Source organism: Cryptomeria japonica, chromosome 9, assembly GCF_030272615.1.
Source record: "Cryptomeria japonica chromosome 9, Sugi_1.0, whole genome shotgun sequence".
In the NCBI taxonomy this organism is placed as follows: Eukaryota; Viridiplantae; Streptophyta; class Pinopsida; order Cupressales; family Cupressaceae; genus Cryptomeria; species Cryptomeria japonica.
The window spans coordinates 696,496,757-696,640,935 of record NC_081413.1 but is presented as its reverse complement, the minus strand read 5'-3'; positions in this window follow the sequence as shown (position 1 = coordinate 696,640,935).

The following is a 144,179-nucleotide window of genomic DNA, read 5'->3' as shown; positions in this document are numbered from 1 at the left end:
ATCTTTCTTTTCTACCTTGAGAACTAATTGAAATATGGGCCTAGGTATTTTTATAACTTCGACAATAGTAGGGTTTTCTATATATTCAATTGCAGAGGTGGATGCCATGATAAAATACCTTTTACTGCCTTTAGGATGGATGATTGCTTGAAGTGTTCTTGCCTCTTGCTCAAAATGCCTTAGCTTAGAATCTTCATGCTCTTCGTAGGTTTCAAATCTCGGTGAAATGAAATGGAGCCAAAACCTCAAATTTATAGTGTCTTTTTGCAATCTACCACATTAAATGCATGTCGGTTAAGTATTCACTTAACATTGTTTGCCGGTAATAAGTAATTTCCAACTTCTTATCTCTAACCGAGGGAATAATAGCACATGTGTCATTAGATTGCCAAACCCTCAAGGAAAATTTCTTCAATTAGATTAAGAACTTCCTACCAGTGGAGCACTGCTCTATCCTGCCAGTGGAGCATCACTCTATCCTATCGGTGAAGCACTGACTGGTTCTACTGGTGGAGGAGTATTCCCAATATTTAGATCATCTTTTCTAATCCATTGTTTTGAGAATTCTTGCTTAACCTCTTCAACTTTTTCTTTACCTTTCAAGCTAGAGCTTTTGTTGTCTACTGGTGATCCTTTACTTCTACAGAATTTTGCAATATGCCCAATCTTGTTACATGCATAACAAGTTACATAATTCTTCTGAATGGCTATCCCATAACCTATGCCGGTTTGTGTTCTGCATTGATTAGATAAATGTCCAAATCTTCCACAAACATAACATCTCACATTCATTCTACAATTTTTAGAGTTGTGACCAACTTTGTTGCATTTTGAACATTGACTGGTGGGTGTGTTGATATTCTGATAATTTCTAGATCTACATTCATTTGCTTTATGACCATATTTATTATAGTTAAAGCATTTTCCATTGAATTTATAAGCATTAGGTTGTCTTACCGGTTTGCTATGATCCTGAGTATTTGCAGTACCAGAGCTTTCACCAACTTCAAAGCCAATTCCAGAAGTGTCACCTTTAGGTTTCTGATTCTTTAGCAAGGTGCCAAGTTCCTCTGAGCTTTTCTTGAATATTTCTTTATGTTGATTTGTAGTTTCTAGTTCTCTTTCTAAGACCTCTTTCTATCTTATTAGTTCATTGGAGTCATTCTGAGTGTGCATCAGATCTGTCTTCAACATGTCATTTTCATAGCTAAGTCTTGTGTTTTCATTTGCTACATCACTTAGTCTTCTGGTCAACTCTTCTTCATTCTTCTTCATATCCTCAATTTCTTTACAAAATCTCATAGTCATATCCTGCATCTCATTCTTTGTTGTCATGTTCTCTTGTTTCATCTTGCTTATCATATCATTAAGTGATTCCTTTTCATCATTCTCATTTTGAAATTTTTCACAAAGTTCTCTTTGCTTATTTCTTGCAACAGTAAGATTCTCTTGAAGTGCCTGAATGATATCCTGAGCTGCCCTTAAATCATCTTCTAGTTTGATATTTTTCAATTTCTCTGCATCATAGTTTGAGAGAGCTCCTTCAAGTTGCTTCATCAGATTTTCCATCTTGACCAGTGTCAAGATCTTCCTCAAGTTGTTAGGCTTCTGAAAATAGAGGACCAAGCTCTGATACTAATTGTTAGGAATCCCACAGATACTGAGAGAGGGGGTGAATCAGTATCTAACTAGTAACAAGTATTTCTTAACTTAAAACATGCAGAACATATTATAACAGTGTACCGGTATGCAAGAAATAATGTAAAAAATAGAATTAAGAACATCCACATGAAAAGTACACCATAACACAAGGGTTTAATGAGGAAACCCAGTGTGGGAAAAACCTCGGTGGGATTTGTAACCCACAATATTCACTTACTGGCCAATAAGAGAATATTAATTACAATAGGGGCCTGCATATGCAGGAAGGCCAACTGCCTAGAGCTCACTGCTCAATGGGAAGTCACACTGACTTACAATGTGGATTATACAAATCCAATATCTTGTACTGCTTTACAATAGCATCTATAATGTCTGATCTAGTACCGGTTGTTGCTCTGCTTCTTACATAAACCCTTCAACCTATATTTCGCATAATAGGTTTGCCTGAATATTTTACATACATCACTTACTTTTCTTACTTCCTTGCTTACAAAATGTCTACAATTATCTCTTTTATATATGAGTCATTTTACAACATGCCAAGTCGGCTTATAAAGTTTTTACAATAATAAACAAAATATAATATGACAAAATCCTATAGGCCTCTGTGCCGGTATACTTCCTTTCTTTGTGCCAGTGTTGGTGTCGGTGTCCTGAGTGCCAGTGTAGAGTGTGATCTGTTGATGCTGATGCACTAACTTGTTGGTGTAATGCCTTGCTAGTGCCATAGGATTGCAAGGTTGCCATCAATGACAAAACCTTCAATCACCTACAATGTCTCATTGGAGTGTGCATATGCCAACAAAATAAGGGACAACATGTGTTAGTAAATGAGCAAGCCTGGGTAGATTTCCACATAGGTGGATATGTAGATAGGATCCTATGTGACATCCTTCCTATGGATGCTTGCCACCTGGTGTTCGGTAGACCATGGTAGTTTGATCGAAAAGCATAGCATGATGGGGAAAGAAACTGCTACTCATTTCAGAAAAATGGAGTAACCTATCAGATTCAATCCCTCGTTGAAGAAGGAGAGAACAACAACAAAGTACCTAACATCTTGTTAGTGAATGAAAAAGAGTTCATAAAAACACTAGAAGAAGGTGAAGGAGTGGGATTTGCACTCATAGTGAAACCCATGGAAGCAAAGGTAGAAAAGAAAGTTGAGATACCATATGAAGTGCAGAAAATCCTTGATAACTTCAAACAAATAATCCATGATGGTACACCCGCAGCCTTACCACCTTCTAGAGCCATTAGCCATCAAATTGACTTCATACTTGGAGCCTCTTTGCCAAATAAGGCAGCCTACAAGATGACCCCTGAACAAAACAAAGAGGTAGCTAGACAAATACAAGAACTCTTAGACCAAGGGCTGATTAGGAAAAGCATTAGTCCTTGTGCAGTACCTACAATGTTGGCACCTAAGAAGGGTGGTACATGGAGACTTTGTATAGATTCCAGAGCCATAAACAAGATCACCATCAGATATAGATTTTCCATACCCAGGATAGATGACTTGATGGATTGTTTGGGGTGTGCACAGTATTTCAGCAAGATTGATTTCAAGAGTGGTTACCATCAGATAAGAATCAAAGAGGGGGATGAATGGAAGACAACTTTCAAAACAAATGAGGGTCTCTATGAGTGGCTTGTCATGCCATTTGGACTCTCAAATGCCCCCATCACATTCATGAGACTCATGAATGAAGTTTTACATGATTTCATATGCAAATTTGTTGTTGTGTATTTAGATGATATACTCATTTTCAGTAAGACCAAAGAAGAGCATCTAAAACATTTAGCTATTGTTTTGAGAAAGTTATCTGATGAATAGCTAACCATTAATCTTGAAAAATGTGATTTTATGAAACAAGAATTGGTCTATCTTGGTTTTGTTGTATCAGGAGGCAATCTGAAAATGGATCAATCAAAAGTGGCAGCAATAACCAGTTGGCCAACTCCTAGGACAACCAGTGATGTCAGAAGCTTCCATGGTTTGGTACAGTTTTATAGAAAGTTCATCAGGGGATTCAGTGAGATTTGTGCTCCAATGTTAGACACCATCAAAGGGGGTGTAAAGGTAAAATTTTAGTGGACAAGTGCAGCCAATAAGGGGTTTGAATTATTGAAAACTAAAGTAGCTACTCAACCAATTCTCATTTTACCTAATGTATACACCTAAAAATGGCTATGAGCAATTAAATAAATATTTATCTAATATTTATTCTTCTATTAAATAGTTAATTCGAAAAGATTAATTTATTTAATTCATTTCATGTCTTTCTATTAATTAATATTTTATTAATTAATTCATCTATCTTATTCCTCTAATTAATTAAATATCTAATATTTAATTATTCCTCTAACCAAGTTAATTAAATATCTAATATTTAATAGTTATTCTCCTATCCTATAGTCTCAAATATTAAATAATTCTTAAATTATTTAATCCCTTTATCCAACTCACCCTCCATCTCCACTTCATCTTCCCTTTGCCAACTCATCAAACATGTGGCTAAGGAAATTAATATTTCTTAAATATTAGTTCATGATTTATCTTCAACCTCCAAAATTAATGAAATTGTGTACGTACACATATTTCATAATCATTTCCTATATTCTCTCCAACACCCCTACATCTTGGGAAGGACTTGAGTCCACTTGTCCTATCATACCTAAATTTCCTCCAACCATCCCTAGATTCCCTCAGTTAGCAACCTAGTCAAGGTGAGATGAATGACACTTGTCTTCTCCTTCCCCCTTTCTCTCAACCTTCACCTTTGCTCACATCCATCCAAATCTATAGATCTGATCATGACCATTGATCCAGGCCACATCATCTTATCCTCTCAAAGTCTATAAAATCAAGAGCTTCAGTTGAGCAAAAAATCTTCAAATTAGTCTTCAAAAATAGTTTTCAATCAATCATATGCATCCGTGAGTTTTTGAAGCAAATAGCAAATATCATTTTAGCAATATTATCATATAGTATCATTTAGCATAATCATGTAGCTTTGCATATCATACTATTAGTTAACTACAAGTTATCAGTCCATTCTTCATATGCCATCTTGGAAGCCAATAGTGCATTGTTTGAGAGCACACCATCTGCAACCAGGAACAATGAAGTTAGGACACAATGAGACATAAGCCATGAAGGTAAAATAGTGTTTTATTTTAATATTTATTTCATGTAGTTTCATTGGTGGATTTTGGATTTCCTGTATGCATTTCCATTGTATTTTGTGAAACTAACTTATTACAGGTAATATTCTAAGGATGAAATTCAAGCTCACACACCTAGTTTTGACAAACTTTTTACTATTGAATGTGATGCTAGTAATATTGTTGTAGGAGTTTCTTTAAGTCAAGAAAATAGACCAGTTGCATTTTTTAGTGAGAAGTTGAATGATTCAAAGAAAAATTACTTTTCCTATAATTTAGAACTTTATGGATTAGTACAAGCACTTAAGAAATGGAGACACTATCTTCTTCCTAAGGAGTTTGTTGTATACATAGATAATCAAGCACTCAATTTCATGAACTCACAGGATAAACTAAATCATAGGCATGTTAAATGGGTAGAATATTTGCAAGCTTACACTTTTACTCTTAAGCATAAGAAGGGTCAGTTGAATAAAGTAGCAGATGCTTTGAGTAGAAGGTTGTTAACTATTAATGAGATTCAAGCTCAGAGTATTGGTATTGATAGTTTCAAAGACTTGTATCCTACTGATGATGATTTTGCTAAAGCTTATAAGGTTTGTCAAGATTTTGAGAATAGTTTCCATGGTGCATATGTTGATTTCACTTTGCAAGATGGTTTGCTATTCAGGGGTGGACAGTTGTGTGTTCCAAAGGGTTCTATGAGAGAGAACCTCATTCAAGAGAAGCACAATGGGTGCTTAAGTGGACATTTTGGTCTCAATAAGACCTTAGAGCTAGTTCAAAGGTTCTATTATTGACCTAAGATGTAGAGAGACATCAGGAGGTATGTTGAGCAATGCTTGGTATGTCAGAAAGACAAAGGTAATTCTTCTAATGCTGGTTTGTATCAGCCTCTTCCTATCCCACATAGACCTTGGGATTGCATTAGTATGGATTTTGTGGTAGGATTACCTAGAACTCAAGCAGGATTTGATAGCATCTTTGTAGTAGTTGACAGATTTAGCAAAATGGCTCACTTTATTCCTTGTAAGACAACACATGATGGAAGTCATATTGCTTATTTGTTTTTCAAAGAAGTTGTTAGAATTCATGGTTTGCCTACTAGCATTGTTTCAGATAGGGATGTTAAGTTTCTTGGTCATTTCTAGAAGACATTGTGGAAGAGATTGGGTACTAATCTCTCTTTTGGTTCAGCTTATCATCCACAAACTAATGGCCAAAATGAAGTTGTGAATAGGTCTCTTGGAAACATGCTTAGGTGCTTGACAAAGGAATATGGGCAGAGTTAGGATTAGCTCATTCATCAAGCAGAATATGCCTACAGTGACAGTGTAAACCGGTCTACAGGTAAAAGTCCATTTGAAGTTGTTTATGGTATGCATCCAAGGGGTATAATGGAGTTGAGGGATATCACTAACTTGCAGCATAAGAGTGGAACAATGGATGACATGGCTCAGTCCATGAAGGAGGTTCATGAGCAAGTGAGACAAGCTCTCCAAGATACCTCTCAAAAAGTCAAGGCAAGAGTGGATGCTACAAAGAGAGATGTTCAGTTTTCCATAGGTGATTATGTGATGGTTCATTTGAATAAGAAAAGACTGCAAAAGGGAGTTCCAAGCAAACTTCAGATGAGGAGGATAGGCCCTTGCAATATCTTGGCTAAGCATAGATCTAATGCTTACAAAGTTGATTTGCCTACTAATGTTTCTTTGTCCCCCATTTTTAATGTTGCAGATCTGATTGCTTTCAAAGGGCAGCCACCTGAGGAGATTCAAAGAGTTTCAAATGTTTCCAAATCCCTTTCTGATCTATCTCTCCCTTCTCTTTCTTTTCCCCAAGTAGAACAGGTTCTAGATTCCAGAATTCTCAAAAAGTCAAGGAATCACACCTACATGGAGCATCTCATCAAATGGAAGGATCAGCCTATCTCAGAGGCCACATGGATACCTGAAGCTGACTTTCAAAAAGTTGGCATACCTTCCTCTTTTCTTCCTCAAGGAGTCACATGACTTCTTTGTTTTTGGAGGAGTATGGTGCAGAAGCACCTAGTTGGGTAAAACTCCCATTTTTGAGTTTTTAATGCTTTAATGTTTGTAATGTCTTGTGTTAGGTTGATAATGTTTTTTTAGGTTTTTATTAGTTTATGTGTAGTGGTTTTGATCTCGTTTTGGGCTCAAGAGATCAAATTTTACATTTCAGGCTTTGAGTTGACAATTTTTGGCAAAAAAGTGCAAAATTGCTAAAAAAGTCTTCTAATGCTTTCAAAAGAATTGAAACATGTTTTATGTGTTTTTAGGCATGTCTAAGTTGATTAGACAAGTTGATAAGGCTAGATTGTCAAAAATGCCTTTTTGAGCAAGAAATATTGTCATTTGGCTCAAAAAGTTGTCAAAGTTGTCATTTTTGTGTTTTTCTTGGAAAACGTGGTTGTGGAAGCCTCCAATCCATACTAAGATTGATAACCAACTTGTTGGATTATAAAAACACCTCTCTTTTCTTTGAAGAAGGTTGGTGATTGTTTAAACAAGAGTTTCTTCAATAAAATAATGAGATAATGGCTTTATGACTGGTTTTTGTATCTTTTAGTGCAATGGTCCATACTGTAGCTTCTTAATCAGTACTATAACTTTGGGAAATTGTGCATAGTACTTGTATAATGTTCTCTAGTTGATTGTTTCATTTGGTTTCTTCTGGAAGTTTGATTGTACAAAATTATTTCCAAACTATGTGCTCCTTGCCCTGTCAAGGGTTTGAAGTTCCAAAATGACTCCACTTGACCAATCCATGCTTAGGATCCCACAATATGGATTCAGTCAAGTTGGCACTCATGTATATATTGTAAATATGCTTTTTTTTAAGCCAAAATGGTGGTTGGAAGAAGGATTTGAGTGAATACTAGGCAAGTATTGATTACTCGACTAGTAGTGTGTTTAAAACTCAAGATTTGCACCCACAGTCTAATTTGGAGTCAACAAATACATGAGATAGAGGTCTGAACATATGGCCAATGGTGTGTAAGATCACATTTTCTCATTGGTTGAGCTTGATCCAATCAAACTTTGTCATTTTTGTAAGCAAATAGTGAGTTCACTATTTTTATGATTTGTATTTTGACAAAATGCTCATGGAATGCTTTAAGAGCATAATCCAAGCCTTGAATCATGAAGGAATTGTAATAGGAGGTTTTTTAAATGTTTGAAGACCTCATTGAGGCTCTGTGCAAGTTAATACTTCTTGACAGGTCCAAAAAGTGCAGCAGCAACAGTATGATTGGTAAAGGGCAGCAAATTGACAGTCTCAATGACATTTCTCTCCACTTTCAGTTGCTTGCCAAGTGTTTGGCATTATGCTTGAGTGAAAGTGATATGGAAAACTTGTGGAAGACTTTTTAAAGGGCATAAGAAGGTTTAGGCACTCACATTGGTGGTCAACAAAGAAAACTAAGTTGAAAAGCTTCAAAATCCTCCAAAACCCTACAATTAGGCCACAAATGGTGGACAGTCCTCATATTGCCCTAGCAGCAGCCCAAACCATGAAAATTAGTTAGCATATACCTCTAAACCATCATCCAAACTAAGCTTGTTGGAGGAGAAGCCCATCATTGAGCAGGGTGAGCAAATTTAGGCCAATTAGGCCTCCACGGGCTAGTAGCTCTTTTGACAATTTTTGACTAAAATTCAAAATCCGAACAAAAGGAGGAGTTTGGGGAACATAAAACCTTGTGAGGACATTTGAAAACATTGAAAAAAATGATAAATAGGACCTTGGACAGAGCATGGCCTCAGTTGATGGTTTTGACCTTTGGTTGGAGTATTGAGTAGCTAAGGGCCATGAGCCTAAAACCAAATTGTGAGCATCAAACCTTGAAGAAAACTTTTCTGCCCCTACATGTCCATGTAGAAGACTCCTAATGCATTCTAAAATAGTGTGTTGAAAGCCAAAAGAGTAGGGGTTGAGAATGAGTAATTGGGTGGATTGAGTAATTTGAGTAGATTGAGCATGGGTATGAGCCAACTCCTAAAGGGGAAGTTTGTTAGGCAAGTGAACCACAAAGTACTTGGCACTATAACCACAAGAGTGATTGTGTAAACACATACAGAAGAGTAAACATGTGTTTGGGTAAGAAATTGAACTACTTGAGCAAATTGGCTTTTTGAGCACTTTCCTAGCAATCTCCCTATCACTTCTCTCCTACTGTACCAAAATGTTTTGTCTTATCATCTAATGGGGCATCTAACAACATATTTTCATAGAGTTCAAAAATGCTATCATCCACCTAATATCCAAGCTCAGTAATCCAGATTTTTGTAGGTTCAACTGCTTCCATAAGTGTTTCATTAGTTTTTACCATGAAACAAATATTAGTGGAATACTTCTCCATAATGTTCTTTGAAATTCTCTCCCTTTGCCTCATGTTTTCTTGAAAAGTTTTAAAATACCCACAAAGTTTCTCATCTCTGCTGGTACCAAGACTGATGATTGGTTCCTTGATCTGCATACCTACTGGTATGTCATGAGCCCAATGCTTCTTCCCTAGACCGGGTAGCTCATTTAAGAAGTAAATCATTAAAAAAACAATCAAGTTTCCATATCTAAAGGTGACTTTATTGATTCCTTTGGTCTTTCCAACGTTTAACATCAACTCACTCCTCATCCACTAACATAAATCATACTTCACATTATTCCTCAACATCTGATATGCAGCATGAATGCGTGAACTAGAAACATAATTCAATCAATTGGATTGAGTTACCTTGTAACCTATGATCATGCTTACAAACTTTATATCCATGTTGGTGATTGTACTTATCCTCATTGATCTGCTATTAGGTGTAGCACCAGTGAGTTTTTTGACCTTTGTATTGAAAATTTTCTTGCCAGGTTCTTGTCCAACCCTGGATAAGCTAGTGACAACTTGAATTGCCTCCTTCATGATCATGTAAGGCATATCTAGCCAAATAAATTCATTGTGAACCCTGCTCAGAATGTATCTCATCACTTCATCTTTGAATTCCAGTATGTACGGAATACCGGTTAACCCTAGATCCTCAATTGCTTTGAATTCTGGTTTGATGGTTCCGGAGTCTCCCAGTATCACGGATTGATACATGCTTTTGATGTCTTTAGTGCCCAAATCCTCAACAGTGTAGTGAATGTATGCCCTCACATCTTCGACATACATTACGCCATTAGGAACCCTAGAAAATTCTCCCTCAGAGTCTTCCTTTTTAGCAATTTCAGGAACCTCCTTAAATACTGACCTTAACCTATCCTTGATTCTGACAATGGCAGGATTTGCAATAAAAGAAGGAGCTGAAGATCCATATGCCATGTCAAAAAATACCTGAAAGTGAATGTCGATGGAAGATTGATAACTGCTTGAAATATTTTCGCAATGCTTCTACTCGCTATTGACTCACCTTTACTTCGCTCTGAATGCTTGAATGCTCAGTGAGTGAAAATGAATTCACTTACCCTCTTTTATCAATGAATAAAACCCTAATTTTTTGTAATAAATGTTTCACCAACAACCCTACGAATGTTGGTTTCATAGTTATCTGTCGGGTGAACCTTCATTGATGATGAACACAATTCTCCATATCTCTTTCCAACTCTCCTTAGATCTCTTCCGAGGTAATATGAAAAATTTAGCAATGACTTTTCCAACCCCTAAGGTTTATGCCTCAGTTACTGGTGGAATTTCCTTTCAGTGGAGGAATAATCTATTCTACCAGTGGAGTTACCGGTATAGATCCATCTCCACTTGGTTCTTTAGATTTTGTAACCCATTTCTTGGTGTGATCTTGTTGCATTTCATCTACCTTCTTCTTTCCTTTCTCATTATCTTTATCATTATTAACCGGTTGAGTCTTGCTTCTACAATACTTAGCAATATGACCTATTTTGTTGCATGCATAACATGTAACATTGTTCTTCTGAATTGATTTGACATATCTAGTATCATTTCTTGACCTACAATGATTAGGAAAATATCCAAACTTTCCACATGCATGACATTTAACATTCATTCTGCAATCTTCTGATCTATGACCATATTTCTTGTTGTTTGTGCATTGTTCAGGAACAAAATTGTAGTTTTGATTGCCTTATTTCTACATTGTTTAGCCATATGCCCAAATTTAATGCAAACAAAACATCTACCATTGAATTTATAAGCATTAGATTGCCTTATTGGTTTCCTTTGTTCTGATGAGTTATGCATGTCGATTATATGATCTTCATTTACAGTACCAGAGCTTTAACCTTGTATAAATCCAAGTCCTCTATAATCATCAATCCGTTTTTGTCTTTTCAATATGTCATCCAACTATGCAACACTGATCCTAAAATTTTCTTTATACTCACTTGCAATAGTTAGATAATCTCTCAGAGTGGTTACTTGTCTTTCAATTTCTTGTTCATTATTCCAGGAGTGTGACAAATCAGTTCTCAACAAATTATTCTCATGAGTCAATCTGTCACATTCATCAAATTTGTTCTTCAGAGATATAAAAATATTATCTTTCTTCTTCTTTCTATCCTCAATACCTTTTGATAACCTCATAGTCAGATCTTGCATTTCATTCTTCATGAGCATGTTTGCTTGACTTAGTTTCTGACATTGTTCCTTAAAAGCATTCTTCTCGTCATCATCCAGTTTTTGCAAAAGTTCTTTTCTCTTGGCTTGAGTAGATGATAACCTTTCTTCTAGGATGAGAATGAATTCATTTGCAAAATTCGATTCTTCTTGCAATTTCAATTTCTTCATTCTTTCAACATCATAATCCTCAAGAGCCATCTCAAGTTGCTTCTCCATAGCCATGTTCAAAGATTCTGGTTTCAAGATCTTCCTCAAGTTGTTAAAATTCTTCTGAGGTACCAAGCTTTGATACCAATTGTTGGGATCCAAGAACACTGAGAGAGGGGGGGGGTGAATCAGTGTTCTGCCAGAATGAACAGTTTTTAACTTTCTAGACCATGCATATATATATCGGTAAACAAATAAACAAATAAACATATAACAAGAAGCAAATAAACCATCCACATAAATGAACACCATAACACACTGTTTTTATATGTGGAAAACCTCAATGAGGAAAAACCATAGTGGGATTTGTGACCCACAATATTAGTTCACTGACCAAATGAAAAGATATTACATATAATAGGGGCCTGCACTTGCAGGAAGGCACACTGCCTAGAGCATACTGCTCATCACTAAAGAACCTCACTGACTACAAGATTTCTACCAAAGTAAATTACTGAAAATGAACTCAAGAATGCATCTGCTATGCCAAATAGAGTTTTGGTTCTAGTTCTACTATGTATCGGTTCATAAACTCTGAACTGCTACAGGTATCTCTTTTCCTCCAAGAATGATTTCCAAGATATCTATAGATCATTGCATGATATACTACTCGCATACAAAATGATCTTCATACAGTTCTTCTATATTCTCCTATATGCACACATTTCATCTATCTTGCTTCCTTAAAAAAATATCCTAGCAGACTGACCTATATACCTATTACAAATGATATGCCTTATGTTGGCTTATAGTACATTTACAAAAATATCGGCCTTGACAATAATAATTACAAAATGATTTAATTAAATCCTCCTTGATGTCGGCTTCCAAAGAAGTATTGATGCGAGTGCTGGTGTAGCCCTGAATGCTCCAAAGCCGGTATCTACCAGTATATGCCTCCTAGTGCTGGTTTATGACTTCCATCATATCTTGTTGCCATCAATGACAACAAAATGAATCCAATGAGTGTCAATTGGCAACATACATGTCTTATGAAAAAATAATTTATATGATGCTTATGATGATGCAATTTAGTAATTGATTTCATATGGATTTCCTAGGAAAAATGTTAATTGGATACTATCTCTATTGCTTTTTGATTTGGATCAATTGATGAGAGGTTGTGAAATTGATGTGATGTGACTGATGTACATTTCCTTTCATATACTTACATATGCATATGGTTTTGGATTACTAATGTGTGAAATGAGATTGCAGGAAATTAATCCATGTGACCATGGAAATACACAGAGAACTAAGACCAAACCTATGTGAAATAGTAAAGCTAAGGTTTGTCTATTTGGAGAGACAATACCTCATATGTGATGCATTTAATTTTGTAATAGTGATGCTTGAGTGTAAGTTCATATTTGTAATTGTTAATGTTATTATTCCCAAAAAGGATATGCCAAGTGTATTTTAGTGATGTGTATTCTATGGTGTCACTTGACACTTGTGATGTGTGTGAGTTGGCAAATGACATATCCTTAGAAGGGAAAGTGTGTAACCCAATGCATTTTCAAATATCTTGTTTGGTCCCAAAAGATAACTTGGTTGGAGAGTCATTAGTTTGGTCAAATCAAGTTTGACCCGTAGACAAACTTTAGGTGGGTTTTTTGGGGGTCAAACTAACTCCTAGGGTTGAGTTTAGGTCACTTTTGAAGGCCCATATAATATACCTATGGGTAAGGGTCATTTTAAGCCATGTGACCACTCACATGTGACTATCAAGTCACCTCAAAAGTGGGGTTTTCAAGATGGACGAAAATTGAACTTCTAGAAAATTGACTCTTGGGTAGACAACTTTCCCTTTTGGTGTTTAGGTGCATTTCCCCAACTTGCAACCACCTTTTTCAGTTTCCATTTGTAGAATCATGTAAGAGGTTAGGAAGACCAACCTATGGGAACTCACATCCTTTCCAAGGAAGTTGGAAAGTGTGAGGAGAGCCTACATAGGAGAGATTTTCAAACTTGGGAGTTTGATCACTCACTCTCCAATCTTGGAGACAAGTTTTTGATATCGGATTTGAAATTTTAGAATAGAATTTTGGCTAAGTAAGAGGATTGTAAGGGAATTTGGTAGATCTTCTACAAAATACATTCCATAGTAGGAGTAAAGGTTGGTTTCAATCCTTCCAAGTAGTTATTTGCATACATGTTGAGAAATGGTAAAATATGAGATTGTTATGAAATGAATATGTTTCTATGTTCTTGAAATTATGTTTTTTTGGAATTGTTTTTAGTTGTTTTTCCTTTGTATTTTTCTTGTTGTTTGTACATGGGAGTCAAGACTAAACTCACCCTTGGGAGGGAAGAGTAGTCTTGGGGTGAAGATTTTTAGGATAGTCTAAGGGTTTAGAGTCTCTCTTCTTGGAAAAGAGGGATAAACAAGGTTTAAGAGTCTTGCTGCTGTTTGTTTTTACATATAACATATGAGGGTCATAAGGGGAGTTTGGCTTGGAGCCTTGGGGGTCATAAGGATTGTTTTGGTCATGTGAGAGACCAAGTAGATGGATCTTTGTATCCTTGTAGAGGCATTTGGTTATCAATGGTTTTATTTCAGTTTCTCCCTTTAGATACTTGGTCCACCTTCACCCCATTGTTTTTAGTCACTTGGTGACTATGTGCAAGCCTTGGGTTGGGAGTTCATTGTTGAAATAATTTCTTAATTAAATCTGGTTAACTTTGTATTTGTGTTTACGTGTGTGTGTTACCCATTTGGTTCTTGGTTCTCCTAGCTCAGGGGTGGCCTCTAGTAGGCCTAGGTTGGGAGGTGAGCCTCCATGATCGCATCCAAAGTTTTATTTGTAGGTCTTCAATTTATTTAAAGGATGGAGAAAACCTACCTTCCTAAAGTGGCTGCTAAAGTGATTTCAAGAGTACCCAAATGTTCATCTTCAGATTTAAGTTCCTCCTACTAAATTTATTTGAATTTTTGGAAATGTTGTAAAAAGATAGAACAATGCATTTTTACTTGCATTCAATGTATTCCAAAGAAGAAGAATGTAATACTTTCATTGGTTGTTTTATTCATTAACATAAAAAAAAAAAAATGTATTTTGTTTCTATTGTAACTCCCTCATAAAAGAAATGAAATAAAGGTTTCAAGTTTTCTAGTCACCATAGGAAAGACTCTTTCATTGAGTTATTTCTTACTACTTGAAAAGTGAATCAGATTTCATTTAAAGTTGTATTAAGAAATAATCTGCAAGTTAGATGCATAGTTTATATTTGCTAGTTAAGAAAAGAGTTTGAAATAACTTATGTTGTAACCTTAAATCAAGTTAGTGCAACTAAAAGCATTTGTAAAACTCTATTATTTATTTTGAAAACTTAAAGTATATTTCTGTTCTATAAATAGTTATTAGCTCATTACATAATTAGATTGTTAAACAAAGCTAATCTCCACATTTAAAGCTATATGAGTTAGAAAATAAATTAGGGGTAAATGTATAAAATATATATAAATACACATATATGAGTATATGTATATACATTTGAACACATTTAAAAGTATTATGCTATTAAACCTACAACTTGAATGCTAAAATGCGATTTAATAGGAAAACTAATTGTGCATTTAAATCATGTGTAAAGACTATATGATATTATTTGAAAAACAAAAGTAAAGGAAACTATCTAGCATTGTAGTTTAAGGAGTAAGAGAAATCTATCTAATATATAAATACATATATTTACACCATTATGTAAATAATTATAATACTCTTGTAACATACAATTCTAGAAATATACTGTGTTTACACAGTAGATGTATAATGTTACAAATATATATATATATATATATATAAAGAAATGCTAATGTTGTTGTTTTAAATTAAATAAACTTGTTCTAACAGAGAATTTCACCTATGTGTATATTTACACACACACACACACACACATACCTTATATAATCCTTTTATAATGTTATTGTTTTATTTTATAAATTAAAAAAAGAGAAATGCACATTACACAGAAAGTATATATATAAATACACACACACACACATTAAATCGTATTCCTTGCAACTGTTTTAAAAAAATTTATTTTAAAATAAATATAAAACAAAAATTATAATGGTTTAGAGATGGAGGAGTCGAAGGCTCCACCCCACCCCCATGGGGAGCGGCACACATAGTGTGTCGCGACCCACACAATGGGCCACGACCCACCAGTGGTCACGTATCACCTCCCCTGCATAACACCTCCGTTGTCGCCATTTTCAATCTCTATGTCGTCCCTTCTAAACCATGCACCATTGTCCGTCGTGGAAATGTCGATACCTGCACATGCAAAAAGTCCGCCATGGGACATTTTCAGAGAAGAATACCCAAATTTGATTTAGGGTTTGGGTAGTAAAGAGTTTTAAAAAAAAAAATAGAGATAGAAACCTAGTTCGAAACTAGAGATAGAAACCTAGTTCGAAACTAGGGTTTAGAGGAAGGGAAATAAAGAAAATAAAAGAGATGGTGATGAGATATCACATCTCATAAAATATTTTAGATAGAAACCCTAAAAGGGTTAGGTAAAATATAATTTAAAAATTAGGTTTAACTCAAAAAGGTTTTTAAAATTTAAAATAAAGTTATTGGGGAAAACCCATTTTAAATAAAGTAATTTAATAATGCTTTAAATGTGTCCATTTTTATTTAAGAAGGTATTTTAAAGTGGGAAATTTTAATGGTAAATATTTAGATGGATATTTTATTTCGTGAGGGGGCTAAATTTATTAATTAAGGATTTAATTATTGTAATATTCTAAGAGAGTTTTAACTTTAAGGGGGATTAGTTTTCAAATATGAAAGATATATCTAGTAGGAAACATTATTAATGATTTAGTTATTTTAATGACATTTTGGGTCTTTTCTTTTATTTGCTCATTTAATTAATATTAGTACAATGAATTTGTATTAATATTAATTTTATAGATTTTGGAATTATTTAAATATTATAAGGAAATACTATTAACTCTAAATATAATCAAAATTGGAGATTTCTATTGGGCAAATTAATTAATTACTAAAGTTGTGTTGACTTTATAGAATATTTTATTCAACTTTAATTAATGGGAATTTTAGTAAGTGTTGAGTAATTGAAATATAATTTATTAAGAATTATATTCAAGATTAATAGGATGGCTTTCAACACTTAGATAAAATTTAATTAATTTTATTATTAAATCACTTAGGCACTTGGGAAAAGTTATAAACCTCCTAGTTTAATTAAATAATTTATCGCTCGCTTTAGAGACCCATTTAAGTTGGCCTTTAGGATACCTTTTTAGTGAAACTAATTGAGTTATCACATCTAACTGAATGTAGATCACAAGTATTTTAGCATTGTTTAAAAAAAATTGTTGTGTTTTTGCCCAAAAGTTTGGGCATCACAACATCCTCCCCCTCTTGGACTCGACTTACTCCAAGAAATCACAAAAGCGAAGATGGAAAAATAACACACATAAGGCCTGATACTTCTTTAACCAATATCAAATTTGTATCCTTTTCTTGGATATATGAAACAACATAACTAAATTTCTCATAAAAAGGGTTAGCCAACCAATGGAAACATCCAAATCCATTCATTTTCTATCATTTCCTAGACTTCCAACTTCAAAATGGTAATAAGACAAGACTTTTTTTACATTATTTAATCATTCAAATCCATACATTACTCATAACAAGATGCATCATTCTTCACCAATTCAATTATAGCATGCACACCAATTCACTCAAATTTATTCAATATACAATCACCTACAATAGACACTCTTGCATGATATAATTTCATATTTTAGAATTTTCATAACATTGGTAGCCATAAGACACAATAAACACAATTAAATTTACACTTTTCCAACATGATAATACATTTATAACATCTATATACTACAATAACATGAATAGGTAAGCATTTTACACAAATATTTAACACATACATACTCATCCACATCACTGAAGAGTACACATCACAAGGCTACATGAGTGAGCATGTCTCTCTTAATGAGTCTCCATGCTCAGTCATAGAGTACACCCAATATCCAAATTCCATAGTCCATAATCCATAATCCATACCTCTCACTTAGTGGCTTGATGGTGTTAGGCCACACACACATATGGTGAGACCCTCCATAAAAGGCCACTGTGCCTATCCCTTGCTTGTGTAAGGTGGTTGGCCTCCAAGAGATAGTCACCACACATAGGTGGGTAGTGGATCCTAACTGCATAATAGCCTCACATACCCCCATCCTCAAGGTTTCCTATGTCTACTTCCTCGTATACACTCAACCAAGTCCACCTCATATGTCCTTAGAGAGGAATCACATTACAACACCAGACTGGTATTTGAAAACAATAAAGATGGACTAGTTTAGCCACCAAAGTTCATAAATGGGAGAGAATTAAAAAAATAAAATTCAACAATAACGTAAAGAAAATCCATGGAATTGACAACACTAAATTAAATGTAAGCACACAAGCTATGGGAAAAAGATTCACAAATAGTGGCTAAACCATTGCAGACAAGGATAAATAAATTTGTCGGTCCACACAAGCAAGATAAACTAAATCTTCATAAATTGCACATTGCATCACTATGTGACTAAAATTAGTCAGCAAATGAGGAAGGAGGGAGCAATCATCTAGCTACCACTATTGCTCTACATCAAGTAGGATTACACAATATATGTGTAGACACCCAAATCTATCCACTTAATTAATTGAAAACTTAGTATTTATTTGATTATTTAACCATTGATCAACAATTAATTAAATTAATATTTAATTAAATCACCCTAACCCTCTTCTCCTATTAATTAAATAAATTATTCAATTTATTTGATTTAATTAACTTAACCAAATTCAGACAATTAATTAAATAAATAAATCATATCTATTTAATTAAATCCATCTCTCACATTTAAATAAATTAATGTTTATTTAAATCCCCAAATCCCATTTCTCAAATTTAAATAAATTAATTTTTATTTAAATCCCTAAAATCCCCTTTCTCACATTTAAATAAATTAATATTTATTTAAATTCCTAAAATCCCTCCCCTACTTGCACTTTGTAGAAAATGCAAGTTGCAAGTTAACCTTCCTCCTAATAATGTTTAAACCCCTATTATTATCCTAATCACCCTTTAATGGTTTGCACATTCCTAAACAAAAGGTTAAACCCCAAATCCATCAACTCAAACCTTTAATGGCTTATTTAAATTCTTCAAGCCTCTAATGATTTTCTTCTCGAGTCTTCAAGCCTTTAATAACTTCCTTCTAGAGTCCTCTTAACATTTTAATGACTTCCTTCAAGTCCTCAAGCATTTAATACTTTATCCCCCTTCTTCTCATTTAAATAAATTAAGATTTATTAAAATAAAATCTAAAATTCACATGTAAATTTAAATAAATAAACATTTATTTAAATCCTATTTATCCCCACCCACTTGCATTCTCCTACAAAACCCACTTGCTCACTAATTCTCATCTAAACCCTTCTATTTTAGCCTAATCCCCTTCTAGGCATTTGCACATTCCTAAACTAAGGATTAGGAAGGAGTCACTTCTCAAAAACATTTAAGTCTTTTACATAGCATTAAAAGCCTTTTTCTCTTCAACAAGTTAACCCTCAAAGTCTTCGTAAGTCTTAAAGGGTTTAATCTAACTAACCCACCTTTGACCCTTGGTTAGAGACTTTTACTCTAACTCAACCATCCATCTAACCCTCAAATTTTTTCAAGCATTCAATTCTTTGACCATGGTTACCCTTTAAGCCTTGCACATTCATTTATCCCTTGGACAAAATCTTTATGCAATAACTCAACCACATGAGGTTGCCCTCATGTCCTCTCAAGCATTTAATGCTTCTTCCCTCTCCTCTCAAGCCATCTCATGATGCCACTATTGGGATCCAATAACACTGAGAGGGGGGGGGGGGAGGGGTGAATCAGTGTTTCTTGCTGGTAAGATATGATTTTACCCTTTTATAACATACACCTATAAACCGGTAAATGAAGAAACATATAACTTGAAGCAAATAAACCATCCACATAAATGAACACCATAACACAAAAAATTTATACCTGGAAAACCTCAAAGAGGAAAAACCACGATGGGATTTGTGACCCACAATATCAGTTCACTAGCCATATGAAAGGATATTACATAAAATGGGGGCCTGCACATGCAGGAAGGCACAGTGTCTAGAGCACACTGCTCATCACAAAAAGAGTCTCACTGACTACAAGCTTCTGCTGGAACAAAATAGTAATAATGAACTCACAAAATGCATCTTCTATGCTAAAAAGAGTTTTGGTTATAGTTCTTCTCTGTACCGGTTCATAAACCCCGAACACTTCTACCGGTATCTCTTCTCCTCCAAGAATGCTTTCCAAACTATCTACAGATCATTGCATGATATAACATTCGCATACAAATGATCTACATACATATACTTCACATCATACAGTTCTACTATTATTCTCTTATGTCACTCTTTACAAAATGACCTAGCAGGCTGACCTATATACCCTTACAAACAATAAGCCTTATGTTTGCTTACAATGTATTACAAAAGATATACAATGTCAGCTTTTTACAAATAAAACTTCCTACAAGTCCAAGGCTGATGTCGGCTTCACTGTAGTGCGGGATGCCAATGTCGGTGCCAATGTAACCCTGGATTCTCCAATGCTGGTGTCTACTAGTGAATGCCTCCTAGTGCCGGTGTAATATTTCTTATGAATCTTGTTACCAAGTAACCATGTTGCCATCAATGACAACATATGAATCCAATGAGTGTCAATTGCCAACAACCACTTGTCACCATTGCATTGGTAGAAGTTGCAAACATGGATTGAGGATCAAGCCCTCCTCATGCAATTCTAGCCCTTGCTAAGACAAATCAATCTTGACCCTTCAATTAAAAAAATTTCTTATAAAAGGAACCCTCATCCTCAAGCAAAAGAAAGAATTTTTAAGCATTGTTATTATGTTGGCATAGATACTCACATTTATCTTTCTCATAATAATTCCATTTGTCCATTTTGATAGCAATAGGAGTTCATTTTCAACCATTCAATCCTCCATTTGGCATCCATGGATACATGCTAAAACTAAGAGCTACACTCAAGGAAGCATTTAGATCTTGGAGAGGAGAAGAAAAAGGGAGAGCCATCAAGAGTACAATGGAAGAATCTTAGGGAGTCTCCTATTTCTTCTTTTCATTTGTTGTGCTTCCACATAAAAGTCATAAGTCAAGTAATCCACATTTATTCAAGGATCAACATGTCCTATCTAATCGACATGTCAAAACAAAGAAAAATATGATCCAAAAAGAAAAAGAAAGATACAAAATGCCATAAAGGCCCACAAAGAAACAAGAAAAGTCAAAATTTATATGGGTTCCTAAGGAAATTGTACAAGCAATGCGCTCCAAGGAACTATAAAAGCATGAAAAATCAAAACCCATGTGGATCCCTCAGTGGCTACTTGAAGCACAAAAGTCTAAAGAAAAATCAAAATTGGCATCCAAAATTGTTGTTCCTCCATCCAAACCTTCCGAGTCTATTCCTCCATCACCTCCTTCATCCATTTTGGGTTCTTATGCCCCAAAATCTATAACCTTTCCTCCATCCAAATCTCAAAATCTAAGATTCACTTCTCTTCCACATGTCCACCATCCATCAAGATGTGTGCCAATGTTGATCTTTCCAGCATTTCCATCTATCCATACACAATTCTTCCAACATCCCATCCATTATCCAACACCTCTTTTTCACCCTCCCATCCCTCTTATCAAATCCTTTGCATAAATCCTTGCCCTAGTTTCAATTCATTATCCTTCCAACATCTTTGGGCATACCTTCATAGCCATGGTCTATTCCAACTCATATTCCAAGGGTACCATCCAAAGAAGTGAGACGATGGGGTCCTTCTTCTATCTCCTATCATGCCTCCATTATCTTCCAAAAAAAATAATAAAAAATAAAAAAAAGTAAAGAGAAATAATTTCGTCCACGAGTGAAAACCACTTCTTGTGGAACCTTGGGAAAGTACCATGATGAAAACCTGGGAAACAGGCATTATGCGTAATCCATTATCCTTTTGCACTTTACACTGGGGGAAAGTTCCATCCATGTACATCCATCTATTATCCTTCATCCTCCATTATCCCTCATTCGCTCTATCTACACTCATATCCCTTTTCCACCTTTTACCTTGACAAGGTTAAAGATCCTTGCAGGCTTCATGTGTCCTATCTATTACACTTGATCCAAACCCTTTAGCTCCTATCCATTACTTTCTTATATCCTTCATTACCACCTTTGATCTTGATTATCCTATTCATCCCCTATCCAGATCTATTCCTTGATCTTGATCAACACTATGGACAAAATGCAAAAATATGCTTTCCACAAACCTCTTGACATGGCCACTTCTTTGGAGCATATGGCTTCGTTACGCTAAAATCCTTGCTTTACATTGCTAAAATCCTTGCTTTACATTGCTAAAACCCTTTATGTACATTGCTATATCTAGTCCCTATGCTGGATTAATGTTGTGAGATAGTCCTTGAAAGCGTCCACCATCATTTGCTTATCCATTCATATACTCAAAATCCCTTTTTCCTTGCTAGACACTAGGAGCAAACATCAAAATCCTAAAAAATCATAAAATGTTTTGAACAAACTCCTAAAAATCATAAAATGTCCTGAACAAACTCCTAAAAATCATAAAATGTCCTGAACAAAATCCTAAAAATCATAAACTTGCAAAATCAATAAATTGAAAAATCAAAGCAAGAAAGCATAGACTATCCATCAAACTAAATCAGCATCAGACAAACTCTTAAGGTCTACAACCAAACTTATCGTATGTCTTGTTAATCAATCTATCAAACTCTATCAAACATCAACATGTCTTATACAAGGAAGGGTACACTCGACACCAAATAGATCGGTCTTATATGGGGTACTTACTCTTTGAAACTAGACATTCCTATCAAAGATCACACAAATCAAAACAATGACATAGATCAGTATGGCTGCTAGATTTTGTCCAAGGTAGTCTTATCTCTTGTACTGAAATCCTACATCTTTGCTTTATCTTTTAGTTGCTTTTGTGACATCCTGGTTCTTTTGGGACCCTTGTGGCTTGAAACAAATCAATGTCTTAGTCTTAGGGTAATCGACTGAGAAATTTACATATCCTAAGCTATATCAATTAAGTCATCTTTCAGTCAGTGGTACCTAGTCACCTATCTCCCAACTACTGAAGAGTTTTATCACTGAATACACAAGCAAAACAAGACTTTTGAAAACAATCACTAAACTGTTTGAGATATGCATGAAATTTTCTTTGTGTGTTGTCTTTTACATTGGCTTTTGCTTATTATTCCCTTTGAGTAACTCGAGGAAGTTTGTCTTGACTAAGAGGAGCAAGCATTGGGGCCATAATACTTTTCTTTGTTTTTTGCTTGTAGGAATGAATCTGATGATCTAGAAACACCTAATCAACTGGGTGTTTGTGATAAGAGCCTTCAAATTAAGGTGAAATTGCCACACATACCTCAACTCCGCTTATTTGAATGTTACAGGGAGGTTCCCATCATTTCTTTGTCTATTTTCAGGGAATTTTTTTATCATGCAATCCAGGTTCCTATGAAATCTATCCAAGGATATGAATGAAAAAGGATCATTACGGACAAGATAATTAATATTGCACATGCAAAGAAAGGAACTCTAATCTGCCTGTTATGTTTGTTAATGCTCAATGATGAAACTTAAGCATTTCAAAACCAGTGACTAGGTTTAGGTTGCATCTCATTTTGCATTTCATGTTGTATTTTGTAAATTTAGAGTGATTTCAGTATGGTAACAATGATCTCTTTATCTTTTGAATGAAATCTGGAAGCATCATCATTTCTTAGCTAAGTAGTCTCTTCTTCTTCATTTCTCTAATCGAGTACTTGTGTATTGAGATGTTTAGCTGCATACATAAGCATTTTATATAGATTCATACATTCATTATCACTCATTTACATTTATCTTATTGCATTGAAAAAGATTTTTTTTTTGCACTACTCGTTGCTTATCCTCATCATTCATTTGCATCATCATTTATTTGCATGAAAAAAGAAACATCCATATTCATTTGCATTACATCCATACTAAAAAGATATGCATACATATAGAACAAAGAATATAGAAAATCATCTCATAAATCGATTGACACAAGTACAATGAAGTCAAATCAAGATCTCGTACATATAATGATCAAATCTCAGGGTACAAAATAATGTCAACTGACATATACAAACTCCCATCAGAGAAAGAATCATAAGGGCTACAAAAAAATGGGTGTCTACAAAAAAAAATTTAAGAGATACACAAAAAGCTCTAGCTCTCTGCCTCTCCCTCATTGCTAGGTGGTGGAGGAGGTGGAGCTTGCTGACCTAGATCCTGCCTAGGTGCCTGAGCTCCCTCCGATTGATCCATATACTAAGAGTACGATACAACTTGTTGCGCTACTGGAATTGCTATGCTATAAGCCACAACATAATAAGATGCTTGACTCATCTGATGGAGAACCTCCTGCTAAAGAGTGTCTTGCTCTACCCTCATCACTACAACCTGACGATCGTGCTCTGCTCTAAGCTCAACTAACTGATGATCTCTCTCTACTCTAATGTCTACCAGCTGTTAGTCTTGCTCTGCCAATTGTGTCTGTGCCACTATCAACTTGTTAGGATTAATGGGTAGTCCCAAAGATACTAAGAGGGGGGGTGAATCAGTATCTAACTGGTTGACATAATATTTGACCTTATTAAGTATTTTGCATTCCAAAATAGTGTACCAGTAAATAAGAATTAATGTAGTAAATAGGAACAATACAGACAACATAGGAAACACACCATAACACAAGATATTTAACGAGGAAACCCAGTGTGGGAAAAACCTCGGTGGGATTTGTGACCCGCAATATTCACTCACTGGCCAATGAATGGATATTACTTACAATGTGGTGCTTGCACATGCAGGAAGGCCAACTGCCTAGAGCTCACTGCTCAATTTACAAAATGGAAGTCTCACTGACTTACAAAATGGATTATGAGAATCCAATATAATGTACTCCTACAATTTAGCATTATTTATGCCAGGTTTAGTACCAGTTTAAGCTCATACTATAACCATAACCTTATACAAAATTTGCCTTAATATTCACTCATCACTTCTACCATATCCATCATCTATGTCTATATGTATCAAAATGATTTACAAGATCTCATACATATATGAGTCTTATTACAATATGCCATGTCGGCTTTACAAAAGATATTTACAATTAAATATAATAATAAAAAGTTGTTTTTGTCGGCTAGAGTACCGGTATACATTGTTGTCGCTGCCAATTCTCATTAGAGTGTGCAATGCCAACAATCTCCCCCTTTGGCATTGATGGCAACACTCATGAGAAAAAATCCAAAATTTGTCCCAAAAATGAAGTCCAAAAGTTTTACCAAAAATGTGTGCTCCCCCTAAGCAAATGATCTCCTCTGGTAGCTATTTTCTCTGTCTACTACTCCCCCTTTGACATCAATGACAAAGGTTGTCAAAAATTTGTCAAATGAGTGCAAAATTTTGCCTTGAACTTTGTAACCAATTGGTTACAATCTGGAATATGTCTGCTAAAACCAAGTTTAAGCTATGTATGAATTCATTTCTGTCCTTCATGGTTGCCTCAGTTCTCTGGATTGTACCAGTGAAATGATGCATATGCTCCTTCGGTGACCTTTGACCTTGAATCAATGCCTCAGAGATCTCTTTCCTTAGAGAGATAAGGTTGTCTAATTTAGGACTAAGTTTATGCTTAAGCTCTCTGGCTTTTACCTTGATCCTTGCTTTCTCTTTCTCTAGCTTTTCCAATTTTTCTTCAAATCCTTCTATCTCTTGTTCAATGACTACTATAGGTTCAGATGAACCAATGATATTATCAGCTATATCATTTATCTCCTTTCGAACTTTGCTTATTTCCTTATCAATGTCCACTGTCAATAGGATTTGTCTTGCAAGTATCCCTGTACAGTTCCTTATACTCCAAAATTGTATTCAGTGCCGGTAAAAGTGTATTAATGTGTTCCATGCACTTCTTTATTGATTCCTCAAAGAATTTACCTTTTTCCTTTTCCATTTTCTCTTTGAATGTTTCCTCATTTATTTGCTCAACTATTAGTATATTTCCAGTAATATATTTAGACAATGTGTCTAACTGACTTAAATAATCCTTTACATTATCTACATTGCATTTTGGTGCAATCATCTTAAGAATAGGAATAGTGTCATCAATTGCCTTATAGGCCAATGCATTACAATCAGTTATTTTCTTTATTGAGTCCAAAAGTACTTCAGTCATATTAGTAGGTCTGAATTCACTCAATGAAGTACCGGATGTCTGACCAACTACCTTTACAATCCCAATGATTCTAGTGGGAGTAACCAATTTTCTTGTATTGACCTCTAATGGATCAATTTGATTTTGCATTTCAACTAGCAATGGTTTAGGCTTCCTAGTGATTATTGTTTGTACTATCTCAATGTGTACCTGTGAATCTATCAGTTTGTCTGTTGGTTTCTCTGTATTATCTACTGTCGTTATCTATGTGTTATCCACTGCCGGTATCTTTGTGTTATCCACTACCCTAATTGCTTCTTTCTAGTTTTCTTGGGTGAAGGAGAGGGTACCAGTGAGGGTTTTCTCTTCCTATCAACTCTCTTGAATTCTACAGGAATTTCACTCTTTGATGATGTGCCAACCAGTGAGATATGTGCCTCTGATTGTAGTCCATCTAGGTCACTTTCCTTTATTTCGATTATGTTCATTATGTTTTCTTTTATTTCCTTAACTTGCTTTGATGCACTCCTTATGCATTTTTCTCTTTTCTTTCTCTGTTTCATTGTCTGTACATCACTTTTTATTGTTTTTTCATTTCAAAAACCTTTTCTTTCGATTCTCTAGGTGCCTCTAACAAGGCTTTAGCATAAGTTTCAATGATATTTACATCTACCTCATACCCCATTTCTGTTACCCATATAGTTCTAGGAAGAGTTGCCTCCATCCAGATTTCATCCTTTTTTTATTACAAAACATATTTCCTTGTTGTACTTATCCACTACACTCTTTTGTAGTCCCTCCCTTGTTTTCATTTTTGCTTGGAAGGTTTTGAAGTACTTTGTTATATTGTTTTGCTTATCAGTGCCCATACCGGTGAAGATTTCTAGCAATTGTTTGCCTACTGGTATATCATATCCAAAATCTTTCTTTCCAATACCGGGAACTTCTTTTGCAAAATATAACATAAGACATACCAGAAGATTGCCAAAATGAAAAGTCCCTTTCTTATCACCTTTTATCTTTTTTAGATTATCTATCAGTTCATCTTTTAGCCACTCACATACATCTATTTTTGCATCGTTATTGACCATATCGTAAGCATTTTTAATACAAATACTAGAAACTAAGTTAAGTCAGTTTGTATGTGTGGTCTTATAACCTAGGATCATGCTTATGAATCTGACATTTTCATCTTTGACATCATTTACTCTCAAGGATCTGCTATCATACGTTTCTCCTATTAATGTCATGAAAGTGTTATTAGGAACCTTCTTAGTCTTATCTGGCCTGCTACCGGTGGAGGGTAAACCTGTCACTGCCCTAATTGCTTCCTTGGTGATTTTCCAAACTCAATCTAGCCAATGAAATTTTCCATGAACCCTGCTAAGGACAATTGTTACTACCTCCTTAGAAAATTTAGGGATGTCCAAGATTTCCACAAAACCTAAAGTTTCAATAACCTTGTGCTCGGGTTTTACATTTCCATTTTCATCACAAATAACAGTTTTAAACATCTTCAATATTTCCCCAGAACCTAATTCCTCAATATTGCAATGAATATTGATTCTAGGGTCTTCAGCATAAGCAACACCTTTTGGAATTTTAGAAAAATCACCTAAGGAATCATCTTGTTTCGCTATCTCGGGAATGATCTTACAAATGGGCCTAGGGAATTTCACTACTTCCACAACAATAGGGTTTGCAATAAATTCCAGAGTAGAGGAGGAAGCCATTTGAAAAATACCTTAAGCTTCCTGATAATGGTTTGAGTGCTTGACAGGAATCACTTCACTTCTTCACCTTGGATTCCTTCGCTTGGATTTTGCACTCTTTGAAAGTTTGAATGCTTGGTGAATTGAAAAAGAGGGAAAATCAATGATTTATAATGTCTTTTCTTGCAACAACCACATTAAATGCTCACCGGTTAAGTGAAACTTAACACATCTGTAGGTAGAGAAGAAGTCCATCTTCTCACCATCAATCGAGGGTAAAATTGCATGATATTCAACTTGTTGCAATACCCCCAAAAGATTACTTTTTAGTTGGATGAAGAATCTCCTGCCGATGGAGTAATACTATGTTCTATCGGTGAAGGAATAGTCTCATCAACATTATGATCTCTCTTTCTAATCCATTGTTATGAAAATTATTTCTTTACCTTATCTACCTTCTCTTTGCCTTTCAAACTAAGTCCTTAATTATTTGTCGGTGAATTCTTGCTTCTACAAAATTTTGCAATATGCCCAATCTTGTTACAAGCATAACAAGTCACATTGTTCTTATGAATAGCCTTTCCATATCCTATGCCAGTTTGTGTTATGTATTGATTAGATAAGTGCCCAAATCTTCCACAAACATAACATCTCACATTCATTCTGCAGTTTTCTGAATTATGACCAATTTTGTTGCATTTGGAACATTGACCAGTGGGTGCATTAATTTTCTGATTGTTTCTAGATCTACATTGATTTTCTCTATGACCATACTTGTTACAGTTAAAGCATTTCCCATTAAATTTGTAAGCATTAGGTTGTCTTACCGGTTTATCATGATCATGATTGTTTGCAGTACCGGAACTTTCACCAACTTCAAATCCAAGTCCATTAGTGTCTCCATTAGGTTTCTGACTTTTCAACATATCATCAAGTTCTTCTGAACTTTTCTTGAATTTTTCTTTATGTTGATTTGCAGTAGCCAACTCATTTTCCAGAATTCCCTTTTGTCTCATAAGTTTAGTTTTATCATGTTGCATGTGAATCAAATCTATCTTCAACATGTCATTTTCATGACCGAGTCTTAGATTTTTATTTCCAGCATCATTGAGTCTCCTAGTCAGGTCATCTTCATTCTTTTTCCTATCTTCAATGGCTTTGCCAAATCTCATAGTCATGTTTTGCATTTCATTTCTCATAGTACTATTTTCTTGCCTCAATTTGTTCACAAGATCATCATCATAATCACTTTGCATCATCTCATGAAGTTCTTTTCTTTTATTTATAGCAATAGTAAGATTCTCCTGAAGTCCTTGAATGAATTTCTATGCAGTCCTCAGATCATCTTCAAGTTTTATATTCTTCAACTTTTCTACATCATAGTCCACAAGAGCTCCTTCTAATTGCTTTCTCAAGTTCTCCATCTTAATCGGTGTCAAAATCTTCCTTAAGTGATTAGGCTTTTGAAAATAGAGGACTAGGCTCTGATACCAATTGTTAGGATTAATGACAGTCCCAAAGATACTGAGAGGGGGGATGAATTAGTATCTAACCGGTTGATAGAATATTTGACCTTATTAAGTATTTTGCATTCCAAAATAGTGTACCGGTAAATAAGAATTAATGTAGTAAATAGGAACAATAAAGACAACATAGAAAACACCCCATAACACAAGATATTTAATGAGGAAACCCGGTGTGGGAAAAACCTCAGTGGGATTGTGACCCACAATATTCACTCACTAGCCAATAAATGGATATTACTTACAATATGGTTCCTACACATGTAGGAAGGCCAACTGCCTAGAACTCATTACCCAATTTACAAAATGGAAGTCTCATTGACTTACAAAATGGATTATGAGAATCCAATATAATGTATTGCTACAATTTAGCATCTGCTATGCCAGGTTTAGTACTGGTTTAAGCTCATACTATAACCATAACCTTATATAAAATCTGCCTTAATATTCGCTCATCACTTCTACCATATCCATAATCTATGTCTATTTGTATCAAAATGATTTACAAGATCTCATCCATATATGAGTCTTATTACAATATGCCATGTCGGCTTTACAAAAGATATTTACAATTAAATATAATAAACAAAATTTGTTTCTGTCGGCTGGAGTGTCGGTATACATTGTTGTCACTGCCGGTGAAGTGTCTGTCGATGCTGGTGCCTGCTAGTTCCTATGCCTGCTGGTGGTTGTGGCTACTGGTGGTTTACCAGATGAATGACACAAGATTGCCTAAAGGTATCCACAAGGTTGCAAGGTTTCCATCAATGACAACACCTTTAATTACCTACAATTCTCATTAGAGTGTGCAATGCAAACATAACTGTGACTGCAAACCCGCTAGACGTGCTCTCATCAACCGCGTTGTGTAAGCCCCTTGATCCCTCATAGGCTCTCTACCTCCATCGCCTCCTCCATCTCCACCTCTGGCTCCCCCTGCCCCTCTCTCCTCTGTCAAACATGTCTTAGAGCTGCTCCCTCCTCCTCTCCTCCACCCTCTACTTCCCTTGCTTTGCTAAGTCTCACCCCAACAGCCCCTAGGGATCCACCCTCTCCTCTCTGCTGCTGCCTACCACCAACTAGTACCCTCCTACTGTTGCCTACCACCAACTGGTACCCTCCTGCTACTAGCACCAGGATCACCATATGCCTACCTCGGAAACTCGGCCCTTGGTCCCTACCTCTATCCCTGTCCCTGTGTCTACACAGGAGCATCATCCTCTAGCTCCTCTATGCAAGGTTCCTACTCAGCTGGATCTATAAATATTAGGAATGGATGCTATTGGAACCAATCCCTATACTGGGGAAATACCCCTGCATCTACAATATCATCTAAATAATCCCATCTGAGCCACTATAATGTAGTCAGCTCCTATATTCCCAAGGCATATGATAGCCTCGGTCCCCATCCCTACCTCTCCTCATCTGCATAACATGCATATGCAGTGAAATCCTGTTAGATCCCCTGAGGTCTACCATACTGCCTCATCACTCGACTAACAACAAACTTCTCTACCATTGTCCGTGATCTTCCTATGAGAGGTCGTGTCATGAATAAGTCCCTACGCACAATTCTCCAATCATCCCAAGGCTCTAGACCCCTGTACGGTCTCCATATCACAACTATCAAGTCGTCTAGCTATCGTCTCCAATAATTTGTCTTGCCCAGATGGTGCTAAGTCACATATCCTAAATATCTGTATATGATGGGCTGACCAGGATCCCTGTCATCATTCACAATCGATCTGCATACTGGTAGATGCTCCCAGGCCCATACCTATAAAATCAAAACTCCTGCAACCATGCTCTTCTCCTCCCTATATACAATCTCATGCATCTCGTGATACATGTGTGCCAATATACAAGAACCCCATCCTAACCTCTAGGGGTACTCAACAAGCCTGTGAAACATCCTACCCCATCCACACAAAAATCCATGTTGTCCCCTATCTGGCATAAGAAAACAACTGATGAAACCTGCCAAGATGCAAGAAAGTGGAAAGTCACACTGTACCTGGTCATCATCATGTCCCAACTGATAGAATGTGTAAGAATATCAGGATCCCTGAAAACCTGTCTAACAACTAGTAACCCAAGAAGTTGCGCTACATCATAATCAACCTTATCCCCAACAAAAGGGATATAGAGAATCTTGTAAATGTCCTTGGGAGTGATCTTCATCTCCCCAACTAGCAAATGAAACATATTATGCTCTGAATGAAACCTCTCAACTAATGCAGTGAGCATACTGTGATTCACATGGATATCGGGAAACCTAAGAAGATGAGTCAATCTGCACACATCAATATGTGCCCAGTCTATATCTGATAACTGAAGAACTAATGTCATCGTAGGTGGATATACACATCTGAATAATACATGGGGTAATCGAACCTACAAAAATCAAACAACAGCGCATCAGGAAACATTCCAAATTAGCCTATAAGAGAAGAAAAACATCATGCAAATCCAACTACATCAATTGCAAAATCAAAATTTCAAGTTTGCACCTTCAAAAATGCTTACTGTTTTTCAAATGACAAAACATCACAGAGGCAACAACTCGTACAAGTCAGGAATTGGTCTAGTACGACAAAACAGTTTGATACGACACAAGACTAGTCGCAGGATGAAAAAATGGGCTCTTTTGAAGATTCTCGTACGATAGAAGTGTGTATGTAGAATGACAAAAATAATGAACTTAAATGATAAAACAAACTAAATCAGTTTGTCGTACGAGACAGGATCCTATCTCGCATGACAAAATGATAATGCCCGACTTCAACATGCCAAAAAAATGAAAAATTCAACAAAAAAATTCAATTTTGAAATGATTAAAAGGCATAAGATCAATCACTTACCACTGGCTCATAGTTCCACGGTCGAATATATCATCTTTGGCACTCGAATCAATGCTCATGTGTGGGAATCACCATTTTTCTTCACAGAAGGCTTTTTTGAATTTTCAAACTTGGAGGGTTAAAATGAATTGAAAATGACACTTTTACCCCTTATATAGCCCAAAACCCTAATTTTTCAACTTGCTTTGATGGACATGAAACTTGTACCCTTAGCTAATTTTCTCGTCCTGATTCCATTTTCGAGATCGAAATCAAAATCCGAGATCATTTTTGCTATTCAATTTCCAAAATTTGGACCACTTAGCGCTTTTCATTAAAAGCTCATTCTTTCTTCAATTTGTTATCAATCTCTCATGAATCAACACTAAATCTCAATTTATTCTACAAATATACTTTCACGCTCAATCTATCGTTAATCAACACCAAACCTTCGAATATTCCTCTGAATCGCTTTCGTGCTCAAATAACTCATTGCTAAAAAAAAAATTGCTTAAAATCATTGCACAACCCTTGCTATCTTTCGATTTCTCTCCCGACGGGGCATACTCATGACCTCAAAGTCAATAATTTCTTTCAAAAATCTTCATTACAAGTTGAGTAGCTAAGCTTCATCAAATCAATCACTAGGGGCATATCAGTTTTATCGCTTCATATCAAGCTGACATTGTCTTTGTCTGAATCAGTGTGTAAGGCCTTCCCCAAACCAAGCTTTGATTAACTTAGTTGACAATGTTTGACCCTATTAATAAATGATTTATAATTCAATAGAATGGACTGTGTTAGACAGATAGATTGGTGAGAAAAGTGATTGAACCAAGTTATAGAGTTATTGCACCTTGTGGTGTACATTTTTATGTGTTATGAATTTGAAATCCTAAAAGATCCATTGATTGGATAATCTTGATTTAACGTATGTCAGCTATGTCTGGATTTAGAACTTATATGATTCCATGATTTGGATAACATTGATGAATGTTGATGCTTCATTTATATGCTTTATGATATAGAACTCTATATGATTTTAGAATCGGACAAATTGGAAATGATGTATGTCATTATTGGATTTGCAAGACTTTACGATGATGATAGAATTAGGATGTATGTTTTATGTGTGGATCAAAATTATGAGAATTATGATAATTGCTTATGTGGATTTATTTGGATATGAGATATATTGAATTGTTCAAATGTAAATTATAAGCGAAGTGTTTGATGTGTATTCTAATTCATGTGTTTAATATTATATGAGGTTATTGGAAATTACTAATGTGCATTTGAGTGGTGCAGGAAAAGATATCCATGTGACCATGGAAATATTATGGAGAACCAAATCTAGACCTATGTATGTTCGTAAAACCAGGGTTTGTCTATTTGGAGAGACAACACCCCATTTGTGTTGTATTTTATTTCTAATAGTAAATCATGCATGTGTGTTAAAAGTTATTTATTTGATTTATTTAAATCCAACAAGAGGCAAGATCTCATGTGCAATTTTGTAAAAGTATTTTCTTCTTGTCACTTGACACGTGTTGATTCATGTTTGAGTTTTTAAATTTGTCTCTTGGAGGGAATTGTTTAACTATAGCTTTTTCCATTAAATTTAATGTGATTCCATAATTGCCTTAGGTAGAGAATCTTTGGGGTAGTCAACTTAGGTTTGACCCGAAAATTAACTTCAGAGGGGTTTAAAAAGGGTTAAATGGACTCCTAGGGTAGTTTATTAGGGTTTTCTAAAGCCCATAAGGTATACCTAAGGGTTAGGAGTAATTTTAGGCATGTTTCAACTCTCATGTGACCATTAAGACACCCTAAAAAGTGGCTTTTCTAAGTTGTGCGAAAATTGAAATTAGAAGACTGGAACTAAGTTGTGAACCTTCCTTTTTGAATGAAAGTTCCCTTTCCCATTTTACCTTACCTTCCTTTTCAGTTTTTAGAAACTTGTGAGAACTCTCACAAAGGGCTTCTTAAGCAAGAATTAGAAAACTAGTGGGTAATCACCCACTCTCCATTTTTGGAGACAAAAGAATTTTGTAAAGAAAAAGATAGATTTGGGATTTAGAATTTTGGCTAAGGGTAGAAAGAGAAGACTTGTGGAATTGGGTTGCTCATCCTCAACAAAACTAGCATACCTTTGGGCAGTTTAAGGTTGGTTCTACTTTCTTGTAATGTTTTCTTATTGTATGTTGTTTTTAAAGAAAAATGCTTGTGAAAAAGACTGGTTTTCATGCATGTATTTCTTGGAAATTTATTTGGTGTTTTGTGCTTATGCAATGTATGTGTTTTGGGAGTAATCAAGACCTCCTACTCTTGGGAGAGAGGATTGTCTTGTGGGTGGTAGAAGTGACAACCCTCGAGTGAGAGGCTCTCGTTATGAGAGTGATCACAAGGGATTTTATGTGACCCTTGCTGCATGGCTTGTTTATGCATTGGGGGTCATAAGGAGGGAAATGAGGCATGAATGCCTTGGGGGGCATAAGGAATGTGTGGTTGTTACACTTGATGTAATTGGTTTGCCATGATGTGGCTATATGTTTTACCATACTTGCAGTCTCCTCAGGGCACTTGGTCCACTACCACCCTTGAAAAGACATGACAAATGTGTGGTGCAGTGTAGCCTGGGTTGGGATTGTGTTTGAGATTGTGTTTTCTCTTGTCTTTTGTGTTTCCATGTGTGTTACCTATCTAGGGCTTGGTTCTCCAAGCTTGGGGGTGGCTACCAGTTAGCCTAGGCTGGGAGGTGAGCTCTCCATGGTTATAGCCTACGATATTATTTGTAGGTTGTTAAAAAGAAAGAAAAAGGGCAAGTAGAAGTTGCTGGCTATTATCGGTTGTAGAAAAAGATTGAGAAATAGAGTATTTGATATTCTAAGTTGCAGAATTGTAAAAAGGAAACTATATGTTGTAATATTTAGAAAAGAATGTATTTATTTTGGTTTAAAGGTCCCATATGATAGAAAGGAGGGACTAGTTTGGGTATTTCACCTATTTTGTAATATTAACTATAATGTATGCCAAATTTGTTTAAATAAATGCATTACTTCAGTTAAATGATTATTGCATAAATGAAAAGATTATGTTGGGTATTAGTTTGCATTGCTCTTATGATTTTAATGCTTGCATGCATGTTTATTTTGGAATTTTAAGCTCTGCTTATAACCTCATGCATATATCTAAGTTTAAAATTAATTGAATCTAGCTTAATATTGTTGCTGGTTGTATTTATTTAATTCCGTCATTTTCTTATGTGTAGAAAAGTAAAATAAAAATAAAAATCTAAACATAACAGTCAATCTAATTTAAAGAATAACACATTTATATAGTGCTATATAATCTATGGAATTCTGTCAATTAATTATTGTAGGAAATAAATTTAAAATCATATAGTTTATTGCATATTCTAGCAATATGGAATATAAAAGGAAAAAATAAATAAATAAATATACATTGATTCAAAATCAGCATTTCTTTGATCAATCTGTTTTTAAAAAAAAGTTTCAAAAAAATATATATATATAATAACAACGCTTTTACATCGTAAAAATTTGTCTCAGTTTAAAATGCATCTAATGCATATATAGATATATATTTAAATATGTGCAAAAGTGGTTATATATATATATATATATATAACTTTTTATTTTTTTTAACAAAACAAATAATAATAATAATAATATAAAATGGGCAACGAAGGGGTCTGCGCAGCTAGGGGGAGGGGGCCGCTATTGTGGTTTCCATAGTGGGTGGTACCTAGGGTCACCGCCACTGTGGTTTCCACAGTGAGTGGTACCCAGGGTCGCCGCCACTGTGGTTTCCATAGTGAGTGGCACCCGGGAACGCCGCCACTGTGGTTTCCACAGTGAGCGTCCCCTGAGACGCCCGCTGCCGCCCTGTCAAACCCTCGATCTCTTCCACCTCTCTCATTTGCTCGGCCGCCTCCATTTTTAGTTGTTCTGTCATGCCCAACTTTTGGGCACGAACAGAGAATTTTTTTTTTGTTAAAATACTTAACTAATTAACGACTTACTTAATTAAAATGAAGCAACTTAGTTTGGTCTTACTACATTTGTGTCGATCAGGTAATTAAATTTAATTTGGTAATGAAGATAACTGAGTTATCTATGAGCTAAAATTTTCTCCCAAAAAGGAAATTCACCAAGCTTCATTAATAAATAATTACAATCTCAAATATGGCGATAAATCTCGAATATAAACGTTTTTAGAATTTATCTTATTTTTCTTAATCCACTAGGATTCCTAGTTTAATTATCCTCGTTATTAATACACCTTATTAAAATAAATTCCCTTGAAATTTAAAATACTTTATAACCTTAGGCTAAATTGGCCCTCTTGGCCCTACCAGGAAATTTAGTGTTTACACCCCTTTATTTTTAATTCTAATCTACCTAATTATTATATCCCTCTTATAAAATTTCTTCTACATTCATTAATAATTTAAAAGGAAAAATAACATTACTTAATTCTAAAATCAAATATATGAATCCAATTAAATAAAGAAATTAAACCCCTCTTGGAATTAAATCTTCTCTTATAAAAAACCCTTCTATAAAGTTTCTTCTACATATGCCCAACATTGAAAGACTTAATTTAACAAAATTTAATACCTATTAAATATCATTTTAAGACTACTTCTATACATATATATATATATATATATATATATATATATATATATATATATGTATATATATATGGATATATATATATACACATATATATATATATACGTTTTATATCATCATTTATATGTTTAGTTATAAACCCCATATAACCAAAAATCTCACATGTTTATTTAATTTGAGAGTGTTGCCCTAACCTGAAAATTAGGGTTAGGGCGAACACATTAATGCCCATACTTCTCCTTTTTTTGTGTGTGTGTGGGTTGAGAGTAGGGGAAGGGGGTCGGCGGTCGAGAGGCAGCGCGCAGGTTGGCCGAATGCCAAACTCCCCCCTTTTTCCCTGCAAGTTTTTAAACGGTATCGAGCGTAGATTTTAAGTTTGTTAGCACAACGAAAAGGGGAAACGGAGGGGGAACGCGGGGGAGAGCCGTAGCGCCGGGGCACCGCCAGCTGCGGACGGCGCCGCCCGCAGGCTGCGGCCCCCACAGTCTTCGAACGTTGCCGCCCGCAGTCTGCGGGTGCCGCAGGCTGCGGCCGCCGCCGCCCATGAGCGCGGCCCCGCGGCTCTTGCAATCTCCGCCATCTCTTAAAACAAATGTTGTTCGTTTCTTTTGGTATTACGATGCTTTTTTTGTTAACTCGGCGCTTGTAGGGTTTAATATGTAAACAGCACAATATTTTTCTTCAATATATATATATATATCTGTATTCTGGTATATATATATATATATGTATTATATATATATACATATATTTTAATAAGTCCTCTGTTTTTAAAATGAATAGAATGATCAGAATATATTAATATATATATATATATATATATATATATATATCTATATATATATGTTTATATGTTTAAATATTTTGGAAACTATAGGTGCAGCCAGACTCAATAACAAAACATATCTGTTTTTAGTCTGTCTATTTATATTTTGGGGTGTGCAGTTCTTGCACATAAACAGATTTTAATAATGTATTATGTAAAAAAAAATTTTAAAAAAAAGAAACAGATATTATATTTATTTTTTTTTGTAATATTAAATCCGTGACAAAACATCACTGTATTCTTTTGTTTAACTGATTTTGAAGGACAATAAATGAAATATATATATATATATATATATATATATATATATATATATATATATATATATATATATATATATATATATTGTGTATTACCTTTATAACTACTTTGGAAACCTTTTTAAATGCATAAAGAACCATTCATATATTCATTGCAGATTTATTAATGAGAAAAGAGCATATATATTTTTTCTTTTTGCAAATATACTAAAACTAAATGCAAATCTCTTAGGAATTAAATAGACCACAACTATTAGGATTTCATTTTCTGCAAATAATGGAAAATAAATTACTGTTTTTAACTAAATATACAGCAGCATATTCATCTTAAAGAAATTTGGAGTAACATCTAATCTTGAAATTTCAGTTTACTCTAAGGTGCATATATATATTTTTTTTTTGCAAAACATTAAAAATCTAGATGCAAACTACATTTTCATTTTCTTTTGCAAAACTACCAAGTAGGGAAAAGCATGTATATTCATTGACAAATGTAAATACAAAATAGATATAGATACAAAATAAACATGAATGCAAATGGGATGAAATCCCAACATTGTTTTTCTCCACATAGTAACTTGAATATAGTACAACACCTTCTTTTCTTGAAAGCAAATGCTGCAAATGCTCACATTTCTTCTTTTATTCTACTACAACATTAAATCTATCCTTTTCTCTTTTTCTTTAAAACACTTTTCTGCAACACAAAACAGCAACATAATCCTTTAATTCTTCTTTTCCCATTCCCATGCAACCTGCAATAAAACACATTTTTGACCATGGGAAGCTCACCTCCCAGCCTAGGCTTACTAGAAGCCACCCCCGAGCGTGGAGAACCAAGCACTAGACGGGTTACAAACATGCAAGCCCCACAACAAACATAGGAACATATTTACATTCAAATTTCCCTTCCCAAGCTACACATTCACCACTTTCATGGTGACTCTTCCATAGGTGGAAGTGGACCAAGTACCAATGGGGAGAATGCATGCCAAAAACAATACAACACAAGCCACCTCATGGCAATACAAATGCAACCAAATACTTCCACAATCCTTATGCCCCCCAATAGGCTCAAGGCCATATTTACTCCCCTTATGACCCCCAAATGCATACACAAGGCTATGCATCAAGGGTCACCAAGGATACCCTTGAGAACACTCTCCATAAGGAGAGCCTCTCACCCATGGCTGTCATACTCCTTCCACCCCAAGATCTCCCTACCCTCCCAAGAGTAGGAGATCTTGGACACTCCCAAAACAACAAGAAACACAAAACAAACTACATAGAAAAGAAAACTACACACTTTAACTTCAACAAAAAACTTCATAAAACACATTCTTACAAACAACTCCTTTCTTTGACAAAGCAACATAAACTAACACTTACAACATAACAAGAGGAAGTAAGAAGTAACCAACCTTATTCTGCCAATAGGTTTGCTAAAATTAGTTGGGGATGAGCTGCCCAATTCCACACTAACCTTCTCCAAAATTCCACCAAAACTGCTAAACTCCTACTAACTTTTTCAAAACAAGCATAATCTCCAAGATTGGAGAGTGGGTGATTACTCACTAAGTTTCCAAATTCTTGCCTAAGAAGGCCTCTCACACACTTCCCAACCCCTTGGGTGAGGTGTGAGTTCCCATTGGTTGCCCTTCCCAAACTCTTACACATTACCAAAATTGGAAAGGGAAAAGGTGGAAGAAGATGGGGAAGAGAGTTTAACTTGTAAAGGGAAGGTTCTCTATCCTAGGAAGAACTTTCTAAGTTGAATTTTCGTTCATCTTGAAAACACCACTTTTTGAAGTGACTAAATAGTCACATGGGAGAAGCCACATGTTGCAAAATACCCCTAACCCATAGGTATACCCTTTGGACCTTTGGAAAAGCCTAAAAAACTACCCTAGGAGTCCATTAAACCCTTTGGAAACCCAACTGAAGTTTACCTACGGGTCAAGCTTGAGTTGACCTCTCCCAAGACTCCCTACCCAAGGCAAATTTGGGACCACACTCATGTTTTTGAATGGCTTTGGTAGAAACAAAACTCCCTCCAAGAGACAAGTCAAAATCAATGACACTTAATCAGCACATGTGTCAAGTGACACAATAAAAATACAATATAAAAATCACACATGGAATTTGTCTCTTGTAGGATTACACATATACATGCAAATTAATTTTACACTCAAGCATTATACACATCACAAATAAAATACATCACAAAGGGGTGTTGTCTCTCCAAATAGACAACCCCCGGCTTAACAAACGCACATTGGTCTAGGCTTGGTTCTCCATATAAATTCCATGGTCACATGGATAATTTTCCTGCGCATCTCAATTAACACATTAGTAACTCCAAATAATCACAATTATACATAATCAAATACATGGATTTCATTACACATCAACACTCATACATTTGACAACAATAATTCAATATCTCATTCATTCAAATTCAATTTCACATAAGCAATTAACATAATTTTTCCAAAATTGAACCACTCATAAATAAGCGTCATTTTTCTATCATCAAAATGAAGTCCTGCAAATTTTCAATAATGACATTCACCATCATAATGTAACTCTATTCTAGTAACATATCTAAAGTTTCATAATCATCATGCATGAAATAAAGCATCAACATATGTCAGTGTGATCCAAATCATGGAACCATATAAGTTCTAAGTCCATAAAGCATAAAATAAAGCATCCATAATAGTCTCAATATGCAAATAACTGAAAATGTCAAACTGAGTCGGGGTAGGGCCTCACATGTTCGGACCTGCAACAAAGAGAAATTTTGAAACCCTAACCCAGTTTGGGTTAGGGTATTTGAAAAGATATAGAAACAATAAAGAATGAAAGAAATAAATAATAGGGGCATTTATAATGATTAAAAAAAATTAGGGTTTCTTTGTCTTTTAAATATACAGGTTAAGTTATATGGAATTGTATGATATAGAAAAATATGTTTTTCCATATATGTGTATATATATGTGTTATAAATAAAAGAATAAAAAAATATGTAGTTATTAAAATGAATGTATAAATTGGCCATAATATAATGGTTTATTTAAAACGTTCATACTTTTATAAATTGTTAAATAAACATGTAAATATAATGAAAAGGGCAAAATATAGATTAAATATTTTTATAATCTAAATATGTCTTTAATATTTAAGTGGGCATATAAAAAAAAAAGGGATGTTTAAAATTTGAATTACTTAGAAAGTTAAATCCTTTAAGGAATTTTATGTCAAATTTGGTAAGTTGGTTTTAGCTAAGAGAAAATATTTTCAGACCAACTAAATATAAGTTTTAGAAATTAAACCTTATAGAACGATTTTCGTTATGGGTTTAATCGACTCTTTTAGTCGAATTAGTATAAACTACATTTTAATTAGGTAAAGTAAAATATAGACATTTATAAAACTAAGTGTTTGGACTAATTTAATTAGTTCCTAAAATCAATTGATGGGTTCCAGTTGGAGATTAATTAAATCTTCGTCAATTATTTTAGAGAGTGTTGAATTAAATCAATCTTTTGACTAAATTTGATGAGATAATAAAATTAATCCATTTAGTACTCTGCATTTAAATTAAATTATTAAGAAAAGGGTGTATTAACAAGATGATGGGAGCTTGATATTTATTAAATAATTGATGTCGAACCAAATAAATTTATTAAAGACTGTTTAGTAGAAATGGATCTATTTAAGTACTAATAAGATGCAACTGAAATGATAGGGACTTATGAGTGAATTTAATATTCCCTTATAAATTTTATTCGTTCCACGTGATAATAGGAATTATCGTAATTGTTATGTTAGTCTTTAATATCAATTAATAATTCGTTTGGAACAACATGTTAAGTTGTCACAACTATTTACACAATGGTTGCATGTTAATAAGCATTTAAAAAAAAAATTGTTGGTTGTGTTTTGCCCAAAAAGTTTTGGCATGACATTTTGGTATTAGAGCCCTCGGTTCCTACACTGGTGAACATGGGCTACATTCATAACTTAGTTGAAAACAAACTATGGCTTGAAGTATAACACCTAGGTGGAAACTTGCGAAATAATAAAGTGAAAACATAAGTGAAAATTCCTTTAAATCAACAGATCAACAAATATCAATTCAAGGGGTTCCAAAGGTCACTAAAAGCCCTGAATTTGAAACTTATTAGTCAGAATGTTTATGACTTAAATAAAACCTTAAAGGACACGAAATTTTCAATTATTAATTTATAAGAAGTATTTTTGGTGTTTAATCACGGAATTTAGCTCTTTAGTACTTATGGGGTTACCATTCACTTGGAACCTAAATGCAATAATTGCCCTAATCAAATCAAGTATGAGGAGTTAATTCTACAATAAAATACCTCTAATGGTAACTAAAGGAATTCCATCCATCAAGATATGATCTTGACATGGCAAGTCAAGCAAGACAGTTAGACATAAGATAAAGGCAATAAACAAGATAAATAAGATCGAGACAGTTCAAGTTAAGTTTTTTTTGTTTAAAAGCTATGTGAAAATTATGGTGGTTAAAAGATCAAGGCCTCCATTGGAGACATAAATGAAAGGGGCTCTTGCAAATCTCAGATAGAAGTATTAACCTATCCTAATGACTAGGTACCTTAAGAATGTGGTTATGCTAGATTTCTTATAAAGAGCATTTGTTAGATAATTTTTGTAGTAATGCAGTGAAGCTAGAGTTGGGATAACCCTGAAGATTAGAACTAAAGTGATGGCTAACAAACTCCCTGATTAGAAACCCTAGTAATACTATAGCTGAGTTATATAAGGAGAAAGGAGGCATGAACTTCTAGGGTTAAAATACATAATTACAATAAACCCTAAGTTCATCTATGGTTATATAATTGGGGAAACAAGCAAGTAAAGCCTCAAACTAATTCCTTTATGGAAAGATAACCTTGGGGAAAGTAAATAATGGAAGAGAGAGTAGAGTTTATTTGGGAATCAAACAAAAATGTCCATTGAAGTACAAGGAGTATAAAGGTATTAGGATCTTATAATCTAGATATGGGTAACTAGTTTTCGTTCAGAAACTAAGAAGAAAAGTGCAACCCAATCATGGTTAGTCACTGGGTACAAAATAGTATGTAACACAATTTAACTACTAGGCACAATCAAAGAAGCTTTACATATTATGGCACTCAAGTGTGAAAGTTTATGAAAATATCAAGTATGGATGAAGCAACATGCAGATGGAAATGGCTTATGGAAAGATAGTATAATAGTAATATAATACTGAAGATTTAATGAGAATTAGTTGGCAGTATAAAATATTTTAAAAGAACATTGATAAGGGGCCGAATTATGTGGTTAGCTAAGGGAGAACTTGGAAATTATGGGAGTCTTGAGACATTGGTAATTAAAGGACACCCTTATGTTATACCGTAATTGGGTAATTGGCTATTAGGATGGTAAGATGGTTTATTTAGATTGGAGAGATCGAAGGTTGTGATATGCCGGAATTTGGCTAGTAAGTAAATATAAATAAGTAATATGGAACGAGATAACTACTCTTTTAACTAAATTTTAATTAAAAAGGATGGGTGTTGGTCACTTTTCGAGTGCACACCCCCTTGATTTCATTATTGCATAAGTGAAGTAGGAGAGAATAAGTCCACCCTCCCAGTTGTTGAAATATGTCATGAAATGTGTGGGTAGAAATTGTTGTCAACCGTTATCGACCTTACTTAACAATAGTTCCACCCCAAATGGCTCTTAACCTTAAGTGTTAGTAATTTGGCAAAAGCTCCTACCTAATGAAGGCAAGTGAATGTTAAGGGTGAACATACAAGGAGCTAACATAAGGTGCTAAGAAAACAAATGATGTCCCTAGTAAAACTATATGATACAAATCCTAAGTGGCTCTAAGAAAACAAGTATCAAATTTTGTACTGAACTACCAACTGTGTGTGTAAGACATGAAAGTGTCGATGCTTGAAGATACCATGTAACATTGAGTCAGGGTTTGGCATATTAAGATAATTAATGGAAGTCCAAGAGGAATGGATGAAGAATGGTGGAGTTAGTGCAAGCACCTGTTAGAATATAACTAAGGATGTTAATAACCCTAAATAGATAACGAATCATATCGAAAAGTGTGTCTTGCAATAGCAATCACGTGAAGGTTAAAATGAAACATGATCTATTAAGCAATTGCAATCTGATGGATATAAGATATCTTGTAAATAATAAAGGAATATAGATAATCAAAGGATCTCAAGAGTCTAATAATCACTTCCTAACACACTCAAGACATGTGATCTTGGGTGATGTGTTGCGGTTACTCCCTATAGCATGGCTAGAATGGTCATCTTGTTTCAAGTTTGATTCAACATTATTTTTTGATTTTCTTTTAATAGCATTTCGTGACCTAGGGGCTAGTACTTTCTGTTTATTTTTTTTATTTTTTTTATGATGAAGGACCACTAAATTTATGTTTCTTTTTATTGAGCTATGGCACTTGCCACGTTTCTAGTTTTAATATCTTTCAATTGCCAGCATTTTTCTTTTTTTTTATTGGGCTTGGTAGAAGTAACTTGTATTTTGATCTAGTAAAGTGTCAAGTGGTCATTTTGATGTTCGATATAACTAGCCCTAGTGATGTGATTTGTGTAATATCTATCATGTCCGTTGAACCACTGATAGTGTGTTAAGGGAGAATACTGCAAGGAGTGAAATTAGGCACAAGAATTAACAAAGGATGTATTTTATCAAATTAAGATCAAGGAAGGAATATCCTCCTAAGTAAAATTTATTGCGAGTAATCTAAAAGAGAAATTTTTTATAACAATAGTGTGATCTAGACCTAATGAATTGCGAAAGTAATAATTGTCGACTGGTAATTTTAGCTGTGAATGGGGAAGATTGCATGGATAATGTCTAAAATAAGTAATAATAAATTCCATTACTCCCTTAGAATGGGATTGTTATGTACCTTAATGTTTGGGAATTGCGAATAGTGTACCCTATGAAACTTAAACCTTGGTGCCTAGAAATATTAAAAAAAAAAAAAAAGAAAGAACATTTTAATCCCTAGTGATAGAAAACTACCCTATATAGGGGCGGATTTGAAGAACCTAAATTTAATTATGCCTTGTTATCTAAAAAGAAAAGTTGGAAGAAATTATGCACCTAGGATGGGTTAGCAAATATTTTATTAACACCCTAATGAGGTGCCTTGATGTAGAATAAGTAGATCCGTTTGGACTGAGTGTGATGACAATTTTCTTAAGTAACATGCTTGGACGAGAATATAGTAGGATAAACATGCTTGACCCCTAGAAATTCAATATGTGTAACCTTGATTTTGGAAGTTGATGTGTGTTATTGATATAGTTTGGATGGCGCATTAATGTAAGTTGTTGGAAGATAGAACTTTGTAAACACCTACCTGAGATTTAAGGGAAATATAATAAAAATACTAAGAATCTAACCTTGTGTAGATAGTAAGTTAGTTACAAAAATAGGTTGATTTTGGTAATTCACCTTTCTTGTAGGCAAGATAAGATTTTGAGTAACTTATTGAAATTGTGGGAAATGTTATGTCCCTACTTCGTAATTCTACTCATGCGACTTCCAGGAGTAAGTCAAACTCTAGGGGAGGAGGATGTAAGGCCTTCCCCAAACCAAGCTTTGATTAACTTAGTTGACCATGTTTCACCCTATTAATAAATGCTTTATAATTCAATAGAATGGACTGTGTTAGATAGATAGATTGGTGAGAAAAGTAATTGAACCAAGTTATAGATTTATTGCACCTTGTGGTGTACATTTTTATGTGTTATGAATTTGAAATCCTAAAAGATCCATTGATTGGATAATCTTGATTTAACGTATGTCAGCTATGTCTGGATTTAGAACTTATATGATTCAATGATTTGGATAACATTGATGAATGTTGATGCTTCATTTATATGCTTTATGATATAGAACTCTATATGATTCTAGAATAGGAAAAATTGGAAATGATGTATGTCATTATTGGGTTTGCGGGACTTTACAATGATGATAGAATTAGGATGTATGTTTTATGTGTGGATCAAAATTATGAGAATTATGATAATTACTTATGTGGATTTATTTGGATATGAGATATATTGAATTGTTCAAATGTAAATTATAAGCGAAGTGTTTGATGTGTATTCTAATTCATGTGTTTAATATTATACGAGGTTATTGGAAATTACTAATGTAAATTTGAGTGGCGCAGGAAAAGATATCCATGTGACCATGGAAATATTATGGAGAACCAAACCTAGACCGATGTATGTTCGTAAAACCAGGGTTTGTCTATTTGGAGAGACAACACCCCGTTTGTGTCGTATTTTATTCATAATAGTAAATGATGCCTGTGTGTTAAATGTTATTTATTTAATTTATTTAAATCCAACAAGAGACAAGATTTCATGTGCAATTTTGTAAAAGTATTTTCTTCATGTCACTTGACACGTGTTGATTTATGTTTGAGTTTTTAAATTTGTCTCTTGGAGGGAATTGTTTAACTATAGCTTTTTCAATTAAATTTAATGTGATTCCATAATTTCCTTAGGTAGAGAATCTTTGGGGTAGTCAACTTAGGTTTGACCCGAAAATTAACTTCAGAGGGGTTTAAAAAGGGTTAAATGGACTCCTAGGGGTAGTTTATTAGGGTTTCCTAGAGCCCATAAGGTATACCTAAGGGTTAGGAGTAATTTTAGGCATGTTTCAACTCTCATGTGACCATTAAGACACCCTAAAAAGTGGCTTTTCTAAGTTGTGCGAAAATTGAAATTAGAAGACTGGAACTAAGTTGTGAACCTTCCTTTTTGAATGAAAGTTCCCTTTCCCATTTTACCTTACCTTCCTTTTCAGTTTTTAGAAACTTGTGAGAACTCTCACAATGGGCTTCTTGAGCAAGAATTAGAAAATTAGTGGGTAATCACCCACTCTCCATTTTTGGAGACAAAAGAATTTTGAAAAGAAAAAGATAGATTTGGGATTTAGAATTTTGGCTAAGGGTAGAAAGAGAAGACTTGTGGAATTGGGCTGCTCATCCTCAACAAAACTAGCATACCTTTGGGCAGTTTAAGATTGGTTCTACTTTCTTGTAATGTTTTCTTATTGTATGTTGTTTTTAAAGAAAAATGCCTATGAAAAAAGACTAGTTTTTGTGCATGTATTTCTTGGAAATTTATTTGGTGTTTTGTGCTTATGCAATGTATGTGTTTTGGGAGTAATCAAGACCTCCTACTCTTGGGAGAGAGGATTTTCTTGTGGGTGGTAGAACTGACAACCCTCGAGTAAGAGGCTCTTGTTATGAGAGTGATCACAAGAGATTTTATGTGACCCTTGCTGCATGGCTTGTTTATGCATTGGGGGTCATAAGGAGGGAAATGAGGCATGAATGCCTTGGGGGGCATAAGGAATGTGGGGTTGTTACACTTGACGTAATTGGTTTGCCATGAGGTGGCTATGTGTTTTGGTTTTCCATGAGGTGGCTATATGTTTTACCATACTTGCACTCTCCTCAGGGTACTTGGTCCACTACCACCCTTGAAAAGACATCACAAATGTGTGGTGCAGTGTAGCCTGGGTTGGGATTGTGTTTGAGATTGTGTTTTCTCTTGTCTTTTGTGTTTGCATGTGTGTTACCTGTCTAGGGGTTGGTTCTCTGAGCTCGGGGGTGGCTACCAGTTAGCCTAGGCTGGGAGGTGAGCTCTCCATGGTCATAGCCTACGATATTATTTGTAGGTTGTTGAAAAGCAAGAAAAAGGGCAAGTAGAAGTTGTTGGTTATTATCGGTTGCACAAAAAGATTGAGAAATAGAGTATTTGATATTCTAAGTTGCAGAATTGTAAAAAGGTAACTATATGTTGTAATATTTAGAAAAGAATGTATTTATTTTGGTTTAAAGGTCCCATATGATAGAAAGGAGGGACTAGTTTGGGTATTTCACCTATTTTGTAATATTAACTATAATGTATGCCAAATTTGTTTAAATAAATGCATTACTTCAGTTAAATGATTATTGCATAAATAAAAAGATTATGTTGGGTGTTAGTTTGCATTGCTCTTATGATTTTAATACTTGCATGCATGTTTTTTTTGGAATTTTAAGCTCTGCTTATAACCTAATGCATGTCTCCAAGTTTAAAATCAATTGAATCTAGCTTAATATTGTTGCTGGTTGTATTTATTTAATTCGGACATTTTCTTATGTGTAGAAAAGTAAAAAAAAGTAAAAATCTAAAGATAACAATCAATCTAATTTAAAGAATAACACATTTATATAGTGCTATATAATCTATGGAATTCGGTCAATTAATTATTGTAGGAAATAAATTTAAAATCATATAGTTTATTGCATATTCTAGCAATATGGAATTTAAAAGAAAAAAATAAATAAATAAATATACATTGATTCAAAATCAGCATTTCTTTGATCAATCTATTTAAAAAAAAAAATTCAAATATATTTATATATATATATATATATAATAACAGCGCTTTTACATAGTAAAAATTTGTCTCAGTTTAAAATGCATCTAATGCATATATAGATATATATTTAAATATGTGCAAAAGTGGTTATATATATATATATATATATATATATATATATATATATAACTTTTTCTTTTTTTTAAGAAAACAAAAAAAAATAATAATAATATAAAATGGGCAAGGGGGGGTCGGCGCGGCCAGCAGGGAGGGGGCCGCTACTGTGGTTTCCACAGTGGGCGGCGCCCAGGGTTGCCGCCACTGTGGTTTCCACAGTGAGCGTCCTCTGAGACACCCTTCGCCACCCCGTCAAACCCTCAGTCTCTTCCACCTCTCTCATTTGCTTGGTTGCCTCCATTTTCAGTTGTTCGGACCTGCAACAAAAAGAAATTTTGAAACCCTAACCCAGTTTGGGTTAGGGTATTCGGAAAGATATAGAAACAATAAAGAATGAAAGAAATAAATAATAGGGGTATTTATAATGATTAAAAAAAATTAGGGTTTCTTTATCTTTTAAATATACAGGTTAAGTTATATGGAATTGTATGATATAGAAAAATATGTTTTTCCATATATGTGTATATATATGTGTGTTATGAATAAAAGAATAAAAAAATATGTAGTTATTAAAATGAATTTATAAATTGGCCATAATATAATGGTTTATTTAAAATGTTCATACTTTTATAAATTGTTAAATAACATGTAAATATAATGAAAAGGGCAAAATGTAGATTAAATATTTTTATAATCTAAATATGTCTTTAATATCTAAGTGGGCATATAAAAAAAACAAAAAGGGATGTTTAAAATTTGAATTACTTAGGAAGTTAAATCCTTTAAGGAATTTTATGTCAAATTTGGTAAGTTGGTTTTAGCTAAGAGAAAATATTTTCAAACCAACTAAATATAAGTTTTAGAGATTAAACCTTATAGAACGATTTTCGTTATGGGTTTAATCGACCCTTTTAGTCGAATTAGTATAAACTACATTTTAATTAGGTAAAGTAAAATATAGACATTTATAAAACTAAGTGCTTGGACTAATTTAATTAGTTCCTAAAATCAATTGATGGGTTCCAGTTGGAGATTAATTAAATCTTCGTCAATTATTTTAGAGAGTGTTGAATTAAATCAATCTTTTGACTAAATTTGATGAGATAATAAAATTAATCCATTTAGTAATCTGCATTTAAATTAAATTATTAAGAAAAGGGTGTATTAATAGGATGATGGGAGCTTGATATTTATTAAATAATTGATGTCGAACCAAGTAAATTTATTAAAGACTATTTAGTAGAAATGGATCTATTTAAGTACTAATAAGACGCAACTGAAATGATAGGGACTTATGAGTGAATTTAATATTCCCTTATAAATTTTATTCGTTCCACGTGATAATAGGAATTATCGTAATTGTTATGTTAGTATTTAATATCAATTAATAATTCATTTGGAACAACATGTTAAGTTGTCACAACTATTTAAACAATGGTTGCATGTTAGGTCCCGGAGACAACTGAGAGGGGGGGCGGGGGGGGGTGAATTAGTTGTCTAATAAATTGAAACCAAAAACCAATTAACCAACTTAATGCTTAATACCAGTAAACCAGTTAAGTATGCTGGTAGACAATGTTAATAGTAAATTGCTATACCAGTAAAGATTAATGCATGAAACACAATCATGAAGTCATCCATAACACATAACACCAATATTTGTACGTGGAAACCCTATAAGGGGAAAAACCATGGTGGGAAACCTTACCCACAATCAGATGATACTGTTGCAGATATTAAGTGTACATAAATGGGGTTTGCACATGCAGAAAGGCCAACAGCCTAGAGCTCACTGCTCAATCACAAAATGGGAGTCACACTGATTATAGTTGGATGGTTAAATCCAATATGAATTTACTGCACAAAATAGCATCTTCATATGTTGGATTTAGTACCGGTGTAATGCTGATATGCTTATACAAAAACCTAGCTTCACCTTCAAATGATGTCTTCATGTATACCTCTACTTGATCTCGCATATACCTTTAGTCAATTCTTTTTCCGCATTCCACACTTGATCTTACAAATAAGATCTTACATTTATACCATACCCTAAGACCAATTTTAGTAGGTCGACTCTATAAGAAATTACAATAAAATCATTTTACAAACAATATAATATCCGATGCAATAACCAATTAAACATGTTGGCTTAATGCATTTACATCAATAATAAATCATCTCCATAGCGTGCCATGCTGATCTGCAAAAGATAAACCTACCGGTGTAACCCTAGATAACCTGGACCTATTTGCCGGTAAAAGTAAATATGAAAATATGAATATACCAATGATTAATTCTTCAAAACAAAGTGTCCACATGATGTTTTTGACATTACCAAGTGTCTTCCATATCATTCCAAATACTGGTAAACATTATATCCTACCGGTGAACCATATACCAGTAACTGTGCAATAGTTACTTGCTTGTCGGTGAATATTGCTGGATCTTCAAAGTGCTTATTTTCAGTAGGTGTTGACATCAATGACAAAACCATACCAAAATACCAAAAATCTCCCCCTTTGGCATTGATGGCAACACAAGATAGAAAAACCATCAAAGTGCCAAAACAGAAATGTCAAATATCAAAAACCAACAATCTCCATTTCTCCCCCTTGGAGAAACATGTGTTTATCCAAAGATTTATTTTCAATACCAAATCTCCTCAAAAGATAATGTCTTTTTCCATAGATATCTCTCCCCATTTGACATCAAATGCCAAAGATGCAAAATTCAAGTCCATACAAAATACCAACTAATCCCCCTGAAAAGTAGCTTCCTCATCAAATACTGGAATAAAGATTTGTCTTTTTAATTCTATCGGTTGATGACAATCATCAACTGTCTAAGTTTCTGCTGGTGGTGGTATGACTCCAAGCTAATCTCTGAGATATTCAAAAGTCTCCTTAGGCAAAGGTTTTGTGAAAATATCTGCAAGTTGTTCTTTAGTATTCACATAAATCAGTTTTATCTCCTTTTCTTCAACTTTTTCCCTTAGAAAATTTAGTTTGATAGAAACATGTTTAGTTTTAGAATGTAATATCGGATTCTTAGATATATCAATTGCTGCAGTGTTATCACAATATATAGTAATGGGTTCCTTGCATTTTACCTTTATGTCTTTCAACATTTGCTTAAGCCATAATACCTATGTACAGTTAGTTGCTACTACAACATATTTTGATTCTGCTGTTGATAAAGATGTACAACTCTATTTCTTACTCAACCAAGAAACTAGTCTCTTTCCAAGAAAGAATGCTCCTCGAGTGGTGCTCTTTCTATCATCCACATCTCCTGCCCAATTTGCATCTATGTATGCACATAGGTCAAAATTTTCATCTTTAGGATACCATAATCCAAGATTTGTTGTTCCTTGTAAGTATCGAAAAATCCTTTTCACTGTTGATTCATGATTTTCCCTAGGATTACTCTGAAATCTAGAAACAATATATATTGTATTCATAATATCAGGCTTGGTTTGTGTCAAATACGGTAAACCTCCTATCATAGATTTGTATCTAGTTGGATTAACAGGTGTAGATTCATCCCTTTGAGATAATTTATCATTTGTAGTCATAGGTGTGCTTACCGGTTTAGAGTTCTCCATCCCAAATTTCTTTAGCATTTCTCTCAAGTACTTGGATTGAATCAAAAATATACCTTTATCAGTTTGTGAAATCTGCAATCCTAAAAAGAATTTTATTTCTCCAATCATAGACATTTCAAATCTTGCTGCATTTTAATAGAAAATTCCTTACATAATCCATCTTCTCCTCCAAAGATTATATCATCAACAAATACTTCAATAATTAAGATGTCATCATTAGTTATTTTGTAATATAAATTGCTATCTGCATTTCCTTTAGTAAAACCAATCTTTAAAAGATACTTATCCAACCTTGCATACCAAGCACTTGGGGCTTGTTTCAATCCATACAAAGCTTTTCTTAACCTGCAAACCATATCATTGTCATATGTCAAAGAAAATCCATCAAGTTGTTCAATATATACTTCCTCTTCAAGATCTCCATTCAAAAATGCACATTTAATATCCATTTGATAAACTTTGTAGTCCTTGTGAGCTACAAAAGCCAAGAATAATCTAACTGCCTCAATTCTGGCTATCGGTGCAAAGGTTTCATTGTAATCAACTCCTTCTTTCTGAGAATATCCCATACACACTAGTCTTGCTTTATTTCTAACAACCTGACCATCTTCATTAAGTTTGTTTCTAAATACCCATTTGGTTCCAATTACATTTTTATCTTTAGGCCGGGGAACTAATGTCCAAGTATTATTTTTCTCAATTTGTCCTAATTCTTCTTCCATAGCGTTAATCCAAAATTTATCTTCACATGCCTCATTGATAGATGATGGTTCAATTTGAGAAATAAGACATACCTCTTCATTTGCCAATCTTCCTCTTGTCATAATTCCTTTAAATTTGTTTCCAATTATCTTATCTTCAAAATGATTCAATCTTACATACTGAGGTGTCTTAGTTTGCTGTTGTTCTTCAATTACTGTGGAATCCTCTGATGATACCGGAGTAACTGGATCTTCATTCTGTACTGGTGGATTTAGTATAGGTTCATTTGTCACAATTTATGTTGCCGATTCAGAGTCTATATACCTTGAAGTTCCTCTGAATTGTTCATCAATCTTTACATTTGTACTCTCAACAATTTTTTGCAATCTCTTATTAAAATATCTATATGCCTTACTCTTAGATAAATAACCAAGAAATATTCCTTCATCACTTCTAGGATCAAATTTGCCAATATACTCATCTCTTCTAATATAACATTTACTTCCAAAAATTCTAAAATACTTAAGAGTAGGAGTATTACCAAACCATAGTTCATGAGGGGTCTTACCGGTTTCACCTTTGATGTGAACTTTGTTGAATGTATAGACAGCAGTGCTAACTGCCTCTCTCCAATACACATGTGGTAGATTTGCTTCTGATAACATACTTCTTGCTACATCCAAGATAGTTCTATTTTTCCTTTCAACAACTCCATTCTACTGTGGTGTCCGAGGTGCTGATAATTGTCTTCTGATTCCATTCACTTCACAGAATGTATTAAAGTCCTTAGATGTGAAATCTCCTGCTTGATCTGATCTTAAACATTTGATTTTCTTACCAGTTTCATTTTCAACCATTGCTTTGAACAGTTTGAACTTCTCAAGTGCTTCTGATTTTTCTCTGAGAAAAGTAACCCAACACATTCTAGAATAATCATCAATAATTAGCATGAAATATCTATCACCTTGTAAGCTTCTAGTTCTAGCTAGACCACATAAATCAGTGTGAATTAAATCAAGAGCATTATTGGATTTTTCTGGAATACTTTTGAAACTAGCTTTAACTTGTTTTCCAAATTGACATTCCTTACAAATTGTATTCTTAGGTTTCACAATTTTAGGTAGATCTCTAACTGCCTTAGAAGTACTGATTTTTACCATGCAATCAAAGTTTACATGACATAGTCTCTTATGCCATAACCAACTTTCATCTATATGTGCAATTAAGCTTGCCTTTTCACTGTTATTCAAATGAAAGATATTGCCTCTAGTCTGATTACCTGTTGCAATTTCCAAACTAGTTCTATTCATGATTTTGCATTTTCTATTATTAAATTGTAACTGAAATCCCTTCTCAACTAATTGACCAACACTTAAAAGATTATGCTTTAATCCTTCAACATAGTAGACATTGTCAGTGTTATGCTTACCATCAAGAGATATTGAACCTTTACCTTTGATTGAACAGGCTTTGTCATCTCCAAATCTTACTAAACCTCCATTGTATTCTTGAAAGTTTAAGAATTTACCTTTGTCTCCAGTCATATGATGTGAGCATCCTGAATCAATGATCCATTCATCCTTTGTTTCAACTTTAGCTGCTAGGGCTTGTTCTACCAGTTGAGTAGTAGGTGTCAGTTGACCTTCTGTTATAGCAACAAAAACCCATCCATTGTCTATTGGATCCTCATCAGAATCATTAGTCACACCTTCATCAGCAATGTAACAAGATTTGTCTTTGTTCTTCTTAAATCTGTATCTCTGATATTCAGGATTAGGCTTGTATGTTCTTCTAGCTTCTTCTCTTAGTCTAGCATGTCTATCAAGGCATCTTGATGCCATATGACCAATCTTATTGTAGTTAAAACATTTAAAGGGTGCTTTACCTTCATACTTACTTCCAATTGGACCTTTTGGCATTTTTCTTGCAAATAGTGCTTCAAGTTCTTCAAGCTCTTCATTCTCCTTTCTGGATTCTTCAAGTTCTCTTACATAAAAGGCTCTCTAGTCTGATTTGTCAAATGATGGAGCAGATGATGTTGATGCTCTAAAGGCTAAATCAGTTTTTATAGTAGCAACAAGACCAAATTCTTCAATTTCAAAGGCTAAAAGTTTTCCAATCAATGTATCCCTAGTTACTGATGTATTACGCATTGTTCTCAACTCATTTATAGTAGTAACCTTCATTTTATATGCCGGTGGCAAACCTCTTAAGATTTTTGAAACAATTTCATCCTCACTCAGAGTTCCTCCACAACATTTAATACCCAAAACAATTTCATTTACTCTTTCCATAAAAGCATAAATCCTTTCATCTTCTTCCATTTTCAGATGTTCATACCTGACTCGGAAGCTTTCAAGTTTTGCAATCTTGACTATGGAATCTCCTTTATTCAGTGTTTCCAAATGATCCCAAATAGCTTTAGCAGTAGACCTATCTAATAATTCCATGATTTGTTGATCTGATAATGCACTCAAAAGTGCTTCTCTTGCTTTGCAATCATTTTCTTCATCTTTAGCTAAGGTAGTTGGAGCAGTCTGACCAGCTATAGCAGCAGTATAACCATTCTTTGTGACTTCCGAGATGTCTTTACCAATGCAATTCAAATATGTCTCCATTCTGATCTTCCATATCCCATAGTTGGTTCCATCAAGTTTAGGATTGTCCGTCCTGAAGTAATTTGTAGAAATTGGATCTCCTCAAGTTGTTAAACTTCTGCAAAAGAGGACTAAGCTCTGATACCAATTGTTAGGTCCCAAAGACAACTAAGAGGGGGGGTGAATCAGTTGTCTAATAAATTCAAACCAAAAACCAATTAACCAACTTAATGCTTAATACCAGTAAACCAATTAAGTATGCTGGTAGACAGTGTTAATAGTAAATTGCTATACCGGTAAAGATTAATGCATGAAACACAAACATGAAGTCATCCACAACACATAACACCAATATTTGTACGTGGAAACCCTGTAAGGGGAAAAACCATGATGGGAAACCTTACCAACAATCAGATGATACTATTGCAGATAGTAAGTGTACATAAATGGGGTTTGCACATGCAGAAAGGCCAACAGCCTAGAGCTCACTGCTCAATCACAAAATAAGAGTCACACTGACTACAGTTGGATGGTTAAATCCAATATGAATGTACTGCACAAAATAGCATCTTCATATGCTGGATTCAGTACCGGTGTAATGCTGATATGCTTATACAAAAACCTAGCTTCACCTTCAAATGATGTCTTCATGTATACCTCTGCTTGATCTCACATATACCTTTAGTCAATTCTTTTTCTGCATTCCACACTTGATCTTACAAATAAGATCTTACATTTATACCATACCCTGAGACCAATTTTAGTAGGTCGGCTCTACAAGATATTACAATAAAATCATTTTACAGACAATATAATATCCGATGCAATAACCGATTAAACATGTCGGCTTAATGCATTTACATCAATAATAAATCATCTCCATAGCGTGCCATGTTGATCTGCAAAAGATAAACCTCCCGGTGTAACCCTAGATAACCTGGACCTATTTGCCGGTAAAAGCAAATATGCAAATATGAATATACCAATGATTAATTCTTCAAAACAAAGTGTCCACATGATGTTTTCGACATTACCAAGTGTCTTCCATATCATTCCAAATACCGGTGAACATTATATCCTTCCAGTGAACCATATACCAGTAACTGTGCAATAGTTACTTGCTTGTCGGTGAATGTTGCTGGATCTTCAAAGTGCTTGTTTTCAGTAGGTGTTGACATCAATGACAAAACCATACCAAAATACCAACAGTTAAGTTGTCACAACTATTTAAACAATGGTTTCATGGTAATGAGAGTTTAAAAAAAAAATTGTTGGTTGTGTTTTGCCCAAAAAGTTTGGGCATGACACAGCAGTGATAACTTTAAGAAACCCCCTCTCAAAAATTTGTATAAAATCTTAGCGAATATTTATTTATTTTTAAATAATAATTATTTCAATTGGCGAATCTTTCATTTTTTAAAAGAAAAATATTAATTTTATTAGTGAATTTTTTTATATCAATTTTTTTTGGTACAAAATGTTGGCGAATCTTAGAAAATAATAAGAGTATGCATTAATTACTATTGTAAATCCTTTCATTTAAAAATATAGTTTTTTATAGAAATGTAAAGGCCTGAATGTAGAAATCATTAATTAGTTTAAGGTGTAGAATTCACTTTATTTAGTTTCTACCATTAAATTAAAATAATCTAATAGCCCTCTTTGTATTTTGTGAGATAAAATGTACCAATTTGTAATACTCATGGGGTCAAAAATTGCTTTTAGATGATTAATTTTCATTGAGGCTATTACAACTTGTAGGTACAATTTACCTCATAGAAAACAATGAAGGTCATTAGGTTATATTTTAAATCACTGGTTGCAACTAAAGATTGTTGATATAACCCTAAAGTAATTAATAATTATGATATATTATTGGCGAATTAGTTTAGATTTCTACAATAAATTATAAAATGATGGTGAATATGATCCAATCATGTATCAAATATTGTGGTGAACATTTGAGTTAAAAACAACTAAAAAAATAAATTCTTCGGCAATTTAAACAAAACTTGAATAAAAATTTGTAAAAATGTGGTGATTCGGGTCACCTCAAAAGTTGAACTTATTAACCAAATCTTGATTCCCAAATTTCAAAAAATAGCCAATTGGTGAATATTAGCCACTAAAATTTTCACTGTGACACAGTCTCTTAACGTTAATCAGTTTCATCGCTTTTAGCAAGTTGATTATTCGTTTAAACTCAATTAAGGGTTTAAAAAGTATCTTTGATCACACATTCAATTATTGTTGGTGTTTTGTTTCATCAAATCAAATCAAGCTGGACAATTTATCTTTGCTCATCGTGTCTTGATCCATCAAGTTCAAGATCGATTTTATCTTCGCTCACTGTGTCTAGTTCAATCAAGTTCTAGATCAATAAGATCCGCTTCTTGATCAATCAAGTTCAAGTTCGGTATCTTTTCTCTCTATCATTCCTAGTTCAATCAAGTTTGGGATCGATATCTCTTTAATCAACTATGTTCAGCTTCATCGCTTCAAATCAAGCTAAACACCTCACTCTTCATTTGGTTCGTGATCAATCAAGTTCAGTTTTGGCATCTCCTTGACATAAAATTTTCTTTGAACCAACGCACTGCTTGTACCTTAATTCAAAGAGGGGAAAATATAATACCCTAAAAATAGACATCTAAACCATGAGCCCCTAATCTCGACAACGTCACCAAGGTCCTAACCAAAGGCAATTAAATCTATCTTGAGCACATTAATTAATTCTTTAATCATCAAATGTCACATGGAAAATTAATCAACCAATATTAATTAAATCATTCCAAGTAAATCATTTTTAAAACAATTATCCTATTTATTTTATTGAATATCCTAGCATATTTAATGAAATAAATTAATTTGCCATCAAATCTTAAAAAGAGGAATTAATTAGAAAAAAGAATTAAAATTTGAGAAAATAAATCAATTGGAGATAATCTTGAAAAACAAATTAAAATTTGATAAATAATCTCAGAGAAAGCAATTAAAACAATTAAATATTAAAATTGAATGAAATAGAGAATAAATCAGTTTTTTCCTTATTTTATCTTAATTTTAGTTCAATTTCCTTTAAAAATGAGAAAAGCATCCAATCACATCAATTCACCTGGATTATACTTCCTCTTGGAAAATCTTGACCGCTCATCATCATTTGATCTTAGTTGTTGGTTTCTTTCTAAATTTTCTATAAATTTAGGCTCTCATCTCTCATTCAAGAATCTTGGAGAATATAGTGTTATTATGCTATTTTTGCTTTAGGTTCATTTAGAATTTGCATTGAGATATTGCATACTAGTTATTTCATATTTCTTAAATCATTTAGCTTAAATATTCATATATTTCTTAAATCATGTTAGATTAATCTTGCATATCTAGCTTAAATCTTGCATCCATTTAGCTCATATTCATGTTCATATAGATTTAAAAATCCTCCGTTTAGGTGTTGTCTAGTCACTGGATAGCTTAACAATATGAGAGCAATCTAAACTTGCATCTACTTGAAGGCAATGGGTCACTTTGTAATGGTTTATTATTCATTGATTATTGATTTACTAACCATGCAACTAATGACTTAATTGAAGTGTTGTGTATTCCAGAAACAGATACAGGTTCACTTTTCACACACACACAAACCATGTTTTTTTCATCTAAAAGTGAAAATCCATTAGGTTGATCCATGTAGACTTCCTCTTAAAGATCTCCATTTAGAAATGCACACTTAACATTCATCTGATAAACCTTGTAATTCTTATGGGCAACATAAGCAAAAAATAATCTCATAGCTTCAATCTTAGATACTGGAGAAAAAGTTTCATCAAAGTCAATTCCTTCCTTCTGAGAATATCCTTTGTAGACCAATCTAGACTTGTTCCTCACAACTTGTCCATCTTCATTTAATTTATTCCTAAAAAACCATTTAGTTCCAATAACATTCTTATTTTTAGGCCAGGTAACTAAAGTCCATGTGTTGTTATTTTCTATCTGATCCAATTCCTCTTCCATAGCTTTCATCCAACATTCATCTTTACATTCCTCAACTACTGATGCCGATTCAATTTGAGAAATTAAACATACATCTTCAATTGCGAACCTTCTCCTTGACATCACTCATTTTCTCTTGTCTCCAATGATGTAGAGCCCCTCCCCAATCAAGCTCTGGTTAACTTAGTTGACCATGGTTGACCATATTAATAAATGCTATAATTCAATAGGATGGGCTATGTTAGATGGATAGATTAGTGAGAAAAGTAATTGAACCAGGTTATGGAATCATTTCACCTTGCAGTGTAAATTTTGATGTGTTATGGATTTAAATCCTATATGATCCACTGATTGGATAATCTTGATATGACATATGTCAGCTATCTATGAATTTGCAGTACTTTGTTATGATATTAGAAAACATGGATGCATGTTGTATTAATGATGGAGTTTCATGAAGATTATGATGATGCCTTTGAGTAAATTGCTTTATGTGGATTTTATTGGATAAATGATAAGTTGATCGTTATGATTGAAATTGTATGCAAAGTGTTTGAATTGTATTCTTTTCATATGTGGATATTAGATATGATTATTTGGGGTTACTAATGTGCAGAAAAACTAATCCATGTGACCATGGAAACTATTCGGAGAATCAAGCCTAAACCTATGTACATTTGTGAAGCCAAGGGTTGTCTATTTGAAAAGACAACACTTCATGCGTATTGTGTTTTATTCATAAATGTAAATGTTTGAATGTATGTTAAATTGTAAAAAAGGGACATTGCCATGTGTATTTAAGTATTGTATTTTTTATTGTGTCACTTGACATGTGTTGTATAGTGAGTTGGCAGTGACATGTCTCTTGGAGGGAATTTAGTGTTACCAATGCATTTTTCAAATATTTGAGTGTGGTCCCAAATAAGTCTAGGATAGAGAGCCTTTGGAGTAGTCAACTCAAGTTTGACCCGTAGGTAAACTTCAGGTGGGTTTCTAGAGGGTTAAACTGACTCCTAAGGTTGGGTTAGGGGTTTTCTAAAGGTCCATATATTATACCTATGGGTAAGAGTCAATTTTAGACATATGACCACTCCCATTGACTGTTTAGTCACCTCAAAAGTTGAGTTTTTCAAGATGGACGAAATTCAACTTTTGAGGACCTCACCTAGGTTAGACAACCTTCCTATCTTGTGTCAGTTTCTCTTCCCCACTCTCTCTTACATCTTCTGTTAGGTCCCAGAGACAACTAAGAGGGGGGGGGGTGAATTAGTTGTCAAATAAATTCAAACCAAAAACAACTTAACCAATTTAATGCTTAATACTGGTAAACCGGTTTTTTATGCTGGTAGATAGTTTTATCAGTTAATTGCAATATCGGTAAAGATTAATGCATGAAATCAAAAGACAAAGTCATCGACAACACCTGTATTTGTACATGGAAACCCTGTAAGGGGAAAAACCACGATGGGAAACCTTACCCACAATCAGATGATACTACTACAGATAGTAAGTGTATACAAATGGGGTATGCACATGCAAAAAGGCCAAGCGCTTAGAGCTCATTGCTCAAACACAAAATAGGAGTCACACTTACTACAATTGGATGGTTAAATCCAATATGAATGTACTGCTCAAATTAGCATCTTTCTATGCTAGATTCAGTACCGGTTTAGTTCTAATTGTCTTCATAAAAACCTCCTTCAACCTTCAAATGATGTGTGCGTGTATAGCTCTACTTAATCTCACATATACCTTCACACAATTCCCTTGTTTGCATTCCATATTCAATCTTACAAATAAGATCTTACATTTATATCATAACTTAAGACCAATTTTAGTAGGTCGGCTCTAAAGGATATTACAATAAAATCAATTTACAAATAAAATAATATCTGATGCAATAACCGATTCAGCATGTCGGCTTGATGCATTTACAACAATAATACATCTCCATAGTGTGTCATGCTAATCTGGAAAAGATAAACATGTCGATGTATAACCTGGACCTATTTGCTGGTAACAACAAATATGCAAATACCAATATGCCAATGAACAAATCTTCAAGACAAAGTGTCCAAACAATGTCTTCGACATAACCAGGTGTTCTCCATGCCATTCCAAGTGCCAGTGAACATTATATCCTATCTATTGGTATTTTGGTATGGTTTTGTCATTGATGCCAACACCTACTAGAACACTAGCACTTTGGAGATCCAGCAACATTCACCGGCAAGCAAGTAACTATTGCACAGTTATTGGTATATGGTTCACCGACAGGATATAATTTTCATCGGCACTTGGAATGATATGGAAGACACTTGGTAATGTCGAAAATATCATGTGGACACTTTGTTTTGAAGAATTAATCATTGGTATATTCATATTTGCATATTTGCTTTTACTAGCAAATAGGTCCAGGGTTACACCGACAAGTTTATCTTTTCCAGATCAGTATGGCACACTATGGAGATGATTTATTATTATTGTAAATGCATTAAGCCGACATGTTCAATCGGTTATTGCATCGGATATTATATTGTTTGTAAAATATTTTTTTTTGTAATATCTTTTAGAGCCGACCTACTAAAATTGGTCTTAGGTTATGGTATAAATGTAAGATCTTATTTGTAAGATCAAATGTGGAATGCGAAAAAGATTTGTGAGAAGGTATATGCGAGATTAAATAGAGGTATACATGAAGACATCATTTGAAGGTGACACTAGGTGTTTGTATAAGCATATCAACATTACACCGGTACTGAATCCAGCATATGAAGATGCTATTTTGTGTTGTATATGGTGAAAATGGATAACAACAATAACAATGTTGGAAGACTAAATGAATTCAACCACAAAAACCCTAGCCTAACAACAACAAAGATCCACCATAACATATGAAGATTACCTAAGACAATGCAAATCAAATGAAATCACAAAGATTATACCATCACATGTCCAATAGGGTTTGAATCTCCATTCTTCCTATCTCTATTGATCTTGCTTGATATATTTGCTCTCAGATTTTATGTGCACAAGAGCTCAACAAAGAATGGAATGTGGTTGCAAGTAGGATCTCATATGAAAAGTGTAGTGTAGTCAAAATGCATAAATTGATTAGCCAGGATTTGATAATGAAGGAAGCATCTCCTTATATAGAAGACACTATATGAAATGGAGGGATAAGATTGAGAGGTGTAAAAGAGGTCGGCTATGATTAGAGGGTAGGTAGAGGAAATAATAAAATAATGAGAGGGTAGGTAGTGTATGAATTAAGAGATGAATGACATGTGTCATGGGTAGAAAAGGTTAATGAATTAATTAAATAAATAAAAATTTATTTAATTAATAGAAGAAGTGGGATTAATTAAATAAATAAGATATTTATTTAATTTAGGAAAAGGGATAATTTAAACAAATAAATGTATTTATTTAAATGAGAAATAAGGATAGAAGAGGATAAATGAATTAATTAAATAAATAAAGATTTATTTAATTAATAGAAGAATTAGGCTAAAATAATTACATAAATAAAATATTTATTTAATTAGACAAGACAATTTCAGGTGTCTACAATATATTCATATGTATGATCCTTATTCAAGTCATGCCTTAAATATATTCATGTATTTATGGAACCATCAATTCCTAAATTTGGTGGTATAGTTTTTAGATTTTTGGAACCATCAATGAGGAATACCTCATAAATTTGGTGCATCCATGGAAATTGCCACATCTAATTTACTTAGATTTTCTTGTACCACTGCAAATGTGCATGCAACATGTGGTGAAAGATAGATTTGATGATCTTGAAGATAATGTAGACTTTTGGAGGGTGTTCAGCAATACAGTAGATGATAAACCATGGGCCAGCATTACTATAGGTCATAAGAATGGGTATTGAAGTATTGTTGGAGTTGTATTTGGGAATTTGTGTGAATAAAAGACATAGGTCTTCAAACGATCCAAGGTCAAAGGGGTCTAGGCTTTGTATTTTGTATGACACATATTTGCTACCTTTATTACTATGCAAAAATGAGATTTTGTGATCTCAATTTATAACTTTATACCTATCATATAATATATTTTTCTTTATCCAGAAAAGGAACTTGTGAATTCTTAAACAAATCTGCTATGCTTGTCTTTCTAGAATTCAGTTAACATGTTGTTTTGAAACTCATCATTCAATCAAATTTTTTGTTCAGTTATAAAATAATTTTAACTCATACCATGTTTGAACATTGACATAGTTTGACTATGTAGTCAACCTTGCAGCAGAATGGTCTATTGGTTTAGAATTGTCTTCAATGTAGTACCATTGCATCTCAAGTTTACTATTATTACTTTTTAGTTTATTTTTCCCTAAGATTTAAACTCTACACATTACATCTAAAGGGTACTCCTTTTCATATTTATGGGTGTGCTAATTTGTGTTTGCTTGCTTCACAATTAATAAGATTTCTAAAAGGACTTCAAATAATTTAATATCACTCTTTGAAGAATCAACTACTCTTTGTATCCAAGTTATTGGACAAGTGAGGTGGAGAGTTCTTTATTAAGGAGTAAAAAGTTGGCATGTTCTAAAAAGTAGTGTCTAGATTTAGGAATGTGGTCAATTTGACTACTATGATGGAATATGACTTATAAGAGAGCATCCAGTGTGCTTGGCCATGAGTATTGGGATGTTGGAACTTTGATATGGATCATGGTTTTGACTTAGTTTTGGATAGCACTTGTTTTTTAGTTTCATTTTTTATGCATTGGAGGCATGGGATAAAGGTTTGTAATCTCCTTTCATAGGTGCTCTTATGTTGTTGGATTATTGTCAAGGCAATAATTGATTGTATTGGCATACACATCTTATTGTCATTAATACAAGCTTGGGTCTCTTTGTTGGTGGAGTTTTTTTTCTATAAGAGTATCTTCGTGTATATATGCCATTTGTATGGTTGCAATTTTAATGTTTTCTTCTTTATTAATACATGGATCTTATTAGTTTAATTAGGTTAAATCACTATTTTGTTAATATTTACATTGTGTCATTTACTTTGTTAATGCACATCTACCACTTTACTGTTAAACTTTTAATTCTTTTGTCTTCAATCTCATTTAGTCACTATCCCTTTGTCAATGAAATTGTGGCTCCAATATCAATAAGAATTATCTCCCTTTGTCCTCGCAAAATTCCTCTGACACTGAAAGCATGATATCTAGGTGCCCCTGATAGTACTACAAGTGTGCCTCTTGGATTCTCTCCTCCTTGGTCATCATTTTCAGCCTCCACCAAAAGTATCTCAGGCGTAGGCTCATCATCCTCTATATCCTAATTGGAGACCACCTTTATGTAGTGCATTTGTCTCTTTCCTAAACACCTATTTCTAGGTCATCATAGCTCTCTACATGTGAAATGTAGATTTTTTCTTCAGAGTTCAGTCTTACATACCTCAATTTGATTTGGCTTGGGGAGTAATGCATTAGGTGGAGGCATACTTTTCTGATGAAACATTTTTGGCACAATAGTAGGTGCCTTCTTGGAATAGAATTTATACTTAGCCACTGAATCCTGCAAGTTTAGAGCTCTCTTGATGTCTTCTTGTAATGTACTTGGATCAAATGCCCTTACCAATCCTTTGAGGGGTTTAGATAGGCCCTCTACAAAAATGACTATGAGCCTCCTTTTATCATGTCTGGAACCATCATCAAAAGCCTTTGGAATTCTGCTACATAGTTTTCTACTATGCCCTCTTGATTCAGTTGTTCTAGCTTTTTGAAATGAATTTATGTATCCTTTCTATTAAATCGCTTTATCAATGTCTCACTGAAATCTTCTAAGGTAGTGATTGAATCTTGCCCTTGGGCCATCATGCCATGATACCGCCATTTGTGAGTCATCCCCTCAAGATGCAAGTTGGCAAACTTGATGGCCTCTTCTTCAAACTTAGGATTCAAAAGGAAAACATCTGTCCAATTTTTGCAACCAAGCTCTTGCTGAAGAGCAATAAGATATAGTAAAGGTGGGAATGGTGATCTTTCCAAAACAGTGTTGAATGTCCTTTTGGGGCTGCTCATCACATCTTCTCCTCCTATGCCCATTTCTTGTCTTGATCTCATAGTATTTTGTAAAGGAAGTGTCTCTTCATATGGCATCACTTAGGTTATTGTATTTATCATGAAGTCTTGTCATTTCATTTCCCTGATTGAGTTGCTCTTCTTCCATTGGTGTTGTCCCTTCCTTTTCCAAAAAATTGGCTTTAAAGGCTCTTGTATTTGGGTTAGCTAATTCCCTATCAGCACTAGAGTTGCTCCCTTTGATCCCATTTTTAATAGGAAGTACTCAGTGGTTGATACAGTCCTCTTAGGAGTTGGATCATCTCAACCATGGTGCCCCTCATATTATCTTGAAACCATGGCTCTATAGGTTCTTGTATTTGGGTTAGCTAAGACCCTATCATCATTAGAGCCTACTCCCTTTGATCCCATTTTTAATAGGTCTACCAGTACTCATCGGTTGATTCAGTCCTCTTAGGAGCTGGACCATCTCAACCATGGTGCCCCTCATATTATCCTAAAACACCTACCTCTCCTTGATGATCTCCCAAAAATAGTCTTCAACTTTGTCACCCATGATAGCCTCTTCCCTCTTTTACCTCTATTGATACCTCAATCCATTTTCACTAATGCTCATGAATCTGCATAGATACACAGGTTGGCGGGATGTGTAATGTCCCCAAATAGTGATTACTTGAATTTTGTCCTAAATTAGTAATTCCACAATATATTTTATCATCTTTTCAATATATAAGAGTAACTTCATCTAGTCATTCAATAAACTTAGTAATGGACAAATAAATACAGATTAATAACAAATATATTACATTGGATAAATGTTAGAAATAGTAGCTAGCTCGGATACCTAATTATTGAATTTTAATGTTGTCAATGACAATTAAAATTCATATGTATTATCTCTCATGCAATTCGAACTGTTTAGGGCTGGGCCCAAACACATGTAATGTAAAGACAAAAAGAAATGATGTAATTTATAAAATGGCAATGTAAGATAAAAATAAATTAATATCATATGCAAGCTGACTTGGGTGATTGGTGCCAAAGGATGGATATAAAACAAACATCAAATTAAGTCATTAATAATCATCTTTCATACGAATTCAATCTACTCAGCAAACTCCTTTATCCTGTGCAAATTTTGTCAAGTTCATTGTGTGAATTTGATGAAGACTCTTCTTGTGCGAATCTGGTCAAAGTTTTCCTTGAGTGAATTATAAGGATATTCATTCAAATCTGAAAGGACTCTCATGTGAAGGATGGAACATGCGAATTGGTCTACATTGTAAAAGAATTCATTGTTGATCTTCTTTTAACTATCTGTTGTTGATAAGGGCTGCAATCTTTATTGTTGTGTAAAGAAAGATTTTGATCTACTACCTTGCTGATTGGATAGCAATCTAAGATAAGTTCATTTGCTTGTAATTTCCTACATTTGAGATAATACATATTGGATTTTGAGGCTGGGTTTTTTCACCTCCAAGAGGGAGGTTTTCCTAGGGTATTGGTGTGTTTTGTCTTGTATTTTCATTGTAGTTATTTGTAATGCCCATACCCTAGTCGGACTTGTAAAAACTCGTTTAACCTTGATTGACTTCCTATGTGGCATTCTTGAATGGTAGATTAACCGATATGCAATGAGTAGTTTAGATAATATAAATAAATCGTGCATACTTATTATTGTGCTTTTGCATCGATTCTCGTGTAAATGTAATTGTTCCTAACCCTTGTGATAAATCTTGAGCTAACGCCTTCATTGAATATGTATTTGTATATGCATGCTTGTATGAATTCATGAGTGCAGGAGATTTCAGGTACAACACCGCTTAGGGCAAGGTTCATCCCCTTTGGAATTCGCAAGGTTGAATATGCTCTCTCATCTTTAGAATTCGGATTTGGTGGTCATATAACTCTCGTCTTGCCTTAGCCATGGTTAGGTGAGCATCGTGTGTGGATTCGTGGGGCTTGCTTTTTATTGGGATGCGTGTCGAGAGATTTGGAGGACTTCCTCGATTTGCATGCCTTGCACGAGGTAAGTGGAGTTTGTTGTTCTAAGTATTAAATTCAAATTTATGAGTAAACGTACACATTAGAGATATAGAAATTTAAATTGGTAGTTTCTTTTATATGATTAATCATTAATTTAAGAGATTTGCTTTAAATTATTATTGTAGCAAGCTTAAGGTATTTAACTGGGGTTAGTGTGCTCATTTACACATTTGCGACATTTACGCATTTGTAGTTGAGAAATTAGAATAAATCAGACTCTTGCATTAGATTAGTCATTTATTTAAAAATGTCGCTTTATTATGTTATAGCGAGTTAATTTAATAGCTAATTTTAAAATAACGAATTTATTGAGTTATGCGTTTTAGAAAGGAAAAAATTTTAAAGTCATTTGGGAGATAGAATTAAATTACTCATTTCCGCATTTTGGAAGAAAAAAGGGGTAAATTATTATTATTAAACGAAATTATTTCCTTTTTACTTGTAAAGTCGATATAGTATAAAAGTTTGATTTTTAGAAAATTAAATTAATCAAATGCCTTACCCGGTCAATAGTTTCGAAATAAGAAGTAGGCCTAAAATTTGTAGTGAGAAATTAATATTTAAAAAAAAAATGCAATAAGAAATGGAAGCTTTTTAATTTTAAAGGAAAAAATGAATAAGAGGGATTGAATAAGAGGTTTCCATTTTTCATCCATTTTATTTTTAAAATAAATGCCTAATTTCGAAATTGAAAATTAGGGCAAAATTAGGGTTCCTCCTTTTAATCTAGTTTTGTAGACATGTTGGGGGTTCTCTTTTGGAGGGGAAAATGGGGGAGAAAATGGAGTTTTTTCTTTCTTGCTTGGAGTTGCAGGTGGAGCTCTTCCTCAAATTCATGCCAAGAATGCTAATGGGAGGTAGGTCTCTTGTGTATCTTGTATTGCATTTAAAACCAAAAAGAAATGTGTTTGTTTCTCTCTTGAAAAATCTGAGTTCTAGTTTGAAATCATGGTGGACATTGGATCAAGATTTTTGCCTTATGAGTTAGTAAATCTTACCTATCTAAGAGACTTTGAAACTGTTTTGTGTGTTTGGGGAAAAATCATGAACTGTTATTTGGAAATCTTTCCCCATTTTGATATTTTGGTTATTCTGAAAAAGAAACAAAAAAAAATGGAGAAGAGATGGTTGTGACTGTATTTGTTTTTCAAAAAATGGGGTTGCTGGAAAATACCTTAAGTTTTTTGTGGTTTCAGACTGTGTTTTGGTGAGATATTCATATATTTTCTTTTTGTATTGCTTACATATTCTATTTAGTTATGAAAAAAATATATATATGTAAATGAAAATGGAGAGGGGTTGTTGGATCTTGTTCTTCTTTTTCCCTGTCTCTGGCTGTGTGGGTGCACAGAGAATTTATTATCCTCTTTTAAAAAAAAACTGAGTTTTATATTTGCTGTAACAAAATAAATTTCAAACAAAAAAAAAAAAATTTAAAAAAAATATATTATGCAACCCCCATGGCAGCACTGCTACCAGTTGGTAGCAGCGCTACCAGAGGTAGCGAACTGCTACCAAATGGTAGCAGCGCTACCAAAGGTAGCGGCCTGCTACCATTTGGTAGCAGCGCTACCAATGGTAGCGCTGGGCTGCCAAAGGGGGAGGGCCCACGTGGTCTTCCCTCCTTTTTTTATTTTGAAAAAAAAAGTTTTAATTTAATTTAGTTTATTTTTATTATATATTAATTTACACTTTTTTTTATTATTATGTATGAAATAATAAGTGTAGTGAAATTAATGAAAGGAGATAAATATAGTTAAGAAGTTTTAAATTCAGTTCTCTTTTATATCATCTAATTTTAAATTCAACTTTCTATTATATTATTTAATTTCAGGTTAGCAAATAATATTTGGATTTAGATAACCGTCTCTTGGTAGATTTATATTTCGTTTATAGTTATTGATTTCTCTTGATTTTGACATGCTCGGGTAATACACATTATTAACATGGGTTAATTATTAATGATGGATTATTGTGAGGTTTTAAATAAAAGTTAGTCTAACAAAACCATAAACTTGAATCGACATTAATGGATAGAAATGATATAAAAAAAAAAAGAATAAAAAACGAATACCTCTTCCGGATGTTGTCCTTGCAGATTAAATTGCTGTAATAAAATTTGGTTAAGTAATAGTGAGTCTGGTATGCTCGTGTTTGGTCATAAGTCGGTCAACCCCCTAGTTAGGGTGCCGTCAAACAAGAGAATCTAGGTTGGTTCGTTTTCTTTTGTTATGTTACAATTTGAACCGCTTTTAAAAGGGACCATCATGTAAATTCCGACCGAGAGGTCTGTTGTGTATTGATTTTATTCGCCTAAGTGGCAAAATGTAAAAGACTTATAGATCATGTATTCCTAATGATATAATGCCAAAGGGGTCTTGCAGTTGAGCAGACCCGGAGATGTAGCCCATCAGGGGTGAACTCCGAGATCATATCTGTGTTATGCGATGTTTATGGCATACTTTGTTTTATGTTTTAGATTATCATGAATGGTTGTATTCTTGCATAAGTGTATGGTGGAAATTTAATGTATTCAAATCTAAGTGCATAGCATTATTCATCTGGATAAAAGTAGTTATTTAAGTTCATAAAACATTGTAAATTAGGAGTATGGCAAGGTATTTAAAATATGTTAATTTAAATTGTGATAGTGGAAAGAATCTTGCTAGAATACTTCATTGGATTAATTTGTTCTTAAGCATGTTAGTGGAACGAATGAGAAATGGGAAACAAAGTTGAATTAATGTTATAAATTCTAAGTGAAATTTAAAGGATGAACCTCATATAGATACTTACCTTTTTACCTTAGTAAATGGGAAACGTCATGTTAATTATGTTTCATTGTATTGGATATAGTTGTTGGGTCAATTACGTTTTAATCTTAACAAATTAACCTTATCGAAATTAACTTGATAATTGGTGAAACTCAACTAGTCTTCCATAATTATAACCCCAACAAATGAATTTCTTTATGATTGCTAAAGATGAACTGAAAAAGAAGGGATTCAATTAGTTGTTGATACATTAAATTTAGTAAAAGAATCCCTTATGGTTGCTAAAATGGAACTAAAAAGGGAAGTTTGGTATAGTTGTTTAAATCTTAATCTTAATAAAAGTATCTCTCTCATATTAACTTCATTTAACAAAAAAAAGAGAGTGATATGCAATAAGATAATTGTATTTTTAATCTAATAGAAGGACATCATTATGATCTTATAATTCTAATCTTGAAATGATGAACATCACTTTGTTAAATATATCTTAAATTAAAGGAAGAACTCATGGGTTCCTAATACACTCTCATCTTAATGAATTTAGCCATCTATTAGCATTATTAAAACTTCAGATGAATTCTATGGCTACTCACATTCTAATCTTCCACATAAGAACTACAACTCATTAGTTGGCTATGCATGAAAACAAATGAAGGGACCTCACTCTATTAATTGTAGTTAATCTTTAAGGAATGAATTTTTCTTATTAACCATGCTTTTTAATATTTAAAAAGAGATATCAAGTGTGGGTGAATATTTTAAAATCAAATGAAGGAATCCTCGTTTTATTAATCGTAGTTTAACCTTAAATGTATGAATCTCATTAGGCATATTTTTAAACACTAAAGGGTGAAATCGATTGTGAATGGATACCCTAAACCCAATGAATGAACTTTGTTATATTTAAGATGCTTGAACCTATTGGGAGGCCTCCTAATGAAATTATGAATTAAAGTGCATTGAGTAATTAACCTCTCGATGGCCTCCTCACCAACCAAAGTAATTGAACGCTTCATAAAGTTATAAGATGTCAAACCATTGAATACATATTAAATCAAGATCTATGCATTATCTCGTAATTAAGATATCCAGTTTAATGGATCTAATGACGCAAGTTGAGTTAGGTGCAAGGTTATGTAATCGCGTTGGGAAACCTCTTAGGATCTTTTAGCCTTCCGCTGTGTTATCTAGTTAGAGATAACTTTGAGATAACTTCAATCTATCTTAATAATGTAACGTTTCATTAACGCTCTTAATTATTATTTTAAAAAAAAAATAAAAAATAAAAAATAAAAAAATTTGCACTCTAATTGAGTGTTTTTAACTTAAACCCTTAGGGGTTTCCTGGCGGGGCATTACAGTTGATATCAGAGCCCATGTTGCAACACTGGGATCTCTGGTTTCACTTGTGCTCTTAGTTGGTGTGTGTGGGTCTACCTTATGTTTTATGCTTGTCCACCTTGATGTGAGGGGTGTGATTTAACAAACCGTACTTGTGTGTAACGTGTGTGTTCACACTTTGTTTTCACCTCAATGATGTGGGTGTTTTGGGAATAATTATAGGTGTTTTGTCTGCTTAATGAGGTCTTGGTCTACGATTTCTCTTACTTCAAAGGGGAGTCGTATGTACCTTCATTTTCGATTTATTTTACTCTTTGACTAATCCATCTAAGTTGGTTGTTAATATCTTGAACCTAAAAGTATGAAATGTGTTTGTTTGTGGTTTTGGCTCTATCTTAATGATTGTCCACTTTAAAGACTAGAACGACAAATGTTAATGCTTATTACATAGTACATTGAGTGATTATGACTCATCTTCTTTTCTCTCTCTAAGTAAATTAAAAGGAATTGATATGTGTAGTTACCTCTTATTTAAGTTTTCTAATTGCAAGAGAAAGGATGATATATCTTGAGCCTTGTGTGAACCTTATAACATTTTTATGTTTTAGATTGTGAAGGGGGAATGGTTTGGGGAGTTAAATTTTGGTTAATGATAGGAAATTGTATGTTTGCAATAAAGGGTTCTCCATGTGCTTGGTAGGAGTGATATAATTAAATTTCATCTTAAGTAAGGTGCTTTAATATGCGCATAGTGATTTTGTGAAAATTGCTTGATGTGAAAGGAATACCAAAAGAGGACATATTGTAGTAGCTTCAAGAGTGAAGTAATGTGCTCCTCAAAAGATTGTTTTATGTGCTTATTCAACTAGTGTGATTTAGGACCTATTAAGTGATGCACTTTTAACTTGCTTTGGTTATGGGAAATTGTCTTATTATGTTTCGGAAAGAGTAAATGAAAGACTTGTGGAATTGAATGCATTGAATGTGTAAAATTTAGAAGATAGCTCTTTATTTACCTCCTTATCATATTATGAAGTTTCAATGTTAAATTTGAGGTATTATTGTATTGTATCATATCACGAATGGTGTTTGTTCTCAAGAAGACTTGTATTACAAAAGAAAAATTGATTGTTTTAAATTCTTGATCGGAAAACTAGAACATTATAGTGCAACAATAATGATTAGAAATGTCATGTTAGGATGTTTTGGCACCCTCCTAAAAGATAGCAAAATGAAAACCGTGCAACTCAAATGATAAACTTATATCCGAGCATATGGTGTGATTTTGAAATTCTTGTGTATTCGTAGGAAATAGTTGATTTTCCAACTCTTTTCCTCCTCTTGTCTAAAATATAGGAATTGTTGTTTTGAAACACTATTTAGAATGCAGTGATTTAAGAAGAAATTTTGTTTTAACGCATATGAAATTTTATGTTGCTTTGGGCTTCTAATTGAAAGGGGAAAGTTTTTCATCTTGGAAAGGGAAATTGCATAGTTAGTAATGTGAATGAAAATGCTTAGGGAAGATTGAGAAAGATATTAGAATGATGTTATTTCCTTGTGTAAATTTGAATTGTTGAAAATTTCAGTACGTGGATCTAGAGTAAACTTTGTTTGGTGGTTCATGTGTAAAGCATAATTAAAACTTCCCTTAAGTATATGTTAGCATAATGTAAAGTACCCCCCGTAAATGTGACTAAACCAGTAATGGTGCTATTCTATGTGTGTTGTGAGAAAACCCATACTTGTTTTGTGTGCCCATGGGATGGTGAAGTAATCAACCATGGGGGATATGTTTGCTTATGAGTATGGGAAACCATACCTATCTATGTGATGTTGCTTATTTGTTTCCTTACTGAGTGCCAACCCACGGGTTGTTGATAAGTCAGTATGTGAAGGGGTAGTAGTAGAAGTCACCATTCCTTGAATAGTATGAACAGCGTACGAGTAATGTCGACACGAAGCGACTTTAGCTTCCCTATTTTGAGGAAAAGTATGGTTTTGTAACGAAACTATAACATAGGTGTACTCAATACTTCCCCTTGTGATGAACCGATTTACGAGGTTCATGTGTGCCAGCCTTATTCCTATCCTTTATCTTGAGCATATAGATGACAGTTCTTGAGCATATTGATGGATTTTATTGGAGCATTTGTTGCCTTGTCTTCATGAGAGGCGTGTTATTTTCTTACATAAGTTGCCAACTAACTGGTGTTGGTAGACTTGTGGGTAGATCTTAGCCATGTATACCTCTGGCTTACGGCGAGTATCCTGAGAGGAACATCGCTATGCGGAGTGTGACCGGCGCGTGCCTTATCCGCGGGGTACACTGCCATGCGGGATACGTCCATTGCGTGCTTTGTCCACTTGGAGTATTGCCATGTCGTGCTGAGACATGATGCGGGATGTAGTAGACATTTCCATGCGGCCTATCGCTAGGTATTGGGTAGAGCCATGCCACGTGACGACGTGATGCGGGGTGATGTCGAGGTGCACACTGCCATGCCATGTGGATGTGTGACTTGGCCACACCACATGAGGAGCTACAAGGATAGCTAGACGATTGTTCCTTCCTTCCTCATTGGTGGCTAGCTACTAGTCACGTAGTGATGTAATGTGCAATTATGATTTTCTTTAAATTATTTATTTATTTCTTTGTGGGCCAGCAATTTATTTTACTTTGACCTTGACAGTTTAGCCACGATCTTGCAATCTTGATCCTACTTGATTGATGTTGCAATCCGGAAATTATTTTCTTGTTTTATTGTTGGAATTGACAATCATTATCTTTAATCTTTTGTACTTTAGTGGCTAAACCGGTTTGTCCTTATTGCTTTCATATGCTGGTCTTGTGTCATAATGTGAATTCCTCTCCAAGAACGTAGGAGACGGGCTTGGATGAGTGTATACGAGGAAGTAGACGTAAGGAACCTTGAGGATGGAGGTATGTGAGGCTGTGAAAACAGCTAGGATCCACTACCTACCTATGAGTGGTGACTATCTCTCGGAGGCTAAACACCTTACACAACAAGGGATATTCACGAGGGACTTGTATGGAAGGTAGCACCGCTATGGTGTACCCTAGCACCATCAAGCCCTCGAGTGAGATGTTGGACATTTGTTGATCATGTATTTATTCTGAGAGCAGGCATAGAGATGTGGATCATATATGTTACCTTTGACCGAGCATTAGACATGCTCACATGTGGCCTATTGTGTTGTGCAAACCAGTCTTGTGGATGGATATTATGTGTAATCATGGATTAAATGGTATTAACTTGTCACTATGTTATGGGGCATAGTCATTGGAAAGGTTCTTGTGTGTCTGAAAAATGTAAACAATTGAGTTCTTACGTTGTTCTTATTTGTTGAAAAGTTAGCTTGGTTGTAGAAATTGATATTTAAAGCTAGTTCTATGCGATAAAATTTTGTGAAAGAGAGGAATTGGTGAAAGAAATTGACCTTGAGAGCATGTTTTCTTGTCATGTTTGATAAATGAGTATGATAATTGTGTCTATATGTCTTCTAATTGCTTTAATTTGGTGTAATAAGAAGGGAAAAGTCTCGTATCTTTACTATAATAGTGTGTAAATTCTAGAACGTTCTAAGATGTGAATGATGTTAGATGCATTTTTTGTTAATGGATGATGACACTTGTAGAGGATTTATGAATAATGTTCTAAGATGATGGCCAAATACTTTTTTTTTGCGCAAATTGATAATTGTTAATTGAGTTTAAGGACTAATAAGTGTTGCAGGACTTCCGTTTAGCTTTGCGACTTCCAGGAGTAAGTCGGAGCCTAGGGGGGGAGAATGTAATGCCCATACCCTAGTCGGACTTGTAAGAACTCGTTTAACCTTGATTGATTTCCTATGTGGCATTCTTGAATGGTAGATTAACCGATATGCAATGAGTAGTTTAGATAATATAAATAAATCGTGCATACTTATTATTGTGCTTTTGCATCGATTCTCGTGTAAATGTAATTGTTCCTAACCCTTGTGATAAATCTTGAGCTAACGCCTTCATTGAATATGTATTTGTATATGCATGCTTGTATGAATTCATGAGTGCAGGAGATTTCAGGTACAGCACCGCTTAGGGCAAGGTTCATCTCCTTTGGAATTTGCAAGGTTGAGTATGCTCTCTCATCTTTAGAATTCGGATTTGGTGGTCATATAACTCTCATCTTGCCTTAGCCATGGTTAGGTGAGCATCGTGTGTGGATTCGTGGGGCTTTCTTTTTATTGGGATGCGTGTCGAGAGATTTGGAGGACTTCCTCGATTTGCGTGCCTTGCACGAGGTAAGTGGAGTTTGTTGTTCTAAGTATTAAATTCAAATTTATGAGTAAACGTACACATTAGAGATACAGAAATTTAAATTGGTAGTTTCTTTTATATGATTAATCATTAATTTAAGAGATTTGCTTTAAATTATTATTGTAGCAAGCTTAAGGTATTTAACTGGGGTTAGTGTGCTCATTTACACATTTGCGACATTTACGCATTTGTAGTTGAGAAATTAGAATAAATCAGACTCTTGCATTAGATTAGTCATTTATTTAAAAATGTCGCTTTATTATGTTATAGCAAGTTAATTTAATAGCTAATTTTAAAATAATGAATTTATTGAGTTATGCGTTTTAGAAAGGAAAAAATTTTAAAGTCATTTGGGAGATAGAATTAAATTACTCATTTCCGCATTTTGGAAGAAAAAAGGGGTAAATTATTATTATTAAACGAAATTATTTCCTTTTTACTTGTAAAGTCGATATAGTATAAAAGTTTGATTTTTAGAAAATTAAATTAATCAAATGCCTTACCCGGTCAATAGTTTCGAAATAAGAAGTAGGCCTAAAATTTGTAGTGAGAAATTAATATTTAAAAAAAAAATGCAATAAGAAATGGAAGCTTTTTAATTTTAAAGGAAAAAATGAATAAGAGGGATTGAATAAGAGGTTTCCATTTTTCATCCATTTTATTTTTAAAATAAATGCCTAACTTCGAAATTGAAAATTAGGGCAAAATAAGGGTTCCTCCTTTTAATCTAGTTTTGTACACATGTTGGGGGTTCTCTTTTGGAGGGGAAAATGGGGGAGAAAATGGAGTTTTTTCTTTCTTGCTTGGAGTTGCAGGTGGAGCTCTTCCTCAAATTCATGCCAAGAATGCTAATGGGAGGTAGGTCTCTTGTGTATCTTGTATTGCATTTAAAACTAAAAAGAAATATGTTTGTTTCTCTCTTGAAAAATCTGAGTTCTAGTTTGAAATCATGGTGGACATTGGATCAAGATTTTTGCCTTATGAGTTAGTAAATTTTACCTATCTAAGAGACTTTGAAACTGTTTTGTGTGTTTGGGGAAAAATCATGAACTGTTATTTGGAAATCTTTCCCCATTTTGATATTTTGGTTATTCTGAAAAAGAAACAAAAAAAAATGGAGAAGAGATGGCTGTGACTGTATTTGTTTTTCAAAAAATGGGGTTGCTGGAAAATACCTTAAGTTTTTTGTGGTTTCAGACTGTGTTTTGGTGAGATATTCATATATTTTCTTTTTGTATTGCTTACATATTCTATTTAGTTATGAAAAAAATATATATATGTAAATGAAAATGGAGAGGGGTTGTTGGATCTTGTTCTTCTTTTTCCCTGTCTCTGGCTGTGTGGGTGCACAGAGAATTTATTATCCTCTTTTAAAAAAAAACTGAGTTTTATATTTGCTGTAACAAAATAAATTTCAAACAAAAAAAAAAATTTTTAAAAAAATATATTATGCAACCCCCATGGCAGCACTGCTACCAGTTGGTAGCAGCGCTACCAGAGGTAGCGGACTGCTACCAAATGGTAGCAGCGCTACCAAAGGTAGTGGCCTGCTACCATTTGGTAGCGGACTGCTACCAAATGGTAGCAGCGCTACCAAAGGTAGCGGCCTGCTACCATTTGGTAGCAGCGCTACCAATGGTAGCGCTGGGCTGCCAAAGGGGGAGGGCCCACGTGGTCTTCCCTCCTTTTTTTATTTTGAAAAAACAAGTTTTAATTTAATTTAGTTTATTTTTATTATATATTAATTTACACTTTTTTTTATTATTATGTATGAAATAATAAGTGTAGTGAAATTAATGAAAGGAGATAAATATAGTTAAGAAGTTTTAAATTCAGTTCTCTTTTATATCATCTAATTTTAAATTCAACTTTCTATTATATTATTTAATTTCAGGTTAGCAAATAATATTTGGATTTAGATAACCGTCTCTTGGTAGATTTATATTTCGTTTATAGTTATTGATTTCTCTTGATTTTGACATGCTCGGGTAATACACATTATTAACATGGGTTAATTATTAATGATGGATTATTGTGAGGTTTTAAATAAAAGTTAGTCTAACAAAACCATAAACTTGAATCGACATTAATGGATAGAAATGATATAAAAAAAAAAAGAATAAAAAACGAATACCTCTTCCGGATGTTGTCCTTGCAGATTAAATTGCTGTAATAAAATTTGGTTAAGTAATAGTGAGTCTAGTATGCTCGTGTTTGGTCATAAGTCAGTCAACCCCCTAGTTAGGGTACCGTCAAACAAGAGAATCTAGGTTGGTTCGTTTTCTTTTGTTATGTTACAATTTGAACCACTTTTAAAAGGGACCATCATGTAAATTCCGACCGAGAGGTCTGTTGTGTATTGATTTTATTCGCCTAAGTGGCAAAATGTAAAAGACTTATAGATCATGTATTCCTAACGATATAATGCCAAAGGGGTCTTGCAGTTGAGCAGACCCGGAGATGTAGCCCATCAGGGGTGAACTCCGAGATCATATCTGTGTTATGCGATGTTTATGGCGTACTTTGTTTTATGTTTTAGATTATCATGAATGGTTGTATTTTTGCATAAGTGTATGGTGGAAATTTAATGTATTCAAATCTAAGTGCATAGCATTATTCATCTGGATAAAAGTAGTTATTTAAGTTCATAAAACATTGTAAATTAGGAGTATGGCAAGGTATTTAAAATATGTTAATTTAAATTGTGATAGTGGAAAGAATCTTGCTAGAATACTTCATTGGATTAATTTGTTCTTAAGCATGTTAGTGGAACGAATGAGAAATGAGAAACAAAGTTGAATTAATGTTATAAATTCTAAGTGAAATTTAAAGGATGAACCTCATATAGATACTTACCTTTTTACCTTAGTAAATGGGAAACGTCATGTTAATTATGTTTCATTGTATTGGATATAGTTGTTGGGTCAATTATGTTTTAATCTTAACAAATTAACCTGATCGAAATTAACTTGATAATTGGTGAAACTCAACTAGTCTTCCATAATTATAACCCCAACAAATGAATTTCTTTATGATTGCTAAAGATGAACTGAAAAAGAAGGGATTCAATTAGTTGTTGATACATTAAATTTAGTAAAAGAATCCCTTATGGTTGCTAAAATGGAACTAAAAAGGGAAGTTTGGTATAGTTGTTTAAATCTTAATCTTAATAAAAGTATCTCTCTCATATTAACTTCATTTAACAAAAAAAAGAGAGTGATATGCAATAAGATAATTGTATTTTAATTCTAATAGAAGGACGTCATTATGATCTTATAATTCTAATCTTGAAATGATGAACATCACTTTGTTAAATATATCTTAAATTAAAGGAAGAACTCATGGGTTCCTAATACACTCTCATCTTAATGAATTTAGCCATCTATTAGCATTATTAAAACTTCAGATGAATTCTATGGCTACTCACATTCTAATCTTCCACATAAGAACTACAACTCATTAGTTGGCTATGCATGAAAACAAATGAAGGGACCTCACTCTATTAATTGTAGTTAATCTTTAAGGAATGAATTTTTCTTATTAACCATGCTTTTTAATATTTAAAAAGAGATATCAAGTGTGGGTGAATATTTTAAAATCAAATGAAGGAATCCTCATTTTATTAATCGTAGTTTAACCTTAAATGTATGAATCTCATTAGGCATATTTTTAAACACTAAAGGGTGAAATCGATTGTGAATGGATACCCTAAACCCAATGAATGAACTTTGTTATATTTAAGATGCTTGAACCTATTGGGAGGCCTCCTAATGAAATTATGAATTAAAGTGCATTGAGTAATTAACCTCTCGATGGCCTCCTCACCAACCAAAGTAATTGAACGCTTCATAAAGTTATAAGATGTCAAACCATTGAATACATATTAAATCAAGATCTATGCATTTATCTCGTAATTAAGATATCCAGTTTAATGGATCTAATGACGCAAGTTGAGTTAGGTGCAAGGTTATGTAATCGCGTTGGGAAACCTCTTAGGATCTTTTAGCCTTCCGCTGTGTTATCTAGTTAGAGATAACTTTGAGATAACTTCAATCTATCTTAATAATGTAACGTTTCATTAACGCTCTTAATTATTATTTTTTTTAAAAAATAAAAAATAAAAAATAAAAAAATTTGCACTCTAATTGAGTGTTTTTAACTTAAACCCTTAGGGGTTTCCTGGCGGGGCATTACATTATTGTTTATCTACAGACTGTTATAACCTAATTGCTTAAAATTAATCAGAACCGACAAACTATTCCCAATGTGCATACTTTGTTAGTTTTGATTGCTTCAAGTGTTGAAGCCATATTGTAAGATACTTATGATTGTTCCTTGTGCACATTGTTTTGCTTTCTGTTATTGCTATTTTTTGCTACAGTCTGATCCTAAAATTGACATGTCGGTTATTTAGAGATGCATACACGCCAAATAGACCCAATGCTTATCAACTTGTACCAGGAACAACAGAAGGTGAGTTGTTTGGGAATGGGCGGGTTGAAGACCCCATCCAATAGGCTTAATATCCTCCAATACTCGAGGTCTCAAAACTGAGGTCAAGGTCTGAATCATACCCCACATGCTAAAAGGGAACCAACAAGCACCATTGTAATTGGAATGCGTATTCTTTTTTTTAAAATAAATCTCTGCCAAAATTCTGACGGCAACACAACTTTGCACCGATGGCCAAACTGTCAGACCAACAACATCCTCATCGGTGCATAGTTTCTAGCAGCCGTTGGAATTGCGATGAAAATTGAAGAAACATCCGACGAAGATGTTATATGTCTAACAACACTTTCTTGTTGGATGGTCATCGATGCATATTTACGGTGAGCGTCAGAATTCTGACGTCCATCCGATGACATTTTTGGTCAGAGGAGCGATCATGGCTATCGTTGGAAGAGTTTAGGATGTCATTGGAATTCTGAATCTATATGGCATCATCAGAATGTCTGACGATGAGTTTTCAACAGTTTCATTTGTTGGCAATCCGATGAAAAGTAGTCAAATTCTAACGACAGGTCATCGTAAATCAGTCCCGAATGTACTAGTGGCTAGATTTGGTTCATACTGACCTATGTGGACCAATGAGGACTAGGAGTATTCAAGGAGATCGATACTTCATGATATTTTCCAATGACTTCTCAAGGATGATGTGGGTCACATTCTGAAAGACAAAATGGAAGCATTCAACAAATTTAAAACATTTAGAGCCCTAGTTGAGAATGAAAGTGGAAGGAAGCTGAAATGTTTAAGGACTGATCAAGGTGGTGAATTTACTTAAGAGGAATTCACTAGATACTGTGAAAACAATAGGATCAAGAGGCAACTATCTGCACCAAGGACACCATAGTAGAATGGTATTGCATAAAGGAACAATTGGCCAATGGTTGAAGCTGCTAGGACTATGTTAATTCAAGGAGGTGTAGCTAAGACATTTTGGAGAGAAGCTATCAGCATAGTTGTTTATACAATGAACTAGATACTAGTCAAAAGAGGCAAAGACAAAACACCCTTTGAATATTGGTATGGTAGATCATCAAATGTCAGTTACTTCAAAAAATTTGGTAGTAGATATTTTATTAAAAGAAGTGATTATACAAGAAAGTTTGATGCCAAAAGTGATGAAGGCATATTTATTGGTTACTCCACCAAGAAAAAAGCTTACAAGTGCTACAACAACTAGACTAAGAAGATCATTGAAAGTGTCAATGTCCGGGTAGATGAATTTCTTGAAAAATCAGAAGAAACCAGCAAGAAGAAGAACCAAACACACTATTTTTGGAACCGGAACCGGTAAAGCCAGAAGTTGGAGAACTAAACATAGAAGCCCCATTTCAACTGGAACAGACTCAATCATAGTCCTGATTAGATTATTGGAGACAAGGATGTAGGTGTGTTAACTAGAAGAAGGCTAAGAGAAAACTCTTGTATGATATCCACCATTGAGCCTAGAACAACAAAAGACACCTTTGCAGATGAAGACTGGATCAAGGAAATGGAAGATGAACTTGATCAAATAGAGAAGAATAATACATGGTCATTGGTACCCATATGGGAAAATAAGAATGTAATAGGCACAAAGTGGGTATTCAGAAACAAATTGAATGAAGATGGAACAGTGGTAAGGAATAAATTCATACTGGTATGCAAAGGATATGCACAAGAGGAAGGTGAAGATTATGGTGAGACATTTGCACTAGTAGCAAGATTGGAAGGAGTAAGGACTCTACTTGTATTTGTAGCATCTAGAGGATTTAAGGTATATTAGATGGATGTTAAATCAACATTCTTAAATTGAATATTGGAAGAAGAAGTCTACATAGAACAACCAAATGGTTATGCATTAATTGAACAAAAGGATATGGCGTGCAAGCTACATAAGGCACTATATGGATTGAAACAAGCACCAAGAGCATGGTATGAAAGATTGCACTCTCACTTAGTAAAGATAGGTTTTCAAAGAACCAGTGAAGATAGTAACATATATCTCAAGAAAAAAGGAGATAAAATACTGGTAAGTGAGGTATTTGTTAATGATATCATTTTTGGAGGTAATGATGATATGTGTCATGATTTTTCTAATGAAATGAAGAATGAATTTGAGATGTCACTGGTAGGTGAGATAAAAAATTTCATAGGTTTGCAAATCCAACAGATGAAGGAAGGAATTTTTATCACATAATCCATGTGAAGGAAGTGTTGAAAACTTTTGGAATGGGCGATAAACCAGTTGGAACACTAATGGTTATAGGCTGTAAATTGTCAAACAAAGATGATTCTGCACCAATTGATGAAAAGGAATATAGATCCATGATAGGTAAGCTACATTATGTTTTCCACACCAAACCGAACATTGCCCATGCAATAGGATTAGTTGCCAGATTTCAGAAAAATCCGAAGGAGTCACACATGATTGCAACCAAAAGAATTTTTCAGATACTTGAAAGGCACAATAGATTATGGATTATGGTATCCATATGCAGGATACTTTTACTTAAAGGTCTATACCAATGCAGATTGGGCAAGCAATGTTGATGACAGGAAAAGTACAACTAGAGGAGCATTTTTTCTTGAAGGCAGATTAGTGTCTTGGAGCAACAAGAAACAGAGTTGTATCTCAAAATCAATAGAAAAAGATGAGTATGTTGCAGCTTACATTAATTGTACACAAGAAATTTGGATGAAACACATATTGGAAGGTTTCAAGTTGAAGATATCAGAACTGGTAAAAAAAATTTGTGATAACACTAGTGCTATAAATATTTCTAAGAACCCGATGTTGCATGCTAGGACAAAGCATATAGAGATGAAGTATCATTTTCTGGAAGAGAAAGTTCAAAGCAAAGATGTATCACTGGAGCATGTTTCCACTAAAGAACAACTGGAAGATATTTTTACTAAGCCTCTACCTAAGGCTACATTGAATATCTCAGAGGTGAGTTAGGGGTTGTACCTGTTACTATTTACTAAGTTGTCATTAGTTTTATGTCCAAAGTCATCCTATATACTCTAGTCGATTAATACTACCAAAATATTCAATCAGTATGTACTAAGACTGTCGGTTACAGAAGAAAGGCTAGTCACCAAGATGAGAGATACCAAGCTGCTGACTGAGTAAAGTTCCTATGCCTACTGAGCAGCAAAGAAGGTATACTGAGTTAATCTGAACCAAGTGGAAACGTGTTACCAGATTCAATGAACCTAGACACATATGTGGAAACGTGTTGCAAGATTCGAGAACAGGGAACTGTTATTACATAGGGAATTGCATTCAAAGATTTTTTATGATTTTGAGGAACTTTATCCAATGAAATAATTTCTATGTTTATTCATTTGATAAAACATGTTTTTATGATCGATGTATGAACAAGATCACCATCTCAAAGATCTATATATACAAAGTGATTTGAGTATCTAACAGATAAGGAAGATTGATGAATTGATGATTTGAAAATGAAAATCATGAGAGAAGATAAGATGTGAAGAGTGACAAAGATATTCAGAGGTCACCGTGAAGTGTAGTACCCTACCCTAATCTATTTCTTACCTTGGTTTAATCTTGATTAGTTTATCATAATATTATGTTATAGTCAGATGTTGATTTTACGCATAGCTATTGATGTGGTTTTCTCACTAGTTATGTGCAAGTTATTCAGTGTTCCTATTTCATGATATTAGTATCAGACTAATGCTCTCATTAAGTTATTATATATGTATGCATGTATGTTCTTTGGTTGCGGGATATTTCAGGTACAACACCGCTTGAATGCGAGGTTCGTCTTCACCTGGAATTGCAGGTTTGAGTGTACCTTTTTAATCCTTAGAGTTGGATTAGGTGGTCGTGCGACCCTAGTTGACCTTAGTCGTGCTCTAGTGAGCATCGCCAGTCGTCGTCGGTAATCCCTCTTTGTTTGGGTTTGCGAGTCGTCTGTTTGGTTGACCTTCTCGGTTTGCATGCTTGGTGTGTTTGGTTAATTGGTTAATTAGTCCTTAGTAATTATTTTGATTATTTATGCATTTGTGCATTGAAGATTAATGGACTAGATTAATCTGGTTTCCGTTATGCGATTTTCGTTGATATTGGATTGCTCGTTTTTAATTGGGAGTGAATTCGTTTAAATAACTGATTTTGAATATTAAATGCATTTTGAATATGCTGTTGAAAAGGAAAGTTATGTATTTTATCGCAATAGAATTTAATTGAAATCTGTTGGATTATTATATTAGAAAGGTTAAATTTGATTAAATGAGAAAATCGTTTTGTGAATTGAAAAGCAAGTTAATTGTTGCTAATAGTTAAAAAAAAGGAATTATTTTGGAGAGTTATTTTTGTAAATAAGGATTTTAATTCCAAAAAGGGAATTTTTGGGTGAACTCTTCCATATAACCCAAATTTGGGGAAAATTGGGAGGATGGACAATTTTGGAAAATCTTTGGTTGGAGAGAATTTTTTTGGAAGGAAATTTGGGGGTTTTTGGAGAGGAGGCAGTTTTGCTAGATCTGGGAGGTGGGCTCTCCTTCAGCTATGCCAGGATTGCGTGTTAAGGTAGGATCCAACTCTCTCAATTTTAGTTTTTGTTTGAAATGGAAATGGGGGTTTTATCTTGGCTTTGGATTCTCCATTGAATGCCATGCTTTTGATTGATTTAGTAAATTAACCAGCTTGGCTGGAAGTGTTTTTGAGGTATTGTTAATTCCTCTTTGCTTTTGGGCGTTTGAAACCCTTGGATGTATGTTAAGGATGAGCAAACCATCAAGAAAACATTATTCTCATATCAAACCGAAATTGTTATTTTTAATCCGAACTGTGTTAAAGAAAATTTATATGTTTTTTTTATGAACTGTGCGTTCATTTCAGTTCGGACTGTGTTTTAATGGAAAATGAAAACATTTATTTTATTATCGAACTGTGTGTTCGAAGAGGATTTTAATGCTTTGTTATCGAGCTGGGAGAAAAATTTAATTAAACCCGAACTGGGCGTGTGTGTGTTTCACGGTGGGTCGGGGTTTGGGAGAGCGGGGAGTGGAGCTCCACCCGCTCCCCTCCCCTCCCCCGCGCGTGCCCCCACTTTCTCCCCCGTTCCCTTGCTCGTGCTCACAGAATGTTTGGGGCTGCGGCCCACAGCGGTGGCCGCAGGGTGCCGCGGCACCTGCGGGCACCACCGTGGGCGCCGCCCGCGTGCCTTCACCTTGCCTGCGGCTAGGGTTAGGGCACGGCCCGCCCAGCTCGCCTCCCCAAGTTTTTTAAAATGCGTTTTGTTTTGTTTAAAACATAGTTTATAAAACATTTTTTTTTAATGTGTTTTTGTTATCATTCAAAAAAAAAAATGCTTATCATATGTTGAATATTATTTTAATGATTAGTGTTAATTAGTTCTTAATTACGATTAAAGGTGGCATTAATCTTGTTATGTTAATTGGATATATACGAGGTAATTACTACTTGATGATGTTAAATTTTATCGTAGAACATATCATTTGAGTAATTGTAAAGTAGTGAAATATTTATCGTTGGGCATTAGAAATTTAACGATATGCTTTTGATAAATGATTATCTCCTTTTAGACTCTCTTTTTATATTTATATTTCCGTGCTTCGTATGGTACATCTGGGATTGAAAATTATGAATCTGTAGGGATTGATTTTGAACCAGTATGTCTATGATGTTTTGTCGGAGATTAAATATCTTATTTAATAGATTAATGGTTGTCTGAGTTTTATTATTATAAATTTGGTTTAAAAACTCATTATGGCTTAATTTGCCTGTTCGATGCTTTGAACCTTAGGCGTTAGAAAACCAAGAACACCTTATCCCTTGATGAGGTAGATAACTGTAATTGGATTTAGATCTTGTAGAAAACTTGATCGACTTTTAATGATTAAATCAATTTGAGGAAATATTATCTTTTCTGATTATTGCCTTGCGAGTTTAATTTCTGTATTCGCCTTTAATTATGAAATGGCATGTTTTGCTTTGTTTAGTAGGACCCCGTCGTATGGCTTGACTCGGGGTACCTGTTTCAGTCATCTGTTCTGAGTTGACTGTTGTATTGTGGTGTTGTCATAGTAGATCATATCCTCCTTGTGTGTGAGTCGAATGATGATTCATGGTTGACCTTAGTTTGTCAGGTCTCTAGTTAGAGTACCGTCAGTAAGTGTTCATCTTTGAGTCGTGTTTGACCAGATGATTGTTCTCCTTCTTGAACTCCGTTCGTCTGACCATGTCTATTCCTTGGTTTTTGAGTTCGTCTGAGTTTAGTCTAGTGTCGTATGGGAAAGTGGCTTTCGATTGGGGGCCGCACCCAAAGTGGCTCTTGGATAACCCATCGAGAGTGAGTCTAATAAGTGATAACCTTTAAGTAGATTAGAATGTAATCTCTAAGTAAGATAAATGTGCCTCACACATGAGACGAGTGCTATCATAGATTCGACATGCTGTGAGAAGGCCTGAAATGGCAAACCATCTTCCTTGTCTTGACGAGAGGATGTGTGGGTCCACATGAGGCTTGGATGGGCCGGAAGCTCGGATTAGGTTGCCAGGGTGACCCAGTGTATGGGGCCGGGACCTATGAAGACTTGCCATGGTATCCATACCAGGTTGTGTGATGACACTTGTCCCTACGCTCGCTAGTGTGTTGTTGTTTTGTCCTGTTAAGAGTACCTTTGTGGGTCGTCCTTTTGTCTCTGCCCTTGTGAGTATCGGTTTCATGCTAGACCTTGGGTGGTGATGGCTCAGTTGTATGGATGCTCTCAGGGACCTCTTGTTTTAGCTTTGATTATGTTCAGCTGGATCCTGTTCTTTTCAGAGATCGTTTATGTATTTATTGACCGATGCGGTCGCTTGTATATTGTTTATGTATCGCCTTGATGGCTGGATTGAAATGGTGTAACCTCTTGTATTCTTAACCTTTATTATTTATCAGAGGGGTCTTGCAGTTGCGCAGACCCAGAGATGTAGCCCTTTAGGGGTGAACTCCGAGATCATTATGGTGTCGTGTGATGATATTCTCTTATGTTTCCTTTATTCAGCTTTATCATGTATGATTAACTTATGTTAGAATGGTTAAGTGGATAAATGGAATTAACTATAAATGCTTATATTCAGTTCTTTCTTGAATGCCATGTTGATCGAATGCGTAAGTGGTTTAGATGAGATTTATAGTAGATGCATGTTTGTAATCGTCTTTTGAAATGCAATAAGTTGGAATATGAAAGAAGGTAATTTAGAGTAATGAATTATACTCAGTTGTTGTTAAGGAATTTAAATATGCTTGGAAAGATCTCTTATGTTATGATGAAATCCTAGTGTATTAGAATGTTAGATGTATGGTTTGTAATTTTCAATGAAGAGCTTGAATGGAGATTATGAATGGATCTTAATGATGAATCTTTGCTTGTTATTTATATTTCCACCTTTTGAAAGAAATTGTCCTGATTATGAATTGTCTCATTGTTAAGATAATTAGCTTATTGGATTAATTGTGCGAGTTAGTGAATTGTGATATTTAAGTAATCTCGTTGGGAAACTCTTTAGGTGTTAGTTGAAGTCTTCCGCTATGCAATTTGAATCTTTGATATCTTGTTGCATCTCTTGTGTTGTAACTTTAAAAAAAAAAAAAATTTGCACTCCATTCTTGTGTTCTGGCTTAATCCCTTTGGGGTTTCCTGGTGGGGCATTACATTTGGTATCAGAGACCATGTTGCAAACATTGGGATCTCTGGTGTCGCATGTGCCCTCTATTTGTATGAGGTGTATCGACCTTATGTGTATGCTTGTCCTCTTTTTGCATGTGAGTGATTGAGCAGACTTAGCTGGTGTGTAATGTGTGTGTTCACACCTGGTTTTCGCCTTCTTGATGTTGGTGTTTGAGTGTTGTACTCTTTAGACTAATCCATTTGGTTTGGGCCGTGCTTGTCTTGAATCTGAAAGTGCGAATTGTGTTTGTTTAAAGATTATGATCTAGCTTAGTGTTGTCCATTTGAAGGACTAATACGGCAATTATTGAATGCTTATTTTATGGAAAATTAAATGATCATCGCCATTCCTCTCTCTCTTTCTTTCTGGAAATTAAATGATTAGGATATGTGTAATGATCTTTGATTTGAGTTTCTTGTTTGAAAGAGAAAAGGGTGTGACTTCTTGAACCCTTGTGTGAGCCTTATGTCGCTCATGTTTTTAGATTATTAAAGGGCTATGGGTTTAAAAAAATTTATTTTGGGTGAATGGGAGAAAACTGTATGAGTATGTTTAAAGAATTCTCCTTGTGTATGTTGTATGAGTAGCATGACTAAATTCTACCTTAGCAAGGTGCTTTGCTATGCAAATAGTTGAATTATGTGAAACTGCTTGGTTTGTAGAAGTGTTAAAAGGAGCATGTTATTGTAGCTTCGAGAGAGTATTAATGTGTTTTCCGAAAGATTGTCTTATGTGTTTCATTAAACCAGTTTGACTAAAGATGTATTTTAGCAAATGCTCCATTGAACTCGCTTTTGGGTATATGTAATTACCCTAATGTGTTTAGAAAGTGCGAATGAAAAGCTTGTTTGATGTGCGTGCATTAATATGTTTTATTGGGGTAATAGCCCTTGCTTACCTTTGATCGTAATGGGATCTTCTCTAATAGGTTGCAAATTATGACATGTGTCCATATTGTATTATTATTAAGTGAGTGTTCTTATGAGGTCTTGCATTATCGAAAAGATTGCCTCTCTCGATCTTTGTTTTGTTTGGAAAACTAGAACCTCCTGTTGCAACCATAATTATTGGAAATGTTTTTGTTAGGCTGATTGTCATCCTTTAACGGTAGCGAAATGAAAACTGTGTAATTGAAATGATAGGCTTATAGTGAGAAATTTAATATTATAGCATGATCTTGATTGATCTTGCGTCTTTGTAGGAAATAGTTTGGTTATCAAACTCTCTTTCCCTTCTCTTTGCCTAATCATAAGAATTTTAGAAATGCTATTAAAGAGTACATTGATTTAAATAGAATGTTTATAAAACATGTGAAATTGTATGTTGCTTTTGGCTTCATAGTGATAGATGAAAGTCTTAAGCTTTAGAAATGAATTTGCTTAGCTAGTAATTTAATTATGAATGCTTAGTGAGATTCGAGAAAGATATAGGAATGATGTTATTTCCTTATGTAATTGTGAATTGTTTATAATTTCAGTACTTGAATCTAGAGTAAACTTGATTCAGTTATTTATATAGAAAGCATAATTAGAATCTTCCTTGTATAGATGTTAGCGTACTGAAAAGGTATTCCCCGTAAATGTGACTAAACCAGTACTGGTGTATTTGTGTGCGTTGTAAGAAACCAGTGCTTATTATGTGTGCCCATGGATTGGTGAAGTAATCAACCATGGAGGATATGTTGCTTATGAGTATGGGAAACCATACTGTCTATGTGCTGTTGTTTATTTGTTTCCCTATTGAGTACCAAACCTCGGGTTATGGGTAACTCAGTATGTTAAGGGGTAGTATTAGAAGTAACCGTTCCTTGAATAGTATGGATTGGCGTACGAGTAATGTCGGCGCGAAGCGACTTTAGCTTCTCTACTTCGAGGAATGATATAGTTGTACTACTAAACTGTATCAAGGTGTACTCAATACTTTCCCTTTTGATGAACCTATTTATAGGTTTATGTGTGCCAGCTTATTCCTCTCCTTTATTTGAGCATATAGATGGCAGGTTTTCGAGCATATTGTTGGATTCTATTGGAGTATCGGTTGCCTTGTCTTCATGAGAGGTGTGTTATGGTTCTTACATAAGTTGCCAGCCATCCAGTGTTGGTAGACTTGTGGGTAGATCTTAGCCATGCATACCTCTGGCTTACGGCGAGTTTCATGAGAGGAACATCGCTATGCGGAGTGTGACCAGCGTGTGCCTTATCCGTGGGGTACACTGCCATGCGGGATACGTCCATTGCGTGCTTTGTCCGCTTGGAGTATTGCCATGCCGTGCTGAGACACGATGCGGGATGTAGTAGACATTTCCATGCGGCCTACCGCTAGGTATTGGGTAGAGCCATGCCACGTGACGACGTGATGCGGGGCGATGCCGAGGTGCACACTGCCATGCCATGTGGTTGTGTGACTTGGCCACACCACATGATGAGCTACTAGGATAGCTAGATGATTGTTCCTTCCTTCCTCGTTGGTGGCTAGCTATTAGTCACGTAGTGATGTAACGTGCAATTGTGATTTTCTTTTAATTATTTATCTATTTCTTTGTGGGCCAGCAATTTATTCTACTTTGACTGTGAAGGTTTAGCCACGATCTTGTGATCTTTTGCACCTTGATTTGATGTTACAATTCCGGAAATTATTTCCTTGTTTTATTGTTGGAATTGACAATTATTATCTTTAATCTTGTGTACTTTGGTGGCTAAACTGGTTTATCATTATTGTTTTCGGATGCTGGTCTTGTGTTGCAATGTGAATTCCTCTCCAAGAACGTAGGAGATGGGCTTGGATGAGTGTATACGAGGAAGTAGATGCAGGGAACCTTGAGGATGGAGGTATGTGAGGCTGTGATGCAGCTAGTATCCACTACCTACCTATGTGTGGTGACTATCTCTTGGAGGCTAAACACCTTACACAACAAGGGATATTCACAAAGGTCTTGTATGGAAGGTAGCACCGCTATGGTGTGCCTAGCACCATCAAGCCTTTGAGTGAGATATTGGATTTTTATGATCATATTGTTGTTCTGAGATCAGGCATAGAGATGCTGATCGTGCATGTTATCCTTGACCGAGCATTAGACATGCTCACATGTGGCCTTTTATGTTATGCATTCCAGTTATGTGGATGGTTATTATTTGTATCATGGAGCAAATTGTGTTAACTTGTCACTATGTTATGGGACATAGTCTTTGGGAAGGTTTTCTTATGCCTGGCAAGTGTAAACAATTGAGTTATTTTTGTTGCTCTCATTTATTGAAAGTAAATTTGGCTGTAGAAATTGATATTTTGAGCTAGTTCTATGTTATTAAATTTTATGATAAAGATGGATTGGTAAAGGAAATTGATCTTGATGGCATGTTTTCTTGTCATTTTTGGTCGATGATTATGGTAATTGTTGTTTACCTCTTTGTAATGCTTTAATTTGGTGTAATGAAAGGAAGAAATTCTTGTTTCTTTGCTATGACTATGGATAATTCCTAGAATATTTTAAGGAATGTATGGTTTTAGATGTATCTTGCCAATGGATAATGGCGTTTGTAAAAGATTTTGTAATAACATGTCATTTACTTATGAAAAGATTTCTATGTGCAATTTGATCTTTGTTGAATGAGTTTCAGGGCTGATGCGTACGACATGTTCTCCATCTAGCCTTACGACTTCCAGGAGTAAGTCGGAACCTAGGGGGGGAGAATGTAGTACCCTACCCTAATCTATTTCTTACCTTGGTTTAATCTTGATTAGTTTATCGTAATATTATGTTATAGTCAGATGTTGATTTTACGCATAGCTATTGATGTGGTTTTCTCACTAGTTATGTGCAAGTTATTCAGTGTTCCTATTTCGTGATATTAGTATCGGACTAATGCTCTCATTAAGTTATTATATATGTATGCATGTATGTTCTTTGGTTGCAGGATATTTCAGGTACAACGCCGCTTGAATGCGAGGTTCGTCTTCACCTGGAATTGCAGGTTTGAGTGTACCTTTTTAATCCTTAGAGTTGGATTAGGTGGTCGTAAGACCCTAGTTGACCTTAGTCGTGCTCTAGTGAGCATCGCCAGTCGTCGTCGGTAATCCCTCTTTGTTTGGGTTTGCGAGTCGTCTGTTTGGTTGACCTTCTCGGTTTGCATGCTTGGTGTGTTTGGTTAATTGGTTAATTAGTCCTTAGTAATTATTTTGATTATTTATGCGTTTGTGCATTGAAGATTAATGGACTAGATTAATCTGGTTTCCGTTATGCGATTTTCGTTGATATTGGATTGCTCGTTTTTAATTGGGAGTGAATTCATTTAAATAACTGATTTTGAATATTAAATGCATTTTGAATATGCTGTTGAAAAGGAAAGTTATGTATTTTATCGCAATAGAATTTAATTGAAATCTGTTGGATTATTATATTAGAAAGGTTAAATTTGATTAAATGAGAAAATCGTTTTGTGAATTGAAAAGCAAGTTAATTGTTGCTAATAGTTAAAAAAAAGGAATTATTTTGGAGAGTTATTTTTGTAAATAAGGATTTTAATTCCAAAAAGGGAATTTTTGGGTGAACTCTTCCATATAACCCAAATTTGGGGGAAATTGGGAGGATGAAAAAATTTGGAAAAACTTTGGTTGGAGAGAATTTTTTTGGAAGGAAATTTGGGGGTTTTTGGAGAGGAGGCAGTTTTGCTGGATCTGGGAGGTGGGCTCTCCTTCAGCTATGCCAGGATTGCGTGTTAAGGTAGGATCCAACTCTCTCAATTTTAGTTTTTGTTTGAAATGGAAATGGGGGTTTTATCTTGGCTTTGGATTCTCCATTGAATGCCATGCTTTTGATTGATTTAGTAAATTAACCAGCTTGGCTGGAAGTGTTTTTGAGGTATTGTTAATTCCTCTTTGCTTTTGGGCGTTTGAAACCCTTGGATGTATGTTAAGGATGAGCAAACCATCAAGAAAACATCATTCTCATATCAAACCGAAATTGTTATTTCAAATTTTTGAGTGGGTCTATTGTTGTTTTTAATCCGAACTATGTTAAAGAAAATTTATATGTTTTTTTTATGAACTGTGCGTTCATTTCAGTTCGGACTGTGTTTTAATGGAAAATGAAAACATTTATTTTATTATCGAACTGTGTGTTCGAAGAGGATTTTAATGCTTTGTTATCGAGCTGGGCGAAAAATTTAATTAAACCCGAACTGGGCGTGTGTGTGTTTCACGGTGGGTCGGGGTTTGGGAGAGCGGGGAGCGGAGCTCCACCCGCTCCCCTCCCCTCCCCCGTGCGTCCCCCCACTTTCTCCCCCGTTCCCTTGCTCGTGCTCGCAGAATGTTTGGGGCTGCGGCCCACGGCGGTGGCCGCAAGGGCCGCGGTGGCCGCAGGGCGCCGCGGCACCTGCGGGCACCACCGTGGGCACCGCCCGCGTGCCTTCACCTTGCCTGCGGCTAGGGTTAGGGCACGGCCCGCCCAGCTCGCCTCCCCAAGTTTTTTAAAATGCGTTTTGTTTTGTTTAAAACATAGTTTATAAAACGTTTTTTTTAATGTGTTTTTGTTATCATTCAAAAAAAAAAATGCTTATCATATGTTGAATATTATTTTAATGATTAGTGTTAATTAGTTCTTAATTACAATTAAAGGTGGCATTAATCTTGTTATGTTAATTGGATATATACGAGGTAATTACTACTTGATGATGTTAAATTTTATCGTAGAACATATCATTTGAGTAATTGTAAAGTAGTGAAATATTTATCGTTGGGCATTAGAAATTTAACGATATGCTTTTGATAAATGATTATCTCCTTTTAGACTCTCTTTTTATATTTATATTTCCGTGCTTCGTATGGTACATCTGGGATTGAAAATTATGAATCTGTAGGGATTGATTTTGAACCATTATGTCTATGATGTTTTGTCGGAGATTAAATATCTTATTTAATAGATTAATGGTTGTCTGAGTTTTATTATTATAAATTTGGTTTAAAAACTCATTATGGCTTAATTTGCCTGTTCGATGCTTTGAACCTTAGGAGTTAGAAAACCAAGAACAACTTATCCCTTGATGAGGTAGATAACTGTAATCGGATTTAGATCTTGTAGAAAACTTGATCGACTTTTAATGATTAAATCAATTTGAGGAAATATTGTCTTTTCTGATTATTGCCTTGCGAGTTTAATTTCTGTATTCGCCTTTAATTATGAAATGGCATGTTTTGCTTTGTTTAGTAGGACCCCGTCGTATGGCTTGAATCGGGGTACCTGTTTCAGTCATCTGTTCTGAGTTGACTGTTGTATTGTGGTGTTGTCATAGTAGATCATATCCTCCTTGTGTGTGAGTCGAATGATGATTCATGGTTGACCTTAGTTTGTCAGGTCTCTAGTTAGAGTACCGTCAGTAAGTGTTCATCTTTGAGTCGTGTTTGCCCAGATGATTGTTCTCCTTCTTGAACTCCGTTCGTCTGACCATGTCTATTCCTTGGTTTTTGAGTTCGTCTGAGTTTAGTCTAGTGTCGTATGGGAAAGTGGCTTTCGATTGGGGGCCGCGCCCAAAGTGGCTGCTAGATAACCCGTCGAGAGTGAGTCTAATAAGTGATAACCTGTAAGTAGATTAGAATGTAATCTCTCAGTAAGATAAATGTGCCTCACACATGAGACGAGTGCTATCATAGATTCGACATGCTGTGAGAAGGCCTGAAATGGCAAACCATCTTCCTTGTCTTGACGAGAGGATGTGTGGGTCCACATGAGGCTTGGATGGGCCGGAAGCTCGGATTAGGTTGCCAGGGTGACCCAGTGTATGGGGCCGGGACCTATGAAGACTTGCCATGGTATCCATACCAGGTTGTGTGATGACACTTGTCCCTACGTTCGCTAGTGTGTTGTTGTTTTGTCCTGTTAAGAGTACCTTTGTGGGTCGTCCTTTTGTCTCTGCCCTTGTGAGTATCGGTTTCATGCTAGACCTTGGGTGGTGATGGCTCAGTTGTATGGATGCTCTCATGGACCTCTTGTTTTAGCTTTGATTATGTTCAGCTAGATCCTGTTCTTTTCAGGGATCGTTTATGTATTTATTGACCGATGCGGTCGCTTGTATATTGTTTATGTATCGCCTTGATGGCTGGATTGAAATGGTGTAACCTCTTGTATTCTTAACCTTTATTATTTATCAGAGGGGTCTTGCAGTTGCGCAGACCCAGAGATGTAGCCCTTTAGGGGTGAACTCCGAGATCATTATGGTGTCGTGTGATGATATTCTCTTATGTTTCCTTTATTCAGCTTTATCATGTATGATTAACTTATGTTAGAATGGTTAAGTGGATAAATTGAATTAACTATAAATGCTTATATTCAGTTCTTTCTTGAATGCCATGTTGATCGAATGCGTAAGTGGTTTAGATGAGATTTATAGTAGATGCATGTTTGTAATCGTCTTTTGAAATGCAATAAGTTGGAATATGAAAGAAGGTAATTTAGAGTAATGAATTATACTCAGTTGTTGTTAAGGAATTTAAATATGCTTGGAAAGATCTCTTATGTTATGATGAAATCCTAGTGTATTAGAATGTTAGATGTATGGTTTGTAATTTTCAATGAAGAGCTTGAATGGAGATTATGAATGGATCTTAATGATGAATCTTCGCTTGTTATTTATATTTCCACCTTTTGAAAGAAATTGTCCTGATTATGAATTATCTCGTTGTTAAGATAATTAGCTTATTGGATTAATTGTGTGAGTTAGTGAATTGTGATATTTAAGTAATCTCATTGGGAAACTCTTTAGGTGTTAGTTGAAGTCTTCCGCTATGCAATTTGAATCTTTGATATCTTGTTGCATCTCTTGTGTTGTAACTTTTTAAAAAAAAAAAATTTGCACTCCATTCTTGTGTTCTGGCTTAATCCCTTCGGGGTTTCCTGGCGGGGCATTACATGAAGGTTTTTCATAAAATAGTTTAAGGGACAGAGTATACAGAAGAGGTCACCGAGTTGATTTATCAATTACCAAGGGATGCTATGAGCAAGGTAATTTCATATTTAGCACATAGAGTCTTCTATAACATTTCAAGATGTAAAGTTGCAGATATTTGTAAATATTTTGATTGAATTATTTTGAGTTGTAATAGAAACCTTTAACAGGGTAAAAGACTCTAACAAAGTCTATAAATTGTAAAGCCTTTAACTAGGGACAACATTTTGTAAAAGTGTTTGTAAAATCCTTTAGCAAGGTAGATCTAAAGATCTTGATACTCCTAAGAGGGTAAGCTATCAGAAATAGCTAGCATGTAGCTCTAACCGAGCAACCTTTATTATTGCAGTAGTGAAGTTGTGGGTGCCATCCCCACCGCAATTTTTCTCTCTAACAAAGAGTTTATGTGTAACCAAAATATTTTTTATGGAGTGAAATGTGTATGAATGTTATTTCTATGATTATTTTTTAGCATTATATATTATGAGATCATCTATACACAGTTTATGTTTATCAGTAAGATTGTTTTAGAAGATAAGTTTTGAAGTACTGATTCACCCCTCCCCTCTCAGTACATTATCTTTCCTAGTTGGACCTAACAATTGGTATCAGAGCTACTCTCTTGGAAAAGGGTTTTACTGCCTAAAGAGAAAGATCCTATCAATGGAAGGCTATAAACAATCATGAAGAATTATGAATCTTCAAGAAGAATTGGATCATGTTAATCAAGTGATTGCAGACATGCAAAGACAAATGCAAAAATCACTGAAAGTCAGAAGAAGATTGTCTGATGATTTACAAGACTCACAAGAGTTGGTGGAACAAATTGAGACATCATCTAAAAATAGCATATTAGAAGAGTTTGAAGAAATGATTGTAGAATTGAAAGAAAAGAACAAAGCACTGAATGATCAACTAAAAGAAATGAAAAGGGAACATGAGTATATTAGCACATAGATGACTAAAAATCTTGATGCATTGAGAACAGCTGAGGATAACATAAGAGATTTAGAAAGAGAAAAACAACAGCTAGAAGCCTTGGTGTCTAAAAAGAATGATGAAATCACAAGGATGACTAGAATCCAACATAATATGTCTGATCAATTGGGTTATGCACATCATGAAGCAAATCTAAAAGAAAATGAGAATCCAGCATTGAAACTTGAATTATCAAGATTGACGAATGAACTTGAAGCAGAAAAGAAGTCAAAAGAAACACTAAAGAAAATTTATGAAGCGTCAAGAATGTTGGATGAGCAACTAAACATAAGATCACCCAACAAATCTGTCGGACTCGGTTACAAAAGAAACAACTCTACCGACAAAGGAATCAACACTACCAAGAAAGGAGAATCATCAAAGAAGGTTGGGAATAAAGATAAGTTGAAAGATAAGAAGCCTATTTGTAATTATTGTGGAAAACAAGGACATACTGCCAACATGTGCCGAATAAGAAAAGGTAAGCAATTGAATATCACTAGGTCTGATGGTTATTGTTACAATTGCAATAAGTATGGTCACACATCTAATCAATGTAGGACAAAGTCTGCTAGCAATTATCAAAAGGCAAAATTCAAGGGGTTTTGCAAAAACTGCAATAGATATGGACACAATACTGAGAAGTGTTGGTTTAAGTAGAAAAACTATATGTGGTCTTCATACTGAGAAAATAATAGAAGCTACCGAACTCACAAAGATCTTAACCAACAATATACTGCAGTACCATGGGATTACAATACAAGGATATGGTGTGAATGTTGTGGAAGATATGGACATATAAGTGCCAACTATATGATAAGGTTTGGAATGAACAACCGGAGATCATGGAGAAATCCTGGAATGGCATGTTTTCATTGTCACAAAGTTGGACACTTAGCTAAAGATTTTAGAGATCAACCGAGAGGAGATACTGAAGAGATAAGAATCAAATTATAGAAAATCTGGAAAAAGAAGGAAAATGGGTCTAATAATGAAGAAATCACCTTACCTACCGAGTTAGGTGCATCTACCTCGAATTAAACATAAAGGTATGAAGAGACTGCATTTTCTCAAGGTTAGATCTTAACAGTTCCTATTTAATCATGGACACAATTCTAAAATCTACATACCTAAGATGCACTAACATTTTTTTTAAAAATACTATCTAGTCTTTTGAAATACCAGAGAAGTCAGTAAGTGCAAGAAATCTATCTAGTTGGTAAATGCATAGAAGGAAGATAATCAGTTTAGTCAAACCGAGTGCATTTAATGCTTATCTTACCTAACTCCACGAATCTGGATAAGGTAAAGGGTGTATTTAAAGTTGTGTGTGCGGTCATTTCACACTTACCAATTTTCAAAGTGTAGAGATAAGCAAATCAAAGGCAATCAAACATTTCTAGAGAAAATTTCAAGGTATTTTCACACAATCTTAAAACGCATTTTCAAGCAAGTTAACCGATCAATATCAGTTGTGAATGTTTGCATTATATTTACTAGGTCGAAAGCGTTTTCTGGTTAGTTGAACCCCTAAATTTTTTCGTTAGTAGAAATCCAAGTTTGAAATGGCTCCCAAGATGCAGAAACATGTTGTAGTTGAGACTATTGAGAAGCCCTCACTAAAGTATTCCTTACCTCCCAAAGTGGCATCTGAACCCGATGAGAAAACTACATTTTCTCTTATTCTGGATAGGGTTCTATTGGTTGAAGATGTCAGATTTTATACTGAGTGCCATGTTGAAGAGCTAGGTCATACCAAAATTAAGGACATGTATGATGAATTATGCATCGATGGAATCCTGAATAGTAAGTATGAGCATATCAAAGTTAAGGGATTGACCGAAGCCCTAACCTATCCTCGAGTTTTCAAACCCCAATGGGTCAAATTTGTCTTGAGCAGAGTGCATGATGACTTTATGTGGTTAGAGGAGCAACTGTTCAAGATCACCAAGGAGATTATTCACATAATAACTGGATACCCTATATTTGACCATGCCTTAGCACAGAAGATGATTTCACAGAAGGAATTGATAACTTTAACCGATGTTGAGTCTAAATGCAGAGGTCTTAAGTTGAATAATGTAACAGATGCAGAGCTAAAGTTTGCAATTAGAGTCATTGGTTATTGTTTCTTTCAATCGGCAAGAGAAAACAGTGTACTGTGTGCAGCTGTAGATTTGGCCTATAAAATTGTGAAAAAGGGTATGAAAGTTGATTTATGTGAAGTATTGTTGAAGAACCTTTTTGAAAATCTCAACACAATAAGGAAACCTAAGAAGAATAACACTGCTAACACACTAAAGATTGGGTCACTCTTAGTGTGTATGCTCTTCTATTTTCAGAAGTTCTTTCCTTCAGTCGGTAACATTGTTTGGGAATTACACCAACCAATCACCCATCAAATAAATGATTTTATCAATAAGCTAGGTGATAATTTCAATGAGATAATGGATGATTAATTTAAAAAAATTTAGGACAAGATGCATAACAGGTACAGGATCCCACCTCAGCTAGTGGAAAAATATAAGGATAATATATGTTTTGAAGTGGACACTGACTACTGTTATGTCAATGCAGTAGAACCTAGAACTCAATATTTACCACCTATGGGTTATGAGATTGATGTTGATATTACTCAACAACAGATAGATGCCTTGGCACTTCCAAGGCACTCGACTGAGACCAAGTATGGTACCTATGAAGAGGTAAAAGAAAAAGTAAAAATGAGTATTGTGGTACCAAAGGCTACAAGGAAAGCCACTAAAATGATCAAATTTTTAACTGAGAAATTTGGAGAAGGTTCTACCTCCACACCTACTAAGCCAATAGGTAGGAAAGATGATCAACTTACAATTGAGGAAGAATCTAAAGCTCAAGAAGAAGCAATTACACTGAGCACCGAGTTGCCAAAGGGCAAAATTTTGAAAAGAAAGAAACATGGTACAACTAAGGTATCACCAACTCCACCAGTTAAGTGATCTAACACTAGATCATCTGCAGTGTCACCCGGTAAGAGGCAAAAAAATGTTGAATTGCCTAAAGTTACAAAGACTTATAGAAAATAAACCAGGAGACTCATTTTGAATAAGGAGTCAAGTGACACTGAATCTGAAGATCAAAATAAATTTCAGATTGTTAAAAGCACAAAGGAAGATGTACACAGTGTTGACAATTTCTGTACAAAATTGAAACAATGTGGAGGATTTGGATCATTTAGGTATGTAAATTATGACTCCTGAACAGAAGAAGAAAAGAGGCAAATAGAAGAATCAGTAGTGTGTACACTTCTCAAATTCTGAGTAGTTCCATTGGAAGTAACTAATTTTCTTCCAAAAGCATTGTACTCTCATATTGACAACAGATGGAAATATGCTATGGACTCAGAGAAATAGATTAGAGAAAGAGTTTTGGTACAACTGTTTCCAGACATGTTAGTAGATGATATAAAAAATCATTTGAAAAACTACCAGACAAATTTTCAAGTAAAGAAAAAGGCCTTGAAAATGATGAATGGCCTTTATCTTTCAGTAGAGAAGGAAACTAAAGAAAAATGGCAAGAAATTTTCAAAATTCAGACTGAAGAGACTCAAGGTGAAGTGGAAATAGTTGACATCACCGAGCAAGATCCTGCTTCAACTATTCAACATGATGAGGATGTCATGGACACTAAGGCACAAGAAGAAGAAATGATAGAAGGAAATGCCTATGCCAAACTGGTATCAAGTGAATCAGTCTTGGAACAAGTTAAGTCCTATCCTCCGGTAACTCAGCAAGTGTCAACCGAGAAACCTCAGGACACAAAACAAGGCAAAGAGGATCAAAAGGCTACACAAGGTGAATCTACCTCTTAGGCCACAGGCAAGCAAACTTCTCAAGCACCTACAAACACTGAAACTATTTCCACTAGGACCCCAAGAAAGGAAACACTGAAGGATACAACAGAGGCTTCAGAAACTAACAAAAGTGTTGCTCCCATCGAACAACATATCGAGGAAGATCAAGCCTACAAGGCCATTGTACTCATTCAACTGATGAAGGCATCATCATCAAAAGAGAAGAAAGAAAAGAAGCACAGTTTTAAGATAGATCTGTCAAAGCCTATTATATCCAAAGTCATCCTATATACTCTATACTCTAGTTGGTTAATACTACCAAAATACTCAGTCGGTATGTACTAAGTTTGTCGATTACAGAAGAAAGGCTAGTCACCGAGATGAGAGATACCGAGCTGCCTACCGAGTAAAGTTCCTATGCTTACCAAGCAGCAAAGAAGGTATACTGAGTTAATCTGAACCGAGTGGAAACGTGTTACAAGATTCAATGAACCTAGACACATAAGTGGAAACTTGTTACAAGATTCGAGAACAGGGAACTATTATTACATAGGGAATTGCATTCAAAGATTTTGTATGATTTTGAGGAAGTTTATCTAATGAAATAATTATGATGTTTATTCATTCGATAAAACATGTTTGTATGATCGATGTATGAAAAAGATCACCATCTCAAAGATATATACATACAAAGTGATTTGAGTATCTAACAGAGAGGGAAGATTGATGAATTGATGATTTGAAAATGAAAATCATGAGAGAAGATAAGATGTGAAGAGTGACAGAGATATTCAGAGTTCACCGAGAAGGTTTTTCAGAAAATAGCTTAAGGGACAAAGTATACAAAAGAGGTCACCGAGTTGATTTATCAATTACTGAGAGATGCTATGAGCAAGGTAATTTCATATTGAGCACATAGATTCTTATATAACATTTCAAGATGTAAAGTTGCAGATATTTGTAAAGATTTTGATTGAATTATTTTGAGTTGTAATAGAAACCTTTAACAGGGTAAAAGACTCTAACAAAGTCTATAAATTGTAAAGCCTTTAACTAGGTACAACATTTTGTAAAAGTGTTTGTAAAATCCTTTAGCAAGGTAGATCTAAAGATCTTGATACTCCTAAGAGGGTAAGCTATCAGAAATAGCTAGCATGTAGCTCTAACCGAGCAACCTTTATTATTGCAGTAGTGAAGTTGTGGGTGCCATCCCCACCGCAGTTTTTCTCTCTAACAAAGAGTTTCTGCGTAACCAAAATATTTGATTTATGGAGTGAAATGTGTATGAATGTTATTTCTATGATTATGTTTTAGCATTATATATTATGAGATCAGCTATACACAGTTTATGTTTATCAGTAAGATTGTTTTAGAAGAAAAGTTTTGAAGTACCGATTCACCCCTCCCCTCTCAGTACATTAGCTTTCATAGTTGGACCTAACAGTACCCCTACAAGAAGTCAATTAAGAAGATATGGAAGACATCAATCCTGGAGCCTATTGAAAATCTTGAAGAAGGATTGGTGAAGAATGGAGCTACTCCACAGGGGGTGCAACTAATTGCAGATTGGTGAAGCATGGATAAGAAACATAATGGTTTACCTTCACTTTGGCATTATTGTCAAAGGGGGAGAAAAGTATATGATTGATAGTCTTATATGTTAAGGAGAGAAGCCATATTGCAGACTAGTAACCAGCTGAAGATATGAAGATACAATTGAAGGATAGTGTATGTTGTAAATGTAAACTAGGATTCCTATACCTATGTATATGCTTTACTCTCAATCATGTCAATCAATTGGTATTGATATTTGTATTGCCATCAATGCCAAAGGGGTGAATGTTGGCATTGCATGAAGATTGCATTGAAAGAAGTATAGTATTGTCATTGATGTCAATAACAACTGGTAATGAAGCAGTATAGAAACCGGTAATGAAGCAGTAAAGCAATTGATAATGATGCAATGAAAATTAACTGGTAACCCTATTCAGTTGAGATGTAGAACCCTAACCGATGGATCCTGGAGATTGGTTGTGATGATTTATGACCGACTGATAATCGGTGATGAATATGCCATGTAAGCATGTTGCACGTGATGAGTTTTGAAAATGTTTTGGTGCATAAAGATAACTGTTTATCTTGGGAATGATCAAATATACAGTATGAAGTGGCAAATGCGTGATGTGTTACAAGATTCAAAGTGTGACGATCTAGGAGTGGTTGTAGATGCCTAGAAGAATATAAATTTGATTGCATGTAATCTAACGGTCAAGATTGAACCGATGTGTTTGTAATCTCTATGAGAATTTTAGGGTTTGTGTCGTGTTACCGACCTAATGTATTTGTTTATAAGGTCGATGAATTGATTGAATGAGTGGTTGGAAAATTTGATTAAGTATGAAAGGGATTATTGTTGAACCAAGAGGTGTGTCTGCAGAATGATGTGAAGGTAGATAGGAGCGGTTAAGGATTTGATTCAGCAAGGAAGTATTATTTCCAGATTGGTCAAGAACCTTGTTGTTCTCTAACCATTACAATAGTAAAATCCCTTAACTGGGTAAGCTTTAACAGGCTAGTTGTTGAAATCCTCTAACTAGGTGATCCATTAGCTTGGATTTTAAATCCTCCACTGAGGTTACCTTTAATAGGGTATTTGTAGTCACTCCCTTAACCGAGTGGTCCTTAACCGGATCTGTTCCTAGTAGAAAATTATTGTATAAGCTTCTAACCAGGATTGGCTCCTAAGAGGGCGAACTTCAGAAGAGTTCAAAATACTTGTGGCTATTCATCCCCATGGTGATTTTTCCCATTTTGGTTTTCACGTGAAAAATCATTGTGTCAAGTGGTGAATGATTTTGTGGATGTGTTTTTGGTATGGTTGATATGAATGATTGGTAAATCTGCATAGATATATCTAAATGATTGGAAATGATCTGAAATATATTATTATTGGTATTAGTGAAGTGGTTTAAGGTTTTGATCAAAGAATATTTAAGTTTCATATTTGTTTCTTTATATCACTGAAGTATTAGGTCAACTGGTAAGGTTTAACAATGTAGGTACATAATTGTTAAAGTGTCTAAACTAGTATACTTTGTGAATTGATTCTAAGTTGAAAAGAAGTTTGGTGAGAATTTAGTTTAATTTCCAACTACTAATTCACCCCCCCTCTCAGTGGTTGATTAGATCTTATAGTTTCATCATATTATCAAATAACCAAGTGAGTTGAAGTGGTTCCACTAATCAAAGCAACCGACAAATAGTCAGCTATGTTTATTCTTAACTATATCATCTGCAAGTATGGCATACCTTCTTCGATTATGACTGGAAATGGAGGGTAGTTTAAAAACAAGGATCTAGATGAGCTCTGCAAAAATTTCAAAATCAAACAACATTGGTCTTCTATATATTACCCTTAAGGTGACAGACAAACTGAAGCATCTGATAAAAATCTATTGACTATCTTACATAGAATAGTCAACAAATCTGGAAAGGATTGGCATCTACAGCTAAATCTGGCACTGTGGTCTTATCTAACAAGCATCAAAACACCTACAGGAGCTACACCTTTTTCTTTTGTATATGGGGTTGAAGCAGTCTTGCTTATAGAGGTGGAAATCCCTTCTTTGAGAGTTTCTCTACAAGGTCTTGTCACTGATGAAGATCACAGAATATCTAGATTGCAAGAACTAAAATTGCTAGATGAATGTCGACAAGTCATGTTTGATCATCTTAGAGCTTATCATAAAAGAATGTCTAGAGGTTATAACAAGAAAGTTCGACACAAAGAATTTTAGGTTGGTGACCTTTTTTTAAGAGAGAATCCTAAAAATCAAAGTTTTGAGAACAAAAGGGGAAGTTTGAACCCAACTGGTTGGGTCCCTACATCATTACTGCAGCCTTTGTCTCTGGAGCTTATCAACTCTCAACATCGAAAGGAGAACAGCTCTGTGAACTGATAAACACCATCCACTTGAATAAATTCTACACCTAACATTCTTTGCTCTAGCAATCTATATAGCTAAAAAGTTTTAAATAAATTCTAAAAATCAGAAAAAGTCCTGAAGAAATCCTAAAAATCATAAAAAGTCCCGAAAAAAAAAGAATCTTTGCCAAGCATGTGAAAACCTAGTAAACAGACGCCTCTTGTAATGAAGTGCTCTATCTATAAACACAAAGTTGAAATTTCCTACTTTATTTCCCCCTTTTCTGCATCTTCGCTTTAGCTTGTATATATCCTTCAGTTGCTTTCGTGACACCTTGGTTCTTCTTGGAACCCTTATGGCTTGAAACCAATCAACGTCCTAGTCTTCGGGTAATCAACTGATCAATTAAATATTCTAAGTAGTTCAACCAGGTCATCTTTCTATCGGTAGTACCAGGTCATCCAATCTGAGTTAGTCACCTATCTCCTATCAACACTATAGATTTTTACCACCAAATAAACATATAAAGCAAGAACACTGAAAACAATCACTGAAAATTGTTTGAGCTCTGATTGAAATTTTCTTTGAATTTTGTCTTTTAACTTGGTTTTCGATTATTATTCCCTTTGAGTAACTCAAGGAATTTTATCTTGACTAAGAGGAGTAAGGACTGAGGGAATGATATTTTTCTTTGCTTTACGCTTGTAGGAATGATTCTGATGATCTGAAAAACATCTCATAAGCTAGGTGTCTGTGATAAATGCTTTCACATCAAGGTGAACTCACCACACATACCTCGACTCCATTTATTTGTATGCTACAGGGAGGTTGGCATCATTTTCTTGTATGCTTTGAGTAACTTTCTTTATCATGCAATCTGGATACATGCTTAATTTGTCCTAGGATATGAACGATACAAGGGTCATTGTGGAAAAGATAATCAATATTGCATATAATAAGGAAGGAACTCTACTTTTCTGGTGTGTTTGCATGTAGGCAACATTTAGGTCATCCTGGCTCTTTATGCCTTGATACTTATGTTCACTTGCTATATTAAAAAAATGATATTCAAGTCATCCTGGCTCTTCATGCTTTGATGTTTATGTTTATTCCTACATTTATACTCAATGATGATAAAAAGAAAATTAAAATCCAGTGACTTTGTTTTAGGTTGCATTCATTCTTAATTTTGTGCATTACAAGTGATTTCAGCATAATACAATTTATCTCTTTATTCTTTGAATGAGAACCTAACTTAGAAACAATCATCATTTCTTTGCCAAGTGGTCAACTGATTTTATCGACACAATTTAGTTCTTGAGCATCGAAATCTAAAATCTTACATGAGATGTTAGTTGCATTCATGAGCATATCATATATAGATCCATAAGTTCATTCAGCATTCATATTATTACATGGAAATGAAAAATAAATATATACATTTACATCATTAGCTCATCATTTTTATCATATATTGCATATGAAAAAGAAACAAAAACATCCATATTCACCTGCATTACATACTGAAAAGAAATGCATTCATTTATAAAATCACATAGAAAAATGCATATAGAAGGACATCTCACAAACCATCTCATATAACTCAACACAAGAACAATGAGATCAAATCATGTGTCATATATATCTCATCACAAATATCAATGTCAAAGGGGGTAAAAATGATATAAACTATCATAAATAATGTCTATCGGGGCAAGAATCGCATAAACTACAAAAATGGGGTATACAACATCACACATAGCCTATAACAATCTATCTCTATCCCTCACCCTCATCACCTAGAGGAGGAGGAGGTGCCTGCGGAACATCAAACTGTCGAGGTTCTTGTGCTCCCTCTGATCTATCCATATATATTGTGAGTAAGGAGCTACATGTCTTTCTATTCGCACTATTGCACTATATGCTGCCACATAATACGTTGCTCGGTTAGACTGATGTAGAACCTCACGTCGACAGGCAGCTAACTCTCCTTGTAATCTCAACACCTCCTGATCACACTCTGCAACCTGGGTCTATGTGACTTCCAGTTTTTTCTGGAGAGTCCTCACCTTTCCTCTCAGCATACAAATCATATCCGCTAGCGTCTATCCCTGAGGCATCTCCTCCTCTCCTCCCTCAACTAGCTCATCCCTTTGTTGTTGCACCTATCGATGGGAATCTCTCTCTCCCATCTCCCCCTCACCGCCAATACCACCTTTAGCCCTTGCACCCCAAGCTCCACCTCCCTCACCTCTGATAGCACCCAATGAACCCCCTTCTCCCCTCCTTCATTTTTGACTAGTCCCTAGTGCCCTACTGCTGCTCGCACTAGGATCACCTCTTGTCCGCCTAGGTGGATCTAATCTATGTCCCTTTACCTAAGCCGATCCTTGTGCTTGAGTTGTTACATCCTCTCCACCCTCATCAATATAAGGTACTCACTCTCCTGGATTTGTAAATTGCAAGAATGGATGTCTTAAGGAGTCATCCCTGTACTTTGGGGTCACCCCCGCATCAATAATATCCTCTAAATAATCCCAGTGCTATGGATAGAGGGATATCAACTCCTATACTGCTAGGGCGTAAGATAACTTTGGTCCCCGTCCCTTCCTCTCCTCATCCCCAAATTGATCGTAAGCAATAAACTCTTGTGAAATGACCTACACTCACCTGTACTGCCTCATCACCCGGCTAACAACAAACCACTCAATAACCGTTTGTGATCTCCCAATGAGTGGGAATGTCATAAACATCAATCTCCTCTCATGCCTCTAGTCATCCCACTCATCTAAACCCCTATAAGGTCTCCAGACAACTACAATCAAGCCATCCAACTAGCATCTCCAGAAACCTATCTTCCCCAAGTGGGGCTCCATCAAATAACCTGAATATCGGCACACGATGGGCTGATGTGGCTATCTCGAATCATCAACCACTAGCTTGCACACTGGGATATGCTCCCATGCCCATATCTATAGTACAAGAACCCTAGTAGCCATGTTCTTTGCATCTTGATATGCAATCTCGTGCATCTCATGGTACATGTGTGCTAACAAGAAAGATCCCCAACCTAATCTCCTCGACTGAGCAACTAACATCTCCAATTTCCTCCCCTAGCCACACAAGAATCCATGTTGTCCTCTATCATGCATAACAAAACATCCTATTAGCTCAACCAGCACACAAGCAATGGGAAATCTCCCTCCATATATTCTCATCATGTCATCCCATGAAATGGACCGCAAAATAAGACTGTCATCCTGAAATACCTTGCATAATGTTGTAATCCCCACCTGAGGAGAAGAATCATAGTCCACTCTGCCAGCTAAAAAAGGAATCCTCATAATTCTATATACATCCTTGGGAGTAATCATCATCTCCTCGGTAGGCAGGTGAAATATGTTATTCTCTGAATGGAATCTCTTGACTAATACACTCAACAATCCGTGATTCACATGAATATCTGGCATCTGTAACAAGTGTCCAAAACCACATGCATTTGTATGAGCCCGCTTAACATCGAAGAGTTGCCTAACTAATCTCATGGTGGGCGGATAGGTACATCGAAACTGTATGTTCAGAAAGATAACCTACAAAATTAAATGAAAACTCATCAGTATGCAATACAAATTGAGTTAGAAAGTTGTCAAAAGTGCCCATTAATCCAAATAATCAATCACAAAAATCAAAATTTCAAGCTTCGATGCTAAAAAATGCTCATTGTTTTTGTAACAAGTAAACATGAAGGGGAAACAACTCGTACGAGTAAATATTTCACGTAGTACGAGTAACCTATCTGATACGAGTAACTAACCATTGCAGAATGACTAAATAGACCCCGATGAAATGTCTCGTATGAGTTAAGAGCACACACCGAATAACAAAACAAATGACTTTATACAAGTAAAGACTATTTAACAGATACTTGTATGGAAAACCCTACTTGGTAGTACGAAGAAATGACAAGACATGAGCTAAAACAAAATTTAAAATGAGAAATTCATGCAAAAATTTACAAATTCAAAAATTTAAGAAGCTCAAGATTGATCACTTACCGCAGGGGGATAATTCCTAGGTCGATTATGTCGTCTTTGCAGCTCAAATTGGTGGGTATGCTCAGGAATTGTCATTTTTCTCCAGAGAATATTTTTGCATTTTTAAACTTTGAGAAGTGAAAATGAAATGAAAATGACCCCTTTCACCCCTTATATAGAAAACCCTAATTTTTCAACTTGCTCCGATGGACGTGAAAATTATACCCTTGACTAAATCAACCGTCATGAGTCCATTTTCAAGATTGAAATTGAAATATGAGATCAATTTTCTAGTCAAAATCTCACAACGTTGACCACTTGGTACTTTCGTCTTCAAATCACTTTTTCTCATCATTTTTTGCTCAAATCAATTCTGATTTCAACTTAAATCTCCAATACATCTTCATGCTCAAATTATCATCCTTAAATATTTGTATCCTTTCAATTGCCTAAAATCATTGTAATCTCGCCATCTTTCGATTTCACTCCCGAGGGGGCATGATCATTACATCACCATCATCAATGATTGCATCATCAAAAGTCAAGAGTTTTTTTTTTTTTTTCATATCTTCATCTAAAGTCGAGTAGAAAATATTTTTAATCAAAGATTAATCAAACAAAACCTTATTGTTCTTCAAAATTGAATCAATCTCTAGGGTCATATCATTTTCATCACATCAAATCAAGATAATATTGTCTTCATCTAAATCGCGCTTAATTCAAGTCAGTGTTTAGTTTCATCGCTTCAAATCAAGCTAGAAATTTTGTTTGCTCAATCGGTTCTAGTTCAATCAAGTTTGGAATTGGTTTCAGCTCTTCATCTAGTTCAATCAAGTTCTAGATCGATACTCGTTTCTTGATCCATCAAGTTCAAGATCAATATCTGTGTCAGTCCTAGTTCAATCAAGCTTGGGATCAGTGTCACTTCAATCAATCAGTTCAGATTCATCACTTCAAATCAAGTTGAACATCTTGCACATCAATTCAAAGAGGGGCAAATGCAATACCCTAAAAATGGTCACCTAAACCATGGGCCCCTAATCTCGACTACATCACCAAGGTCCTAACCAAAGGAAAATTAAATCAATCATGAGAACCTAATTAATTAATTCTTAGTCATCAATGTCACATGGCAAATAAATCATTCTATATTAAGTAAATAATCATTTAATTAATTAATCATTCCAAGTAAATCATTTTAATCAATTATCCTATTTATTTAATTAAATATCCTAGCATATTTAATTAATAAATTAATTTGCCATTAAATCATTAAAAATGAATTAATTTGAGAAAAATATTTAAAATTGAGAAAAGAAATCAAAATGGAATTAAATTGAAAAATATCAGAAAAAGCAATTAAATCAATTAAATATCAAAATTGAATAAAATATGAAATAAATTTGTTTTTTTGATTTTATCTTAAAATTAGTTCAATTTCCTTTAAAGTTGAGAAAAGCAGCCAATCACATCAATTCACCTAGATTGTGCTTCCTCTTGGAGAATCTCTGTCATTCATCATTGATCGATTTTGGCCATTGGTCTCTCTCTAGATTTTCTATAAATTCAGGCTCTCGTCTCTCATAAAAAAAAACCTAGAGATTATTATTATTATGTTGTGTTTGTTCTAGGTCTATTGGGATTTTTGTGCATTGATAATATTGCATATTAGTTATTACATATTTGTTAAATCATCTAGCTTAAAATTTATTCATAGCTTAATCATGTTAACCTAATATTCATTAATCTTGCATATCTTGCATCCATTTAGCTCAATTTCATACTCATATTTATTAAATCGTTCATTTAGGTGTCATCTAGTCACTAGTGTTGCATAAATAAATCTTAGAGCAAAACTAAACTCACATCTACTAGAAGTCAATAGGTTTCTTTGTAATGGTTTCATTATTCATTGGTTATTGATTTACTAACCATGCATCTAATGACTTAATTGAAGTGTTGTGTATTCAGATATAGATACAGGTCTACTTTTCACACACATAGTAGTTGAGTAGTTGGAAGGTGGGAAAACAACTGGGAAAAATTTTAAATGGTTTATATAGGCCTTGTGTGGTCGAAAGAGGGTTAGAGTAGTATGTGGTGGTCAAGAATGTAATATAAAACTCAATTTTATTGTATTTCCTATCATTCCCTGTTGTTTCTTAGTATTGTATGGTCTAGTACAGCCATAAAAATGAAATGTTATTAATTTAATGTGAAATTAGTTTGAATCTAATTTCTTACAAAGTTGGTTTCGCATGATTTGGTTAAGTTTTGTATAGGATATTGCAATTTTTGTGAGTGCAGGTCTGAACCCTGCCTAGTGTTCTCAGTCTTGGGGAAAATTCCCTAACTCCCTTTTTAACTATTGGATATTTATAAAAATTTCAAATAAAGTATGTAATTATCTTATCTACAACCTCAGATTTGGTTTGTTATCATTTTTGCAAAAGTTATGGATGATTATTTTCCCATCTTAGATTGAAAAGACAAACCTAGTTAGACCTAATTGAAGAAGTACAATCATGCTTTGAGAGGTTTAGTAAAAAACAACCTTACCTAATTATTAGATATGTTTTGAAGAAGAAAAATTAGTACTCAAATATTTTTTTACAGTTAGGATATCAGGTCTTATTCGAAAGTTATCATTGCTAGTCCTAAATTGAAGGGCTACTAGATTCTAGGCCTAGTTGTGTGGACAAGATACATGTTGAGATAACCAAAAGATTTGGAGGGTGTTGATGGTTAATTTATGTTATATTTGGTTGATTTATAATTTTTCCAATGTCAAGTCCAATGTTTTGAAGTCCTAAATGAAAATTGGTGTTTGTAGTTATTGAAGCATAATGCCATTGTGAAGGAACCTTAACTTGTAGAGGATAAGAATGGAATGTTGGTTGTGAACTTGAACCCCACCTCTACATCAGAATTTTCTCTTCACTTTAGCAGAGTTTTGTTGCATAAACAATGATGTAAAAAGATCCTTATTACAATAATAACCCTCATATATATACAAGAGGGGTGCAACATGAAAATAGGAAACTTTAACTAATTCTAAGACTAAGTCAAAGGAAGAGTTTGATTTGATGAAGGAATTGTGCACCCAACTTGTGCACATGATCATATACAAAATGACACCTAAGGTGTCAATTGAGATAGAAAAATACCACTAGGAAAACATGAAAAGGACTAAGTGTCATTTTCTTCAGGTTGATTCTCGCTTCTAAAATTATTTGAACTTCTATAAAGGCATTCTTCATTTGAACTCCATCGAGTCCCTAGGTATGGTTGGTGATGATCTTGACCTTGGTAATGGAATAATCTAAGTTAGTATAACACTTCTTGTGTTTCTTCAAAAGTAAATCCATAAAATCTAAGATGAATTGGAGGTCAACCAATCTATCAATTCAGGACAAAGAGAAGTCCTCTCTATCAACTTCAGTGGTCAAAAGAAAACCAAACTCCTTAATGATTTCATCAACATCAAGAACCTTTTCATTCTCATCAAGGAAAGCATATGGAATTTTAGATATTTTATCAACAATTTCTTTCTTCTTATCAGCACATTATTTTTGGGCTTTCCTCGTGTCCTTGACTAGGCGCTCTATAATATTCATTTGATGTTCTAGTGCCTCTTGTTGCTCAACCTACATGCACCATGAAGGAATAAAACCATTAAGGATGAGGTCATCCGAATCAAAATAATCAAACTTTAGCCAATCTTCAAAGCCTTTCTCCTTTGTTTCAAGTTATTGGAAAAAAGATTCTATGGTGTTGTCTACCTTTATTTTGACAACATCAAGAATATTGACAATGGTTAATGCTAAACTTAAGAGACATGTACCTTGATTTAACATCCTATCTGTCCACTCTCCCACTATCCTTCTCTGTGATATTGTTTATTCATCTCTTTTCACAACCTGTTCATCCAAAAATGAAGCCACTGGTTCAATAGCTTCTGAGGACTTAGTTACTTTAATGAGAATTGAGGTGAGATGCTCAATTTGTGCTTTGAGTTGATCCTTTTTAGCCTTATCTTCATCTTATCTGAATACAAGGGCCTCCAAATCTGATTGGGAATCTTGTGCAACAAAATCATGAGTTTGTTTACCTAGTTCAATCATATGGATTACATAGTCTGACTTCTGGATCTTATCAATATCTGTGTTTGGGGGAGGAATAGAAACCTCAGCATACTTGTTCCTTTCTTTGTTAGTTTTTACCCTTGACAGAGTTTTATCTTTCTTGGTAGTCTTGGGTTTGACAGGAACAAGTTGACTGAAATCAAAATCTTGAGGTGAGACCACTTGCTTCTTTCTTTGAGGTGCATTGGAAAGTAACCGTGGTGGCAAAGTTGAATCATCATCCTCACCTAGCACTACATCTTGACAAGGATTGATTGGATCTTGAACAATGGTAGTTACAATAGAAGATGTCATAGTGACAACATTGGTAGGATTTTCAAGGGATGATTCATTAGACCTAGGAGAAGTCTTAGTCATAAACTTGTCAAAATGATCTAACATGGTGACTGACACCTCAATAAATGTGCGAAAATCAGAGAAAACATTCTCAATGTTGTCATGGGGAGTATCTAGGGCAGATTCACTAGCACTAGTAGAAATACGTGAATAACATTGGTGGGAGAAATACAAGTGTCCATTGGAGGGTCTGACTCAAAAGTAGAAATAGGAACCTGCATTGTAGGTGATGAAAGGGATACCTGGGGTAATGACTTATCTGTTTGTGGTAGTCCTTCTTCATCAAATTTATCTTGTTCCTAATCACCTTCCTGGCCCTCTTCCAGCTAATCAACATCAGTTGGTTTCTGCATCAAGATTCTCACCTTCCAATTGTTCATCTGGTACCTAAGACTCTTATGTCTCATAAACATTAGAGGCAGATGGCTCTCCTTTAGCTTTCCCTTTCTTGGTTGCAACTATGTGTTGGAAAATGCACACTCCAATGAGAAATTGTAGGTGATTGAAGGTATTGTCATTTATGGCAAGCTTACAATCCTATGGCACCAACAGGCACTGGCATAGGCACCGACAGCGGGAGCGGCAAAGATGATTACCGACACCCCAGCGACAGGATTTTAGTTATTATATTTTATATTTTACTGTAATACCTTTTTGTAAGATGACAAGGTGAATTGTAATAGGACTCATATAAGTATGAGATCTTGTAGGATCATTTATGTATGGAATGTAATAGGCAGATGCAAACATGTGAATATTGAGGCAGATTTTGGAATAAGGTTTATGGAAGTTGTATGAGCTTAAACCAGTACTGAACCTGGCATAGCAGATGCTGAACCGAATTAGTACATAATAATGGATTTGCATAATCTATTTTGTAAGTCAATGAGACTTCTCTTTTTGTAATTAAGCAGTGATATTTAGGCAGTTGGCCTTCCTACATGTGCAGGCCACTATTGTAAGTAAAATTCATTTATTGGTCAGTGAGTGAATATTGTGGGTCATAGATCCCACCAAGGTTTTTCCCACACTAGGTTTCCTCATTAAAAATATTGTGTTATGGTGTGCTTTCTATGTTGTGGTTATTGATCTTATCTACTGCATTATTTCTGCTTTACCAGTACACTGTTTTGGAATGAAATTTCTTTAATAAGATTAGAAAATTTGTTAACTGGCAAGATACTAATTCACCCCCCCCCCTCTTAGTATCTTTAGGAATCCTAACAATTGGTATCAGAGATTGGTCCTCTATTTTCAAAAGTCTAATAGCTTGAGGAAGATTTTGACACTGGTACAGATGGAAAACCTGAGAAAGCAATTGGAAACAGCTCTTGCAGATTATGATGCAGAAAAGTTGAAAAATATGAAACTTGAAGATGATCTAAAGGCTGCATAGGAAATCATTTAAGGACTTCAAGAAAATATCACTATTTCTAGGAACAAAAGAAGAGAACTTCATGAGAAGATACAGAGTGATGATGATGAAAAATAAACTCTTAATGATCTTGTAAGCAAGAGGAAGCAAGAAAACATGACCTTGAGGAATGAGATGCAATATATGACTATGAGGTTTTGTAAAGACATTGAAGATCGAAAGAAGAATGAAGATGACTTGACTAGGAGAATCAATGATGTTGGAAATGAAAATCTAAGACTCAGTCATGAAAATGATATGTTGAAGATAGATATGATTCACTTGGAGCATGATAAAACTGAACTCGTGAGACAGAAAGATTTCTTAGAAAATGAGGTTGCTACTGCAAATCAACACAAGGAGAAATTCAAGAAAAGCTCAGAAGAACTTGATGACATGCTGAAAAATCAGAAACCTAATGGAGATACTAATGGTCTTGGCTTTGAAGTTGGTGAAAGCTTCGGTAGTGCAAACAATCATGATCACAATAAACCGGTAAGACAACCTAATGCCTACAAATTTAATGGGAAATGCTTTAACTATAATAAGTATGGTCATAGAGAAAATCAATGTAGATCTAGAAACTATCAGAACACTAATGCACCCACCGGCCAATGTTCTAAATGCAGCAAAATTGGTCATAATTTAGAAAACTGCAGAATGAATGTAAGATGTTATGTTTGTGGAAGATTTGGACACTTACCTAATCAATGTAGAACACATACCGGCATAGGATATGGAAAAGCTATTCAGAAAAATAATGTGACTTGTTATGCTTGTAACAAGATTGGACATATTGCAAAATTTTGTAGAAGGCATCACCGACAAATAACAAAGGACCCAGTTTGAAAGGTAAAGAGAAGGTTGAAGAAGTAAAGCAAGAATTTTCAAAACAATGGATTAGAAAGTCATATCAGAATGTCAATGAAGCTATTCCTTCACCAGTAGAATAGAGTATCACTCCACCGGCAAGAGATTCTTCATCTAACTGAAAAGAAATCCCTTGGGGGTATGGCAACAAATTGAAAAACATGCTAGTTTACCCTCGGTTGATGGTGAGAAGTTGAATTACTTCTTTACCGGCAGATGTGTTAAGTTTCACTTAACCGACAGGCATTTAATATGGTAGTTGAAGGAAATGACATTATAGCAAGTGTTTTTCACTCTTTTTCATTCACTAAGCATTCAAATTTCCTTAAAGTGCGAAAAACCTGAGTGAAGGCATCCACAGTGAGAAGTGAAGCAAATCATTCAAGCATTCAAACCTAAAGGCAGATTAAGGTATTTATACAATGGCTTCCTCCTCTGCACCTGAATTCATTGCAAACCCTACTGTAATTGAAGTGATAAATGCCCTAGGCCCATATTTAAAATCATTCCTGAAGTAGCGAAGAAGGATGATACCCTAGGAGAATTTTCTAAAATACCCAAAGGAGTTTCTTATGCTGAGGATCCTAGAATTTACATACATTGTCATATTGAAGAACTAGGTGTTGATGAGATTATGAACATGTATAGGATAGTAATATGTGATGAAAATGGTAATGTAAAACCGGAACACAAGATAATTGAAACCCTAGGTTTTGTGGAATACTTAGCATTCCTGATTTTCCCAAAGAGGTTATTGTTAGGATTCTCACAGATACTGAGAGGGGGGGGGTGAATCAGTATCTAACTAGTTAATTGAATTTCTTAACTTAAAACATGTAGAGCATATTAATATTGTGTACCAGTAAGCAGAAAGTAATGAAATAAACAGAGATAAAAATAACCACATGAAAAACACACCATAACACAAGGATTTAACGAGGAAACCCAATGTGGGAAAAACCTCGGTGGGATTTGTGACCCACAATATTCACTTATTGGCCAATAAGAGAATATTACTGCTACAAGAGGGGCCTGCACATGCAGGAAGGCCAACTGCCTAGAGCTCACTACTCAAATACAAAATAGGAAGTCTCACTAACTTACAAAAATGGATTATATAAATCCAGTGTCTTGTACTGCTTCAAGATAGCATCTATAATGCCAGATCCAGTACTGGTTTTTGCTCTGCTTCTTACATAAATCCTTAACCTATAATTCGCATAATAAGTCTACCTTATTTCACCTAAAAATATTCTTCTTACTTTCTTACAAATGTTCTACAATGATCTCTCTTATATAAGAGTCATTTTACAACTTACCAAGTCGGCTTACAAATATTTTACAATAATAAACAAAATATAATATAACAAAAAATCTTGCCGGCCTCTATGCCGATATGCTTTCTTTCACTTCTGGTATGCTTCCTTTCACTGCCGGTGTGATGTGAGTACCGATGTAGAGTCTGATCTTTCTAGTGCCGGTGGAATGACTTGTCGGTGTCATAGGATTGTAAGGTTTCCATCAATGACAAAACTTTCAATCACCTACAATGTCTCATTGGAGTGTGCATATGCCAACAATCTCCCCCTTTGGCATTGATGGCAACACTCATGAGAAAATTCCAAAACTTGTAATCCAAAAATTGTGTACCAAAATATTACCAAAAATATGTGAGCTCCCCCTGAGTAGATAAGTATTTTGCTGATTATTTTCTCATACTACTACTCCCCCTTTGGCATCAATGACAAAGGTTGTCAAGGTATCAATAGAGTTGTAGTCTTCTATCTCAACCTTGTAGCTGGGTGGTTACAATTTGAAAGAGATCTCCCAAAACCAAATTTATGCTTTCCATAAACTTCTTATTGTCTTTTATTGCTGCCTCCATTCTTTGAACTATACCGATGAGTTGTTGCATATGCTCTGCTGGTGTTTTATGTCCTTGTACTAGTGCCTCAGATATTTCCTTTCTCAAGGATGCTAGATAGTCTAGTCTTGGACTCAGTCTTAGTCTTAGATTCTTAGCCTTGTTTATTATCCTCTCCTTTTCTCTTTCTAGCTTCAGTAGTTCTACCTCAAAACTAGTTACCTTTTGCTCAAAAACTGATAATGTATCAAGTGAATTAACAAAATTGTCAGCAAGTTTATTTATTTCATCCTGTACTTTGCTTATCTTCTTATCTATGTCTACTGTCAAAAAGTTTATCTTGCAAGTATCTTTGTACAGAGTTTTAAATTCCTTCAATATGTTACATAGTTCCAGTAGAAGTGTGTCAAACTCCCTAGTACACTTCTTTATTTGATCTTCAAGGAATTTCTATTTTTCAATTTCCAACTTGTCTTTGAATGCCTGTTCCTTTATTTGTTCAATTGTCACTATGTTGTCAGTAATGTACTTTGACAAAGTGTTAAGTTGACTCAAATAATCCTTATTGTCTATGTTGCATTTTGGGGCTATCATCCTCAAAATTGGGATTGTGTCATCTATAGCTTTATAAGCTTGTGAACTGCAATTAGTTATTTTCTTCAAAGAATTTAAAAGAATTTCAGTTACATTGGTTGATTTGTAACCTATTGAGGAGGAACCAACATCCTGAATTCTATCGATGGAGGAAGTAACCATGCTTGTAGTGACCTTTGGTAGGTCATTATGTGTTTCCATTTCCTTAAGCAAGGGTTTATGTTTCTCTCCTGTTGCCGGTGGCACTGTTTCCACATGAACCTGTTTCTGTTTCGGAGCCTGTTGCTCTACTTGTCTCTCTGTTTGTGTCTCTATCTGTTTCCCTGTGCTATCATCTGCCCGTTTATCTTCAGTGTTAACAGTGTTGTCAGCTACCAGTGGCTCACTAGCCATGCCAGTTTTACCAGTTGAGTCTTTATCTATCACAATGTCGATCTTTTGAGTATCAACATTCACTATGTATAGTACCTCAAGATTAGGATTAGTATCCTTTTGTGATACATCCATACTGTCATCTGTCGGTTGGTCTTTTTTTGTTGTTACCGATGTAGTAATTAGAGGTGGTGGGGATAAGCTATCTTTTACTTGGATACTAGGAGGTCCACCAACCTTTCCTTTACCCTTATCTTTGTCCTTCTGATAGACTTTGATAGGCTTGGGGTTCCTGTACTCTTCCTGCTTTTCCTTCTCAACAAGGAATATGTCCCATGCATTTTATGTTTCTTTTGTTACCTCTTTTACTCTTCCAACCATTATGTCGGTGTGCAGTAGGGAATACTGACTGGTTGGCCTTTGCAATCAGATCATCTATCTCCTTAGGTGAGTTTACTAGGTAAATAGCAAGTAATTTTTCAATTTTGATTTTCTTATCAAGCTTTACAACAGCTTGTCTTCTTGCTTCCAGTCTTTTGAATAGTTCATCTGGTAGTTCATCTACAACTTCCATCAGAAATTTCTTATAGATATCCAGGTGTAAAATAACACTATTTTCAACTTGTTCTTTTTCATCTGCTGACAGTGTATCATAGATCTTTCCTATGTTCTTGAGTTTCCCTTCCTCTATGATTTCATTTAGCAATTTTTCAAGAGGGGCCATGTTTTGTTTAGTCTTCTTCTTCTTTGGTGCCAACTTTTTCTTTGGTGTTGTCTTTCTAACCAGAGACCTCACTGCCTGTTGTTTTTGTCTAGTCCTTCTAGGCAAGGGTGTGGATGTCGATGAAGGATCCCTTTTCCTTACAACTCTTTTGAAAGTTGTAGGCATGTCATTCTTCAAAGAAGTAGCTACCGGTGATAGGTGAGTCTCAGGTTGTAGAGTTCCTAACTCATCCTCAGTGATACTAGTTTGTTTCAGTACATCTTCTTTAATAGCCTTAGCCTATCTAGAACCTCTTCTCACAACTGCTTCAACCTTTTTCACTCTCTTCTTAGATTGAATTTGACTTTCTATGGTCTCAGCACTACCAAATACTTCTTCCTTTGGTTCCCTGGGTGCTTCCAGAAGTGCTTTAGCATAAGTTTCAATAATGTGGTCATCAGTCTCATAACCCATCTCTGTTACCCAAATTATTCTTGGGATGACTGCTTCCATCCAGATCTCATCCTTTTTTATTAAAAAACATATATCATCCTTGTATTTGTTGACAATTTCCTATGATAGTCTGATTCTTTTGTTCATTCTGACCTTTAGTGCTTGAAAATACTCATTGATATTATTTTCCTTGTTTTCACCCATGTTGTTGAATAGGTCTGTTAACTATTTTTCTACCAGTATGTCAAATCCAAGATTCTTGTTGCCTATACCGGGAACTTGTTTGGTTATGTGTAGCATCAAGCATACAAGTAAATTACCAAATCTGAAAGTTCCTTTATTATCCTTCTTGATTTTGCCTAAGTTATCAATCAACTCATCTTTTAACCATTCACATACATCAATTTTCACATTTTCTTTTACCATATCATGAGCACTCTTAATGCATAAACTGGAAACTGAGTTAAGTCTATTTGCATGAGTTGCTTTGTACCCTAAAATCATACTAACAAATCTAACATTTATATCGGTCACATCATTAACCCTTAAAGACCTTCAGTCTGATGTTGCACCAGGTAAGTTCATTACTAGGTCATTGGAGACCTTCTTAGTCTTGTCTGGTTTGTTACTGGTGGAAGGATTGTATTGAGCAGAGTTCATGGGGAGTTCTTTTGGCTAGATTCCATTCATAAGATAACAAAAGAAGCAGTTAGGGAAGTGATAGGCTTACCTTCCACTAGTAGTAGGCCTGACAAGACTAAAAAGGTTCCAAATGACGTTGTAATGACCCTAACTGCTGCAACCTATGACAAGAGATCCTTAAGATTCAATGATATAAAGGATATTAATGTAAGATTCATTAGCATGATTCTTAGATACAAAGCTACACATGCCAACAAATTAAACTTTGTTTCTAGTTTATGTATCAAGAGTGCTTATGACTTAGTAAATAGTAATGCAAAGATTGACATATGTGAATGGTTAAAAGATGAGCTAATAGACAATCTGAAGAAAATTAAGGGTGACAAGAAAGGTACATTCAGATTTGGTAACCTACTTGTATGTCTATTGTTGTATATCACCAAGGAAGCTCCTGGTATTGGTAGAAAGGATTTTGGATTGGACATACCAGTAGGAAAACAAATTTTGGATATTCTTAATAACATGGGAGATGACAGGGAGAAGAACATAATTGAACACTCTCAGGCACTGAAGGCTAGAATAAAAAATAGGGAAAGACTATCTCAATCCATAGTTGATACATATCAAAAAGAGATATGTTTTTTTATAAATAAGGATGAAATTTGGATGGAGGCAGTGGTTCCGAGGATAGTTTGGGTTACAGAGATGGGTTATGAGGCAAATGAAAACATAATAGAAACTTATGCAAAAGCCCTTCTAGAAGCCCCTAAAGAACCAATATAAGAAGTATTTGGAAATGCAGAAACCATTGAAAGAAAAGTTCAATCACAGAAACGAATAAAGAAAACAAAACAAACAATTAGAAAGACAACTAGACAGGCAAAAGAAATCAAGGAAGATATATTAAATAAAACTGGTATTAAGGAAAGTGAATTGGAAGGACTACAACCAGAAACACATCTTTCACCAGTTGGTACCTCCTCTGACAGCAAAATACCAGCTAAATTTAAAAGGGTAGAAAGGAAAATAAAACCCTCACCAGTACCCTCACCTGCTCCCAAGAGAACAAGACAGAAACAACAGGCAGTAAGGCCTCCATCAAGGAAAATGACCCCAAGAAAGAAAAAGGAAAAACAAGTTGTCCCTCCCTTAGACAACCTTTTGAATGAAATAATTGAAGATGGTAACTTGTCAAATGTTAGCAAGTTGTATAACACTTTCACTAATGAAGAAAAGGAAAGCATAGAAAATAGTGTTTTTGATTAAGGAAAATCAGGTTTTAAGGGACCCAAAACCCGCTTACATTACAAAAAGATAAGCATGAAAGAAATAAGAGAGAACAGAACAAAGACAGAAAAGCTGCAAAAGACCATCAAAAAAAACAACAACAAGGGAAAGGGACAACACAGAGCCAGCAAGAGACTGGCAAACAAAGACCAAAATTACATATCAGATAAAAACTTTTATAGAATCTTCCGCATCCTTCTCCAGCATCATTATAGCCTTAGCAACTTCTCTCGGGTCTTTGTTCTCCTGCTTCAAATGAATGTCTTTAGTCTTTATCTCCAAATCAAAGGTAGTCGACCTAGTTCTTTGTCTAGATGTTTGGGGAGCATAGCTAGAGGTCGGCATATCATCAATGATCACCATTTCTTTGTTCTATTGGTTCCTCTCTAGACAATCCACCAGGGTGTTCATATTATGATACAAAACCCTCAAGACCTCAAGACTATGATTCATAAAATTCTTCAATGCCTTCTTATTTTTTGCAGTCTGATTGATGATGATTTCATTTTCAACCTCGGCCTTATCTTTGACAATTCTGATCACATCTTCCAGACGCTTCAAGTCTCTCTTAATTATATATTTTTCTGACCAATCCTGCATTTCAATTTCATCCTCTACATCACTGGTTTCCACCTCCACATCCTTTTTCCCAATATTGGTATCTGTAACTAGGAAAATGGAATGCATCAAAGCAATAAATATTAGCTAACCACAAAGCTAAATTGTAATGAAATAAAATCCTATTACAATCAATAGAAGAATTAAAAATAAGACATTCAAAATAAATGAAAAATCATCACCAATGTCTCTTTCAATTGACCTCCATTGTCCTTCTTTCTCCTTCAAATTATCTTGTTTGTGGATCTCACCTACAAGTGCAAGAGAAAAGTATAAAAGCAATCAAGATGACAAGATGAAAATTGCAGCATAAGAATACTAGAAGTGTGGTTGATTCGACCCGGGATCGATTCAAAAAAGTGATCCCTTGGGATCTTTGATTGAAGAAATTCATCCAATTTATAGACAAATTGGAGAGATGACAAGATTAGCATGAAGAGATTTGAAAGGAAATTTCAAATCAAGAATGACAAATATGACAAATTATGACAAATTGCTATGTCAAAATTGATTGATTGACAAATTATAACAAATTTGCTATGTCATTCCCATGAAATTAGGAGAAATAGGAGAAATTAGAAAATTAAATGAATTAGGAGAAATTAGGTAAATTAATTAATAATTTTTCATTCATTAATTAATTCACAAAAAGAGGAAAGAATTAATTACCCAATTAAATAAACATTTAATTGTGACAAGAAGACTTAGGATAAATAAATAAATTATTTAACCTAGAGGGAGAATTCGAAATGCAAGGACGACAATTAGGTCTTGACAAAAGATAATTGATGTCGATTCGATTTGATCATGATTCTGACTGACAAAGGACCAATGCTGATAAGTGATTTGATTGATAAATGTGCCAATTGACGAGGAACAATGACTAATTGATCCAAATTGACATGATTGAGAAGGATGACAATCGATGTCAAATCGATCGCAAAATGACAAGATTGAAAATGACAATGATCGATGACAAATCGATCGCAAGATGACAAGATTGAAAATGACAATGATCGATGACAAATTGATCGCAAAACGACAAGATTGAAAATGACAACTATCGATGACAAATCGATCACAAAATGACAAGATTGAAAATGACAATGATCGATGACAAATCAATCGCAAAATGACAAGATTGATAAGAGGACAAACCCCTAACTCCATCATCGATTAGGATTGACGATGTCCAAAATGAAATTGAATTGACGATGTCAAAATATGCCAAATGAGCATGCACATTGATGTGACAGGATAAAATCGACCAAAATCATGACTGAAGATTATTATCAACAAGACCAAATTCGAAAGTGAGATAAATGAAGAATGTAGAAGAAAGACTCGATTCTTGCAAATGATAAAGACCAAGTGCGCGACATAGAAGAAATGTTAATGCGACGCAAAAACCCTAAAATAAGGCAATTCGCTAATGTTAAAGTATGACTCCGCAAGCGTTGACCATTTTTAGATGTCTACATTTTGCCCCTCTTTGAGATAATGCGATTTCAAGCGTTGTTTCAAAGAACAATAATAAAAATTCCCTAGGCAATGACAATGACATATGCATGCCCCCTCGAGGAATTGGTCGGAAACATCCAGAAAAGAGGCCAATTGATCGATAAGAATGATAGAAATTGATAGGAGCAAACAGACTGAAAATTGGAGATCAGATACACAAAGGACAAGCAATTGAAGGTGCAAAAGACCGCGACCAGCATAAGATGGAGAGAGTGCACATCCATCTATGCATTGACAAAGATCTATAAATGAGACAAGGAGAAGGAAAATTTCTCATTTGCACTAGCCAAAGTGGAGGATTTGTTGCTTTGGAAAAGGATGCTTGCAGAGAGATGGCAAACATTCCAATGGTAGATCACCTAGGGGAACGTGTATGCACCTACAAACGACTGGACAATGTGGGAGCAACGGTATGTAAATCAAAAACCCATATTGTCAATTGCATGAATTTGACTTGCTTGCAGGACATTGCGGGGCCCATAGAGAATGCAGAAAGTGACTTCTGCGCCCGTGTGAGTGCATCCTGTGATTGTGTAGGGTACATAGGCGCAAGTTGATGCAACACAGGCGCAGGTCATAGCACACAGGTGCAATTGTGCACTGGAAACCCAAATTTGATCAAAAACAGCATGCGAATGATCAAAAAAAGGGGAGAAGGGTAGGATATGTCAAAATAGATTAGAAACACCCTGATTTGGACGTGAAACGAGGAAATGTAGCCCATAGGAGCAAACCCTAAACCTGACAAAATATGCCCCAATTGTGATGCAGAGTCGATAGTATCCACTGATTATGCGGGAGAACTGACCTGACTGCTTCATGTTACGACATAGACTCAGAAGCACGGACAGAGATACATTAGCAGGACTTGGAATATACTATATCACATTCATGCCTGAGATTAGGGAAAACACAGGACTACTCACCACATTGGCAAAGCGATGGCATTCAGAGACCTCCTCATTCCATCTAGCGACTGGAGAGGCGACTGTGACACTAGAGGATGTATGGCGTATCCTCCGCATTTCGATTCATGGAGAGATGATAGAGTATGACCCAGTGTCAGGGAGAGACGCTTTGTGTAGATTATTTGAGTGCGACGTAGATGATCTAGATATCATAGAGAGGGAGATTGGCTGGGAGACCATGGCATCAAAGTATGATCGACGATATGTGGTGATAGCCGTGGTTATAGCATGCCTATTAGCAGGGGACAGACAACGACATGGATTCCCTATTGGATGGGGAAGAGTGCTAGAGTGGATGGTGAAAGAGGGGATCGTATATGCATGGGGACCATGTGTGCTGGACATGCTATATTTTCAGTTGCATCAGATAGCATATCAGGGGGTTCAGACTTTGAGCTGTGGGGTCACACTGTTATAGGTATGGGCATTTGAGCACATAGCCATATGTTGATCGATTGCAAAGAGACGGGTAGTACCACATCGACCATATGTGTACTGCTATGGGGGAGCACTGAGACAGGGTCCTTTCGGATACATATTGTATTGGTGACATGAGCTAGACAGATTGAGAGAGTTTACATGGAGGCCATATCTTGATTGCCCTAGATGGCCAGATGATAGTGATGAGCTATTGTATTGCAGACAGGAGAGGTACTTGATTGGGCGACCAGTGAATCACTAGAGGGTGATTAAGATGTACCTACCAGAGAGAGTCAGACGACAGTTTGGAGAGAGACAAGATGTACCGAGAGGGACTGCACACTTTGCCCAATCTCACAGAGAGACGAGTCAGTGGGGGAGAATGATTCAGCCACACATAGCATATGCTGACTTCACACAGCTACAGCATAGATAGTGGGATTGGAGATCAGATGTGGTGGATTCCAGGATGACAGAGGAGTATGAGTGATGGTTTGCATGATGATGGCCAATGCCATTGACAGATCCTGATATTCCAGTACCGAGGAGACAAGAGGACTTCCCACTCGCTGGAGAGGAGGAGGGAGATGATGAGGATGAGGAGGATGAGGGCAATGATGAGGATGAGGGGGATGACAAGGATGGAGATGATGAGCATGAAGATTATGAGCCAAATTCAGGTGATCAGGAGTCATTGGAGGATATACCCATAGAGCCGAAGACAGCTAGGATAGAGGAGATGGAGATGTGCAGGGCTACCATAGTGAGTCAGCATGATCACATTGCAACATTAGAGAGACAGAATGCCATCTTGAGGATAGAGCATGATTAGTTCAAAGCAGAGATAGCCAGATTGACAGCAGCTCAAGACACTGCGATAGCCCAAGCATAGCAAGAAGGGTAGAGAGTCACTGAGTATATTGGGTCGATTAGGGATGCCAGTGCACGTGAGATGGTACAGATGTTGGTAGAGACCGGAGAGGAGATACGCCATTGGAGGACACTATATGAGAGTGAAGTTCCACTAGAGCAGAGAGCAGCATCATATCAGGCACGATCGAGGATAGAGAGCAGACCACATTCTCGGAGATTAGTGAGCAGCATGGGGGTGAGTGGACCTATGAGACCACCACAGCCAGGACCAGGGACAGGAGGGACATCATCCTTGAGATAAGGTAGGGTTGAGGAGGACAAAGGGAGCACCCAGTGACAGAGGCACGTGCTTCTTATGATAGATAGTTGACATTATGTAGTGTGACATTATGTAGTCAGCCTGCGGGCCATACTTAGGACAGACAGTCCAATTTTGTACTCCGATATTATTTTGATATATGATATGATATGCATCGATATGATGGGATGCAATGTGTTATGACTTATGTTTATTTTCCATGTATGGATATATTTTTATGTGTTTTTGATGCATTTATGAAATGAAATGGATAAAATGCTTGATGTGATGCTTGATATAATGCAAATGTACTAATCAATGAATGTAGGATGCAGCTTATGTTTTTGGAGATCGGAGCACTAGACCAAATTGACTACCCAAACTAACGGAAGAAATGTTAGTAAGAAGAAATGAGACAGAGGACAGTTAGAGATGAAGAAAAACTTGCTTTCACTAATACTTTGTAGGTGAGAACCTTTATTTAATGTAGCAAAGCGGATGCAGAGCATCATGGCATTGAAGGCCAAAGCTGAAACGCAACCCTTTTTGCAAAATATAGACACATCGCACACAAGGAATGAGTGAGGTATCCTAGGGTGCATACATCAAGGATTGAGGTATGTGCGGCGTTCACAAAGCGAACGTACTTATCACAGACACCCAATGATATAGTTGCCCCAGTTTGTGACAAACATTCCACAAACAACAATCACAACAAAAAAAAGAAAGGGACCATGAACCATCCCGGTCACTCTAAATCACTCAGTGACATCATCAAGAAACATAGGAACATGATCAAAGATAAATCAATAAATGATAAGACTCGCTAATTCAAACAAGTCAAACAAACATCTTGATCTTCATTGTCAAAAGTTGAAAGTGTTGATAGGACGGTCATGTTGTCTAGTTTCAGGACATGTTGTACCCCATCTAAGACAGGACACAGTCTGGTTTTGAGTATACCACACCCTGTATAAGACCCATGATAGTGTGCCAAGGATGAATGATATTGATGTTGATTAATAAGACAGTGTTGATCAGTTTGAATGCTTGGTTTGATTGAAAAAGTTCATTTGTGAATACGTGATTTCATTAAAGCACAATGTGTGATTGCGTGTCATTGGAGGGATGCTCAATGATCTATCTTATGCACAAAGGGGATATTTTATTTTATTTTTGCTTTTTCGAGTTTTTACAATTTTTTGTGTTCATTTTTTCAAGACTTTATTTGATGTTTAGGGATTTTTTCAAGACATTTTTTTGATTTTTTTTTTGGATTATTTCAGGACATTTTTTTATTTTTTTGGATTATTTCAGGACATTTTTCAATTTTTTTTGGATTATTTCAGGACATTTTTCAATTCGAAAGTTCAAGTGATTGATCATGACAAGGGGAACACACCCAATGCACATTTGAAAGACATATATAGAGACCAGGACTGAAACATATGCACAAGAAACCAGAGTATGCAAGACAATGATGTTGACCACTAACAGGCCTGAAACAGAACATTGGGTCAGGACAAGGATAGGCATGATAAACCTGTAGAGAGAAAGCATAGCTAGAGGTCATGATAGATGATAGAGCAATGATTGTTTTACACATGGCACCTGTTTGCCAGGTTTTCACCATGGTACTTGCCCAAAGTGCCTGTTTGCCAGGTTTTCACTAGAGGGTGAATCATTTTTCTTTACTTTTTTGTTCTTTTTCCTTGTTTTTCACTTTTTTCACTTTTTTTGTATTTTTTTGAGCCTTTTGATTTTTTTTGTATTTTTTCAGGATCATACTTGAAGAAGTGTTGATAGAAAATTGTGCCCAGTACTTGTGAAGGTGCATGCTATTTACAGGATCGGACAAAGGCTCACCTTCTAGGGTGGCAAGCTGATATGCCCCCGAGCCATAGGCTGCAATCACTATGAAAGGCCCAACCCAATTAGGTTCAAACTTGCCTTTGATGATGTCAGTAGATTGTGCATTCTTGGGGTTTGCCTTTAAAACCAGATCTCCCACTTTGAAGTGTCGCCCTTTGACCTTCTTATTATAAGAGCGACAGAGACAGTTTTGATATGCTTGCAAATGTGTCAGGGTTGTCTGACGTTTCTCATCTAACATCTCAAGCTGATGCAACCGAGAGACTTTGTACGTCTCATCATCAATCAAATGTTGCAAGGAAACACGCAAAGAAGGAATCTCCACTTCCAAGGGTAAAATGTCTTCTGCACCATACACCAAGGAATAAGCTATTGCGCTAGTAGGTGTGCGGATAGAAGTGTGATAAGCCCATAGTGTTGGATTCAGCTGTACATGCCAATCTCGACCAGTGTCATTTACAACCTTTTTTAGGATCTTGATAATGGTTTTATTTGATGCTTTGGCTTGACCATTACCCTATGGATAGTATGGACTGGAGAAACGGTGTTGGATATGAAACTTTTCATAGAGTTCCTTGACATCTTTATTCTTGAAGGGATGGCCATTATATGTGACTATGGCAAGGGGAACCCCATATCGGCATATGATATAATTCAGTAGGAATTTTGAAATTTGCACACCAGTGATATAGGTCATGGGGATAGCCTTGATCCATTTTGTAAAATACTCTGTGGCTATAATGATGAACTTGTGTCCATTTGCAGATGTCAGGTGAATCTTGCCAATAAGATCCAATCCCCATTGAGAAAAGGGCCACGGAGATATGATAGAATGAAGCTCTTGGGCTGGTGCATGAATGTAATTTCCATGGATCTGGCATTTGTAGAACTTCTTAACAAAATCATGAACATCCTTTTCCAGAGTGGGCCAATAATACCCAGCACGAGTCAACTTTTTGGCTAAGCTCAAACCATTGAAATGGCCCCCACATATACCATTGTGAATCTCATGTAAAGCCATTTGTGCTTCGTCAGAATCCAAACACCTGAGGAGGGTATGGTCAAAGGAATGATGGTAAAGGGTGTCGATAATTATGACATATTTGGCTGTCTGTCGGATGAAGGCTTGGCATTGGTTAGCGAAAAGATTAGGTGGTAAAGTTTGGGATTTCAAATATTGATACACATCATTGTACCGACCAACAAGAACACACATCACATCTGCTGTCAGAATTTCAAAAGAAGGGACAAGCAACTATTCGACCAAAAATTCACATTTGTCCATATTGTGGGGCATATTTAACATGGAAGCAATCGTAGCCATCGCATCTGCCAACTTGTTTTGAATTCTTGGAACTTGACTAAAATGGATAGCCATGAATTTTGTCTTGAAGAAATCTACCATATGCTTGTAGGGAATAAGCTTTTCATCTTTTGTTTTGTAGTCATCATTCACTTGACTGATGACTAACTGAGAATCTCCATAGATTTGTAAGTGTGTGATGTTCCAGTGGACTGCTACTTGGAGTCCTGTGACTAGAGCTTCATATTCTGCAATGTTATTGGTACAATAGAAAGTTATTCTGTAGGATTTGGGAATAGCATCACCTTGAGGGGTGACAAACAATATACCTGCTCCGGACCTGAACTTGGTATGGGATCCATCAAAGTATAACTTCCATTCATTAGAAGATGTGAGAGCAAAGACTAACTCATCCAGAAAATCGGTCAACATGGGATGATCATCATAAATAGGAGCCTCTGCAAGTTGATCCGCTATGACTTGTCCTTTTATTGCCTTTCTCTCCATGTACTCAATATCAAACTCACTGAGGATCATAACCCACTTTGTTAGGTGACCTGTCAAAGCTGCCCTACTAAGCAAGTATTTCAAGGGATCAATTTTTGCAACTAACAATGTCTGATGACTTAACATATAGTGTCGAAGCTTTTGTGTTGCAAAGACCACTGCTAAACATGCCCGTTCAATAGCTGAATAATTCAGCTCATAGCCCACTAGTGTCCAGCTGATATAATAAATAGCTCGATCTTTGCTGTTCTCATCCTGTTGGGCCAAGAGAACTCCTAGTGTCATTTCAGTTGCAGAAATATACAATATAAATGGCTTCCCTTCTATTTGAGGCATTAGAATAGGTGGCGACAATAGATAATCCTTGAGAGCTTGAAATGCTGATTGACATTGCTCAGTCCATTTAAAAGTGACTCCTTTATGCAATAAATACTAGAATGGATGACATTTGTCTACCAATTGACCTATAAATCAGCGTATTGACTGTAGCTTTCCTTGCAGACTTCTTAGTTGATGGAGATTGGAAGGAGGCATATCCATTATTGCTTTAACCTTGGCAGGGTCGACTTTGATGCCTTGGTGAGAAACAATTTACCCTAGTAATTTGCCAGCTATGACACCAAAGACACACTTCTTTGGATTGAGTCTGAGCTTGTAGGTCTCCATTCGGTCAAAGATTGGGCCTAGGATGGCTAGATGACTATCTCTTGTGACAGATTTGCATAATAAGTCATCAACATAGTCCTCCATCAAAGTATGCATGAAATCATGGAAAATTGTCGTCATCGCTCTTTGATATGTTGCTCCAGCATTTTTAAGACCAAAGGGCATCACATTCCAACAGTAGGTACCCCAAGCACAGGTGAAGGTAGTCTTATGTTGATCTTTAGGAGCAATGCGAATTTGGTTATAGCTAGAGAAACCATCCATCAATGAGAGCATCTCATATCCATCAATCATGTCAACTATGATGTCTATATTTGGCAGTGGAAAATCATCTTTAGGGCATGCTTTATTGAGATCCTTAAAATCCGTATAGATTCTGATGCCCCCAGTTACCTTGCTAATTGGTACCAAATTGAAAATCCAGTCTGCATAATCAATGGGTCTGATAAAGCCCATGTCTAGTAATTTTTTTACTTCTACCTTGACCAAGAGAGCCACTTGGGGATGCATCTTTCTGAGTTTCTATTTGACAGGCTTGGCATCTACTTTTAATGGCAAGTGATGAAGGACTAATGTTGGATCAAGGCCAAGCATATCTGCATAGGACCATGCAAAGCTGATCTTCTTCTCAAGAAAGAAATTGACAAAATCTATCTTTTCTTGTTTTGATAAAGAAGCAGCGAAATGAATAACCTTAGGGTTGTCAGGTGTACCCAAATTTATCTCTTCGGTCATTTCCACAAGCAATGCTGATTTATCCTGACTTGATAGGGGTATGTCCAATCTTCCACCTTTGGGCGCCTTAGAGAGGTTTTCACCTGCAGGTACGTCTTTTATTTTTACTTTTTCATGATTAGAGAGTGCCTTACAGTTTTCACTCAAAGACCTATTCTTTTGATTTTTTACTTTTTCTTTTTCATTTTTATGACTAGAAGATGGAGTTGACTCCACAAAATATGTTGTGGAATCTAGATCAATAGCAAATCCTTCCTTATGATCTCCTTGTGGTATGCCTTCCCGTAGTCCCAGAAATTCTGCAATTGCTTCGTCATTTTGAAAACAGTCCAATGTGAGTGGTTCTTGTTGGTCATGTTGGATAAGCTGGGGATAAATGAGGGGCATGCCATCATCGATTTTAAGGAGAGAGAGGGCTGAAATGGTAAAGATGTAAACGTCCGTGGTATCACTGTCTGAACTACTTGTATCTGATTCGAAGCTTGGGTCCTAGAATGACTCTATCCAAGCATTAGGATATGTTTTGGGAGGGGGCGTTATTTCATGTTTGTCTTCCATGGGCAAATCATCAGGGTCAAGGAAAACATTGTCAAGGGCATAGGAGCTAGAAGAAAAAGAACTCCACTCCCATTCATTGGAATCAGTTTTGGGTCGGGTATCCTCAGGTGTTGTTTCATCATCAGAGTCACGCCCCTTTCCACATGTGGTCACTTTGGTAGATGAGGGTCCAATTCTCAATGGTACAAAACCTAACCCTAAAGTTGGAGGTCGCATCTTGGGTATAATAGGTTCTAGCCTTCCTTTCTTGTCAGGGCCTAAGCCACTACAACCATCATATCCTTTCTTCTACAGCATAGTGAATCCTTTGCCGTATCATTCCACCGGCAACTTGATAGGTGGGGTCTCAGTTGGATCCTTATAAAGCCAATTTATGACATCATCATCCAAATTTTCTTTGTCAAGTTCACCCCATCTTGTAAATGTAGTGGGGGGCTGATATTGAATAACTACCTTAGGTTCCTTTTGCAACAAATGTGGTTTGCCATATGATTTTGGAGATATTGGTAAATTCCCGATGAGGAATGTCTGAGCCATTGAATACTCTCTGCATCCTTGGTCCTGTATCTTCAATTTTCCTTTGACAGCATCTAACAATTCATTAGTTACCACATAACTATGTGAGTGGGCCTCTCTATTAACTAGGACTTGCTGTTGCGAGGAATCCTTTAGAGTAGCACAAAATTGAAATGGATTAGGATCTCTTGGAATTGTTATCTTAGTTCCATTGTAAGGATATTTTAAACATTTATGATAAGTGGATGGAACTTCTTTCATTGCGTGGATCCACGAACATCCAAGAATCATATTGTAAGGGAGATCGAGGTCTAGGACCTACAGGAAAGTGTTTTCTGTCACTGGACTGAATCTGATAGGCAATGTAATTATCCTTTTAGATGGGCACTCAGCATCATCATATGCTTTGATTGTTATTCTCCTGGAAAAATCAATATCATTTTCTGTATAACCAAGACCAATGACCACTCTCAAGGTACAGATGTTAAGACCCACTCCGCCATCTATCAAGACTTGTCGGATTTTGCAATTATGGACAAAGACTTTAAGATGTAATGGATCATTATGAGGGAGCTTATCAGGTGAAATATCATTATCAAAAAATGCAACGTATTGGGAAATAGCTAGATGTCCTATTCCGGCTTGAAACTGGTCAACATCAATGTCTGTCAGGACAGTGGACTCAATTAAAGCTTTATCTAGGACTGCGTGATGCATAGGGGACATTTTCAACAACTCAAGGATCGATATTGGTGCAGGTGTCTTTCCCAGATGATCTAGGAGATTATATTGACTTGGGAGGAGTTGCAAGAGCTCCTTTCAGGACTATTTTGGATCGACGAGTGGTGACTGCGCAAGAAGGATCTTGTCCCTTTATTCTTAGGGTGGAAACATACTCATTTGATGCTCGAAAACAATTGATGACATTGTTATAACCAGTATTCACATAATTTTCTATTTGGGTAGAGTTTGAAGAAGATGCTTTACCCTTGTCATGATCAAGCAAAGGAGTTTTGAAAATTGTATGATCAGTGTTAGAGGTCGCGTTGGGTGGATCTACCTCAATTACTCCTTGCTCTAACAAGTCTTGAATCATATGTTTCAATTGAAAACATGATGCAGTTTTATGTCCTTTTGACCGATGGTATTCACAATAGGCATTATCATTCCACCAATGCAGCTTTACCAATGGTTTTGCCTTGATATCTGGTAACTTGATAAATTTTGCTTGTATTAATTGTTTCATTACTAACTCAATAGGCTCTCCCAATGGCGTAAATTGTTGAGGAGGCCCATCCCTTGATCGAAAAGGTTTTCGTTGCTGGTTTTGTTGCTGACCTTGTTGTTGATTATATTGTTGAGTATGTTGTTGGTATTGCGGTTGTTGAGTAACATTGCTCGCTGGTGTTTGATTTTGTTCCATAGTTGACATATTAGGAGCACTCAATTTCTTGATTGTGAATGGGGGTTGATTTGCATTTACCGCTCTTGCGTCAACAACTCCATCATTAGTGACATTCTTGTTTTTGTACCAAAATCTATTTTTGTCCCCTGAATTGTTTGTGTTGTCACTGTCTTTGTTGAGCTTAATCATTCACTTGGCTACAAGAGCAGTTTCAATGTTCATCCCTTTCTTAATGAGTTTCTCAATAGTACTAGGACTTTTCAATTTGAGTTCATACATCATTTTGGGACCAAATTTTGGATAAATAAGTTCACTTGTTGTTCTTCAGGTATATCTAGGGAAGAACGACTATACAAGCTTCACCATCGTTGCAAGAAAGTCACTAATGGTTCACCTTGCTTTTTCTTGGTGTTGCATAAATCTGACATGGTCACGTCACTATCAATGTTGAATGCAAAGTGAGATATAAACTTTTGAGCCAATTCCAACCAAGTCTTTATATTTCCTAGCAGATGAGAATACCAATCCATGGCTTGTCCTGTGAGACTTCGTGCAAATAAGTGCATTAAATATGTTTCCTCATAACTCACTTCAGTACACGCCATGAAAAATGCTTGAATGTGATCTTTTGGATTGCCATTCCCTTTATATTTCTCAAAATTAGGTGCCTCAAAATGCTTAGGGAAGGGAGGCATGTATAAGCTCTTGTCAAATGGATTGGGACATAAATCTTGATCTGTGTACAACTTCTTTGTTCCTTTGGTTTCCAATGCGTCGACTTGTCGTTGCAACTTCTCAAGTTGTTGCGTAATTGTGTCAGATTTTGGAGGTCCATCATTAATCCTGGTGGGTACTCTTTGTCGATACATCATGTTTCTGATCGGTTGTTGATGCTCTGAAATTGTCGTCTTTGGTGTCTCCGGCATATAATGTTCTTGGTACACCTCTTGTTGTTGTGGTTGTGCCATGCCTTGATATTGACCTTGTTGTTGTGCTTCTTGTGGTGGAATCATCATTTGTATCCTAGGTTGATATTGCAATTGAGGGTGTTGTTGATATTGCACAGGCATCAATTGCGGTTGTGAAGTATGATAGCTTGTTTGTCTTGGCACATATTGAGGCACATGTTGTTGTTGATGCTGACGAATCGGAATTTGCTGACTTTGTGCCAATTGTTGTTGTCGCGGTGTAAATCCCATCAGTTGCAAAAAACTTTGTTTGGGAGGTTTTTGTTGTTTCTCCTTAAGATGGGGTATGGCACTTGCATTGACTTGCTGTGTTGTTTGTCCAATCCATTGTGGTGGTTGCAAGTTTGCATTAACTTGTAATGGGGCAGAAGGCGCTGCAACTTGTTGTCGAATGTGATATTGTTGTTGTTGTGCATTGTTTGTTTGCACATTCGATTGTACCTTCTGTGTATTACTCAATTGTTGCAACATTTGCTGTTGGTGCAAACCACTATCTATAGCTCTTTGTGTCGCCATTATCGAAGGATCTGTCACAATAGTTTGCATAACAGGTACTTGAGTATTTGGCAAATATATTGAACTTAATGGGACATAGGAACTTTGTTGTATTGTGGAATTGTTTTGGACATTGGTAAGATCAGGCATTCCAGTCGTAAAGCTTTCTTGCATCTTAGATTTTGATTCACTTTTATGCATGCATGGAACCACTTCTTGTTGAGGGGCAGCTGTCAATATTTGTGTGGTCCTCATTTGATCTTGTGTTATAGGTGTTGTGTTAAATAATGGATTATTTATTGTCTCAAATGGTGACTTTTGAGGAATAGTCATTGTCAATGCCTTTGAAGCACGTTTACTCATCAAGGTAGGTTGAGTTTCTTGTTGCACATTTTCTTCATTTGGATGCAGAGAAAAACTTAACAGCTCACTGCCTTGTTGTTTTTGCACATTGATTTGCTCACTTGAGGAGGTCACATTACTCATCATATCAAGATATTTTTGTGGGAACATCTTAAAGACCTTGTTCAAGAATTTATCCATCTTTTTGTCAACTTTGGATCTTGAAGGAACATATCAACATCATCAGAGGCATCAGAATCTGATAAAGAATCTAGTAAAATATTTGGATTTAATGCCTTGATCTGAACCAAATCCTTGTGAAAGAGTTTGTTCCTCATATAATGTTTGAGTTTGAATGTCATGTTGCAGGTTCAGTTGATTCCAATCAAAAGGTGCATTTCCCCTTGGTGTTGGTGGAACACTCCCATGTCCTGGTTTCATGGGTACAAACACTGGTTCATATAATGGAGGTGGTCCAAATTGAACCATTCCATATGGTGGTAATGATGTGCTTGATGAACCTTCAATTTGTACTATTTGACTAGTTTGAAACTGTGAGTTTGATATGTTGTCAATGAGTTGATATGTTGGTTCGCCCATCTTCTTAGATTTTGACCTTGTCTCAATAGGCATGTCACTATGCGAATGCAATATTTTTGGAATTTTTCAAGGATAATATATGATATGCAACTAAATGCAAACTAAATAGATGAGAATGCAATCTATGGCAAGAATGCAACCTATGTTTTTGTTGTTTTTTGAGATTTTGACAAACCTTTTGGAATGCAAATCTAAAAAGAGACCCTTAGGAAATTGAAATGATGTCTAGACCTCAAAGGAAAAAAGGACCAAGTGAAAAAAGGACAAAATGACAATGTCTCCCCTATATGCTTGGATACTAATCTAGGTTTGACCAAATGACATGGATGACAAAAGTTTGATAAGGTCTAGACTTCCTAACAATGACTTAGGGTTTATCAAAGATTTGGATTACTCAAGTATGACAAAACCTAGTTTTGACACTATATGCAAAGGGACAATTACTATGCAAATGACCCTAATATGATATGATAATGACCTAAACTTAATGAAGAGACCTAGAGTATGCAAATGTGACCTAATTCTATGAGGACAAAGATGCAAATGCCAATGTATGACAATCTCAAGCTAAGGCAAAACCTAAGGTTGAATTATGAAATGGTGTTACTCTAATGCAAGAGGACACATGCAAATGGATGACCCTTATTGATATGCAAAGGAGTATTACCTAGGTGAAACCTAACCTTAGTACTTGACAATGAATTTATAAAATGCAAACCTAGGATGAACCTAAATCTAAGTGACATGAATGTTGAGACAAGATTTTGAAAAATGTTTGACAACCATGTTTGAAGGTGTTTTGAACTTTGTTGAATGAAATACTCTTGTGTTTAACCTTGTTTTGAATCAATTTGTCTTGTTTTTGAAATGAGACACAACTCAACTTTTGACAAGCAAAGAAGACAAGATATTTCAACTTAGACTCAAAACAATCATGCTCATTCACACATTTCTTATGGTAGGTAAGGACAGTAGGTACTTGAGAGGTAGACTCGTTATGAGATTCAAGGAGAATACATAGATGCTTGACCCCACGAGCTCTCCTCCATGGCACTCACTTCTCAGAATAGCCAAGCATCAGTCCCCATGGAAATCTCCCTATGGCGAACTTAGTATCTCTTCCAAGTATCCAAACTTGTCCTTCTCAAGCAACTAGAAGGATTTTTGGCCTCTAAATACAAGGTGTTTAGTAAGGATTTTTGTTAAGCGTTACTCCTTGGTGTCACGCAAGCATGATTGAGACATTAAGCCCACCAAGATACCAAACAAATGTAGTCACGCAAGCACAATTTAGACTGTGAGGCCCTACTTAGATGCTGATATGAGAAAGAGTCCAAGGGTCATCACTTCCCATGTAACCTTTCCTTCAAAGCTTTTGCCCATCAGGTATTTATTTATAGTGACTTAGAATGCCAAGGTACTCTGGCTATGCTCACTTTGGGTCATTCCCTTCTCACGATTGTCACTTTCTTGCAAAAGAAAACAAATGGTCGAGAAGGCAGGCCCTCTAAAGGCAACAAACAATCTGAGCCATGAGAATGGTATCGAAGATCTGGATTTCTGATCACCCTAAAAAGGATGAGAGCATACTCTCCTACTCCAATGTCAAACTCAACAATCAAAGCAAACACATGTTCATTCCATCCTACTTAGCAATCATACTAGGTGCCTAATTATGAATCGCAAACACAAAAGTTCGGTTGGAATATAAGGCAACCTGCAAAATCACTAAGTTAGAAGTTTGATTTGTTTGGTCTTTGAGTAGTGAACCTACATAAGATTTGTTAGTAGTTTTGTTCTTAGTCTTCGTCACACATAATGCCAAGGTGTTGTACAGAGAATCAATACCAAAGAAAAACCAAAATGCAGAAACAGAATGCAAAACGAAGTAATTTGCAAGTGAAAACATTGATTTTTACCTCTGTTTCTGGCCTTACACAAGCATAGAATGTAGTAACATAGGCGCAAATCCCTTTGACACAGGTGCAGAATGTAGTAACATAGGTATAGATCCCTTGACACAGGCACAGAATGCAGTGACACAGGCGCAGAAGTGCCCAGAAAGCCCTGAATTACCTTGTTTCTTGGGTTTTTCACCTACAAAACAACTCAAAAGCACTCAAAAGCATGGTTAGGGGGTTAGTTCACATCGGGTTCACCAAAAAATGTAACTAGGAAAATGGAATGCATCAAAGCAATAAATATTAGCTAACCACAAAGCTAAATTGCAATGAAATAAAATCCTATTACAATCAATAGAAGAATTATAAATAAGACATTCAAAATAAATGAAAAATCATCACCAATGTCTCTTTCAATTGACCTCCATTGTCCTTCTTTCTCCTTCAAATTATCTTGTTTGTGGATCTCACCTACAAGTGCAAGAGCAAAGTATGAAAGCAAGCAAGATGACAAGATGAAAATTGCAGCATAAGGATACTAGAAGCGTGGTTGATTCGACCCAAGATCGATTAAAAAAAGTGATCCCTTGGGATCTTTGATTGAAGAAATTCATCCAATTTATAGACAAATTGGAGAGATGACAAGATTAGCATGAAGAGATTTGAAAGGAAATTTCAAATCAAGAATGACAAATATGACAAATTATGACAAATTGACACTTTCTATGCGAAATTGATTATTGATAATTATGAAAAATTATGACAAATTGCTATGTCAAAATTGATTGATTGACGAATTATGACAAATTTGCTATGTCATTCCCATGAAATTAGGAGAAATAGGAGAAATTAGAAAATTAAATGAATTAGGAGAAATTAGGTAAATTAATTAATAATTTTTCATTCATTAATTAATTCACAAAAAGAGGAAAGAATTAATTAGCCAATTAAATAAACATTTAATTGTGACAAGAAGACTTAGGATAAATAAATAAATTATTTAACCTAGAGGGAGAATTCGAAATGCAAGGACGACAATTAGGTCTTGACAAAAGATAATTGATGTCGATTCGATTTGATCATGATTCTGACTGACAAAGGGCCAATGCTGATAAGTGATTTGACTGATAAATGCTCCAATTGACGAGGAACAATGACTAATTGATCCAAATTGACATGATTGAGAAGGAGGACGATCGATGTCAAATCGATCGCAAAATGACAAGATTGAAAATGACAATGATTGATGACAAATCGATCGCAAGATGACAAGATTGAAAACGACAACGACCAATGACAAATCGATCGCAAAATGACAAGATTGAAAATGACAATGATCAATGACAAATCAATCACAAAACAACAAGATTTAAAATGACAACAATCGATGACAAATCGATCGCAAAATGACAAGATTGATAAGAGGACAAAACCCTAACTCCATCATCGATTAGGATTGACGATGTCCAAAATGAAATCAAATTGACGATGTCAAAATATGCCAAATGAGCATGCACATTGATGTGACATGATAAAATCGACCAAAATCATGACTGAAGATTATTATCGACAAGACCAAATTCGAAAGCGAGATAAATGAAGAATGCAGAAGAAAGACTCGATGCTTGCAAATGATAAAGACCAAGTGCGTGACATAGAAGAAATGTTAATGCGATGCAAAAACCCTAAAATAAGGCAATGTGCTAATGTTAAAGTATGACTCCGCAAGCGTTGACCATTTTTAGATGTCTACAGTATCCTTAGTCAAATCCTAAATCTTATACTCCAAATCTCTCTATTTATTCTGAATACTGGTAATATTTTCAATTACCCATTTCTGGAAATTAAAAAAATTCCAGAGTGCTATTTCTGGCCGCATTCAAAATGGAGTCCGTCGTTTCCCTACCTTGCTCAGAGCTCACAGATTTAGGGTTAGCTTCCTCCATGGTATTCTAGGCAACATTCCTGCTATTCGAGACAATAGGATTTGAATCAGGATTTTCAACATAAACTTTTCTCTTCACCTCCTCCTCTTCTCCTACATCCTCTTTCTTCTCACTCTCCTCTTCATAATCAACTTCCTTCCCTTGTTTCTCCTCCATACCAGCTTCCACATTCATGTCCTCTTTATCAACATCATCAACCCTCCCTTTTTTATGGAGAGGAGCATTAGACGAATCATCTTCAGACTCAGAACCATCACGACTATCTGAAATATGGGCATTTTCCACCAAATTATCATCCTTACTAACCCTATCTTTTTTCTTCAAGTGTTCATAAATGAGCAGAATGAGACCTTGATGAGCTATGGGATAGGATTTGGGTTTTTTGGCATGGTCAGCTAAGCTCTCATTCAAGGAAGAAGCTAAATAGAAAGGCAAAGATATCTTAATCCCATGACGGAAATGGTTAAGAATAGCAAAATGATAATTATAAACCTTCGTAAACCTACCATCAATGGTTAGGTATTCCATCAAAACCATTAACATCTTCTGCCAGAAGGACTTTACCTAATGATGGAGGTAGTAATAAATATTGTCTTTCTTGGCAAGCCGAACCTTCTCATCATCAGTTTTAAGGAAGTTTTTAATAGCTTCTGCAGCAAACTTTCGATCTCTGTAAAACTTGGTGCCTTCCTTCTGTAATCTCGTTACTTCTGCCACCAAATCCTCATCAAGCTTCTAGGTCTCCCCAAACAAAGTGACTTTATTGTTGTTCCATCCCTTGGCAAATCCTTGAGACACTGACTTTTTGTTGTCATGCAATTTTTCCATGTAGTCTGTGAAACCATGTCTATGGAGCCTCCTCCAAACTTTCCACTCACTTTTCCAATTGTCACAACTAGAGGGCTCATTCTAGTTAAGGTTACCTCCCATGTTGAAATGCAGGTCAAGGTTTTCAACAAAACATAGATTACTCACAAATTGAAGACCAAGAATTAAGCATAGGCTCTTGAACAAAATGCTAGGTTCAAAAAAGAGGGTACTTTCCTTGAATTTGAAGAGGTATTTAAAAATAGTCACAATGAGCCAACGCTTATTATGATTAGCCCCATCACACTAGTGATCATAATAACGATGCCTAAAAAAAATCATCAACTGACACTTCACATAACCCCAATCTCTATCTTTGATATCCGAACTCAGAGAAGTAATGATAGAATTAACTTGAATCATGGACACAATCAAATAATAATTGTGCCCAGACATCCTTCTTACAATAGGCTTCTCCGATATATTTAGCGTCCTCCTCTAGATAAACCCCCTCATTAGCTAAAAGGTCAGCAACTTTATTACCTTCCCTTAGAGTATGGGAAATGAAGACACTATCATAGTCATTTAATAACTTTTTATCATTTTCCATAATATTGAATATGTTCCAAGAGGGAGATCTAGTACCTTTGATAGCTTGAATAATATTGAGGGAGTCCCCTTCCAGCCATAATTTTTTAAATTTAAAACCCTGAGCAAGCTAGAGGCATTTCAACATAGCCTGAGCTTTAGCAACATGATTTTTTTGAACTCCAAAGGGAGAGGCAATATCAGCAATAAAAACACCATGAGTATTTCTGATGACTTCCCCCCCTCCTGACTTTGCAGGATTGCCTTTGGCTACCCCATCAAAATTCACCTTGACCCAATCATGACAGGGAAATCTCCAAACAACATTTTCTCTCCTAATCTTAATGTCAGATTTGCAAATCTTGTGAATCAAATTCCATTCGGTGAGGATACCTTTCTCAATGTCATTCATGTTAGAAAAAATTCATTGTTTGTTGTTTTTGTGAGGAATATTTATGTTTTCTTTTATAGCCCTGTAAATATTTTCAAAAACCACCTGAGACGTACACTTAGCCTCCCTAAAATTTTTGTTATTTATCTCCTTCCAGATAAACCAATAGGTCATAGGAAGGATCAAGGACCAGAGGTTCTTGATGAGAGGAGAATTGGTGGGAAAGATCCATTGCCAAATAACTTCCTTAAGACTATTATGCATAACCCATTCAACTTTCCATTGCACCCAAAATTTACTCCAAATTTCCTAGGTAAAGGAGCAATGGATAAATAGATGATCCATTGATTCTTCCTCTTTCTGACATAGCTCACACCTATTAGGAAACATGAAACCTCTACGAGCCAAGTTATCAATGGTAAGAATTCTATTGTGAACTGCAAGCCAAAAAAACATGTTAACGTTAGGAATAAGAACTCTATTCCAGATTTTAGTCCATATTGGGTTGCTGATATGATTAAAAGTCTTTTTATAAGCAAAAGCAACAGTGAAGTTACCCCTAGGATTGCTCTTCCAAAGAAAAACATCATCAAAATATTTATTAACAGAAAAGGATAGCAGATCCTACTGAAGCAGCGAAAACCCAGCATAAATAGCATCAAGCCTCACGCATTTGTTCTCCTTCCAATAATTACAAACCATAGGCCCATACCTTCTTTGGAATTCATCAATGAATTGACTGCAGTCTTGATTAAAGAGAGGTTCATCTTTAATCCAAACATCCTCCCAGAACTTGATTTTGTCACCTTTGCCAAGGACCCATCCATCTCTAGCTTTGGCAACTTTTAGGGACTTGATTATACTATTCCATATGAAAGACCCAGCAGGGATGTCTTCAGAGTAGAGAAGAGAATGAAGAGGTTGGTCATGAATATATTTATCAAACCACACCTGATTCCAATCTTTCTTAATGCCATAAGCCCTCCATATCTGTTTGGCAAGCAGAGCTTTGTTAAAAATGTTAAGAACTTTAATACCTAAACCCCCCTTGCACTTAGGCTTACACACCTTGTCCCAAGCGACCAAGGCAAACCTTTTTTTTTCTTCAACCCCTGATCAAAGAAATCTTTTCTCAATCCTCTCTAAATCTTCAGCAAATTTAGTCAGAATACCAAATAGACTAAGAGCATAGACAGGAAGATTCTAAAGGGTTGCTTGAAGAAGCTAAAGCTTTCCTGCTTGAGATAACATAGATCCTTTCCAGCCAACCAATTTCTTGTTGATTTTATCAATTAACAAGTTCCAAAAGGAGTTTGGGGGAACCAAACCTAGAGGGAGACCCAAATAAGTGGAGGGAAGCATTTCCACCTTGCACCCAATGATGTTAGCAATTCTCTACTGCCTTATAATAGGGGTATTCGTGAAATAGATAGTGGACTTCTCCCAATTAACTTGCTGACCTGTCACCAAAGAATATGAACTAAGAGCACTATTGAAGGGAGCAGCCTCCCCAACAAAGGAGTATCCCATTAAAATTGTGTCATCAACAAACTGTTGATGAGTACAAGACACATTAGCAGAGGAAGGTTGAAGACCTTTGATGGTTTTATTCACTTTCATTTTTTGAATCAGTCTGCTCATACTCTTTGCCAAGATAGTAAAGAGAATAGGAGAAATAGGATCTCCTTGCCTGATCCCCCTAGAAGATTTAAAAAATCTAGACAGAGTACCATTAATAAGTATAGAAAAAATTGGGGAGGAAATCAGTTCTCTGATTACTTTAATTACGTTCTCATCAAATCCAAAAGCCTCCATAATTCTGAAAAGAACCTGCCATTCCACTCTGTCATAGGCTTTTTCCAAATCCAATTTTATCAAAAAACCTTCTTTGTTAGCAACATTAAGAGAATGAATATTTTCATGCACAAGAATAATAGAATCCAAAATCTGCCTACCAGGGACAAATCCTTTTTGCTCCTCAGAAATAATAAAGGGTAGGACAGCCAAAATTTTAGAAGTCATAACTTTAGAGATAATCTTATAAAAGGATTTACAAAGACTTATTGGATTGAATTTTCCCATGGAATACACCCCAGCCACCTTAGGAATTAGGGCAATAAAAGTAGAATTGATTTCCTTAATGATTCTTCTGGATCCAAAAAATTCTTTAACAACATTTATCGTATCTTTCCCCACAATATGCCAATATTCTTGAAAGAAGAACATGGGAAATCCATCTGGTCCCGAAGCCTTATCCCCTTGAAAAGAGAATACAACTTTCTTAATTTCCTCAGCATAAGGGATAGCAGATAGAGCCTTATTTTGGCAAGGTTCAATAATCTTGGGAATGTTATCAACCAAGTCCTATTGCTTAGCAATGTCAATATCCCTACTACCAGTAAGGAGCTGAGAGAAGAACC